Here is a 127558-nt window from a genome sequence, read left to right as displayed (position 1 = left end):
TAAAGAAAGAAATAATAATCAATAAATAAAAAGAAATAAAAAAATTAAGAAATAAGAAATAAAGAAAAAGAAAAAGAATTAGGAAATACCGATGATGAAAGAAGGATGAGGTAGATTAAATGAGCAGGGCAGGGTAAGGTGTCCAGAAGGCCGAAATGCCCAGAAGGCCAAAATACTCATATGGCCCGAAAACCAGGAGGGAAGATTAGGAGTGTCCTAGATATTTTCTTTGCTCCTATGCACAATATTAAATGAATGCGACAGAGGAGAAAAGGTAACTGAACTAAAAATGTTACGTAATAAATGTGCTGAAATGAGGAAACAATTTTTCAAGCAAATAAGATATAGATGTGGCAAAAACTAAATACAAATAAATATGAATCCTTACAGCGTTAAATATTTCGTTCGGTACATTTGGTAGGCGCTGTGCCTAATATTTTTATTCAATAACTTATCCGTTTGCCACATTAAAAGCTTTTCAACCTTCTCTGGAATACTGCTATGACGCCCAAACCGCTTTTTCAGGTAACCAAGCCGGGCACGGCAGTAGCGTAGCCAGAAAAAATATTTCTGGAGGGGTTCAGGAGGAAATTTGCATAGGAGAAAAGGGTTTACTCCTCGTTTCCCTATCCCAAACGAGCTACCAAATGTACGATTTCGGGAGGGGTTTGAACGTAGCACACCATGCCTACGCATGGGACCGTTTTTTCCGCTCTAACCTCTCGGGAACCATTTTTTCCGAGATCGTTTGTTCCGTCACCAAATTTCCCGGGGCCATTTTTTCGGGGCCGTTCGACCAAATGGGTTCCATCAAATGGGCGAACACCTTGGAATTGATTCTGTAACTGAACTCTTTGGAGACTACATTTCACACGGCGGAAGAAGCGCATTGTTTGTGTTCACGTCAGAAAGAGCATATTCCGAGGATTCACCTAGTGCAATTGTCCAAAATGGGCGCAACTTGATTAACATAATAAACCTCAGCCCCGAGCAAAAAACCCAGTATAACACAGTATTTAACAGGGAATGATGTTAGACATTTAGCTGATATTTTTGATTCGTTGCAAGCGTGGGTGTTAATTGCAAAAACGTATTCCCGTCACCGTTACAAACGTTTTCCGCCCCACCACATGTAACGAACGTGCCCCAACAAATTGTATTTCAGTATATGATCCATCCGACACGCCAGTATACTCTACTGTGGGTGCCCGAGGTAGAGCACTGCACGGGCCGACTTTTCCGGGCCCGACCCGGCCCGGGCGCATCGAAAAATGGCCCGGCCCAACCCGGGCCCGGACCTTCATATTTTTATGCGGCCCGGCCCGGCCCGGCCCGGTGACCCAGTGACTAGAGCCCGGCCCGGCCCAGCCCGGCGTCTAAGCAAATAGAGCCCGGCCCGGCCCGGCCCGGTGACCCGGCGAGTAGATCCCGGCCTAGTATTTCCAGCCGCGACGTACGCGTTTCTGGCGATTATCAAACAAATTTATAAGTAAATTTATAAGGAGAGAAGACAAACATACAAGTGATGGCGGTTTAACACCGTAACCGCACGAGACCAAATTAAATCCAGAACGCACGGGGCGTTATCGTTACACTCTCAAGATTTTGCGGAGATAGAGCATGCTGTCGACAAACTGCTTCTCCCAGTCCCTATCCCTCTCACCAAGCTTTGCCAAAGTGATTGTGAAATATGTGAGGAGTGAGGAGCAATGTAAAGTGGCTTGGAGAATGTTCTAGAGGGTCGAATCATATGCATAATGCAGTACCCTTTGCTTGTCTTTGCAAAATATGCACAGGAATGACGCAAGCGCATGATGATATGAACTAATGCATCTCCAATGTGTGGAATTAGCTGCGTGGCCCGGCCGGGCCTGACTCTCGGGAACATATTTGTCGGCCCGGGCCCGGCCCGGCCCGCGGTGCTGGCGTATTTTGTCGGCCCGGGCTCGGCCCGGCCCGGAGCACACAGCCAATAACAAGCCCAGCCCGGCCCGCGGGCCGGGTCGGGCCCGGGCCCGTGCAGTGCTCTAGCCCGAGGTCTCTTCAAGCCTCGGCACCGCGGCACTCACGTTGGTCCCACAGTGTTACCAGGCTAACGAGGCGTGCCTGCGACGCATTACGCTCCGGTTTAGGTTCTGCGATGGAACCACGGTTGGAAGTCTGCGGTGTTCAGGGTGGTGCTCGCCATAGAAGCAAGAACGTCGAACTGTATGTCTCGGCCACGGGATGACGCCGAAATAAATAATGTAAAAATAAAACTTTCAAAAATAAATCTCTTAAAGATCAAACTTGCAAAATAAACTCTTCAATATAAATCATGAGAAAATCCACGCTGTCGAAATAAACTCCGAAAAACAAACTTTGAAAAATAAACGCTTCGAAATAAATCTTTGAAAATCCACTGTCCCTGATTGGTGGACAGCCGTCGGCTCTACGTCCGCCGCGAAAAATTAGTGCACTCCTCGCGCCTGGGGCTAGCCAGGGCTAGAACTGTGAACGAGGATTTCGCTACACCAGGAAGTAGGTTGTCTGTCTGTTTGTGGCCCGTGGCCAGTGTTACTAATTTACTGGGGGGGGGGGGATGTTTGCTGATTTGGCGGCTGAGGATTCTTTTTTTGTCGTGTATCCTGGCCGGCTTTATCTCTGTCTCTCTCTCTTTCTTTTTCGTGTGTGTGCGCACTTTCTGGGCCTTTCTTTTACCAGTGCGAATGACCGTCGCCGCGCAATCCGTCCACAACACTGCCACAGCCTTCTTCTCCCCCCCCCCCCCCTTTTTCGGAAGCCTATTAGACTCGTTCACAGCTCAAGGGTCAAGAGTGCGTCTCCTGTATTCATACGCGCATCGTCCTCATCACTTTATAACTGGATATTCCGAAATCCTAAGTTGTTATTTGAAGAAAAGTAATTGATAACAGTACAAACATGAGTAAGAAACATCATAATAGCATGTTCCGCCGAAGAGAACATCGTGTCGCCCATAAACTTTTATACGGAACATTACGTTCCTAAGCCTAACCATGATTTATTTTAACACCGTTTATTTTGAGGGCGTGTATTTTTAGGCGGCATATTTCAGAAAATGGGTTTTGAAGGGTGGAATTTTAAGCGTGGATTTTTTAATGTTCCATCATAAAAGGTGTTTACAATAGAATACTCTCCTTTTAAGGGTGTTTTTGTTTTTAAACGCCCAATATAACAGTGTTTTATTAGGAATACACTTAAGTAAAGGGTGTATTAGAAAACACCCATCATTTGAGCGTAAAAGCAACACCAAAAAGGTGTGCGCCATGGGACAAGCCAATCATTTACACCAAAAAAGTGTAAAACGTTTACTGTGCACCAATCAGACAGGATTTATTTCGACAGATTTATTTTGAAAGAGTTGATTTCGTGAAGTGTATTTGTACGAGTTGATTTTGCCACCGTGGATACTGACAGAGTTTATTCTTGAAATTTTATTTTGAAAAGCGGATTTTTACATGATTTATTTTTCACTGTTTTAGTCTTCGATGATTTATTTCGGCGTCATCTTGACACGGCTGAACAGCATGTTGGTTAGTTTATTATTAGGTTAGTCCAAGATCGGTGTTTGCATCTGTATGTCCAAGTTCGCCGTTGGCCGTTCCCTGCGCGCGACTGTGCAATTTATCGTTCGATAATATTTATTGACAGTAGTTGATTTATTTATGGGGATTTCGATCACTTTAGTTCAAGGTGTAAATTTGTTGCTTCCCCCCCCCCCCCCTCGAGCTTGCGGTTATAGATAAACTACTGGGTGGGACAATTTCACGGGAACGATGCCAACGGCCTGCTAACACTTCCTTCCATGCTCTTTGAGAATACCGCATCACTCAAAGGCAATCGGACCCGGCGCCGGTTACGATACAGGTATCCGGTGATTTCCAGACACTTCACACGCAGGAACTTCACACGACTCCACCAAGAATGCTCCGCGCGTAAATGTCTGTCGTGGAACTTTGAACAATTAGAAAAGTTGATGCATCCAGGACAAACACAACAATGACATTTAATGATAACACACAATTGGACAATTGCTCACCGGACAAGCTCAAGGCGGATAAATGCTCACCAAGTTTTTTACGTGTCTGTTGCTTTCGCAAGTTATGTGTCGTGTTTGGTGGCACAGTATAATGCAGTATAAAAAAAAGTTTCATTGTCGCAGGAGAACATATTTGTTGTGGCGGCGGGGGGATGACTGCGGGAGCCATCAGTGCATATACGACTTAGTCGGTGTATTGAGACGAGATTCTCCAGTGTGAGCAGGTTTGTGACGACTGTGGGGACGTCTTTCGTTCGTTGAAGACCAGGGATGGCAGAGTAAATACGGGGTCTTTCAAGAGTCCACATCGCCGGTGCATAGGATGGCGTAGACGCGGCTTTCAAACGGGCAATGGCACTGGCACTACCAAAAGCAGACGCCGGGCATAGAGTCCTGCATCAACTGCGGGACCTGCGGGTGACCCGCACGTTGTTGCGGGTGGCGGGTCTAGGTTTTCGGAATCGTGCGGGTAGCGGGTCGGGTGCAGTCGACGCATTTTACCAAAACAGAACTCTGCGTGCGTGCGTCCGTGTTTATGTCGCGTTGCGTGTCATCATGCCTCAAGCCACAAACAACACGCATTTGCACCTTCTTGTCCACCTGCGCTCGTGTCGTACTGGAAACCATACACGCAGACACATCTAATCATCAGGCATAGACCAGGGAGTACTCTAAGTTTACACGTCAACGTTCATCGCGTTGCGGGTATCGGGTCGGGTGCGGGCGAGGTTTTGGAAAAAAATCTGCGGGTTGCGGGCGGATGCGGGTCTCATTTTGTAACGGGACGAGGGATGCGGGTCGGGTGCGGATTTGAACCTGCGGGTACAGGTCGGATGCGGGTCATATAATTCCGACCCACGCAGGACTCTAGCCGGGCAGTACTCATCAATGCCCCGTCCCGCAGAATGTGAATAAGCTGCAGCCTGTTCAGTACGAGAGCTTCTCATGGTGTTTGATAAGGACGATGGATCTGAATAATGAGTGTCTGTTTCGGAATCTCGCATTTCCCAGAAAACAACTAATTAGTAAGTCAATTAGTGCATTTACCTAATTAGTCGTCCAGTAGTTGCATACGCTGTCCTACAGGATGCCCGCCTGGCCGTATAACCCACCTGCAAAAGCGAAATTTATGAAGCTCTAATAGTTGTTTTAAATTTAAAAAATATGTGTCGAATAAATAAAAAAAACCAGGCCATAGTCACGATTTATTTGTTGTTGTTGTTGTTGGAGGCGCCATGAAATTGCCATTTGTCCATGATCTGATGCTATCATTGTAACTAGTCGTTTACTTCGCTATACATTACTGGTGATAGTAATTAGAGTTTCTGCAACATCGCTACGCATGTATGATTTCGTCGAGTGATGACAGCAGGATATATGTAAGCGAAATGAGCAACCGGTTAATTGCAACGTAGAATGAATTGGTGCTCAAAGAGCCTACACACTAAATTTGTTTACACCTATATGTTAGTGTAAGATGGGTGTATTTTGCAATATACACCCAACTCACACTCATATTACACCCCTTCGAGGCTGATCCTCTCATAGATGGGTGTGAATTGGGTACACATCTAGGCACACCAGGCGATAGTGTGCTCTTTCACCCTCTCACATTGGGAGGTGAAGGAAAGACGCGTCTCCGAAGATGTGCAATGAACAAAATAAAGAAAAAATGGTGTTCCTTCACGAATTTTTTGCGGACGATCTATCGAACGGATTTTTGCCTATGAAAACGGCTCCGGTATCAGGTGACCCAAGGTACCAGATGTTCTCATTGGGACAACTTCGTAGCTTTTATAATTAAAAAGTTAATTATTGAAAGTTAATTAAGACATTGCCTTAGGAGTTTGCTAATGCCCTCCTAAGGAGTGCCCTTCAGCATATGCTATATTGCAATTTATTTCATCTCGGAAAAAGTGATATATATAGATTTTTAAAAGATATATGTTCGTATTTAGCTGGAACACGTACCCTGTATATAGTATATGTTTTCTCTTAGAAAGGAAATGCCTTTCTAAGTGAGGTTTTGGTTCGTCATCCCATTTATGTGATGTTTCAAATCGATCTCTAAATTTAAGCGCGTATATCCTTATCTGTATATCAGACCGTATACTGGTCGAATATGGCACCAGTTCGGAATTGCTATATTAGGAGAACACAATGCATTACATGTTCATGTTATGCATTTACTTTGGCTGATATGCATGATAGACACTCACTATGGAAAGAAAGCTGCACATGTTACTCCATTGCTTAAGAGTGTTAATTGACACCAAAAATTGAATCAGTTAGGGTACCGTTCAATTACCAGTGTAGACCAACAAGCCGCACACCCGCTAAGTAGATGTTACACCCTTTCAGAGGTAATGTGGGTGTATCACACCCTTTTAAGTGTAAAAGTTTGAAGGTACTGTGAAATACACCCTGGACAGAGGTAGGTGTATCTCATTACACCTACAAACTTTTACACTCAAAGGGGTGTGAGTTGTGGTACACCCACCTTACACTCAAAAGGGTGTACAAAAGTTTAGTGTGTACTTGGACTAGGGGCTTTAACTTAGATTATGTTCTCCTTTTTGGTGACCTGGGATGTGCCAAAAATGTCTGAGAAAAACCCCATTGGGGAATTTCCTTGACCGCACAAGACACAATTCATAACAGGTGGCTTTAGACAGTGCGTGAATTTTCAACAAGAGTAACGAGTAATGTCATTACCCCTTACCGGGCCAAAAGATATGATGGTGATACATTACTCGTTACTCTTCCACATAATGTAACACAAATTAGCATTACTCCACACTTCTGCTTCTCAACAAAGGAACTCCTATCAACACTCTCATCCGCTTGAATCTTCGAACTCAATTTGCGCTTTCGTACTCGAATCTATTACTGCTCTTTGTGCAACATGTCTCTCGTGTGCGCCTGGATCTCATCCTGAGCCCACATATACGAGGTCTTCGTGGTCCGTTCGATTCAATAGTACGTACGTCAACCTCACCCGCCATGGGATCGACCATAGCGCAAAGCACTGTTCCCCTTCTTTCCTAATTATTAATAGGAAACGGTTACGGTATATTTGCGAAATCGGAGCAGGTAGCGATAAGGAAAGTGGAAGCGCATATGGAAAGTTCCTTCAACACAGTAAACGAAAATGATCGGCCGGTATTGAATTCGGTTAATGGCTGTTACAGGGACGACATGAGTGATTTTATTAATTTTTTTTCTGAGGACTCTATTCCCTGTAAATGCATGTCTCGAATACTATGTGAGGGCATAGGAAAGCGCATCCGTCGCTTCGCTCGTCCCAGTTCCGGATAACTCATGATACAAATACACCCAAAGAGGTATCAACACAAGAAACTTCACGACACAGCACGAGAACACGGGCCTTTTTTTAGTGAACTTTTTAAAACTGACAGATTTTTCCGCACCGAAAAAGTTATTGGGTGCTGGCCTGTGGGTCGCCGAGTGCCGGCCATGCACGCGGTTGTGCAATTTTTGACATCATGTCTCTCGCCACCGTCTGAAGTCTCTGTGGCATGCTACATTTGTGCAGTGTGCATTGAGGTCCATTGCTCTATTTGGTCTACGGACTTCTGAGCTATGGTCTCATTAATCGGACTCATTCATTAGTTGACCCCTGTTTGGACATCTTGGGTTGCATTTATTTTGCTTTTTCCACTTTTTCTTCTATTTACGTGCACTGGATCAGCCTATCCCGACTTTGTCGGAACTCATGTCTCGAGATTTTTTTTTTAATCAATCAATCTTTACAGATAAGAAATTAGTTATGCGACGTGTATGCGTGACTAAAAAGCACCACTAGGGGGTGCTGACAGAGCTTTAGACGGCTGTCTACTCACAGCACCATAACAGCCAACAACAGCCAGCCCTTCCCTGCTAATAAACCCCAGCGGGCTAAATATCCACAAAGCGGTTTTTAGCCGAATGTCTTTACAACTTTGGGTCGTAGTGAATTCAGAGGGAATGCATCTCCTCCGGTTGTAGCAAAAAATGGTCCCGGAACGGACGGTCCCGGAAAAAATGGTCCCATCTTGCATGGTAGGAAAAAATTACTTAGGATTAAATTACTTAGGAAATTAAATTAGGAAAGGTCGCGTGCTGTCCGATGCTGCCTCTATAGACTTCGTATGTTGGAATATATGGGAAATCGGCGCGCTATCGGCGCGCACGGGACCATTTTTTCTTCCCATGCCAGCAGGGACCATTTCTTTCGGGACCCAACTCTTTCTGACACCAACGATGTCAGTGCTTTTGCATCAAGTCCTACACTCGTCAATTTCTCACAGGATTTAACATTGAACTTAACGGTCACACTGTTCACAGAGACCTCGGTCACCTCCGTTAGCACCTGGCACCTGGGTTGGGTTCATGAGCAAAGTTACTCTTGTGGTGAGTTTATTTTCCTTTCTAGCTTCATTTGACTTTGGTGTTTTGTCCCGTGCTGTTCCTTAATTACGTCCTATTTCGCCTCGAAGTTATCGGATTAAAGACGTGGGATGGGCGATTAGCGTTACGCGAAATGGGACTTCACCTTCAGTTCGTGAAAAGCGAGAATTTTACGAGAATCCGTTCGGGGTCGTCTCCGCCAAGGCACGACAGAATTGCCGCTCCTTGCATATATGTACACCTTCTGCTAACTCGAAATTTATGAACAGCTCTAGCCTTTTGAACTATGCGGGCACCAATGGTTCTGACACTGGCATATAGGCACAAGTACTGCTTTTATCATCCCGGATCTCTTCGCTGGCTTCCCCGCGGACCGCGTAGCTGTACAGACATCGTGGAACCGAAGAAAATAGCCCAAAGAGTCCTACCTTACGTAGACGACCTCGCAGTCCCCAATGACTTCCGTGCCCTGAAGTTTCTCGGTTCGTGCCCGTAGCTTAGAGTTTCCTCTCACTGCCGGCTTTCTCGATGTCTTGCCGCTTTCTCTTGCTCGTCGCCCGCCAGTGCGTTTCCTCGCCCACTTCGGCAAACTTGGCAGTGCGATGCTGCTTGCAGACTTCGACGTCTTGACGAAATGAGGCTCCGTGACTCAGGATGACCCTTTGTTCGGTATACTGCACCGCGTTGGTGTTCTGCTAGACGGTGATAGGGATCCTGTCGACTGCGCCAGTGAGTTTTCCCTTGCAAGTGACTCCCTCGAGAGCCCAACCCAGAGTGTTCGTTCACTTCGATTTCCGTTCCGTTACATCTCGGTACATCGCTCCCACGCTCTTCTATCGCGTCAACAAAAGGTAATCTGACCCCGGCTATGATACGGTATCCGGTGATTTGCAGACGTCGGCGACCAGCTCCCGTGGCATAGTGGTTAGGATGATCGCTCGCCGAGACTGGGAAGGTGACGCGGGGTCGAATCCCCGCATCGGCTGTGCTGCCTGGGGTTTTCCCTGGGTTTTCCGGCAGACCTTCCACAAGAATGTCGGCACAGTCCCCCCTGAAGTCGGCCCAGGCCGCATACTAACCCCCTGTCCCCCAATCCTTCCTGCTCTCCTGTCTCTGTCCGCGTCTGTACTACGCGCGCTCAAAGCCACAGTTCCTTCGCGTGCTAACACGGAATTTAAAAAAAAGGACGTCGGCGTGGCAGGACCATTACAGTTCCTGTGTGAGTTTCGTTCTTGAACACTTGCTCTTGGCCAGAAAGTTCTCTACAAGGTCGGGGATTTGACTCAGCATCACCGGCAAGCAATAACAACAAGGTTGACCAGCAACAGGCTAATACACTGTACATTTGAGCGCATAAGACTGACGACACTCGATTGATTGTCGTGTATCGAGCGCTATAGTCGCCGGAAAAGATGAAGTGGCGCTGTGGAGGCTGCGATCGCTTCGTCGCAAATACCTGGGCGCTAATGAGGACGGGTATGCGGGACACAGCCTCAGGCTATCAGTCTTGCAATAACACATCCTGCAACTGGTTGGAGGATTGGATAGTATAAGAATCAAGCGTACACTCTTAAAAATGAACTTCACCGCATAGCACGCTCGTATCCAACCATCATCTCGAATGATATCGTTATCTGCCCTGATTTGTTGAAAACGAGAGGCGTACGCCATTTTTGTGACACTTATGCTGTTCATAATTGTCACAGAAAAGGCGTACGCCTCCCGTTTTCAACAAATCAGGGCAGATAACGATATCATTCGAGATGATGGTTGGCCACGATGGTGCTATGCGGTGAAGTTCATTTTTAAGAGTGTATATGTCAGACATTCTGTCCTAAGACAACAGAGTCATCCTGAAACCAACTCTTTTCTGGTCAATGTCTAAACTTTGCACAATATAGCCAGAAAAAGCATTGGGCGTGGCATTTATGTGCCTGTGTGAACACTTATGTGCACTTCAGCTTTGGTACGCACATATTACTGCATACTCACTTGTGCTGCAAGGAAGAGGGATACGACGAACTGACGCGCTTGAACTCGGGAAGAGAAGAACGCGTCATTTGTTAAAGAATCATAATTGTTGCACGTTCCAACTTGTAAAGCAAATAGTCTTGTTTATGTGTATCGTATTTCGAAAATTAAATTACAGCAGGGCATTATTACAATTTAATAATCGGGATTCAGGATTTCTTATTTGGACTAATTTAGAATACAGATTTTATGGGGGTGTACCTCGAAATAAAGGGGTGGACCTCGATATTCCCGGTTGCGAAATCCCTGATTTGGAAATTCCCGTTCTCGAAACAAGGAAAATCAAAGAGAATTCTCGATTGCTTCGTAACATGGTATGCCGTGTTTAAAAACACGGTATCACTATTTAACCACCCAAATTCGTGGAATTTCGATGTCTGTCCAAGTCGTTTTAGCGAAAAGCCAAATTTTAGCGACCGTTAGGCTTAGCGGGGCAGACACGATGGAACACCACGTTGGTTAGTTTATTATTAGGTTAGTCCAAGTTTGATGTTTGCATTTGTCTGTCCAGGTTAGTCTAAATTCGCTGTTGGAAGTTTCCCGCGCGCAACTTACTTATTTTGCAGCGGAGATCGAGGTCCACCCATTTTAAGGTAGGACTGTGAGGCCTAGCCTGATCGACCTTAACTTCACAATAATAGAAGTGTGGAAGGAGGTCAGCTAGTCCAGTAATGAAGGGAAGGGGAAATCCCACCCTCAATTTTCCCCTGAAGTCAGTAGATTCCGATTCCCATGGCAAAAATGTTCCAAAAGCGGAGATCCGTTATGAACACAAAAAACAATTTATTCAGACGTTTCAATGTCTGTCCTCCTGAGTGTCTGCTAAGGAGGACAGAATGAAGAATGCCCAACAAGTCGTCTCGACTTCGGGAAGTGGGCCGTGCACAGTTGACATGGCGCCTCCAAACCTCCGTTTTGTTCCGATCTCCGAAGCAGGCACAACACGAGCTTTACTAGGCATAAGACGCAAATATATGCGTAATCCCGGCGTCCTATGAGACGTGGAAACACTCCGGATATATGCGCGGTACCTCACACAGCATCCTTACCATCATCTTCGGCTCATTGATATTGACTGTCCGGACTCCAGCATTGGTATTGCTGTTGACCGCCTGAAACTGCACCTCCCCACCACACCATCAGTGCTTTCCTATGCCCCGCCAATGTGGACTCTTCGCAGGCCTCCTGTATGTGACCACATTCCTGGTCTTCTGAAGAAAAACTCTGTACCTCCCGTTGTTGCTCACCAGCTTACACTGGAGCACCTTAACTCAGCGTACTCTAAACGACTCCCTGTGTACACTGATGGATCAGTGTCTCAAGGCGGATCTACTGCAGCCTTTTATATGCCACATGAAAACCTTGAAGTGGCGCACAAGCTCCTCTACGAAACGTCATCTACTGAGTCCGCGATACTGACCGCGTTGAACCACATAGCGGTATCACCGCCTGGCGCTTGGGTTGTGTTCACTGACAGTAAGGTGGCGCTAGAAGTTCTAGCAAATTATTGTTCCAGAACAATCGGCGGCCTAGCACCATGATAGTCGCAATATACAACCGACTTCTATTCTTTGGTCATAGCCTGTGTTTCCAATGGGTACCCAGTCACACCGGCCTGCACGGAAACACCCGCGCAGACGCCTTAGCACGTCGGGCACATGGGGACGGCACCTCCAATAACTGTCTCCTTCCACTTTCAGCCTCATCGTGTCGGTTACAGACACAACGACTCCGTCATAACGGCCCTCGGCAGTTTCAAGAGGACGCTGTCCGGGTCCATCGACCCGTCGATGGATTTCGTTGCCACACACCACTGCTCGCGTCAAGAAACGTCTATTCTACACCGACTACGCCTTAATGCCGCCAGGACACCTCTACTTCTCTGTAAAATGGGTCTTCTCCAGTCGCCCAAATGCCCCACTTGCGCTGTTGAAGCTGATGTTCCACACCTTCTCCTCGACTGTCACAGATTCGACGGTCACAGCCCAATCTGCCGAATCCCAATTTGCCGAATGCAGTTAAGCGGATTATCTGTGAGGGGAAGGTCAGCCCCTTTCGGCTAGCTGGGAAAGGATACATCAGCTTTTCGGCGGGTTGGGTATGGCGGAAAATTGTCTAAATAGGAAAGCGGCGGTAGCAGACATCTTGCACGATGAGGAAATGTCGAATGGCTCCTGCTGAATCATCTCCGTTTTTTTTTTTTTTTTACCAATACATCAATCAATCAACCATCACTGAGTGGACTATAGCCGGAGAACTACACATGGTGTTGAAAAATGACACACGCACATGGCACACTGCAGCTAGCTGGCTATAAAACGATGCAACAGATATTGTCGTTTTATATAGTAAATTACAATAGACTAGAAAACGTAGCGAGAGAGCGCACAAACATGATAAATAATTAGGAGTATATCTGTTGAATAGACAGACGACAAATTTATCCACAGCAAGAGTAAGGGGTTGTCTCCGTATGAAACTTCACAGATGTGTTTCTTGTTTGTGTGTCTTGTTCCTGGACTCAGGTTTTTTCGTATTGTATAGCCTTGCCACCATTTCGCATGTATTCTTATCATTAACAATACGTGCGTTGTTTCGTAATTTTATAATTTAGAGTAAGAAAATAAATCTCTCCACTGTCCATTTTATTGCGATACACTCCAAACCATTAAGTGTTGTTTTTTAAACAAGATATTTGATTACGGCTCCTGTTGGTCTATGCACTTAGAAGCTGTGAGCTCTGCGTCACTATCGTGAGAGATCCTGTCGCAACGTTGTAACTGGATATGAGGATGATTTCAATTCCAATTATTAACCAATGAGAGCATATATTATTGCGTATCAAGGTAATGAAAGCACTCCATGTGAGAGGAACGTAGGTGCTGGTTGCGGCGACGGAACTGCTTGCCGTATATATAGTCGGCCACGCTCAGGCGGGCAACGTCACGTTAACCTCAGGTGGTATTGTGCGTCCTGGGCAGACTTCACAGGGAACTGTGGCAACATTTGTCTTAAAGCGTCTGAGGAAAACTCAGCGAAAACACCCAGACAGTTGAATCGGTGTCGCCTCCCAGTTTCGGCTTGAAACGCCATCATCGTAGGAAGAACACAACGTTCCACGAACAATCGAATAAGCGAACTGCTTGTTTGCTTGGCCAAGCGATCTACTTTCCGGTGTTGCGGAAGGCACGTTGCCCTGGGAGGACTGTTCCTCCTGGGCCAACTTCATAGGAAACTTTACCGACAGCTGAGGAGAATCCAGCGTAAATACCCAAGGCAGCCGGGTCACCTCCCAGTTTCGATTATCTTAGTCACTAAGCCACGGTAGCAAGGTAAATTCGGCGAATTGGGAATGGACATGCCGGTCATTCGGCCGGTTGGTACAGCGCATTTGGAGTCCAGCCTTCAATGCATTCGGCGAGTGGGGATTCGGCATATTGGGAAGACACCGATTCGACACCCCTCGAGCCACGCTGAGACGACGCCAACTCGAGCTGCGGTGCACGGACTTTTCTCTGGCCACTCTGCTCGGCCCAGTACGAGATCACACACAGCGGTCTGTGACAAAAGCAGTTCTGACTTTCTTGAGAGATTCAGGTCTTATGAACAGCCTGTGAACTCAGTCGTGCAATCTCATTCTTTTGTGCCCCACTCTCACCCTCAACGCATTAACCTCATGCTTTCCTTTTAAAGTTATCTTCTGTGATCCATCTCATTCTTTCACCGTTTGTTAGTCATCTTTTTTTTGTCATCTTTGTGTTTAATCTACCTCATCCTTCTTTCATCATTTGTTAGTTTGTCCTTTATTTCCGAATTCTTTTTCTTTTTTATTTATTTATTTATTTCTGGAATAGCAAGCCGACGTCTCGTTTGGCTGACCTCTCCCCCGTTTTTTTTCCTTTTCGTCTAATAAACATATCCCCCCCCCCCGGTGGGAATCTGAGGAGGCAAACGCGAAAACAGGGCAACGCAGCATAAGGGAAGCAGGCTCGCTAATGCACTGCCCAGACGTCTGAGTGGCCAGCGCCATCCTAAAGCAAGGTTTTCTCATCTCTCTCTCTCTCTCCCTCCCTCCCTCCCCCTCTCTCTCTCTCTCTCTCTCTAATTTTCTGTGTTTTTGTTTTTGTTTTGTTTTTTTGTTAACCGTTGTCTATTCATAAGAGATGCTCCTCCCGAAAGGGGTATGTTCCTTACTAAAATGGCTGACCACTCTTACCCCAAGCAAGCAAGCAAAAGGCGCTCTTGTGAACTCATGTTCGCATCTAGGCAGGTAGAAAGACTCACAGACGCAGGTTACTACCGTAATTTAATTGAACGAAAACTTCTCGGCCTGTTTTTCCAGCAGCCAAAAATTGTGTCGCGCGATAACAAATGTGTTGTGGTACCATATTTTCTCTCTTCTATCTCTCCATCTCTTATATCTCCATCTATATCTCCATCTAGCTCTCAAAGTTATGATGTATACTCCTTCTCTTCAGAAATCGTTTGCGTCTTGATCGTTTCACCCCATTTTCAAAGTTCGATTCAGAGTGTGGGGGAGGGGGGGAGGGGGATTTATTGGCAGGGTTAATCACAGGTCATCAATTTTGTTCCTTGTGCTAAGAATGCAGTTTATTGTATTGGCCTGTGGGTTTGTCTGAGTCACTAAATAGGTGACTCTAGGTTTGTGTATGTCGGGCAAACGTCGCAGTGCCTAAATCAGACGTTGGGTCAGCATAGCAAAAAATCCCGATTCTAGCCACTTAGAGTTATGCAATAATTGCCAACCTCTCTGGGCGGAGACCTCAGTCATAGCGTGGGAACCGGATACACTAAGCCGACTTCTGAGATAGGCTTTGGCGATCCGCAATGCGGGAAACTGTGTCAGTGTTGCTTTTGTGGCTATACATCCGGCTTATCGACGCCCTTTGAAACCCTTGCATTCCCTTGACCTTCTACCGAGTATGTGACCTTCTTGTTACCTTCCTTTCCCCCTTTTTCCCACTTTGCTGGTTTGAGTCGTGCGTTCGTGTCTTCCCTCCCAGACGTGTCTAGGACATTTCGGTGCGGAAATTTCGGTGCATGGACGTTTCGGTGCACGGACATTTCGGTGCACGGACGTTTCGGAGCACGGACGTTTCGGTGCGCGGACATTTCGGTGCAAAGCGCTCCAGCGGCGGGGGATCACTGCAACGTGGGTTCCGGGAATGGCTGTCACGATGTCGACATATCGTAATAAAACAAAAGGAACAGGGCGGCTTGGTATCAAAAGTAGTGTGTCAGGAAATTTGGTTTACATAGAGAAGAACGTGCTTTATGTATTTTTTGTGCACTATTATAGATTTAGGACATGATCTGCATGTGTTCGTGGTTTCTCGTGGATTTTAAACTTTTGGGGCATTTTCTTCTTTAATATGTATTTTGCGCCCCACTCTCTAGTCGGTGCTGTTCATTTTTTTATTTCTTTTTTTTTTTCAAGGGTATATGAAGCATTGCTTTGTCATAGTGAGTATTATCTCGAAAAGGGCATCTTCAAGGTACGGATATTATGCAATTTGAATTCCATTTGTTGAGGACGTGCCGGTTACACCTTTGGTGGAAGCATATGATTAGACGTTATTCCCCTTGTATTCCAAAAAGTTACGAAGTTACCATGTCCCGGTGTTCAGAAGGGAATATAGCAGTTCCTGTGTTCCCGTTTGGATAAAAGCTCTGCACCTTCCCATGGCTCTTCAAGTTTCCATAAATGGAACAAAAGTCTTCAAGCATGAAATAAGCAGTTTTATCGCATTATGGCCACCCTGTGATGGGGTCCACGAAGAAATGACCCCAGAAAAAATGTCCCCGGAAGAAATGCCCCCGGAAAAATTGTTCCCGGAAAAAATGTCTCCTGGAAGAAATGTCCCCGGAAGAAATGTCCCCTGAGGAAAATTCACTTTTGGTACGCGTGGACTGGTTGACTTCGGACGTTGACTTTTTACTATATAGGACGGTGTGGATTTTTGAGCACCGAAGCAAGTAATCGTATATCATTTCCGAATCAAATATCGAATTCAATGTTCGAATTCCAAATCGAATTGATGTTTCTTCTAAACCGAATATATTTGAATAGTCCCGAAGTTGCACACGTAAGGCCGGCTCATGGAGGGCATAGAACAGAGTGAGCGCTATACTTACGCATACCGTACATGTTTATATTCCAATATATGCTGTATATGTATCCAATTACGGTTATTCGACGAGTCGCTTAATTTATTCGTATTCAATTCCGTTTTAAAATTACTATTCACACATAGCATTTCTTTGCCTAGGGAGTCGCTGCGGGTGACCAGGGTCAGTTTTGGTGAATTTACTTCGTTGTGTCTTGCCTGTACAGTTATGGGGCTCCCGAGACCCAACGCATGACACCGCTAGGCATATTGAAATACATTTTTGCTAGTAAATTTTGTTGCTTCCCCCCCCCCCCCCCGCATTTTATTTTCCTTTTTACACATCACCCTGCACGTCGATCCGCGCACTTTTAAAAAAAGAACTTGACATGCTCCTAGCCATTCCGAATGACATCTTCTCTCCTGATTTGTTGAAACTGGGCGGCGTACGCCTTTCTGCGACACTTCACATTTGTGCGAATTAGCATAGAAAATGTTTTTCCGTGTTAGCGCCGCGAAGCAACTCTTGCTGTACGCGGTGTACAGGCGTGGACAGCAGGGGGTTAGTATGCGTCCAGGACCGACTTCAGGGCTAGGTTTGCCGACATTCGTCAGGAAAGTCCGATGGAAAACCCAGGAAAAACCTCAGACAGCACAGCCGGCACGGGGATTCGAACCCGCGCCGCGTCCCAGTCTCGGCGTGAAGGCGATCATCCTAACCGCTACTCCACGCGAGCTGGTACAGAAAAATGTACGTCCCGCTTTTAATTCCCTCAAACCTGAAAGGATAGCTGTGTCATCAGGCCTAAAATCTACAGTCGCAAAATCCCGGCGTTCTGATTGCACACGAGTCAGTGTGATGTCATGCAGGATATACTTTTTAGTACAAGAAGAAAGAAACAAAATAAGAATATCCCAGCCAAGTGTGCACGTTGTATCAACAAACGTGACAATTGATTGCAGTGTATTCTCTACGCGAAATCATAAGTGAAAGTGGCCCAAGCTTTCAAAGTAAAAACACTTAATGAGTGGTTAGATATTTTCGTATTTATTTTGAATCCGAGGACTTCAAGGCCGGCAATATCGCAACCGGGGATTGCGCAAAAATTCCACGCGTACCAAAAGTGCATGTTTCTCAGGGGACATTTTTTCCGGGGACATTTTCTCCAGGGGACATTTCTTCCGGGAACATTTTTTCTGGGGACATTTCTTCCGGGGACATTTTTTCCGGGAACATTTTTTCCGGTTCCCCCTGTGATGAACCCCCCCACCCCCCACCCCATCACCATTTGTGATGAACTATGTTAAAAATAAACCAGCAAAAAATTGTTGATTATTAAAATTAAATTTATGACTATCGTATCTTACTTTAGCAATACTTTCCACAACCGTCTCTTCGACATACCTATAAAGCATAAGTGCATTACCTATGAAAGCACTGTTTTTACCGTTCAAAAGACGACCAGTTTATGGCTAGCGAGTCTAACAGCTTTTGGAGGGGCACCACGCTAATATTATATGCTTGTTTAGGCCTTGAAAATACGCAGCCATCACCGAGGAAAAATTACGTAGAAATACAAGGGGAATAACGCTTAATCAAATGCTTCCACCAAAGATGTAACCGGCACGTCCTCAACAAATGAAATTCAAATTGCATAATATCCGTACCTTGAAGATGCCCCCTTCGAGATAATACTCACTACAAAATTAAAAAGCAATTCTTCATCTACTCTTGAAAAAAGAAATAAAAAAATGAATTTCTGTACAGCACCGACCAGAACATGGGGCGCAAAATATTAAAAAAGAAAATGCCCCAAAAGTTTAAAAGCCACGACAGACCACGAACACATACTGCTCAGCTCTTAAATCTATAATAGTGCACAAAAAATACATAACGCACGTTCTTCTCTATGTAAACCAAATTTCTTGACAACACTACCTTCGATGCCAACCGCCCTCTTCCCTTTACGGTATGTCAACATTGTGACAGCCATTCCCGGGACCATTTTTCCGGGACCCCTCAGCAACGTTTTGCACCAAAATGTCCGTTCACCGAAATGTCCGTGCAGCGAAACGTCCGTGCACCGAAACGTCCGTGCACCGAAATGTCCGTGCACCGAAATGTCCGTACCCAAATGTCCTGCACCGAAATGTCCGGATCCCCTCCCAGACTGAGGTTCGGTAGTTTTCTCATGTTGGGGGGACCAAGTGTTTCATTAAAAAAAATAAAAAAATACTACATTAGAATTAAAAGATTATAGAATCATTGGTTCTTCATTGGAATATGCATCGGCAGTCTGGGATAAAGTAAATAGAAAGGTCTACTTGACTACTACACTAGGTTCACTACTACAAAGGTTCATATTGTCCAGGTGCGCAAAAACTCCCTCGGTCACATACGGTAATTATATTTAAATATTAAACATGAATGACTAAGGTGCGAAATCTTTGTTTCATTTGGAGGGTGACAGCACCAAGGATGGCCTCAGAAAATTTTAGGTTCAGTACTATAAAAAAGGAAAGAAAGAAAGCGTCGCAGACCTATCATCGGAGATTACAGCTGATAAAAGTCTTACAGCTGATGAAGTCGCTACCTATTAAAAGTTACCATGCGAGGCGATCCATTCGGCATATGCCTAAATATCGCAGAATTCGATTTTAAAACTTCAACTAGCCGCCCGAACCGCTTTGACGTCACCACGGTATAGCCCACTCGTTGATTAGAGAAACGTCGTCTGCTGAACAGGAAGAAATAGGAAAAGAACGGGGAAAAAAAAAAAAGGCCAGAAACGCCGACCCCGATTGGAGTGCGCTCGCCCTTGGAACCGTAAGGTATCTTCGATTTGGCCTGCACCACCGGCACTAGTTCAGGGGAGTGCCGATGTGGAGCAAAGAGAGTGCACCGCCGACTGAGACAGTGCAAGTGTAGGTTCAACACTAGAGGGTCCCGGAAAGAAGGGTCCCGCTGGCAAAAGATGGTCCCGCAGGCATGCACATCTTTGGTGTGACAGATGATGCTCCTCAGGGAGAGATATGTATTATGTTTTGTGAATACGGTGTTTTCTTTACTTTTTTTTCTTTTCTTGCTTTGAATTGCCTAGTTGTAGGACCTGACTACCACACTTGATTAAAATTCCTACCCCAAAGTTGGCAATAACTCGATCGGTGCGGGACAGATGACATTTCTCGCACACATCTGCTATCTGTTACACGTCTAGCACACGTCGGCACACGTGCTCTGCGGCCCGAGCACTCAACGGTCGACGGGAAGATAGGGCAGTCAAGAGCTGGTGTCCCAGCAACGAAAAGGATAAAAACATCAACACTGCGTCTCCAGGAACGTCGTTATCAAATCTGCGAGGAGTACGTAGGACGGGATGACGCCGAAATAAATCATGTAAAATAAAACGTTCAAAAATAAATCTCTTAAATATCAAATTTGCAAAATAAACTCTTCAATTTAAATCATGAAAAAATCCACACCGTCGAAATAAACTCCGAAAAATACACTTTGAAGAATAAACGCTTCGAAATAAATCTTTTAGCATCCATCGTCCCTGATTGGTGGACAGCCGACGGCTCTACGTCCGCCGCGGAAAATAGTACCCTCTTCGCGCTTGGGGCTAGCCAGGGCTCTAACTGTGAAAGAGGATTTCGGTACACCGGAAGTAGGTTGTCTGTCTGTATGTGATCCGTGACCAGTTTTGCCAACTTAGTAGGGGGAGGGGGGAGCTGATATCATTCGGAATGACGGATGCCCGGGAGCGTATTATTCGGTGAAGTTCTGTTTTAGCAGTGCAAGTAACGCACGACATCGGTGTAATATAGTCTAATATAGAGCCGACTATCAGGAGAGTTTGGCCATTCTTTGGTACGTTTTCTGATTTTGCGTTTCTCTTTTTCGTGTGTGTGTGCGCTTTCTTGGGCTTTCTTTTACCAGTGCGAATGACCGTCGCCGCGCAATCCGTCCAGCTCCAGTATGGTATTTTCTTATTGTAGGTCAGACACAGACCTTGCAGTTGTTCTCTCATACTTTCGATATCTATGAACCGTATCTTCAGCAGAAGGGGAGTTATACGGGCCATGAAAGAGTGAATAAATGAGTGTACAGCTTTCATAGAACATAAACATCGACACAGAAAAGATGCAGGGGACAACTGCAAACCTCGTGTCTGGCCAACTGTAGAAAAACACTAGCATCTAGAGAACGATATCACTAGCGAACTAGTGTAGCGAGTTATATCGACTTTATGTTACCCATACAATGGAATTTCAAATCAGGAGAGCGAATGGTAACACTTGGTCGGCTGTTACGTGCTCCATCGGCTATCTGCAACTACGCCCCTGTATTTCTGGCAGTGCAGGTGCTTGCGGGACCATTTTTTCCGTCCACACAACCAGGGCCCTTTTTTTGTTTGTTTTTGGATCGTGGATTTCGCAACCGGGAATGTCGAGATCCTCCCGAAAACTTCAGAAGTTTGGAACTGACTGAGGCGTGCACTCTTAGCGAAAAGAAAAGGAAATGTCAAATTATTATTATGGGATGCGACGGTAGAATTTCTAGCATTTTTTTCAGCATTACGAACATTACAGCACAGTCCTGTTTAAAGTTACTGTAAAGAATGACTGTAAAGCCCGGCTTGCACTAGCCGGAAATACGAGAGATTCTCGTTAGCGTTATGAGACAGCTCGAAGAGCTCTAAACAGAACTCTGACACGACAATGCTGTCTCAGACGATAATCCCTTTACGAGCAGCTAAGTAAGCTTTTGTTCTGGTCTCCAAGGCCATGCCCTAAGTCAGCGGTCCATGAAAGTAAAGAGGAGAGAGGAACCAGCAGTACGGTGCGCACGCGCAAGCTTAATCGGCGGAAGGATACGGTCCGCGCGGTTTTGCTTTCGCGTCACCAGATGGCAACACAGAATGACGTGTTTCAGACGTGTTTCGCTGGGCTTCGGTCGATGTTTACGCGTACTCACATTTCATGATTTTTTATAAAAAACTAAAAGCTGTAGACATATATATAGATTTGGTGTTTATCGATTCCTGAAATATTTCGAGAGAAAGTAAATGGAAAGTTTTTTTCGAAATGGCTATAGAAGTTTAATAAAAACCTGTTCAAAGAGGGAGGAGAAAAATTGTGTTTTTTTTTTACATTCGTGACGTCGCCGTAAAATACATACGACATGTATGAGAAATCTAATAACATTATTCTCTTCATCTCGTCTTCCTCTTTATGATGAACCACCCGCGTCAAAATCTGCGCAGTGGTTACCGAGAAAAAGCATAAAAACTGTTCCATAGAAAAGTTGTACTTACGCGGCCGCTAAAATCAATGACGTTCTACGCATCTTCCACTGGAGTATTCTGGAGAATGTCGCTTGTGCGACGAATACATGGCCATGGTGCAACTTGCTGTTCTCCCCTTTTATTCATCCGCAGTAACGGTCTGGTCTGGAACAGCTGAGTCTAGTTTTCTCAAAATGGCTGTCTCCATTTTCTCTTTTCACTTTCGAATATACGTATTCGTGAGGATCAAAACAACAAAAAGAGAGATTCTGCCATATTTGTGTAGCCCTGTGGGTTGGAAGATTCCTACTGATTTCATAGGAGTTTTAGTTCTACTTGAGGGCTGTTATTCGCTATGGCTTGCGTGGTTCACATGAGTCAGCAGCTATAACCAGGGAAGGCCCATACCGCCCGAAACCGCCATGTTTTCCCCTCTCTGCTTCACGTTCACATCACCAGGTATAGCTCGCGCTGTCTCGAAATCCCGCATCTGGTCCATCTGGTTGTTAGTTGTCCCCATAGGTTCTGGTTTTGCTTCGTCTCTAGGCAGCGCCACCTATACGTGGTGAAATGAACGTGAAGCAGACAGAGGAAAAAATTGCGGTTTGCGGGCGGTATAGGCCATAGGAAATGCACGGGGTGAGAATTTTCTTTGCTTCTAACTTTTTTTTTTCTACAAAGCGATAACATTTGAAAAAAAATAAAAAATAAGGGTAAAACTTCGGGCGAATAACTATCAGTCTGCAAAGTTTGAAGCGCCACAGACGTTATCTTATATTTTTACGACTCGATCGAAATGTGAAACCTTTGCTAAATTCACCCTGTACATACATGTATGCATACATACATGCATACATGTACACACGTAGCAAATGAGATGTACACATGCGGGGGCGTCGCAACTGTTGGAGTTACTAGCTGAGCTATGCCAGATTGTGTACATTGTATGCAAATTATGTACTTTTTTTTTATCCTGGGAACATTTTTTTGCATTTCTTTTCCCATTTTTTTTACATTTTCCCTCCAGAACATTATGTATATGCTATATGCGTGCACCTGGGACTGTATAACAGGGCTCACCCTAACGGTCCCGCACTGCAGTTAGTTTCTAACCAAACTCTGTATAATATATATCTCTCTCTTCATGAATGATGCGACATGTAATATAGAAAAAGGTATACATAAAATAGTCGCCGGAAAGACTGGTATTTTGTAGAAATTCATAGGGTTTCTACGGCAACTGTTTTTCGAATTCCTCCCCATAAAGGTGAGAACGCACAACACTAACTATGATCAATGAGGCTCGTGCACATGACGTCACGCGCAGCCTTTGAGCCACATGACATGAGAAAACATAGGGGTGCGTAACAGGCGTCATACTGCGGGACGAATGAGGCAGCAGCGTGCATTTTTACAATTTCCTCTCGCAATTGCACGCATACCGCAACAACTCACGGCATGCCCTCCTTCTGTGACTCCGCTGCCGCAATGAGTTTTCCAATGTCACGTGACCAGACATGACGTCACTGCACAAGCCTCGTTATTGCTTCGCAATACGCGGTTAGACCCAAAGCATTTTTGCTCCGAGTTCACATGTACGGGTGTCAACGGAAGCGACGCTTATCAAACTTCACATTGTGTTCTCGACAAGTCATGAGCACTAATCTGATGGGCGCATTGCCGTGTAGGGGCGTTAGTTCTGTTCACGATTACTTGCTAATCGTATAACCGGTAGCAAAATATGCACCAGAATGGTGATTCCTCTGTGCTGTCTGCAGAATTTCCGGAGCAGGAAAAGGAGGTAAGAGATCCGTAAATGCCTTCTGTTATTTCAGTGGTCTATAAAAAAATAACGTGTGCGTTAGAGAGACATACTGAGGCTTGCCCAAAACAACTATGCGCAAAACAAACGCGTGGTGCTGCGTGTAACCCCATTTGTCCCTTAGTGCACCGTGCATACCTTCGCTTAACAAGCTTTACATTTACATTGTGGCGCAGTGGGATTAATTAATCGATACATTAAAATCATCACATAGCGTTGCTTTGACGGTGATCACAGCCAGATGAGCACCTAGAGCTACCATCGTGTAAGTTTCTTGGGTACCCGCGAGCCGACCTCACCATCTCAAAAGTTCCGAAGCACCCAGCATGCATGCTTGATTGAAGCTACACAAATTGCTTTAAACGCTATATCCAAGCAGCTTCCTCTGTTAGATCGTTATGTTGGACATCGTTACGCAATCATAAAAAAGGCGCAACGGCATGTACACAGAAGCAAAATTTGAAATACACACGAAAAAAAGAGATAAAGTATCACAAACGCAGCAATTTTAATGGGAGGTATGCGGAAAAGGTATTGCAAAAGTGACAAAAAAATAAAAATAATAAAAAAGATTTTGTGAAATAATCACATGATAGGCTGCACACATACAGCTCATAGATAAGAGCTCTCTACGAGCTCTAAAAGGTAGACAGAAATGACGAGACGTAAAGGTATACAAAAGGAAGCTCTTCCTTTCGGATAGCTTTACGTCTCGTCATTTTTGGCTGCCTTTTTTTTTTCTTTTGCTTTTACAGGAACGAACGTCGAGATGACAGATTCCTTGTGAGTAACCTTCGTAGACATTTCGCATGCGCTGTTCTCTTAGTTTAGACTTAGACGTATCGTTCTTGACGAATCAGAACAACAACCGATTTTAAACATTAATGCGGTAACACACGTCAGCTTTTTCAAGTTGCCTTTTACGCAAGAGGTACACTCTTAAAAATGAACTTCACCGCATAGCACTCTCTTAGCCAACCGTCATCTCGAATGATATCGTTATCTGCCCTGATTTGTTGAAAACGGGAGGCGTACGCCTTTTTTGTGACACTTATGCTGTTCATAATTGTCACAAAAAGGGCGTACGCCTCTAGTTTTCAACAAATCATGTCAGATAGCGATATCACTCGAGATGATGGTTGGCTAGGAACGTGCTATGAGGTGAAGTTCATTTTTAAGAGTGTATGTTGAAACAAGGTAGATACCTTTTGTAGTCACTACATGCAACAGTGCGGGGCGAATGTTGATTTCTATCTCCTCGGTCCTTTTTTCTCATCTTGGTGGTATAGCGTGTATCGTCAGACGTGCATCACCCTCGCAAATAAGCGGAGTCAATCGCTTCGTGAATCCAACTTCAAACAGGCAATCAACTGACTACCATTCCGAATAATGTGTCTCCATACTTTTTTTTTCTTACCAACCAACCGAATAATGTCACTCCGTCTCCTGATTTGTTGAAAACGGGAATCGTACGCCATCTTGCGACACTCGTGGTAATTATGATAACTGTCACAATTAAAAAGCATACGCCCCGCGCATTCATTCCACATATCAGGAGTGATAACGGTGACATACTGCGCGATGGTTAGCCTTCACCGTATGACACTGTCTTCGCCAACCATTGTGACGAATTATAGTTATTGCTTCTGACTTGGGGAAGAGTGCACTCTTAAAAATGAACTTCACCGCATAGCACACTCCTAGCCAACCATCATCTCGAATGATATCGTTATCTGCCCTGATTTGTTGAAAACGGGAGGCGTACGCCTTTTTGTGACACTTATGCTGTTCATAATTGTCACAGAAAAGGCGTACGCCTCCCGTTTTCAACAAATTAGGGCAGATAACGGTATCACTCGAGATGATGGTTGGCTAGGGGCGTGCTATGAGGTGAAGTTCATTTTTAAGAGTGTGGGGCGTACGCCTGCCTTTTTCAAGAAATCACGGGAAAGAACGGTGTCAAGCAGGAATGGAGGGTGTTATGAGGTTCTGTATTTACATTTTAGAGTGTAACAACAGAGTGTTATGTACCTTGCTACATCTTCTCAACACTAAAGGCTCGGTTGTCAAGTTTCGTGAGGGCGTTCTTCAGTGTTCGCCGACTAGAGTCAAAGCGTCGGCAGGTGACCAGCACGTGCTCCGTGTTCTCCACAGTTCCGCAAGTTGAACAGTTCGACGATCCAACGACACTTATCTTATGAAGGAATGCTGCTGCGAGCGGGACTGCTATTGAATATACTTATATTACTTTGCTTGCTTGCCAGAAAAAAAAAAAAGGGTGGGGTGGGGTGGGGGAGACTGATATTTTCGACATTGTTGACATTTTAAAATTTTCGAATATCTAGACGGAAGGTGTTTGCATTCGTCATCGTTTTTAAGGTACCCTTACAGCAAGTCATCGCGGTGCCCACCATGAACAGACGTCGTGAAATTAGATACAAATTAGCCCCATTGTGGGATTTACATCGCTTCAATATAGCAGCTATAGCAATTTCTCGGAATTTTTAAAGAGGACTCGTACACGTAGCACATGCGTACCCTTACTTTGGACAAACAAAGGAGGTCTATTTCATCTGCGAAATGAACATAATCGGGGTTTTCACATTATGGTTGTTTGTGGGTTAGGAATTTTGTTACAGCACAAACTCGGTGAATTTCCCTCCAAAAGTGCTCGCGTAGTAAGTGAGATACCTATATTTATTTATTTATTTCAGAATACCTCCAAAGGTGCTTTGGGGCCATTACATGGGGGAGTGGGTTACAATATTAAACAGCATCAGAGTATATGTAAATCACATTTAGTACAGAAAAATAGTGAAAATACAACGCCGTGATAATGTGAGATAATAATATAACATACAACGAAGTTTATGCATGAAGAAACAACATCATAAGCTACAATGAAAAATGGATCATGTGATATACGTTAATAGTATGTTAAAAAGTACTGTACGCAAGCAAAACACTTAGAAAGGTAACCGAATAATAACTATGAGAACAGAACAGAGATGGCATTACGAAATTCTTGAGTTTGTGTTATTGTAGCGATGTTGCTCGGAAGGTCATTCCATTCTAGGACGGTGCGACAAAAGAATGATTTTGAAAAAAACATTAGAATGACATAAAAAGCGGTCGACTTTATTTGGGTGATCAAGGCGGGGAAATATGACAATGGATCGGCGAATCGGACACTGTTGTGAGGTAATGTTGTGCAAGAATTTATGAAAGAGAGATAGACGTGAGATAAGACGGCGCTGTTCTAACGACGAAATATATATGTAGGCTACGAATCATTTAGACGTTATAGAAAAGTAAAGTCAGTCAGACACCTCACTGTCATGCTATCTCATACAGTCCCGTGTTTATTGGGGTAGTGGGCCACAACTCTCGTGGCGAATTCGTCATCATCATTATATTTGTTGTTCCCCTAAAGCATATGTTGGAATGAACATACATGACAGCAAGAAGCGCAAATGAGCGGCAGTCCTCAGGTGGTCACCATGACAGCGAGCAGTCATTCAAGGAGCAGCCGCAGAGGAGACCTCACTTCTAGCCAAGAGAGCTCCAACGTTCACGTGCAGGTAAACATATACCGTCTTTCCTTCTCTTAATTTACCACGAGATAACTTTTCGTCCTGATACATTCTCCTGGATGGACCCAACGTATTCGTTGTAATGTAAACTGTCCATTGCTCTGGTGAACACGAAACCATCCTCTACAGCAATGGTCAAACGTGGTTCACAAAAATGGGTGCTTTGAATGGGACAACTTACTTTAGGATGACTGACGGTGTTTGTAATATATGGACAAAATGGGGGGGGGGGGGGGTGCAAAGAGGTAAGAAGACGTGAGCTAGTGAATCCCAAACCGTGCCAGTTGCACTCTTTCAGCGAGGGCGGGCTTATAAGACAGTCAGTGTCTGGGCACCTGATCTGTACTATTCATCTAGTACACTCTAAAAAGAGAACCCAACCGCACGCTCACTTTAAAAACAGAACTTTACTACATAGCACGCTCTTAGTCAATCACCATCTCGAATGACATCATTCTGTTCCCGATTGGTTAAAAACGGGAGGCGTACCCTTTTTTTTTTCGAACACTTATGCAGTTCAAAAAGGCGTGCGCCCCCCGCTTCCCACAAATCGGGAGTAATAAAGGTACCATTCTGTGCAATGGTTGGTCTTCACCGTGCTATGTGGTGAAGTTCCTTTTTTAGAGTGTATAAGAACGGTAACGCATTTGTGACACATAGAACTATCGTGACATTTTTGTCTGCATCAAGCTAAGCATTTGAAAAGTGTCACAGCACAAACTTAGGTTCTGTAACCTTCAGAGGCGTATTTACAGGTGTCGTACTAGACACAGATGTGTCACCGTAAACATAGAGCTTTCTGTTGGCCTGCGCGCACACTCTAAAAACTGAACTTCACCGCATAGCACGCTCTGCGCCAACCATTGCCAAGAATGATAGGGTTATCGCTTCTGATTCGAGGAGAGATGGAGTCGTACGCCTTTTTCTGTCAATTATCATGTGTCCAAATTGACACAAAAAGGCGTACGCCCCCTTCTCTCTTCGAATCAGAAGCGATAACCCTATCATTCGTGGCAATGGTTGGCGCACAGCGTGCTATGCGGTGAAGTTCTGTCTTTAGAGTGTAGAATGCGTCACAAAAGCGTCACCGTTGCATAACAGACTCAAGACCAACCGACACTGAGAAAGATATTGATTTGTCTCCTGACTTGCTGAGGACGACGCGCGTACGTCAATTTTGTGTTTCACAAAAGGCGTACACCTCCCGTTTTCAACAATCAGAATACAGTACACTCTAAAAACATAGCTTCACCGCATAGCACGCTGCGCGCCAACCATTGCCACGAATGATAGGGTTATTGGTTCTGATTCGAGGAGCGAGAGGGTTGTACGCCTTTTTATGGCAATTTGGATATATGGTAATTGCCACAAAAAAGGCGTACGCCTCCTTCTCTCCTCGAATCAAAAGCGATAACCTTATCATTCGCGGCAACGCTTGGCGCACAGCGTGCTATGCGGTGAAATTCTGTGTTTAGAGTGTGTATCATTCTGAGCGTTGGATCTCCACGAATCCTGTTTTTAGTACCACGACAGTCCCAGGCACTGCGCCATGTGCTTCTGTTAAAAAAAAAAAAGAAACAAACAGCGCAAAGCCGGAAAGAACATAGTATACCGGAAAAGAAGCTCAGGTAAGACATACGTTTGGTTTGGTTTGAAGAAAGATTCGCTTAATAAAAAAACGAAACATAAATGTAGGACTACTTTTGTGTTTATCGGATTTCATCGAAACGTCAGACTTGTATGTGTAAGCTGAAATGCCGAAACGGCCTTTTTGTACATACCCCGTGTGCGCAGCGGAAATCTATACTGTAAGGTATTGCCATCTAACTGCATAATATCAAACAGTATCCGTACGCCAACAGGTCTGTTCAAACCAACACAAATACACACTGTTAAAACAGAACTTCACCACATAACACGCTCCTAGCCAACCACGTTCCGAATGATATCATTCTGTCTCCTGATTTGTTTCAAAATGGGAGAAGGCTTGGACACATTATGCATCTCGAAGATAGGCGCCTCCTATTTTCGACAAATGAGGAGACAGAACGATATAATTCGGAATGGTGGCTGGCTAGGACCGTGTTATGTGGTGAAGTTTCTGTTTCAAAAGTATATATGGTGTTGGCACGTGCAGCATATCGTCACGCTAGGCTGACACACCTTACGCACTAAATGCACTCCAATTACCTATGACCTTGTTTTAATAGTATATGTTCCACAAGTATATCTGTTGTTGAGCAAAACAAACATGGCTCTAATATTACAGATATCTGACATTGCTGGCGATGAGGATGTCGTAGCCACGACCTACTTTCTCAAGGTCTGCAAGTCTACCATACTGAAGCCCTACACGATTATCCTGCAGCTGGTAAGTGGCTGTACTTCGTGTTGCTCACGCTCCATTTAGCTTTGAGCATAAAGGACTATGCAAGCGGGCTGATGTAAATAACATGACGATGTAGACAACATGACGTAGGCAGTATATAATTGAGTATGGGGTTAAGACAAGGGGTGAGCAAACAAAAGTGCAACATAGGATAACATTCAAACCAATAATTAAGCTTCCTTGCAGTTTATGTAGGAGGGACGAAAGGGTGAAGGAAAAAAAGGAAGGCCGTAACATCGCCTTATTGGTTAAACATACAACAACTTTCTTACAATTTACTTTCCTCCTCCATACTACCGTTTTTCTCCCGTTCGTCACTCTTAAGTGACCCCAGCTTCCCCAGCTCCTCTGTGACATCATAGTGATATTTACCCTAACCAGCCTTGCAGTCAACAAAGCTCTATTGGAGCTGAACTCTAGCCGTTGAATATTCCTGTTTACTGTATTGCTGCATTTGCGGGCTATGTGGGACGAAAAACGAAATCAGAAAACGAAAGAAAACACACTGTTCTGCATCTTTGTTTATTAACCTCTGTACGTGCCAGATTCTGTGTGCTGAATGCCTTATTGCTCCCACACGCGTAACTCGATCAAGTCTTACGTTGTATTTCGTTGGAGATCCCACACCAGAGAGGGGATTTACAACCCTGGTTGACCGAACTTTCCTAGGGAAGTCAATTTCTGGAAAACTTTGTCTACATGACTACATATGTCTCAAATTTCGAGATTTGTCGGGGCAATGATGTTACAGCCTTCCTTTCATCGCCGTCACCTTTTTGTCCCTCCTACATATACTGGAGAAAGATTTGTTGCTGGCTTAATTTGAATCTTTGTTGCTCGTTTGTTTGTTGGTCCCCTTGCCCCAACCCAAAAGTCAGGGATATCCTGCCTACACTCTAAAAACAGAGCTCCACCCCACAGCACGTGCCTAGCCAACCATAATACCTAGTGAAAACGTTCTCTCCCTTGGTTTGATGAAAACGGGGGGCGTATGGCATTTTGGTGGCAATTATGAACTGCATAGTGCCACAAAAATGGAGTACGCCTCCCGTTTTTGGCAAATCAAGGAAAAGAAGGATGTCACTCGGGATGCTGGTTTGCTGGGAGTGTGCGAAAGTACACTCTTAAAAATGAACTTCACCACATAGCACGCTCCTAGCCAACCACCATCCCGAATGACAACGTTCTATTACACGTGCACATATTAAACTTAAGCTGGCTTTCAAAAACTCTGTGTAAAAAAAAAAACTTTTGAGCGGAGATCGTCCAGTGTGGCAATGGGCCCCAGTAGCGAGGCAGGTTGTCACACGGACTGGGGCAGGTTGCCTCAGCTGCATTTTCTTTTCTCGTAGTCTTTATTGTGTACCGAATGGAATACCCACAGGAAGTGCATATGGTAAACAAACTAAACGAGCAGAAAAGAACCTATTATCTTAAGCCTTACATTTTATATTTCCACGTCTGTCCTAGCTATACAGGATTCATGCAAGCTGGTCACTACTGGCTGTAGACAGCCATTGTAAATGTAAAAAGCGCCACTAAATTATTACGCGATCGCTAAGATGTACTACAAAAGCTACTGAAACAGTTTCTCGCGGATATAGTTTGCGCTGTCCTGTCAGTCGCTCAGTGCAGTTATGATAATTTAACAAAGAGGCAACAACTACACTCTTAAAAATGAACTTCACCTCATAGCACGCTCCTGGCCAACCATTATCTCGAATGATATCGTTATCTGCCCTGATTTGTTGAAAACGGAGGGCGTACGCCATTTCTGTGACACTTATGCTGTTCATAATTGTCACAGAAAAGGCGTACGCCCCGTGTTTTCAACAAATCGGGGCAGATAACGATATCATTCGAGATAATGGTTGGCTAAGAGCGTGCTATGCGGTGAAATTCATTTTTAAGAGTGTAGTTCGGGAGATAATTGGGGCGTTTCATCGCCAGAGGTGATCCTCTATTTCATACGTCTGAAACAGAACTTCACCGCATAGCACGCAGCTAGCCAACCATCATCTCGAGTGACGTCGTTCTCTCTCCTGGGGGCTTAATCACTTGCACGCGTTAGGAGCTAACGAGAGGCGGGACACTCGTCTGAAGGGCACGTGATAAAACACGTGCACGGCGCTCTTCGCGCGATACGTGAAGGGCGTGGGATACGTCACGCGCAATGTGTCACGTGCCCATCTTTTCGAATTTACCGCCCGCCTTTTTGAATTTCCCGCTGCTCGTTAGCTCAGCCTCATAACGACTGTAACGACGATGAAGCGATTAAGCCACCTGATTTGTTGAAAACGGGAAGCGTACGCCATTTTGTGACAGTTATGCGGTAATGATAATTGTCACAAAGAGGCAACAACAACTTCATTTTGGTGGTGATAACTTTGCGTTTCATCGCCAGAGGTGATCCTCTACTCCACACTCTCACTCTTAAAACAGAACTTCACCGCATAGCACACAGCTAGTCAACCATAATCTCTCCTGATTCGTTGAAAACGGGAGGCGTATGTATTTTTGTGATACTTACGCAGTTATGATAATTGTCACAAAGAGGCAACAACAAATTAATTTTGGTGGTGATAACTGGGGCGTTTCATCGCCAGAGGTGATCCTCGACTCCACACTCCACTCCACTCTTAAAACAGAACTTCACCGCATAGCACGCCGCTAACCTACCACCATCTCGAATGACGTCGTTCTCTTCCCTGGTAGTTGAAAACGGGATGCGTACGCCTTTTTGTGACACTTTTGGATTCATGGTAAAAGGCGTTACTCTGTTGATGGTTAGACTTCGCTCGTAAAACAGAACTTCATCCGCATAGCACGTTCCCAGCTAACGCCCGCATGACATCGTTCTCTTCCCTGATTTGTTGAAAACAAGGGGCGTACGCCTTTCTATGACAGTTACCATAACTGCATAAGCGTCACGAAAACACGTACGCCCCGTGCTTTCCACAAATGCGGAGTGATAACGGTATCATTCTGTGCAATGGTGTACGGTTAGTTGGCACGTATAGTAACTGTGTTACAGTTACTTCTTTTGAAGTGTAACTATGTACTAGTTAACTACTAGTAACTACTAGTTACTAGTAACTATGTAGCTACAATTACCACGTTGAAGTAACTTAGTCCTTACATTTTAAGAAAAGAAAGCCAACGAAGTATAGTTATACCGTGATATAAACAGAGAATTTCCCATGGGCCCTAACATAATGGTGGGAGTTAGTCTAAGGCCATACCGGCTGCGTGTGAGACAGAAAAAAAAAAAATCGTGGAATTGCTAGCTGGGAAAGACGTCAGGGTATCTGAAGCCCCGACAATACGATGCTGGGGAACTGACGCGTGCAAAACACTGCACAACGTTGCCCACCTGCGCACTGCTGAAGAGGCCCAAGAAGGCCTAAACAGCTGTCCATTGCTGGTGTGGCGACGTTTGGGACTTGTAAACACATGTTCTACGTGGAGCCAAAGAGCCTCGGTAACTTTTTCCTCTGTATATGTACTTCACTGGCTTTACACTGGGCTTTCAGTGGTGATTCTCGCACCCTGACGGGAGGATATTACGTTCCACATGACCTTCTGACGCCACCCACTCAAACGTTGCCCACCTGCGCACTGCCGAAGAGGCTCAAGAAGGCCGAAACAGCTGTCCAGTGCTGGTGTGGCGACGTTTGGGTCCTGTAAACACTTGCAATACCTGAGTAACTTAGTTGCAGTTGCATTTTATAATTACTTTAAACAAAGGCGATAACTACACTCTTAGAAATGAACTTCACCACATTGCACACTCCTAGCCAACCATCATCTTGAATGATATCGTTATGTGCCTTGATTTGCTGAAAACGGGAGGCGTACGCCATTTTTGTGACAATTATGAACCGCATAAGTGTCACAGAAAAGGCGTACGCCTGCCGTTTTAAACAAATCAGGGCACATAGCGATATCATTCGTGATGACGGTTGGCTAGGAGCGTGCTATGCGGTGAAGTTCATTTTTAAGAAGTGTAGTTACAGTTACAGGATAGCTTTGCAGAAAAGTAACGATGTGACGTATGAAAGAGGAGGTGCAGCGCGCGCAATAAACACACGTTCGTTCTCCGATTCACTGATCGCTCCGTTCCTTCCTCACAACTACATGTAGTTACTACCCAAGACTGGGTCGCGGTAACTTGGCTGATGGGCCTCACAATGATCGAAAAAAGGAGTAGCAGTTCTTTAAGGGGGGGGGGAGCGTTTGTGAGCTGCACTCTTAGAAATGAACTTCACCGCATAGCACGCTCCTAGCCAACCATCATCTTGAATGATTTCGTTATCTGCCCTTATTTGTTGAAAACGAGAAACGCGCAATACGCTGACCTCAGGGACCGCTTCGTTCCGGCCATTCTTAGGCGCACAACACCAGCGGCAGCACAGTGTGACCTGGTCTCGTGGTCACTGCTGTATTAAGCATTACAGTGTTCTTGGCAAAAGCGCTATGAGTAATTCTTAGGTCAACAACATCAGGAGTCATCCCAACCTTGGCGCCCTACTTCAATACGTGTCACCCTCTGCCTGAGGTATGTGTGTATAGCCTCTCCCTGGGGGTTACTCTGCGGGTCATGTGACGTGGTCATAATAAGGAGAAGATAATACCTATGTTTGACCCTACTTGTGACAAAAATCTCAGTCATAGTCGGATAACAGGATTGTCATACTAACGAGATGGATTTATGTGGCGGCGGAACTGTTCCCAAGAAGAACGGTCATAAAGTGAGTATGTCATATTATCAGGGGTCATATTAACGAGGGTTCACTGTATTCAAATTCCCACAAAAAATCGTACGCCTCCCACTATCGGCAAACCAGGAAAGGTGGTTGGTTCTGTTCTGTTTTTAGAGTACAGAACATTACTGGCGGTCTCTTCGCTGTTGCAGATAGGATGGCGAGCCTTCCGCAAAGAACATCCGACCCGGCGCCATCTGAGGTGGCAGCTTCTGAATAAATTGTATCCAGCCACGATCTTCCTGGTTCTAGTCTACTTCGCAGCGCTGCAAGGCATCGCTTGTCCAGGGAGGCTAGACTTCGTCGTGCCTGTGGTGAGGCACACTTTCTTACGGATACGTTCCAAAGAAATGAGCGGTCCACCAAGCTAAATTGACAAAATTAGACCGTGTGCGTCCTCATTTTCATGACATGTATGGACTGACTTCGTTTTGCCCAAGCGTACTGAACTAGTGCAATGACTTTCAGGGCACAACGAAAAATGGAACTCCACCAGCTCCCGTAACAACGACAGTTGGCACAACAACAATTTCCTTCTTCGAAGAACCTGTAAGTGCTGTATTGCCACATACCTTAATGGAGAAACGAGCGCATTAAGAATACTCAGAACCGGAGAAAAAGAAAAAAAAAAAAAGAAAAAAAAAAGCATCCGGAAGAAATGGTCCCTCGCTCTACCGATTTCATAAAAGCACTTTCATGGTCGTCTGCCATTCAGTATACTCCGTGCAGAGCACACGAAGGCTCTTCTGCAGACGGACAGTGCTTAGCTCTGTCCTTTTCCTGAACGGCACACTGCGCTATGACGGTGGCTACAGCTGGTCTGCCTGCAGTGCGTCGATCGCCCGCCATACGGACGGGTGGTTGTTTCCTACGATTGCGCCGAACGCCCTGTGCAAGCCCTCAGCATCAGAGATTTTGCCAGTGCCCCCCGCACCTCCCTAGGCCCAAATCTTGCAACACCCCCTAAAATACCGACCAGAAAGGCCAAAAACGCGACAAAAGCAGCAGATATGGGCGTGAAGATTTGAACACTGAATGGAAGCGACACCGCTTATTTGATTGCCAGTGATGCGCTTTCTTATTGTGAATGCCGCTTTACGTAATATCCACAAGATCCTTAGTGTTCCCTGGGTCACAGTCAGTTGGCTTGTAAGATATCAACCGTGGAGAACGCCATATCGAAAGCCGTTGACATCGCAGTTCGCATCCGCAGGTGTATAGTCTACTGCAACGGCCGCACACTGTTCAATCAGACCTTCACCACATAACACGCTCCCAGTCAACCACGATTTCGAATGATATCCTCTCTCCTGATTTGTTGAGAAGCTAGGCACCTCCTCCTCTTTTCAGCAAATCAGGAGAGAGAATGATTTCATTCGGAATCGTGGTTGACTGGGAGCGCGTTATGTGGTGAAGTATTTTTAACAGTGCAATATCTCAGCTGATCCATGCTAGGCTGTCAACCAAGATGCGTTTCTTAATTGCTCATTCAGTATCTCGGTGTAAAGTGTAGGTTGTGAATTCGTATTCCAGTATTCCATTTTCAACAAAGGGCAATCGAATGGTACACTTTATGAAAGGGGCAGGGGTTACGAGACCGTCCCTTTAACACCACCTAAATGTTTGGCGACACACCCCTAACCCTTTGCCTGTGCACCCTTTACAGGGGGGCCTATGGAGCTGCTACAGCGCAACTGTAATAATGCCCTCTCCTCCCCATTTTTGCAACCTCCCCGTGCTTGCGATTCTGGATAACCCACTGTTCGCATATCGAAAATGTGACGCGGCCTTGTTGACCGACAGTCTCCGACTGAATGCTTGTGATCAGAGGAAACTACGCAGCAGTGCGCCATATAGTGTTGAACTGAGTATGGTGCGGGTGCTACATGAACTAGATGGAGTCATCATACGTTTATCATTTTGTCAGGACTATCCAGCTGTGGACTACCACGAGAATCGAGAGAAAGATGTAGTGGGTACTCACGAGTGCACACACAGGCTGACGATGTACATCTTGCCCAGTGTGGTGCAGCTGGCGGCCTTTGTCTATGGCTTCTACATGTTCCGTATCGTGGAAGTGGACGAGCAACTGTACGCCCTCATGGAACGCGTAAGGGATTTACTGCAAGTCTACGCGTGCTACAGTGTCAACATGCTCATAGCCAACCATTATTCTGAATGACATCGTGACGATTTGTTTCTGAGGATTGTGACAAAAAGGGGTACGCCTGTTGTTTTAAACAAATCGCTGGAGCGAACGATGTAATTCAAGATGACGGTTGGCTAATAGCGTGGCCCAGGTTCCGTTTTAAGATCGTCCGATATAGTTTGTTTTGCGTTCAGAATATATATATAACCGATTCAAAACATTGATATAAAACACTGCCTCTTGCAAACAGAGTAAACAGTCACGGTATCACGTCAGTTTCGTTCTGTTTTCAGGTATTCCTCCAGTCATCAGTATATTTCGCCGAAAGAATTATTATATCCATAACAAGGTACCGAGGACGCACTGTTCCACTGTTCACTGTGCACTGTTCCAGCGCACCGCATTACAAAGGCAATGGTTCGTTCCAGAAAGTTCTTGATGGCAGCTGTTTTGTGGGCTGGACTGCAGGTCATTGTGCAGGTGCTGTACAACCTCGCCTTAGAATCGGAAATTGCGTTGCTTAGAAGAACGTTCGTCAAGGTTGGAACGTAAGTATTATTGTGTCAACATGGTTTGTCTCTATGGTCCCTTAGGTCAGTGAATACTCCCAGGGTGGACACCTACCTCCTGTCTGCTGTTCGTGTGTTTGGCCAGTTGGTCATGACCACGGTCGAGATGGCTGTCATCCTCAACTACTGCACCCAAAGCGAGATGATCATTATTTATATCAAAGGAATCACACTGCGCCTGCGGGAAAAGCGAATCACCATCAGGGAGGTGATGCATGTACGTGCGCCCAGATACGCGTTATCTTCTTGAATCTGCCAGAAGACTTTCGATAATTTCCACCGCTGTTAAAACGGAACTTCGCTACATAACACGCTACTAGCCAACCACCATGATGGTTGGCTAGGAGCGTGTTATGTGGTGAAGTTTTAACAGTGGCGGTGGTGATAGAACTGCTTGCCGTATAGTCGGCCACACGCTCAGGCGGGCAACAGTGCTGTTTCAACAGTGTCTGTGTTCTGTCCGTGTCATTCCAGAAGCGATCCAATCGCGTGGCTTGGCCCACACGGATTTCTTTTTACTGATGATTGTTTGGCAATCAGGCATCAGTTTATTTTCGCCGAATTCATTCTGACGCTCTGGGGCGCTTCCAGGATAGCTTTCACAGTATACGTGCGTTGCCTTCGACGGCTTTTCCACAGAGAAAGGCTAAAGCGTAACTTGAGGTCAGTAATACTCAGGGTAGTCATAAACGGCACATCCTTTACGCTGAATAAACTGTATAAACTGATCTGGGTCTTTTGTACCGTACAAAATGTTACCACCATAAACACAAATAAAAAAAAAACTTAGGAAAATCGCAGACTCTTATGCCATACTCCTTTGGAATGCAGTATCACTCTTAAAAATGAACTTCACCGCATAGCACGCTCCTAGCCAACCATCATCTCGAATGATATCGTTATCTGTCCTGGGGGCTTAATCGCTTCATCGTCGTTACGGTCGTTACAAGCTAACGAGTGGCGGGAAATTCAAAAAGGCGGACGGGAAATTTAAAAAGGTGGGTATGTGATAAAACACGTGCACGGCGCTCTTCGCGCGATACGTGAAGGCCGTGGTATACGTCAAGCCCAATGTGTCACGTGCCCACCTTTTTGAATTTCCCGCCACTCGTTAGCTTGTAACGACCGTAACGACGATGAAGCGATTAAGCCCCCTGATTTGTTGAAAACGGGAGGCGTACGCCTATTTTGTGACAATTATGAACAGAATAAGTGTCACAAAAAAGGCGTACGCCTCCCGTTTTCAACAAATCTGGACAGCTACCGATATCATTCGAGATTATGGTTGGCTAGGAGCGTGCTATGCGGTGAACTTTATTTTTAAGAGTGTAGTGCCTGCCTGTTCCTACAATCCTTACATTAAACATATCCCCCCATGTACGGCGTTCAACCACGTTTTTGCGGTGTTGTTCTCGGGAAGATTTTTTTCCTATAAAACCACGTTTTTCAACGTTCTCTTGATCGAGCTAGTGAACCAGCAGGTGCCGCTGCTATCCCTGCACCATAGTGCTCAATCAGTGCAAGCAATTTCCTTTTATTTCACCGATGAACCCACACTAGAGTTGCAGTCTCGGGTATCGGACACACCGAAAAATAAATGTCAAGATCTTTGAACAGTCGTCTCAAACTGTAGGGACTAGGAACAGAGGTTAAGATCTCTGAGAACCTGCCGAGACGCATGATGATTTTAACGACGCCATTCCACCAATCATTATTCAGTGTTTGTTACCATAGGTACACTCTTAGAAATGAACTTCACCGCATAGCACGCTCGTAGCCAACCATCATCTCGAATGATATCGTTATCTGTCCTGATTTGTTGAAAACGGGAGGCGTACGCCTTTGTGACACTTATGCAGTTCATAATTGTCACAAAAAGGCGTACGCCTCCGGTTTTCAACAAATGAGGGCAGATAACGGTATCATTCGAGATGACGGTTGGCTAGGAGCGTGCTATGCGGTGAAGTTCATTTTTAAGAGTGTACGTTTGAATTTGTTACCTTTTGTTCAGGAAATCCTGGCTTGTCGTGACTTCATCAGTCATCTTAATAAGAACCTTGGGAAGGTAACAGCATGCTTCCTTGTCAACTTTGCTGTTCATACTGTGGCTGGTGAGTTACTTTCAGTGCTCGTAATAGAAATAAGTCTTCCAAAAAGGATGACGCAAATATGTCACGACTGTAGATCTTGCAGCCAGAGACAAGATTGCGTCACAATGACGTCACTGACATAGCAGGCTCGTATATATGTATTTCTTAGGGAACAGCTCGCACAACATGCATAACATGACAGCATAACATGCTCGGAATGGTACCGTTTTCTTTCGTGATTTCTTTATAATCACACGGCTTGTCAAAATGCTGGGACTTTTTGTGACAATTTGTATGTATGTTAATTGTTAATTAATGTTTAAATAAATAAATTTTCACAAAAAGGCGTACGTCCCGCTCTCCTAGAATCTATAGCGAACCGCATCGTTCGGCACAATGGTTGGCGCCGAGAGGTCATGTTTGTAGAGTATAGGGAAACTGAATGAATTTTTCTCTTTTTTTGCAACCATAAGGGAAAAAAGGAAGAATAAAATGACACTATTTCCTTGTAATTGATCTGGCGTGGCGCAACACTTTCCCCACAAGTGTGATCGGTTTCATGCAGGAGTCTTCCTCTTTCTGCTGAATGACGACAGCAACGGGATGGTGATGGCATACCGTGGCCTCTATCCTATCCCTTGGTTTCTGGCCATGTATTGGCCCGTTTATCAGGTACGCTAAGGTCGATGGGTGTTATCCAGAATCGGACTGCAATTGTCGTTCAGGATCGTTCAAGCTTTGATCGCGGCACCTTCAGTGGCGCAAGAAACGGTTGTTTGTGCTGTACACTCCTAACACTGAGCTTCACCACACAACATGGTGGCATTGCAGAGAATCACATGGTTATCACTCCTGTGATTCGTGAAAAGCGAGGGGTGTTAGGGAACGTGAGGCACAGTGAGACGAACAAGTTTGTCGATTTTTGCATTCTTGTACAGGAAAGAAAACTTCGCATTTTTAATTCCACTGGCTAGAAGAAATCTTGTTTTATACTAGTCTTGTAGAAGAGTGGAAGCGCAAAAAACATAATAAAATAAATAAAAACGACACGGACAACTGAGCAGAAGAGACAAGCTAGAGCTTACTTTCAGCAGTTGAATGAAATGACACAGAGGATACACAACCCGAAGCAGGAACACGGCACCAAACCAGTTCAGTTTATCAAACCAAATAAAGCAATGGTTGCGAACCAATTTTTCATGCTTGTACCATTTAAGAAAATCTAGCAATCAACTCAATAGGGAAATAATTGAAGCTAAGGTGAGTGTATGCGTGTATGGGGGGGGGGGGGGGGGGGTTGATAATTCAACTGTTCAACTGGTTTGGTGCCGTTTTCCTGCTTCGGGTTCTGTATACTGGATGTCATTTTCTTCATTTGCTGAAAGTAAGTGCTGGTTTGTCTTCTCTGCTGTGTTGTCCGTGTCGTTTTTTGCGCTTCCACTCTGCTACATGTCGTGCCAGCACGCCCAAACATCAGCGTTAATTGTACGGGTCATACAAAATAAACGTTATTTTTTAACAGGTACCTCGACAAATTGCGAAAGTATACACAGCTAACTCTTGTATCTGTGTGCTCCACGCTCGAGAAGAGTGTTACAACCAGTGGGGTACCGAGAGCACACAACGAATAAAATGATCCAAAATAAACGTGTAGCATGGCTCGAGGCGTATTCTGGCGGGAGCGCACCGTGGAATAGGCAAGACGTCAACAATATCGCTCCCGTTTAGCACTGCCATATCAGGAATGTCGGGATCGACAAACAAATTCGGTCTTTTCCTGCTCTTCCTCAGAAAACTTCGAATTCCCCGGCGACATTCTCCTCTGTCAGACACCCGGCTTTACGTAGAAGCCGTGCTATTCACCACCCTGGAGTACACTGCTTCAGTGTGACCCACGTGCTTTCCATTTACTATACAGTTCATAACGCGGATTCAAGTCAGTATTGCCGTATACCACAAAAAAATGTAATCAAAATATTTTTTCCTCCCCGAAATACGTCCGCCAATACGATTCGCCTACCGATTGCCGATTGCTTGCAGATTTGCGTGAAGTGATGACGATGTCGCACTCGTACCTTGTACTGTTCGATGGACACAGTTACAGTTTCGCTTTTCTAAGGTTCCCGAATGAAGCGGACATCGGCAATGTAACACTCTGCCCCATGCCTCACTATCTCTCACGTTCCCCTACGCCTTTATGACAACTAATGTAACTGCATAAGTGTCATAACGAGGCGTATACGTCTGCCATTTTCAACAATCGCGGGAGCACGATGTCATTCGAGATGATGGTTGGCTAGGAACGTGTTATGCGGTGAGTTCTATTGTATAAGTGTCGGGTGTTGTGGAGTATGCACTGCAAAGGCGGGAGGGGGGGGGGGGGACTGCACGCAATGCTTGCGTGACGTCCAAACGCAACATTCAACGCAGTAGAAACCAGAATAACTTTTCCCGTAACAATGTGGTATTATGTTAAATACATGAGCATAAATGTGGATGTCCTTAATTTTGCGTAACTGTTAAGTGACTGCAGGAGGGTGCGCGAGATGAATCACTTTAGTGCATGCTGTGTTGAGGACTTGAGCAAAGACATAATCAATGTACTATGCAAACGCAGGCATCACGAGTAACGAGTATGGGAGAAAAAATTGAAAAGATCAGCATTGAAACAAGGGTGTTCGGATACCAAGATGCACAAGAGTTCGAGCTAGACTCCTTCCTCCTCTTTATAGGAAACCTCAAAATCAGAGTAAGTTCAGCAATGTTCGGAGTTGATCCAAACAAGTAAAACAAAATTCCTTTCCTAGGCCAGGATGTTTGGAGCCCGCATTCTACCGTCTACTGTGACGCTGGGGTTCGGTTTGGTGTTTCTCATCGTCTACGTGCTCATTATTGCCGGCGCACTGACCAACCCAGTCATGGGACCTTTACTCTAGCGCAAGAGTATACATTCAACTCGATGTTATTGCACAAACGAGGAAATACATCCCGACGTGGTGTAAAATATTATGCCTCTAAGATCTTTCGTTGAGACAACGAATGGTTGTCATTTTACGTACGAAGTCTGTGCCTCATAATAGTCTACGTTGTGCGGATGCATGCATAATTGAAAATACTTCTGTAGACACATAGGCCATGTCTTCACGAGCTTTATTGTCGATGACGGCGGTGCTGTTGTCAGCTACGGGGGTTCTCTAGTGGCATCCTTCAGTTTTTCTCCCTTTCCGAGGCGACGAATAGCTCCCCTGCGTGTCAGAAGTGCGTCGTGGGCGATGGATCGTGTGCATAAGTGCCTCGTGCTTTACCTTAGGTCGACTAACGCTTTTTGTCTCGTGGTGGCTCTCCCGGCGGGTGCTTGTGACAGAAATGAGCGTGAAATCAATCACGGAATCGCGACGTCACCTGGCAAGGGGGAAACGCCATTAATGGCGGATGCCCTTTGCGCCGTCCTTCGGCTGAGTTACCTGTCTAGGCGGGGGAAAGCCCGCACGAAAAACTTCCATCTTCAGACATTACAATCCCAAACGTACTTCAAATGCATACGTTGGTTGGAGCGCGCCATCAAAGTGCGGACTTTATAATTGCGTCTAGGAAGCTTTACTCTCGGAGATTACCTATGTTACGGTAATATCAGGAAACGACATTGATAATTTCGCAATAATTTAAGCAATCTTCACAAGTATGTACAAATAAGCAAACAAGAACGCACGTTGAACGCGCATAACCAGTAATAAAAGACGTCCAACAAAGCCACCATGAACCTGCACGTGAAGGAAAAACATTGTTCATTCCTTGCGAATCACCAGGAGCTACCTAATTTCCGTTCGTGTGGCATGTACGCTTTTCGTGGTGGCTTGGCCTGCGCTTGTCATCGTTCTCGTCTGCGGTATGGACAAGAATGTCTTGAAGCCAGGTGACTCCGTCTACAATCTTACGTACACACATTTCCGTAGAACTTCTGATAGTGAAAACTTTGCAATTTCGTGTACTTCGTGAATGGCAAGAGATGAATACAATTGCCTACATCCTCGAAAATTCAGTAACTATCTCTCAGCGCATGATAAACGTGCGATTCCGCATTGCAACCAAAACACCAAAATCACGAGAGTTATCGGGCAAAATGCCCAGATGGTGATTTAACGCAATTAGGGCGAACGCTCCTGCCAACGTCCCTGAGCAATAAAAGAACGAGAGTTCAAGAAAAGCCACTAGCGAGTGCCGCAGGCAGCACTCTTATCCTCACAACCTTGACGGCTCTTGCTAATAACTGCTATATCATTCAGTCAACTGCCACGCTTTCATCGTCGCTTTGGTGTTAGTAAGGCCCTACAGGTTGTGTGTTTGTCCTAATTTTGTTTAAATCACCTCTGCAATTTACATTACTGTTTCACATTTCGCCTGCCTCGTATTTGGACCTCAATGAACGTGAGTGTGAAAGAAAAAAACAAAGGAATGGAGAAGGGAAGAGGAATATGTGTCTATCTTAACGATTCCCAATATACGTTGACAAGCCCGATGACAGTGACAGGTCATGAGAGCGGGGCTGGGTCGAATGACGCCACTAGTACTCACTGACATTTCCTGACATGCCGTTTTTCATCAGCATTTCGTGATAATTTCGTGTCAACCGAGTTTAATAAATGAAATGACTGTATAGATTAAAAAAGGCTAATATCGGTCTAAGTTGAATCCTACACTCTTAAAAATGACTTCCACCACATAGCACTTTCCTAGCCAACCATCATCCCGAATGACAACGTTGCATATGTATTATGCACGTGCATAATGGGACAAAATAGGCTCCGCCTCCCGTTTCAACAAATCACGGGCAAGAACGTTGTCATTCTGGATGATGCTGGCTAGGAGCGTGCTACGTGGTGAAAGTCATTTTTAGCAGTATATGCTAGCAGGAGTTTTCTTGGCGCTGCAATTACCGCGGCCTTCAGAAACTACGATAAGAAGAAGAAGAGAAAAAGAAAAACACTATGCCCTCCTTGGGACAACGCAATCAATCTCCATATTCACCGCCATAAACTAACGACTGCTGCACAGTCGTGGATGTTCATGCTTTTTCTTTCGTTTGTACCACAAGGCTTCTGAGCAAAGGACTTTGCGTGTCCATATGAGACTATAGTTGTCTCACGACGTAAAGTCGCGAATTATCAACCATATGAGACAGTGGCAGCTATATTAAAGAGACACTAAAGTGCAAAACTTTTTCCTCGCGAAATGAGACGTGTCGTTACCTTGAGAACAACGCAAAAGGAACGCGACGTCGCTCGATAGCTATGCGCGATCGAAACCGTAATTTCCGCCTTTCCTCTTCTTCCCTTCTCAAGAAGCGCGCCAATGCAGAGCAGCCTGTCATTGATTTCCTCAAGCGATCTCTCGCGATGATTGGACAAATCGTTTGAGGAGAGCGTAGATTACGGTTTCGTTCGTGCATGACTATCGAGCGACGCAACAGTTGAAACCTGTTCCTTTTTTGCTGCTGTCAAGGAAGCGGCATCGTTCATTCCGCGAGAAATGTTTGTACTTTAGTGCTCCTTTGGTGTATAATTCATTAAACCGTGCATTGAAATCTGTTTGTTTTTGTGTTGTACATGCATCGAGTTTGAGCAATAAATACTGAGGTTTCTAAGCCATCTAGAAAAAATAAAATAAAATAAGGAACAAGAATCGTCAGATATTTGTGACATTTTCTAAGGTGGCAGTTTTGTAGCGTACCTCATGTTTGGTGCGCTTGGAAGAGAAAAGCCAAATACAGATATCCGACCATATGTATATGCACTGCAAGCAGCCACCAATAATGTCCCAAGTACAGTAATTCCTCGTTTAACAGACACCGGCATGAGAAAACCACCAGCATTCTAAAAACAGCACTTCACCGCACAACACGCTCTGGCATCATAATGGCATCGTTCTTTTTCTTGATTTGTTGAAAATGTGGGCAGCGTACGCTTTTTTTGTGGCAACTCGGGTATATGCTCAATGCCATAAAAAGGCGTACGCCCAACTTTCTTCTCCAATCAGAAGCGATAACTGTATCATTCGGCACAATGGCTGGCCCGCACAAATGAGGCTGGCCCGCACAAATTCCTCTGATTTCCTGAAAACGGGGGGCGTACGCCATTTTTGTGGTATTATGCAGTTTATAATTGCCACAAAAATGACGTACGCCCCAGTTTTCAGGTAGAGAACGTTGTCATTCGGGATGATGGTTGGCTAGGCGCGTGCTATGCGGTGAAGCTCTGTTTTTAAAGTGCAGAGCATGCTATGCGGTTAAGTTCTATTTTGGAGTGAAGGGGTGGAAACAACGTTTACGGTTCTTTCAGCCTAACAGCCAGAGAAAGGACGAAAGTTGCCAGCAGAAATGGTACATAATGATAAAAGGAATAGCAGCCAGGGACAAGGACAAGGAAGCGCACAAACAAACTGCTGCCAGCAGAAAGCAAGGCTGAACAGTCTAGTAATGCCGGTGTCTCACAGGATGATGCAGTTATTATTCCTGATTTGTGGAGAGTGCGGGGCGTACGCCTTTTTGTGACAATTAACGTAACCACATAAGTGTCACAAAAGGACGTACGCCTCTCGTTTCCAACTAATCAGGGAAGAGAACGATGTTACTCGGGATGATGGTTGGTTGGGAGCAACTCCTGTTTTAAGAGTGTACTTTCTGCACGTCATGAATTTCTGCGGAAAGTTCCCCATTTTCCCACCGTGATTTCTTTTTTTTTTTTTTTTTTGCTTAAGCATTCATTCATCGAAACTTTCCCTGACACCCCAAGCTACATAACGGACATTTTGACTTTACTCGCTAAAATCCGAATTAATACGTTAATGTCGGAACTAATATGCTGTTTCCAATAAAGAGATGCATAAAAGTTTGCGTTAGTCAAAATATATATAGGTCACAGATGTTTGTCACTTCCTTACACTTCCAAAATTAGAGTTTTTTTGACACTTCTTAAGCGTGAAATATTAAGTCGCATTTGGAACGTCAATTACGGTACCTGTAGGCATACTGAAATAAAGGGTCTGATTGTTGAAATCATATAATATCGCAGAGATATAACACTAGTTTGAAGCAATTAGGGAAGCATCTCCACTATGTCGGCCTCCTTATACTTAGTATTACAAGCCGGCTGCTCGGCGGAGACCGTGAGTGGAAAAGAATACCGGCTGGGGTTAAGGAATATACAGGGTGTTTTACCTAAAGTGATAAAAAGTTCTAATTGGCGACGTACTCGCCGGAGGGTTGTGGGACTTTCGGCAATTACCTTCTGGAATCTTTTGCCAACATTGAGGAAGGCTTTGGACAATTTTTAATTAAGGGAAATTTATTTTTTCAACTGAACTTTGAAAATTGCCAAGCGAACCTCACTTTTTTTGCAGAAATATTAAATCCTCCACAGATAACCGCAGACGCAACAAAAACTATGCCAGTGTCGCAACAGAAATATTTAAAAAAATTAGTAAAAATTACGCTTTTACTTTTCCCCCCGACTATTTCTGTTGCGATACTGTGCATAGTTTTTGTTGGGTCCGTGGCTATCCGTGGAGGACTTCATATTTCTGTAAAAAAAGTGAGGTTCGCTTCAAAGTTCAAGTTCAAGGTTCAATTAAAAAAAATTCCCTCAAATAAAAATTGTTCAAAGCCTTCCTAAATTGCGGCAGAAGTTTCCAGAAGGTAATTGCCTAAATTCCTACAGTCCTCCGGCGAGTACGTCGCCAGCTAGATTTTTTTATCACTTTAGGTGAAACACCCTGTAGACGATTTAAGCACATGTAGATTCGTCTGAGCGTAGGGTTGCCACCTGCCCAGATTTTACCCGGACAGTTCGGATATTCTAGTTTTGTGGCTGACGCTTACTAAATTCCATGTAACACTTGGCGCTACGGTTTGGTGTATAGGATTAAATGAAATTTTGATTAATGAATTTTTAACTGTTAACGAATTAATCTGCGAATTATTAACTAATCTAATAAATTAAATTAACGAATTGTATCAAATTTTGATAGGAGATTCTCAATTGTGTCGAAAAAATAGACAGCGGGCTCCAACAACTGCATCCTTTTCCACCTTTGCTTGCTGGCATAGCAACTTCCAACCCTAATACTGTCAGATCATGTTCTATTTCCTAGATGCAAATTTGGTTGCCATTCTTTATTGAACTCGACCGGCAGGACACTCTGATATAAGTGTCACTTGTGCGGCTATAGGTATTTCTTGCCTCCTAGTCGAATCACTCTGATAATTCAATGAGCACATAAACCTTGTTGTACAAACAGTCTCCTGCGAGTGAGGCGTTAGTCATCACAAAAGCAGTTAGCTTGGGCGTGAACGTGGCTAGTTGCCCTAGCTAATTGATTGTTGGTAGAATTATTCGGTCACCTTTCATCCACAGGAATGTTCTTAGGATGACTCCCTTCCCGCCATATTTAATTTGAACTGATGAGTAATCAGCGCTTCCATAGCAAGGCATTTACCAAACCACACAACGTGGGATGACTGCACTATAAGAACACCTAAACGGGAGCGCCCACCTACCTACGCAAAATAGCGTCATAGGGAAAACGTAGGAGTCAAGGGGCAAGTGATATAGGAAGGGTGATTAACACCTTCAGAGGAAAAGTGATCCTATAGTCATCCTCCCTATAGTGATCCTCCCAGTCAACTAGTATAGAAAAAGAATAGTGCAACATGCGCTTCTCACTTTTGATATTTTAAGGTATTGATTAAAGACCCGCATAACCTCATGCCCCTTGCTCAGTTCAGGTCGCGACACTGTTGGAGACTGACAGCCGAAATTTAGCAGCCTGCCATTCCTCCATGAACATTACACACCGTTAAAACAAGACTTCACCACATAATACGCTGAGGGGGCAACCATTGCACACAATGATACCGTTACCACTCCTGATTTTTAAATTTATTTATGATTTAGCAATCCTGCAGGCTTATCCCAGACCCAAGCAAGTACATAATTAATATGCTACAAAATAAGAAAGGCAGTCCACTACCACCAACCAGTATACACTGTAATGTTAATTGAATACACGTAGACAAACTTTAATTAATACGAATGCAGCCCACAACCTGTAAGTAGGGATCATTTCGTTTCTAGTTGGTTAACAAAGGCCTCAACGGATCCAAGGGACACAACACTGGGTTGAAGGGGGGGGGGGGGGGTAATGTATTGCATTCATCAATGGTTGGGCAAAAAAAATTGTGCTAGGACGGACTGCTTTTGAGTGATTGAGTCTCATTGACTGGCGCACAGGACGGTGCAGATAAGACGTACTGTAGGAGACACGGTTATCCAAAATCCGCACTCTGTGGTTTATCACATCTCAAATATCCAGGTGTTGCAAGACTATTTATTTCGAGTAATAAACACGTGCTGCACCATGGTCCACCTTCAAATACAATATTGGCACAACACTTTCAAGTGCAACCAAGGTAACATGGGACGGTGAAGTACTGACAGGCGATTTTAGCTAACCGTGTCCCCAACAGCACGTAAGATCAACACCTAGAAAACCATTGTACACTAAGTAGAAAAACTGTACAATTTCCTTCGGACGGTGGTTTCCTTTTCATTTGTGGGAAGCGCGGGGCATGCACCTTTTTGCGACAATTAACATAACTGCATAAGTGGCACAAAAAGGAAAGCGCCTCCCGTTTCCAACAAATAAGGGGAGCGAAGGATGTCATTTGCGATGATGGTTGGCTAGGGGCGTATTATGAGGTGAACTTCTGTTTTAGAGTGTACATAGCCCACACCCTAAAAGCAGAAATTCACCGCGTAACGCCGCCCATGCACTCTTAAAAATGAATTTCACCAACCATCATCCGAGCGACATCGTGCTGAGTTGCTGAAAATAGGGGGGGGGGGGGGCGTACGCCATTTCTTGTGGCACTACCAACCTTACCGAGCCGCACTCTCCGCGTCTCTTAATCAGCTCGACTCTCTCCCCTCCCCCTCTCTCTCAAAATTGCTTGGTCCCTGGCCAAATCCAGTCCACCAGCGCTCGACCCTCAAAGCTCTTTTGACCTTTTTGGATACCATAGGACTTCGATCTTTATTGTGACGGGGCTCATTATTTCATTCCCCACAGCACCACCAGCACTGGGGTAGAGTATCGCCCCTGTGGCATTATGCAGTTCATAATTGCCACAAAAATGACGTACACCCCCGTTTTAATCAAATGAAGGGAGAGAACGTTGTCATTCGGGATGTTGGTTGGAGCGTGCTATGCGGTGAAGTGTAGAGTGTGGCAGGCCAGCACACAGAATTATATCCTTCGTAAGTGCAGCAAACGGGAAGAGTATCTTTTCGGTAAAACTTTGGATATATGCAGAGTGCTGCAAAAATGGCGTACGCCCCTCGTCCTCAGTAAGTCAGGAGACAGAGCGACATTGTTCTGAATGCTGGATGACCTAGAGCGTGTTACGTGGTCAAGTTCTGCTTTTAGGGTGCACGGCAACAGAGCAAAAAAGAGAAGCATTTGTCACCTATGAGAGCCTTCCAGTCGATGCTTCCGTAAAACGGGTTCGCCATGATTTCTTGAAAACCTCCTCCCGACCGACACCCAAGACGCATCGAAGGATCCTGTAGCATAAAGCGTCCGTCGTAGGTAACGTTCTTTGAGGCGGTAACAAGGGTTATGTTAAGGTTAAGGACTGGATTGACTGGTTAAGGAAGGAAGGTTGGGTTGGGTTGGGTTAACGACTAATTAGCAATACGATTTAAACAAATCCCATACCTCACGCAAAATGTCTTGGAGAATGTTGTAAGCTTCGTCAGAAAGGGACCGAGGAAACCGAAGCGGTGCCGCCAGGGCCACTGAGGAAAAGTCACAGTCACTACTACAATTGCGAAACAAGCGTCTGCACATTTTAAATTTAAATTATTACTCATTTTTGCTGTACCACAAGTGCATCAGTCCTTTGCACTTCAGATCGTATGAATAGCTAATTCGACCTTATCCGTATATCAACTTCATTATATTGATATATTATATGTATATGGCGATATTATGAGTCGTTAATCTTAACTGCAGTAGCTGAGAAGAAAAGAGAAAATTGAAAAACGGAAACGTTAAGCATGAGCGAAAAACAAGAGTTCAAATAAGACTGACGTTTTTACATCCTCAGAAGAAGAAAGGAGTGAATTGGAGAGCAACTACAGCTTTCAAGTCCCCTAGACTGCAGTTACCCCCCAGCACTGCAAATAATCCCTATAGGCATAAATTTCCGTTCATTTAGTCCCAAAAGAGCAGTGCAGCTTTTTTTGTGCTGCTAAACTGCGCTAGATGTATCGGAACAATAATAATATAGGCAGAGGTCTTCTGGTCATTTTGGCCAAATCTTCGAATGCAAAATGCATTCTACCGTGCTGCATAAGTCGTTCAGTCGTGCAAGGCAAAGCCAATGTGCATGGAATTATTATTATTATTTTACGCTCGCGGTAACTTTTCGGTTCGGATGGCAAAATCCTCTTGTGCTTGCTAGTAGTTATCTCCTCGCTTTTGCGATGTCGGTGAGTCCGCACTGCTCGGAAGGGCACGCTTGATTCACATCGCACTGCTTTTCAGGAGTGCAGCAGAAGCCTTACATCGTCCACCGCTACATCCGCCGGCGAGGCATCAAGCGAATCGTGCGATTCTCGCTCCATCTCCTCCTAGTACTGGCTGTCAATTTGGAACCAATATCGGCATCCAAAATACCCAATATCGGTCAAATCTGCGACTAATATGAGCCACCGTCTGGGAATGCGCGACCTGAATGGGTATTACAGGGGCCAAGATACCTCAAACATCCCATTTTACCGCAGTCAGATTCCGTGCCATTGGAGTTGGCACACATACTTGTGTCCTATTTCAAAGCAATCACTCTTCATCCATGTACGCCTTTACAGGATAACTCGCTATGAAAAAACTTTGACGTCTTTCTCCTGTACCAACACCAACGAACAATAAAGGTAGCATAATAAAGGTATAGCCATATAACGTTTAAAGCCAAAATTTCGGCACTAAAAACAATCGGAAAATTTTAATTAGGAAACGCAACAGAGCCAAAATGATTAAAAATGCAGCTTCAGCATGACCCTCTACTTGAAGCACCATTTTATTTTGTTAAAAAGATCAGTGTCACTTAAAGGTGGTATCCAGACAAAAAACGCAGTTGAACTGAAGGTGCGATCGGAATAGTGGATGCCTCAAATATGTATATGCAACCGGAATATTTGGTTTTGAAACAGACAGAAACATTAGAAAATTAATATAACCGGATTTTGTAGCCGGCTACGCAGTATTTCGCCGCAGTATTTCTAAGTTTTAAGCAAAATTTACAAAAACTTCATAACTCCTTTAATCAATCATTGTTACAGTTGCTACACGCCACAAACCCCCAACTAACAAAAACGGGGAAATATAAACAACTGTGGCTTTCTACAGCTACGGTAAGTGCCAGATTGATTCATCAGCCATTACCGGATGTGGCACCTAGCGGCAGAATTCTGCATTATTCTGCATTACCCTTCTTAAAAAGAAGTGACATTTCATTTCCGAGATGTATTGGGCGTCTCGTGGCAGCTCAACCACAGATGTGTCTCAGGCGCTAAACATTGCGACGAGCATTGTCTCTATATAGGTTCTGGAGACGTTTCCAAATGGAAGAGGGTGTCTGTCGATCCTTTGGACGTCACGAGTAACCAGGACCAGGGAGGGCAAACTTCTCGGACTAAACGTCAGGAGGAACAGGACGAGCACACTGGGGGCACGTCCAGGAACGTGGCAGTGGTCACGGGGGCACCTGTTTGCTCGAGCATAGGCTGGAGCATACGCTATAACAAGAGCATAGGGGGCGGGCTCGGGCTGGCCTGTACACGCGGTGGCGTATGCAACGCATCCCTTTGATTTGTAGCCCACCAAGGACGACGTTTAGTCCATTGCGTGGAACACGCGGCATGGACAGGGGCGCTATGCAGCGATATAATTCTTGTGTCACGGTACACGCTGGAAAGCGACTCGACGAGTTCACATCTGGAGGAAACCTGACAGGCAGATCCAACGTCCTTGACCGCATACAGGTGGTTGTGCGAAGGGGTACGATAGCACCATGCGCAATTTCTTCACGTCTTCGACTGCGGCCAGCTGTTACATAACAGCATCCATGAACAAGATGTGCGTCTTTTCTGGGGAGCATTCGTTCCTGACATCGTGCATATGGATGACGTCTGTCCGTTCACACAGGGCCTGCTTCGTGGAACAGTACCTTGTGCATGAAGATACCCGTCCTTTGAATTGGTCTGCACGTTCCCGGGACCTCAATCCGATCGAGCATTCGTGTGACGTTCCCGGACGACCTCAGGCACAACGTCAGTAACCTGCAAAGAGTGTTCAGGAGTTGCGCAGAGCGTTGCTGCAGGAGCATGATCTACTACCGCAAGAGTTACTGGACTAACTGGTTTGCAGCATGCCAGCACGTTACGGTTCACATATTGGTCTACCGGGGACCACACGGTTGACCACATTGCAAAGTATCTGCATACCAAGTGTGGGAATGAAACAGGTACGGATGATCGTTGTTGGCTCAACAAGGACACCTGTGACATTTATTCTTGTTGAGCTACGTCTATGTTTTGTCCTGATATTGGCTCAGTGGAAGTGACTAAACATATGTACAAAGTTTGGACGCCAGGACAAAAACGCCTGGAAGGCTGCAAGCCCTCATATTTTCTTTTCGGCACCAGTGCATGTGCAGTATTTGTCCGCATCCCGGCATGCCTTATTATTCCACAGAGTCCAGCTTCCGGGTCTCAGAAAGCAGATGGTGCGCGTATAACCCCGTTCACAACTTCAGAAACGGCTTATATATCCCCCACTTCGAGTACCCCGTCCGCTTCCCCTGCTGGAAGAGCGTGGTCCTTCTCCATTTCAATGCAGAACATATTCTAGGAAATAAGGAATGGACAAAGTGTCTGTCTCTCCGTAGCGATATTGCGAGATGCAGCTCCCTCTCCACTTCACGCTTTAAAATCAAAAATACATACACGTGTCTGTCCCTTCGTGTTCCCTAGTCTCGGGGTTTTACATCATGCACATACACGTGCTCGTACAATACTTATACAACATGCACCAAGCCAACCAGCATTCCGAATGATAACATTCTAAAGCTCTCTAGTGACTTGCCGGCATTCTTAGCGAGTAGCGAGCAGACATAAGGTGGCTGCGCTGCTGAACTGCAGTATGATGCGGGTGAAGTGGGTCCTTCGGGGCGGATTCAGTCGCCGCCAACGCAAAATAGAAAAATTAACACGAGCGCGCAATAATTTAATTCCATGCACATTGACCTAGTCTTTCGCGACCGAGTCGCTTAATTAGTATTTGTTGCAATTGATTGTACTCCCTTATCGTCGTAAGCCACCTAACCACGGTATATTTAAGATTCTTCACCTCAACATCACGTAGAGTAGAATTTATGGCTACATCAGCGAACAAAATATTGCATATTGCCGGTGTGACCAAACCAGTAAGTCTTTGCGCTGTATGGAGAACAATGGTATCCAGGAGCGTAGTTGCTTAGTCGGTGTACATGACGCACCTGATACATAGCACGTCTTACAGAAGTCGTGTCCTGTATCGGTGGCGATTTCAGTTTAACCCCCCCCCCCCCCCTCTCCTCTCAAAGCACAGCCAAAGCATGGCTTTTCTAATATATTTTAAAGTGAAATATCGCTTACTCGAGTATCGTAGTTCTCGTCGTGTCATTTGAATGTTGATATTCTGCTCGGCCGCATATTGGGACAGTGGGGTCCTTCCAATAAGCATCGTATACAACACTATCCCGAAGGACCACCAGTCTGCGCCGATGCCTATCAAGAGAGAGTACACATCGCGTCAGTATGTATCACAGTTCTTTCGAAAAGAACACAAAAAGTCATTTCACAAAACGTGTGTTGTGCACGTGTCCAGGAACATCATTTGTACAGAACCCAAAGCCAAAAATACATTGTAACGTTGATTGCGTTAGGTGAAGTCGGGTCAAGTCGGCATGAAGTCGAGGTTCGAGTTCGGTCGTGTGACTACCCGTCAGTAGTCCAGCGACGAGAAGCGAAAGCTAGACAGAGCCACGAGTTTCAACCTCAGTTTCTTCCTTACAATGTAACTGAATTGCTGTACACAGGGTGCATTGTAGAAAGTGGTTCTTCGGTTGTGCGGAACTTCAATCAATGTATGCCAGGGGTCCCAAACACACGGGCCGCATGTGGCCCGCACTCAGCTATTCTGTGGTTCGAGGGTCCTTGACCACCAAGGAGAAGAAAGTTGCCCTCTCAGAAAATCAGGAATGAAAACAGATTTTCATGCATTGTTTTTACCCTTGCTCGGCGCAGTGCTGTCCCTATTCATGTTAGGCAGCCCATACGCATGTGAGCACCTCTTGCGGCTCGTGAACCTCAAAAGGTCACACGGTCACAGCAATCTGGTCTTCGCGTGAACTTTGGCAAGCTAACACTGTAATTAATGTGACGAAGCTCATCTTAATTCTAGCACTAAGTTTACAAGCTTACCGAAGAAGCAGTTTTTCTGGATATCATCCGGAGGAAATCAAAAAGGAGCAGAGAGGGGCAGAGAAAAAAACAGAAGAGACAGACGGAACATACACGTAGAAGGGCCATTGTATCTCATTTTTTAAAAATGTTTTCCTGTTTGTCCCCGATTTCTCTTTCTTTTCCAAGTTGATGCTGTAAACAATGGCAAGAATCATTGTTTCATAATCGCCATAATCGTTCGAGAAAAACTATGTACGTACTTTTCCTGAATAGTCCTTCGTATTTTCAGTACCCGATTTGGAAAGGCAGTTTATTTATTTATCTTGGTGTGTCATGTGTAGTTATACAGTAATGAATTGTGCACACCGTCCGGCTCCACAATAACAACACTGCTCCTGTTTTTTTTTTGTTTTTTTATGTATTTTCATTTTATGCTCTTTTAGGGTTTCGGGTACGGCCATTTCTTTTCTGTGCGGTCCTCCATGATGCGGTCTAAGGTCAATGCGGCCCGCGACTCGATTAGAGTTTGAGGTCCCTGATGTAGGCGTTGTGTATTAAAGAAAAGTTGCTCACAAATTACGGTTTCGGCTTTCAAGCGCATTGAGCACAATGCCAGCATATAACACAGGATGTCCAGTCATACACCGCTTATCCAGACACCCCTGGGGAGAAGCGAACGAAGTATATGTAGTTTCAGCCAAGCGATAGTTCGGACCCTAAAAGAAAAATAAGGACTGTTCTATGATCTTCTAAGATGCTAAAGTACAACGTACAAAAACATTTAAATAAAAATTGCAGCCAATTGTTTACAATTCAGTTTTGTTAACATCTACCTCTCTCTCGGGACGTCAACGTCCGCAGCTCCAGATCCTTGCATCGACACAACGGAAATACGTTTTTTTACTCATGTTTCAGCAACTTTCAAAACAGTTCATGGTTACCATCACACCGCCGTGACATCCGCAAAGGTTCGTCTGCTAATGCTTGGTCACACCAAGACTGAAACAAGGTGTGAGCACGCGGTTCGTCTTAGTGCAGAATAATGTTTACAGACAGGCATACAAATACGAAACAGAGATACGCTCCACAAATAGGAAGTAAAGTCACACAAAGAATACGTCTGTCCGTCCATTCACGACTGTCCCCTGTAAAGCGTGCTTTCACTGTAACAGCGTAGTGTATGCAGGAGAAGCAATTGAGCAGTATATCTCTTCCCTTCTTTAAAAGCGAGCAGACTGCAGACGTAACGTTGATGCGCTGTTGAAATGGAATGCGATGATTGTGAAGTACTCTTTGGGTTTGCTTAGATCGGCATCTCGGAAACACAGCAATGTATTCGACCACTAAATGAAGAGATCGTGGCCCGAACCTATGTGCACAGTGCATCAGATCACTTTCGAGTATTTCAACCATCACACAGCGCTAAACCAGTGCTAAGACGCTCCAGTGGTGAAGGAAACTTAGGACGACCATGCAAAAATTAGACAAATTAATTATTATTACAAATTAAAATTAATTCCATGCACATTAGTTTCGTCTTTCCCAGTTTTTTTTTTTTTTTCTTCTGGCCTGTCTGTCGACCTGATGGGCCATACAGTACGGTAGAATGCATTCTGCATACGCAGACTTTTTCGTATTTACGAAAGCTAGGTGGCTCGCTAGCATCTGCACATATCTCACGGTTAGACGGTGCTCAAAACTTGAATGCAGTGGAGGGATCACGACAGTCACTGAAATAACCAGCAAAAACGGCATGACTTTTTAGCACATTATCTTAAAAAAGTTGCGGATAGAGGTTTGCTCGAAGTTACCCCGCATTTTTGGTGCTAGCATGAGAAGTATGGAAAACCCTGTCAAACCGGTAGCATCGGCCAAGCATTCCGGATAAGCAGGGTGTGACTGTATCCCATAAAGACCTTGAAGAAATGCTCGGAATATTTTGCACGATGTCTATTGGCACCCTGTGTACGTATCTAGTTAACGATTGAATAACTAGAAAACACTTATAACGTTATCTTTTTTTTCCTCTAAGGAGGACAATCTTGCGTGCGGTTGAACGTCCGTCCCATCGCGGCAGTTACTATACGTATTTGTGGCGCGGAAAAGAAAAAGAAATGTGGTATCAAAACGAGACATTTTCGTACCTCTAGCTCTGGTTTTCTGCTGGACCACCCAGCCAATGTAGCACGCAAGCTAAGTGACATAAAATTTAACTTAGGAAATCAACGTAAATATTTCGAGAAAAACGGCTTCGACGCAGTCAAACAGCCGCATCTCCACCGGAAGCGCTATCGTACCGCGACTCGTGTTACAGCTTGAGCTCTCTATACGAGCTGTGGTCGATTATTCAGAGGATACACTGTACGCAAAGCTGCTTAGATATTCAAGTTGGTGCCTGGTTATAGTAGACGTGCATAACCGGCCATAGAACTCAGGGATCGGAACAGTTTTTTTTTTCGGCAGCGCAAAATATCGGTTCAAATCGGTTGGAACCGATTCTGGAAAGTGAATTTTTAGCAGACTGTCATGGGTTAAAAGAAAGCACATCCTTACGATTCTCAAATAACACACATGTATTTTTGTTTTTGTTGTTGCCGACGCAGCAGTGGTTCACAGCAACACTGCGTGTTACAGATCTGCATTTCAGGTGCAACGTTACGGTAGCATGCTGTGCTCTCTATGTTCACTCACCGTATACATCGATGAGCAAATTAGAATGGTGCAAGCGAGCTGGTCTACTGGAGAAAGAGGTAACATTTCCTTGAGTTTGAGGAACACACAACACTAAGAGGACAACGCAAGACTCAACTAGAGTCTTGTGTTGTCCTCTTGGTCTTGTGTGCTCCTCAAACTCAAGGAAATGTTACCTCTTTCCATCGTATACACCGTGCGTTACATCCTGCTCAGGTACTGGCCGTTATTTTCACAGCCCAAAATAAAAACTTGGGGTTGCTGGACGACAAAAATCGCGCACAAGGAAACCTACAACTTCCAAAAGGACGACCTCAAAACTAACACAATAAACGCACTAGCTGCAAGGAGGAAATACCTCGCGCACCTGGGTTGCAGTTTTGTTTTGTTCAGTTTCGGTTTCGAATTTGTTTAGCAATGCGGCTCAATCTGCTGTGTAAATCGTATTTCCGATCTCTCACAACGTCCATTACGTTTGAACCGTTACGCGAACCGGTAACCGCCTAAATTTATTTCGGTCCAGTTCCGGTGGGGGAGGAGGAGGAGGAGTGTCGTTGGGAGGAACCCGAGAGGTCTGCCTGCCTGATTAGGCGGCATGTTTCTCGGGAAGGGAATGGTGGTGGACAGGAGGAGAGGAAAGGGTGAAGTGGAAGACCGAGCGGAATCCGCTTGGGGGGAGGATAGCTGCGTCCATGGGCCGACTTCAGGGGAACTGTGCCGGCATACGCCTATTACACATCTGAGGGAAACCCAGGAAAAACCCCAGACGGCACAGCCGGCCCGCGGATTCGAACCGCGGACCTCCCAGTCTCCAAGCGCACGCGTTACCGCTGCGCCACCGGAGCTGGTCTCCAGTTCCGGTTCAGCGAAAAATACGGGTTTTTAGCGGTTTTCGGTTCGGGTTCAGTTTCGATTCCGATCCCTGATAGAACTAAGGCTATATCAGTTTTCTCTTAATGCTATACAGCGTGGCAGACAAGGGTGCCAGCGTCTGCTTTGGCTGTTCATTTCCGAAGAGCTTTACTTGACTTTTGGAAATGCTTCTGCAGGGTCAGCACAGTTAATATGCATAATTTAGACCGCGCTTTTCCCGAATATTGCTATACTTATCATTACTCTTACGCTTCACTGCGTCAATACTTGCCATAATGTTCCCTTCGCAGTACCTCTGGGGCCATATAAGCGAGCGATCCACAACGGTTTTTCGCTTCGAGGCCCAACTGAAAAACCCTTGCATAAATAGAGGTGTTATGTAAAATAACCTAAATTACCTGACAAAGGCCGAAATCAATTAGCCGTGCGTTCCCTCGCTCATCCAAGAGGACATTGGAGGAACTGATGTCCCGGTGAAGGTAACCTGAAACAGTTTAAGACCGTGAGTTATTCGAAATTGACCATTCGGTTACAACGACCGCAAACAAACGCTGGTTAAACTAGTGGTAAATCCGTGAAACGGCCACTATGAACTTAGCCTTGCTATAGTTCAGTTGTCATCGCTTAGTCGCTATACGTTGGGTCACGTTCTGCTACAAGCTGCAGTTGGAAGGGGGGCTGTAACCGCGCAGCTCATACGTGCGCTTAACACTCGCGTTGATGCTCAGCAACGTTTTCTTGTCGATGGAACCTGCGAAAAGTGTGCAGTTTTTGTTTCTTCTGTGCGGCCCCTATTTTCTTCGGTTTTTAGCGCTTTTACGTGTGCATCCAGAAAACAGTCTGCTCAACAGCAAGTGTGCACAAGCCCTTGCTCCTAAACTGTTATTCAAACTTTCCATCCTTCCGCCTTTCACAAATCAACCGTTACTTCAATAAAAGCGTGTGCTTCACCTCGTGTGTGAATGAGCCCCGGGTCTCAAGTTCCTCTTATCATAAGTGGTCCTTTAATTCTTTAACATTACTGTCACACTTCGGAGCTTCAGGACGTTGACGTGCGGTAAAGAACCGAATCTTGTCGGGTTGCGTCTCTGAGCTCTGTATGAGTTGCTCAATTTGGGTCATATGAAAGAGCTCAGACTCATGGTCTTTTGGCAAAACAGCTGGAACTTTAGCATTGTACTCGTGTACTGACGTCCTATAGGCTTTTGTCCATGCTGAAAAAAGAGAGCGTAGCCTTGCAGACGCGTTTTCCTACCAGGTATACCCCAGGCAGCGCAACATGATTCGACTAATGTCTGTCCAACAACGGAAGCCAGCGCAAGTAATATTTAATATTGGTCCAATGTTCTCTCTGAACACGGTCGGATGTTGAGTCATGAAACCTACAGTGTTGTTCCAATCAGTGGCATAACTACGTCACCGACCCATTCAAGTTGCATGTGTGTTCCATGTAACCGTAGAATAGAGGTGACGAGTCGAGCGTGGCCGGGCCTAAGAATTCGGTGACTGCGTTCACAGCATGGGCAAGATATGCATACATGCCGTAGTATGTGCTCCACGACAGCGCGCACAATACAACCATGAGGCAACACCTTTCGCAGCCTGCGCAAGAGGCCTGCACTGTATGACGCGTTAAGACGTGACATAGTGAACGCCACTCTGAAGCCCGAGTGAACAAAGCAATCGAATTGCATTGCATCACTCTTCGTGAAATGCGTAGAGAGAGTTTGTGTACGAGGTAAAAGATGATAATTCCGCACTACTGTGTCCACCGCTTCCCTTCCTGGATCCTGGCATATCTACTGGATGTGGTGTCCGAGTCTGAGCGCAGGTGTGACGTGGCAACATCAAATGTGGAGTAATACTCTTTCAAGAGTTCAAGAGCTAGTGCTTGTCAGGTTCTTCAAACATTGACGAAATTCGCTTCTCGCTGGCCGAGAGAGGGGCGGTATGAGGAGAAGTGGGACACACTCTGTGAAGACTCGAGTTGTGCGATGATACCCACAGCGTCGGACGTGTTAATGTTCGCAGCGACGAAGCCAGGTGGGAGAACGACGGTGTGATGAAGCATGTTGATGAAGGGAATGCCAACGTAAAGCAGATGCAACGAGACACAATCAGTCCTTTACAGGCCTATGTGGCCCGTCACAAGAATCGCGCACGAATGCCCGAGCAGCACAGCATCTTGGCCCAATATTGGCTAGACGTCGGCAAACCTGATCCAATATTGCTCCTGTATTCCCAATATTTACCTAATATTGGCTGCTTATTGGGTACAATGACCCACACTCACATAGCACGCTTGCCACGAGGGTGTTATTGCTTCTGATTCGAAGAGAGAGAGGGGGAGGGGGCGTACGCCTTTTTGTAGCAATTTGGATATACGATAATTGACACAGAAGGGTGTACACCCCCCCCCTCTCTCTCTCTTTCTTCGAATCAGGAGCAAGAACCCTATCATTCGGGGCAATGGTTGGCGCACTGCGTGCTATGCGGTGAAGTTATGTTTTTACAGTGCTGTATGCACGACATTTTACCAATATTGGCTAAATCCTGGGCATATTTGCACAATATTCCCAAGACTCTTCCAATATTGGCTATGTAAATATGGCCATTTCTGAATAACTGGAAAAGGCAAAAAATTGAAAGAAAATTTTTCGATGAATCTACCGAATGTCTCAAACCAAAAGCAATACGAAACACGGATTGATGGTGAGTTAATACTACAAGCAATTTTCCTCACTTCAATGTTTTCTGTGTATGTAATAAAATTAAACTGACACCTCACCATTCATGTTGACTCAAAGGCGAGCAGGACTCTTCACTTTGCGGAAGCTCGTACGACAAGCAATGTATCTAATACGTTTTCTCTTAGAAAAGAAATGACACTGCCTTTCTAAGTGAGCTTTTGGTCCATTATCCCATTTATGTGATATTTCGAGCCTAACGTTGAATTTAAGCACGCATATCCGTAGGAGGTCCTTCTGACGTAATTATGTTGTTTGGGAACGTATTGCCAACCCACACATGTAACAGGACATATATTAATAAATTCAGTGACCTATATATGAAGTCTGTCAGAACTGCTCCTAAAGCTGAAAACACTAGGCTGGGAAAATTAGGTTGCCATTATAGGACCAATATAAGATACAGTGGCAGGGCATTGGTAAAACTGGCTGACCAATATCGTTCACAATATTGGTCCAATATGGGGCCAGGTTGCAATTGCCATATTGGACCAATATTGGTTTCCAATATTTGACCAATATTGGTTTGCTGCTTGGGTGGTAGCGCTGCAGTTATGTGTATGGGGACTGTGTCAGACGCAATGGCTTTTTTTTAACTCTTAGTCGTCGAGTAAATTTTCTGCACTATACTGTATAAGACCAGAAAAATTAAGTAAGCCGAAGGACTGGAGGGAAAGAAGGACTACGATGAAGAAAATTTCGCTTGCATGCGGATGCAGCTCCTATACACAAAAACGCGATTCAAGGAATGGGCGCCGCCATTAGTGCTGTCACCCCGTGGTAGTCACAGGAACTGTGCGCGTGTGGACTGCCGGTTGCAGAGTTCCTTCATTTCCCCGTGTGTGTTTTCGTTCATTTTCGTGTCCGTTCGTGTTCCTTTCATGCCGGTTCATTTTCTCCCACTCGGGAACCGGTGTAGAACATATATCGCACCGGCCAGCGCTCTTCACGCGAACAACTGTGCATATCGCACGCGGAGCACGCAATCTTCTTTTTTCTTGATCTTTCGAACGTTGATACGCTACTGAGATGTTTACCGGATGACTAGTTATATGGAATGTTACGTTATCGTCAGTCATACCCATTAAAAACGGCAGCCACCAGTATTCATCCCAATGGGAAGAGCGATTTTGGCAGTCAACCACTGTTGCGTCGTCACTGGGAACGAGGCTAAGGAGCGCACAGAGACTATAGTGGTTTGAGAGTAACGCGACAAGGTCTGTAGGGACCCGTGCAGTAAAGTTTCGGAGCGAAGAAAGAAGGCGCCAAGGGGTCGTGTAGCCCTGCAAACGAACGGTGACGAACGTGCAGCGGTCGTCTTTGTTCGGAATAAACGTCCACATTTCTTTTGCTTCCGTTATCTGCTTTTACCTGAATGGCAGTGACGTCGGTAGTGAGGAAAAGGCAACGCAGAGAGCGACCGCAGAGTTAAAACTAGAGATGGGACGAATCCATAATTTTCCGAATCCGAATCCGAATCTAAGGAAGGTTCTGCGAATCCACGAATCTTACGAATCTCGAATCTTTCGAATCCCTCCTTAAAAAGAGTTTTAATAGCCGGAGAAAAAAAAAAAAAAAAAAACACATACTGAAAAGTGTTTTGAAGCAGAATATGATATATTTGTTTAACGAAAAACAAATTCAATAATAGTTGATTTTGATGAAAAAATATACCATATACTTCTGGTGAACTGTAATTTATTTAACGTGCTGTTCGCCGACTACCGACTTCTCGAGTCTGAATTGTTTTCACATAACAAACCACAAATCGAAAGCAAATCCATGAGCTTTAAAAAAAATTAACGTAAGAGTTCCTGCCTGAACTCTTTCAGTCCAGAACAGCAACAACAGACAAATTAATGATGATGAATGGGGAACTTCGCCACATGAGAACAATGTAAACAATCAAACAAGAAAACACACGCCGACCAATCAGGCTTTCGGCGGACTCCGGAGACGCCAATTTTAAAAAGAAACAAACAAACGTGGCCGGCGAACAAGATTCGATCCGCCATTTTGGACACTGGGATTCGGATTCCAAAATCTCGAATCCCTGCCTAGGATTCGATGATTCGGTTGGCACATCCCTAGTTAAAACTCTCCCACTTGTGGCTCTGTCGCCACAGTGTTCGGCGCGCCGCCTGCGGAAGCGGACGTCCCCAATGCCCGGGGCGAGTATGGTGTATGATAGCAGCGTGTTATCGCAATCCAAACGCCCCCAGCACGTGTCGCTCTTGTTTTGGTTGTTTGATATCTGTTCGCACGTGGTCGTCCTTTTAAGCGGACCCTGTCTGTAGGCAGTGATGTGATTGCTCCGTGAACCTGCCGGTTGCATTCTTCATCGTATGTACGTAGTTCGAGGTTTTTTGGCGCAAGGGCTACTTAGGCCAAAGAGCGCATTCTTCATCGTCTTGTGTTTCCTGCACTGGAATAAAGTCATTCCGTCTCCTCAGCAGTTATAGTTCCTGCATGCAAGCACTACAGCGAGCTTTCGTCCAGACGAACACATCGTACGATCCCTGCTCTATTTCGCTTTGCAGAAGGAATCGTGGAAGGCTCTTGCTGATAAAGGCAGGGATGTGAGGAGTCGCTGTGATGAAGCAACTTTGTGCGAATTTGCGAACAGAACCACATGTTTTGCTGGACTGTTTTAGAATCATTATTTTCGTAGCTGTTTGCGCACGCATATACTCTACCTTTTTTCTAACGCGGGCTTGGTACAATGAACACGTGGCGACATGTGGCACTCATAACGACTGCTCTGTGTAATGGCATATGCATGATTTTTCCCTCACCAGCACTGTGAACGAAATTCAGCGCATGCGCTAGCTGTGCAGAGACCAGTTTCGCTTTGCTCTCTGGCATGGGCCCAGAACGGCGGATAATCTGGCTCAGCGTGCCGCGGGACACATATTCCATCACGAAACACCACCTGAAATACAAAGAACGTGTCGTTAGAAAACGCAAGGCGCTCATTTTAAGACGTATCGTTAGCCTAAAAAGCGGTCCATACGGTGAATCTCTCAAGGGATCAACGAGTCCGTGGAAAAACCATCGAATGTGTGAACAGTACCATAGATACGCAAACGAGCCGAGCATTTCACGAGAAGGCCATGCCAATCTGGCGTAATGGTAACATCCCTGACCGGTAATCAGGAGGGTCCAAGTTCACCCCCTGGCGCTGGCACTCACTGGCTTTTTCGTGAATTACGTGTTGACTTAGTAACATACACTTCAATGGGTACGTACGCTGTACGTTAAAAGAACGGACAGCACAGACCCTATGATGCTGTTCATGTATCCTTTTTCTTTTTTTTTTTCATGGAATGTGTGTGCATACAGAGAAACTGACGGCATGGCCCACGTTTGAGGTAAAGACGGGCAGATGTGCGAGTGTGAACGGGAACGTGCACGGATTCTCGTTCCCACAAACGACAGCGTTTGAGCAATAAACAGTATGTGACTTGCCCTCTTGATGTCTCATAGTAGGCCTTCAGCGTAGCGACGAAAGGATGATGGGAGACAGCCTGCCATGCAACACGCTCAGCTTCGACACGTCGTGCTTCCTATAGTAAAGTGAAGACATTCGAAAATTACATCGAGGAATTGAACTGCCTATGCCACGTAGGTTTGTAAAAGACTAGAAACAAAACAAAACAAACAAAAAGGAACAGCACAAAGCATAGAGAAAGAATCTCCCTTTTCGTCGGTAGACATATTTGCTTATACTTAGGACTCTTTCATACCGAACTGACTTGAAAAATCAAAGGCAGAGACCGTTTTTCATGTTCATAAGCTTCCGCTAGCGCTCCATATGGGACTAAACGAAAGTGACTGATCACACCCGGATCTACGCCTCGACGTTGTCTGGCGGTGAGCGCGAAACTGTTAGAGTTTCTGTCTCACTGTCTGCGGTATTCATGGTTGTCTTCATGTGTGATCATTATCATGACTACGATATCTCTAGACTGATGTACATGCGACTTTTGCACAAGCCCTATTCTGATGAGTCTCTATAGTTTCTGACTCTTGTACTTGAGGCACCATATGGTTCATGATAGCATTTCAGATTGAGAATATGAGGGGTTCCTGGCCCATCACTTGCTTTTTCGTGGACTACTATCCTGTACGCTGTAATGCAAACTGTTTCCCACCTTGGCCTGCTCCCGGTGATGTTTCTCGATGCATTTAAGGGCAGCCAACTCTTTTGTCGCTTTGTGACGTACTAGATAGACGACCCCGAAGCTGCCTTTGCCAAGGATGTGAAGCTGCGTTAAGGAGTTGAGTCGCCAGTCGCACGTTTCCTCTGGGTTCACCCAGCAGGTGAGCTCGTCGATTTCGCCGAGAGAGATCTGCTAATTCTCACAAGAAACACAGGAAGATCTTTCAACACGGCTACTAGTAATAAACTAAAGGATGAAAAGGTAAAAGTATAAAAGATCAAAGCTTGAGAAGCGCGCAAAAAAGGGTACGCAAAACATCGAGCGGGTTACACATGCCTTAGACAGCCTATACGCTCTAAAGGAAGAATGTTAAAACAGGGGAAGAAACAGTCTTTCTCCCCTGTGATTTGCTGAATTTGAAAAGCACGAAGTGGTTGCATGCGTCGGGAGCTGTTGGCCTCGCAGGACGTCCTCGTGCAGCTTAACAGTGCATGCAGTTCAGTACAACAGCACAACTTCAGTGCATCTACTTTAGGTCAAATCTTCTCATTGAAATCTTGATGCCAGGATAGAGTTGTGCCTGGTCCCTTACAATCACAAATACACAGCATGAGATCAATGTGTTTTTAATTGCGGTGTTAGGGGAGGATGACGACATTAGGGAGTTTCAGTACATCGGAAGAACTCTAGGAAAACTATACGATAAAGGAAGTTACCAAATCCGAGCTTTGCAATGTGATGTCACCCACTTCACCCAGGCAGCACAATTTACTGAAAGTGAGTGTAATGGGGATGGACGGGTAGGTGGAAGGCCTTGAGCAGACTCGTGGAACCATGATAAGACACGTTGATATAAGAACGTTGATAAGACACCCCTATTGCACTCGACTTTCAGTACATTGTGCTGCTTGGGCAAAGAAACAAGGTGATTGGCTTAAGTTTCCGCAACTGTTATCGTGAACACTTCCTGATGTAACTAAAACTCGCTATTGTGTTGGGAAACGACGACGACCCAAGCAGCACAATGTACCGAAAGTCGAGTGCAATAGGGTGGAGGGTATGTGTCTTATCAATGGTCTTTAGTTTCACCAGTTCGTTCAAGGTCTTCCACCTACCCGTCCACCCTTATTGCACTCGACTTTCAGTACATTGTGCTGCTTGGGGATCTTGGAATCGTTGAAGCGATTCCTGGGCGGTTTCAGTCGTGAATCATTGAGACACGTCCAGTGCAACTCGCGTAGCTTTCAAGGTAGGCCATCGAGTATCTCCTGAACGTTCCAGAAATGTGTTAGCCCGCACTTGAGCAGTTACTACCATCCCCAGGTACACCGCAGCCTTCTACGTATAGTTCGCTCTCTATATCTCGTCCAAGTCTATAATCGCGGAAATCTGTTCATCGAGATATCGCGGTACTCTAGCGTGATGAGTTAACAGCGCGAGCTTCAGCTCCAGGATCTTGACGGAAGGAATTTCCTGGAGGATTCCTATCTCCGAGGATCTCCGAAGTAAACATAGTGATCTTCTCGCAGACAAGTTCTCGGAGCTGTTTGAGACGATCCATGGAGCATGGATCAGTTGCCAAATCCTTTCCAGAGTTTCCTTCCCGGGTTTCAGCGCCAAAACGTAAGGAATATGACAACTGGTCTCTGTAGATGTACTCGGTTTCAAGGTCATGGATCGAATGACAGCAGAATGAATAATGCGCGTGATCATCGGATGCAAGCGGACGTGAGCGTCGTCGTCGCTTCAAAGCACAGACCTACGAGATGGTATCAAAAAGTTCCGAGACATTTCCGAGATCTTCGGAAGACCATTCAGGACATCGCTTACATCGTCGATGTGTCGTGTGGAACAGTGCAAAAAATCCCCATCTGTTTTGAACATGCACCGCATTGCTGCAAAGTGTGAGTCTAAGATTCTGACCCCCGATCAGAAGGCGCGCCGTGTCGAACTCTGTCAGGATCTCGTCAGCACATCTTAGATGACTTAACATTCATGTCAAGGGTGATCACTGGGGATGAGACTTGGTTCTACGGTTACGACCAGAGACCAAACAACAGGCTTAGCAGTGGAAGAGCCCAGCATCTTCAAGACCGAAGAAGGCGAGGCAGGTCAGGAGTGCGACCAAGACTCATCGTTTTCTTTGACATTCGCTGAGTTGTGCACCGTGAATTCCTCCCCGAGGGCCAGACCGTGAACACCCCGTTTTGCTGCAGTGTTCTAGGGTGTCTGACGGTGGATCATAAGAGTCCGGGATTGCTGGTTGTAATTCATGACAAAAGTAGCTGAGCACAACAGGAAAAACAATGAACAGAGTAGACTTCATGAGCACCTAAAGTCATGTTCAGAATGAGCACCATGGTTTGAAAAAACACTTATCCTGAAATGATGTAGGGGTAAGGGCGCTCTTTTGTTCGAGGAAGCTAGACAGATAAACAACCTCGGAGACAAATATATAAGTCAGGCCTCTGTCTTTTATTCTGATCAGATAGATCAGTTTTTGGAAGGACCTGTTCCAAGAGAGGTAACAGATAAATTCTATAGCACGCGTGGCTCAGTTGAAATAAAAAATGAAAAAAAGAAGAAGAAAAAACGTGCTATAAATAGTTCGTCTTCTTGTCAATAAAATCATTTGTTGAAAGTTCAGTGCTGTGTGTTGTGTTCGTCCATTTTGTCACTTTTAAGGACTGCACTATTAGGTTTTGCTGCTTTTATCATGAGGGTGGACATTCGGCGCAAAAGACCCGAACTGTGGCAAATGGATGTCCATCATGACAATGCCATGCACCCGCTCACAGAACGTTCGCAACATGTCCGTTTTTCGGTCGCAACAACATAACCACCATTCTTCACAAGCCCTACTCGCCGGATTTGGCCCTCTGCAACTTTTCCTCTTTCCGATTATGAAATCCGATGATGAAACCCGATGATGAAACCCGATGATGAAACCCGATGATGAAACCCGATGATGAAGGGCCACCGTTTTGAGACCGCAGACGAGATTCAGCGCGAATCGCAGAAGGTGCTTGACACCACTGAAGAAAGGGGCTTCCAGGGAGTTTTCCCGAAAGTGACGATGATGACGATGAAAATCTGAGTTTTATTGGGGGCAAAAGCTACTCGGACTATAGTGCTTTCACGAAAGTGAAAAAAGCTCTGGGAGCGGTGTGTCGCTCTACAATGGGACTGCTTCGAGGGTTATTGTGACCAAGATATGTGGTTCGTTTTATACAGGCCTAGTCTTTTTGATACCACGTCCTACTATACGACATTTTAACAAACTAGACACTTAAAGGGGCCGTAAACAGGTACACAAGGGGCCCATTTCTTTGTGTTATATTATTGAAACTTAGGCAGTGAAAACTCCTTGCAATTACTATCGCTCAAAAACAAAAGGCGCTTGCATACGAATGAAATATTCACTGACTCTTTCACATTTTAGCTCCGCCCCGCGCTCTAACTTTACGTCATTTTGACGTAGCGCTTTCCTCACCAATTACGAGTGTTCCAGGTATGATTTTATTTCAAATGCTAATTGGACTAGATGAACGTGAATCCTCTTCTGTTCAAAATCTGAACAGTTACAGCCTCTAAGTGAAAGCGAAATGCGTTTAATTTAGGTATCATACGCGCACTACGTTTTCTGGGCAGTAGCACACAGCACACCACGAGCGCGAATGAATATCCGGGACTACAGTTCCGGAATCTTAGGTAGGTGCGCGATGGGACATCTTCGTCATCTTCGAATGGTTCCGACAACTGGCCTGCCGTACTTGCTTGCGGCTTGAGCCACGCGGCATCGCCTCACCAGCTCGCGTGCCCAAGCAGCACAATGTACTGAAAGTCGAGTGCAATAGGGGTGGACAGGTAGGTGGAAGACCTTGAACGAACTGGTGAAACTAAAGAACATTGATAAAACACATACCGTCCACCCCTACTGCACTCGACTTTCGGTACATTGTGCTGCTTGGGTGGAACAGTGGTTAGCGTGCTGGCCATGTCATGTCGTGACTGGGAGGAACCCGGGTTCGAATCGCGTCATGTGATAGCAGCCCAACTGTTGACGTTTGCGACAGCCGGAGATGTTGAATATGCCATGACGTTGAATTTCGGAACCACGGATTGCAAAATGTAGTTTCACACAAACAAACTGAGCGCTCTGACTCACAGCTGATAACGAAGTATGTTTATTGGCTGGTAATTTGAAATGTCATATGCGCAGCTCGGCGGTTTCTTTGTGAGGCTGAAGGAACAGTGAAAGCCACGCGCATCCCCCACCCCCATAAATGTTTCGTTTTCGGCTGCATAAGATTGTACGATAAATATCGCATGCGTTCTCGCACGAGAACAATAGTTGTGGCTGGTCATCTGTAGCGCATGAGACTGGTCTTTTACCTGAGCACGCTCAATGCAACCCCTCAATTCTTTCCGAGATCCCGTAAGAGAATGAGTGAGGTTGAGATCACTCTGTGGGCAGCAGGAAACGATGCATGTGCCAATCAGGTGGCCCGTGGCGCCACGTCCACTAGCTCGGTCGAATCGGTCGAAGCGGTCGGAGGGTATAATATGTGGTCTATATAGTGAATGCGGTGATTTTTCTGGGCTTTTTTTATGTGCTAAGACACCGTTCAGTAAAAATATCCTGTACGGTCGCTCCTGATAGACTGCATAATGAATGATGCAGGGCTCCGAGTATTGCATTGCCATTTCCTTGCTCCTCAAATGAGTATAGAAGGCACCTCGAACATATATTGTTTACCGCGTGATATGAACATGCTACGTTCAGGAACTGTTACGCAAAATATTTCCTTCGAGAAGCGCGCATTTCCTGGGAAAGTTAGTTTACAACAGCGCGCGCTGCGGCGGCGATCTCTCCCGGCTACTTCTGGTGTGTTGTGACGTCAGATCATCCGAGCACTTTATTGGCTATCAAGAATCGTCTGCTACGGCGCGGGGGCAAGGCGACCGGTTGACTGCTCTGTGCCAAACGGCAGACGTGGGACGCGCGGCGCCAAATACAAGCGCAAAAAGAAAGAAATAATGAAAGCGAAGTCTCTAGTTGAGGCTGCAGCAAATACAAATAAAATAAATAAATAAAGAAGGGAGATGGCGTGACGTCACAGACTGGCAGCCGAGGGAAGGAGCTTTTCTGCCCGCAAGATGGAAAGCTCTCTTGCGCACCAGGATTGCGCGCTACACTCGGACGTTTTGTGCGAATGTGTGGCTTGATCCTAATTTATATACCTCCTCACATATCTCTTAAAGGGTGACATTTCTAAGACGAAATGTTCAACCACAGAGAAACTAAATAAATCACATGTGACATCTAATCCATTAGGTCTGTTTGGTGGTAAAGCGGACAATCAGCGATAGACTGCTTCACACCTTTAGGCCGGTGCATTCAACGCTACGTTCTAGTAATGTAGCCACTGTCTCCAGTATTGATGATGACGCGTCAAGTTGGGGAAGACAACGTATACGTGGAAGTGTTGTTGTGATGTGCTCCAGCGAGGCTGTGCTATGCCCGTGGAATACTTGTTAGACATTGCGCTTATAGCGTGACTTGTTGTAAGCTACACAAGTTGGGGTCTATGGGACAGGGTGGCGGACTTATCGAGGAAGGCGTCGTGCTCACTCATCACGTCAGGGAGTGTGGTGCACGGCGTCACTAATCAATCAATTCGGCGGGTCGCGTTGTGCATGTCGCTTAAAGGAGCACCAAAGCGCAAAAAGTTCTCATCGCGAAATGAAAGACACTGTTACCTTGACACAATGCAAAAGGAACGGAATTCATCTGTCGCGTTGTTCGTGATTTATGCGCGAACGAAACTGCAATCTACACCTTCCCTCCTCCTCAAGAAGCACGGCAATGCAAAGCGGCCTGTCATTGGTCTCCTCAATCATCTCCCGCGATGACTGGACGAATCGTTTGAGGAGACCAATTACAGGCAGCTCCGTATTGCCGTGCTTCTTGCGCAAGAGAGGAGAGGGAAAGCTAAATTGCTATTTCGTTCGCACATAAATCACGAAAAATTACGCGACGGATGAATGCCGTTCCTTTTGCGCTGCTGTCAAGGTAAAGATATATTTGATTCCGTGAGGATAAATTATTGCCCTTTAATGCCCCTTTAATAGATATCGTGGTACAGAGTAGAGTGTAAGGATCTCTGTCATACCGGTCTGAGTCTAAACCTTCCTAGGATTCCCGAGAAGATGCCACAGAGGTCAGTGCGAGAGCCGCCGGATGACTTATGCGTAGTGTATTCCTGAGGGTGGCCGCTTTTCGACTTCTTCGGTTTAGAAACGGGACTCTGGGGCGACTGCAGAACCACCTGGGAGGGTCCCGCGGAGGACTCCTCCTCGTCCCGTTTCTTGACCTTCGCGCCGGGCTCTTTGTTGGGCAACATCCATTTCATCGAAGCCTGCGACCAATATAGCTCAGTTCAGTCCCATAACCCAGAGAACAAACCGCTGCGTTCGTGAACTGAATGTCGCCACACAAAATTACAGCAACAACAATGTACCAGGCGCAAAGGGCAAGAAGCCAAAAGCTCCGACGGTCTCCCAGTCCTACCACTTTGTACTCTTTTTCACTACTGAAACTGGAAGAAGCTATATGCACAGGGTATGCATCGTAGCGTGACATTGTCTCACGGGGAAGGGAGGCTCATTCGGCGGCTCCCTACACTAACACACTGTGCAGATTTGGCATTGCAGTCATGAAGAGAAAGTACCGCGGAGACATATCAGCTGCTGAGTTGTAAATTTACAGCAAAGCATCCACAATAACCAGAAAGCTTATTTGCGGTGCCAGAGTGTACAGCCCCCCTGTATCGGGCGCAGGAATGTTATTTATTTCTGCAATATTGACGTGGAAGAAAAAAATGTCAACGTCTTTTGTGTTGCTCTTCACTGAAAAGCGGCCACGCTGCTCGCCTGAGCACATTTAAGAATGTGAGGTTTGCTGCATTGACTGCACAAGAGTTGTTAACGATTGGTTGATCTGATGAAGCATACATACCGCTTCATCGGGATCTGGGACCTTGACAGGCGCGATGGTAGGCACTTCTTCGGTGACTTGAGATCCCTTCTGTTTGGCAGAACCTGCAGCGTCAGCATTGGCACTGGCGTTACCACGAACGTTGGTGCTGGTGTTAGGATTCGTGTTGGCATTAGGGTTGGCGCATGTATTAGCACTGGTGTTGGTAGCTCCCGTGGGTGCGGCGGCCATCGCTTCCACGCCGGCGACAGGAGCAGCCGAGCGCATCGGGGCCCGCGATGTGTCGCCATCGACGTCGTTGTCCCGGCGAGGCGTGTTGCCGCTGTCCTGGCCTGCTTGATGCACCAGCTGCTCCGCGTCGCTGTGGGGCGTCCGGGCCGCCGAGTCCTGGGTTGTCGTCGCTACACTCAGGGCTGATCACACCTGAAACGATGCCACATAGCCACCTTGAAAAATTATACTGCTCTTTGTGACGGGCCGACAGTTTGTATCTTGAGGCTAACGTATGCTACCAGTCGAATGTTCTTTGAAAGCGGTCACCTTGGTCAATCAGAGAAACCATGTGGTGGAGGAGTGGCGGCAGGGCTGGGCCGCTCTTCAGCAGCTCACCGAGCCGGCCTCCATGTAGAAGTCTGCTGCACCCCCTGGTGCGCCCCTGTAAATGTCCAGTGGGGCCTGCTTATAAAGTTGTTATTACATGAGACGTCATCTGTTGCATCGTAGACATTTTTACAATCAAATTTCAAGAACAGAACTGCAAGACATCGATCGAGGGGTGATTACAGAGCGAAAGAAGATCATACTGAAATCAGCTAATTCATAGGCTGTTTCCGTATTTCCGAGTTTATACAGACCCATGACAGACGGGCTCGCAAGGTCATACGTCAACGAATACAGTCAACCGTCAATATGGTTAGGGAGGCTCATAGGCCACAGCTGATTAGTGCTCCTCCGCCACTAGGTCCAAGAACTGGAAATAAGCTAGGTGGTCTTAGAAGACAGGATTTGAATTACCTCCAGTCGCCCAAACGCCCATGAGCTGAGCATTTATTCACAGCAAAGAAAACCTTGCTATCGGCGCCCTTAAAGGGGCCGTAAACAGGTATACAAGGTGCGCGTTTCTTTGCGTTATATTATTGCGACTTAGGCAGTGAAAGCTCCTTGCAATTACTAGCGCTCAAAACCAAAAGGCGCTTGCATGCGGATGAAATATTCACTGCACTCTTTCGCTTTTTAGCTCCGCCCTGCGCTCTAACTTTACGTCATTTTGACGTGGCGCTTTCCTCATCAATTGCGATCAAGGGTTCCACGTATGATTTTATTTCCCTTGCGGAAATGGACTAGATGAATTCAAAACCATTCAAAATCTAAACAGTTACAACCTCAAACTGGAAAAGAAATGCGTTCAATTTAGATACCACACGCGTACTAAGTTTTCCGCGCAGTAGCACGCAGCACACTGCGAGCGCGAATGAATATCCGGCGCTACAGTTTCGGAATCTTAGGTAGGTGCGCGATGGGTCATCTTTGTCATCTTCGCATGGTTCCGACGACTGGGGGTTTGAGCCACGCGGCATCGCGTCACCAGCTCGCGTGGCACAGTGGTTAGCGTGCTGGTCATGTCACGTCGTGACTGGGAGGTACCCGGGTTCGAATCGCGTCATATGATAGCAGCCCAATTGTTGACGTTTGCGCCAGCCGAAGATGTTGGAGATGTCATGAGGCTGAATTTCGGAACCAGGGAGCGGAAAATGTTGTTCCACACGAACAAACGAAGCACTTCGCCTCACAGCTGATAGTGAAGCCTGTTTATTGGCTGGTAATTTGAAACGTCATGTTCGGAGCTCGGTACCCCGATTGGTCGGCAAGGTTACGTAGCCATGTGACTATGCGTGGTGGAGGGAGGCACGCTGGTTACTCATCTTTGAAAGCATTTATATGGGTCACTGAGCTGGCACGAGCAGAACCACATGTATATTTGGGTGTTATGGCCTGCGTTCTTTCATGGGGTACCATTACTTGTGAAATGTTTGGCGGCCCCTTTAAGGCGCTCTGAGTTCCCATGAGCCCTTGCGTGCTACAGGTGGCGCTTGCTTTTCTAAAAAGGTCTATAGCGTTTGCAGGGCATTGAGCACGCGCTCGGCACTCGCGCAGGAAGCGCAGCCAAAGCTATTGAGCTTTTTTATGAACTTTTATACAAACGGGCCCAGGTCACCGAATGTGCGCACTTTTTTTGTCTACTTTCTGATCGCAGTTGCATTTCGCGCCGCCCGTTCCGCGTCTCGGCTGGTTGCTTTCGCTATCAGACGATTCTCTGCAGCCAATAACAGTGCTGACAGACTTAAAGGGACGGTCGCATCCGTTCCAGTAGATTTCGAAACCATGTGATTTATTCATCGTTGACCATTGACCACGGTATCGAAAATCCCACGCGAAATAGTGGCGTAGTTTCACTGTTATTCGACGGAATACATGACAAGAGCAGACGACGGATGTTGAGAGTATTCGGGAATTCCCTCTCTGGAAAAACGAGAGCACGTCACTCCCGAACACGACCCCTTCACATCCTCCTCATCTGTCGTAGTTTGGCGACTTCACGCCAGTCACACTGAGTAGTCGGTGTAACGTGCGTTTTCACGTCACACCAACTACGCAGCGTGACTGGCGTGAAGTCGCCAAATTACGACGGACGAGGAGGATGTGAAGGGGCCTTGTCTTATCTAGGTGGTGTTGGATAAGCCGACGAGGACGAGGGAAGCGAGGCTTGCACGCGCGCTACGAGGCAATAGTTTGTTTTCATGCACCACGGACCTGCGTCTTGTTCTTCGCTTTGATTGGTTGGTCGCTGCCGTGCGCAGTCGTCAGTCGCGCAAGGAGCGACTGTTTGGACGGCGCCAGCGAACGGGCCTCCGGCGTACTCCAAGTGACGTTTCTGCTGTTGCGGGCGCCGTTCCAGGCTCCCGCCCGGCATTGGGGACGTGTCTTTACATGTCTGGGCGGCGCCTTTCCTCCTCTGAGCGCCGCTTTCTCACTTCTTCGCTTGGGGAGTGACGTCACGCCGCCGGAACTTCTGCGGCCGCGGAAGCGGCGCTGATCTTTAAAATTCGTTTATTTGATACCTAAGCACTCTTTGGACGAAAAAATTGGCGGTAGATTGTCGGCCGATGCCGAACATAGTGGTATCGGTTTCATAGATGGGTTTCTGGAAGCGACCGTCCTTTAAATGTACTGTAAAGCAGCAGGCATACAATTTTATATTGTTGGCTCATTTGACAGCCTGGGTGCTCAGTACACAAACGCCACAAATTTCGTTCAAAGCCACCCCATAGTTTTTTAGAAAATTAAGTTTCAATATTACGGGCAACTCTGTGTCTAAGACCCGACACGAACTCCGCAGTTCCCGTCATGTAGGGCGGCTGACATAAACATGCAAATAACAATGGAGCGTACAGCGACATCTGTGGACCGCTACCATCACCACACCGGCTTGCCGGACGTGGTGCATTTTTGCGTAGGTGGCTTTCGTGGTGATTCTACTGGCAGGTTGTTACTCATTTACACGATGTACCAATGTTCTTGCATTTTGAGAGACAGCAACTACCTCTTTTGAACAAACTTTTAAAAGAAAGTTCATGAAGCCGGCTACTTAGCCTATGACTTAGCCGATAGAGGGTTGGGGACATGTAACACTGTTGCTCGACGAATAGGCGATTGTTTCCCACCAGGCGTCGCACCGCGTCCTTTCACCGCCAATTTCGGAAGTGATTAAAAAATATTTAGAATTCTCTGTCGCACATAAAATTTGCACTGTGGGTTTCTTTCGGCATAAGCTTTCAAATGCCGCTGCCAATATTAACAGCTTGCTTGCTGCTTTACAGTACCTTTAATGTCACCACACGATCACCGCCGCTGCGCTCATTTTTATAAACTAATTTTCTCAGGAATTTCGCACTTCCCTATTTTGCGTGACGGCTCCTGAAGGTAGTACATATATGTTCATGTCGCTCGGGAAAAATGTATGTTCCAAGTGCTTTCCATGCTCCTCTAAAGGGAATATGAAATTTCCCCGTAAATGCTTGCTGAAAACTGTTCTTCCTGTCGGGAAACTCGTACACCAGAAATGTTTCCCTAGTAAGTGCGTGGTTTTTTAACCACGCTCGGTTGAAATCGTCCTCCGGACCTCTCCTACACATTCCTCCTCTAGCTTTTTGACTGCTAGACGGGTGTTCACGGTGCCTTCCTACGTTAGGAGTGCACACAGCTTGTACAAAGGAGCGTCGGCCAATCACTGGCCTTCCATTCGGTGCGCATTGACGTAACGGTGCATTCAGCGTCGGCAGTGTCAAGTTTCCCCAAGGACACTCCTGTCCCCGCTAGCCGTGCGCGTCGCCAACGCTACCAGCTTCCTATAACGTCTGTAGGAAACAGTTCGCTTGCCGAACGTACTACATCGGCTGTATGTTCAGGAACATCTCTTCTGGCAAACAAAAACGAGAGAAAAAAAGCGTTCGATGGTCTCTTTAAGCCTACTCGGGTGACAATTACTTGCTTTCCTCCGAAGCGCCAGAGGGTACTGCCGGCACCGGGTGACGGTACACCGTGCTGCCCTGTTCCCTTCCTCTTTTCGCTGCGGCACTGCAGCGCAGACATCGACTCGGCCGCAGCAGCGAAGGAGGAGCACTCTGTATGTTTGTTCCTCCTCGTTTTTACAAGAATACGTTTCAGCAAGCGCGCGGTCTAGCACCGGAGGAGGTTCATCACGTGGAGGATGTCACAATCTATCGGGTGACCCAAACCGCAATGACGTCACCGTTCGCAACGGGTGCTTTCATAGGTGCCGTGTTTGAACGCGATCGTAGATTTTCTTCACGCCTGACTCGACTTTCTCGAATAATTCATTTTTTCTTTCTTTTGCCTTTTTATTTTTTATTTATTTTTTATTTATTTATTTTTTGTGGAAAGCGCTTTGTGCTTTCACCGCTAGAACAAGTTGCCGAAAACGGGTTCAATCGAAACTGCTCAACTTAGGGTGGAAACGCGTATGCGGAAACCGCAAAAGCAATCCAAGAAAGGGTATGGGGCGCAACGCTTCCACAACAAGAGAGCTCTAAAAGAAACATGCTCGTGCAGAATCCAATAGACTACACACATAATTTGCAGTCCCTTACTTCATCCTACTTAAATGCGGCCGTGAAAAAGAGCTGGTAAAAACGCAACAACACAGCAGGCCTTATGTGTTTGAGAAAATTCCCCGCCGTCTGCATAATGAAACCAGGCCAGACATACACCCCTCTTGGCGCCTTCCGTAACTTTTGGTAACCTTCGACGGATCATACTTAGCGGAATTGGAAGCGCTTCTTTGCCATGCATGAGTAAGCACTCTACTGTCAACAGAAGGTGTGTGTGTGTGTGTGTTTTTCTTTCGGTCCTGCCCTCATGAGGCACCAGTGCACCACAAGCAGCAGTACTACGTCTGTATGCAGTAAAGGAAATTCCCCGCCATCTGCATAGTCAAACGAAGTGAAACATGTTCCACCTTGACGCTTCCCATAACTTCAGTAACCTTCAAGCGGCCGTATTTTGCGGGAAGCATGTTGGAAACGCTTCCTAATAATTAATACGTAAGCACTCCGCAGTCAACGGAAGACGCGTCACGTATAGTATAGCACCTGAGGCAGGGAAGCATCAGAAGGAAGAACACACACAATGCCCAGTTGAGTGCTTCGGTTAAAGAGCTGCAGTTGTGTGATGTTGGCGTCTTTTCGCTTTTGCAGTCTTCACCATTGCACCACAGGCCGCCCCACTAGGCCGCGTTCACTATGTGCCATACACACTTCCGACATGAAATGAATGCAAAAAAACATCAGGCTGTCGGTTGCCAAAGAATGCAGTGGCTTTTTGCTCTTTTTCCCCCGAAAAAGAAATAAAAAATTCAATTGAATTCAATGATCGAAAGGAACTTCAACTGTCAAATTTGGAAGCTGAATATCTACAGGCCGTTTTTTTTTGTCCTTTCCATAATTTTTTTATTAAAAAAAGCTATAAGAGCAGCATAGATGCCATTTTTGTAGTTGAATTATACGGCTAGGCGGACATGCGGTAACGACAAGAAGAATAATTACCTGAAATTCATTAACTCTTTAATTGGGGAATATCGGGCAAAAGCGAGATAGCAGAATGGAAGACAATCCTCGTTGAAAGCCATTCTATCTTTCAAAAATCGTAACAAGTGCATGCTGTGAAATCTTAATCGCGCAGAAGCTCATGACCGCCGCCGCCGGCGTATCTGGGCCGGAAATCGGTTGATCTGGCCAGAAGATCAGCACCTACTAATGGCGAATTCTGGTAGTCATTTCGTGGCAACTTTTTTTGCCAGATCCCGAGCAGTCATGTTCGCTTGGTCAAAGCCAAGCAATCTCGCATGTTCGCGTGGCGCTTTCCGAGCGCCCGGAATTTGCCAGCTAGCACTTTTTTCGCCCGGTCTCCAAACGACCGAGCAGAGGGTTGCCCAACTATATCCGGTGTCGTCACATCCGCACTGCAACGGTGACAAGTGCCCACATTGGATCATTGGCCCGCACGTCGAAGTTCACGTGGTTTAGCAGACGACGGAACCCGAAGATGGGCGACCGCGATGCCCCTAGCGTGATTTAAGCGACTAAAACCGCCAGATTCCTGGCACTCATGTTCGGGTGGCAACGGTCACGTGATCCAGCTCGGGCGGTGGCCTAGCAATTTCCGAGCGCTAGGCCGTGTTGCCATGAAATGACCACCCAAATTCGCCATAAATCTCCATCACTCCAAAGCACGTGGCCCTCTGTCGTGGAACGAGCGCTGTGCTCCCTGCGCTCTTGGTCGCCGCGGTTTAGGCTCATTTGCATATCAAAATTCTGCGATGGATATTCACATGTGGTCTCACACAGTGCACTTGCATGTCTCCCACGTAATTGTACGAAGATTGTAAGCGCAAAGTGTGTCCATCAGCGGAAGACTCCTGGCGTGCGATGACCCTGTTAGAAGACTCCCGGCGCCTGTTACATAAGCAGCCAGCCCGTGCGTCAAATTTCATCCGCGTTAAATTCCTAGGTCAATAGAGCTCTACCCGAGAAACGTCATCATGACGTTGGTAGACAGACTGAAACCGAAACAAATCGGAAGGGGACGGCTGGGTTCCACGAATGGGCACATGCTCGCTGCTTCCTATTGAAAGAAAAGTAGGACCGAAGGTCGCGTCCCTTTCAGGGACCATTGTACTCCCCTCAAGACCGTGGCTTTCGGGCGCGACCTTGTTCGCCCCTAGCTTCCAGCGTAGTTCAACTCTACCAAATTGGTGGCGCTGTCGAATATTATGACGTCATCTGTTAACAAACAGGGAGAGGTCTATTATGAGCGAAGCCATTTACAAGTGGACTAACGTAACAGATGGGCAGGGCTAACGTAACAGATGGACTCACGTAATGAATGTACGACTAACGCTGAAATGTATTTGATTTATTTATTTATTTGAAATACTTCTGGCGTTTGACTCGCCGTGGAAGGAGGGACATACATAGTGCGCATATTCCTCTACCAATATCACGGCAACAACAATGATAATCATAATAAAATTAAAAAAAAAAGGAAAACGCTATGCCAACAAACATGAAGCTGTACTCAATTAGCTATACATATGCATATATACACACATACATACACACATACACATATATAAAGGAAACACAGTTATGAGTCACGATAAAGTTCAGTAATACAGGAGACAAAAGAAGGGAGGGTGTCGCAATCAATGGCCGTCTGGTGTAACTTATTCCATTCTTCCATGGTTTTAGGGGAAAAGGAGTACCGTAAGCAGTTTGTTTTGAAGCGATATTGCACTAAATGTTTGGTGTGCTTTCTGCGACGACTACCAGTGTCGGAAAGTTTCAAGTACTTGGCCTTGGGAATGCAAGTTTCGTCGTTAAGTATAGACCAAATAGTTTTTAGGCACATAATTTTGTTTCTGACATGAAGATTCAGAATCCCTGCCCACTTGAGCATTTGAGTTGGTGAGTCAAAACGGGAAAATTTGTTGTACACGAAACGAATGGCTCGTCTTTGAATCATTTCAAGCTCTTTTATTCTCGTTGTAGCTTCCGGAAACCAAACGAGAGACCCATAATCAATTATCGAACGTAGTAAGGTTTCATAAGCAATTAGCTTCACCTGTATATCGGCATCGCAAAGACTTCTCCTCAACATACAAAGCTTTCTACTGGCCCTGCTGATAACATCGTTTATATGTTGATCCCACTTCAAATCCTTGCTAATTTATGTTTACTGATGGTCGCCCATTGACGGAGTACTCAAAAGGAAGAACATTTTTCTTTTTAGTTGTTATTTTCATGTGCACACTTTTTTGCGGACTAATAGATATCTGCCAAGAGTCGCACCAACTTTTGACGGAGTCAAGGCATGTTTGCAAACATTCTTGGTCTTGGCGTGACCCTACTTCCCTGTACAACACGCAGTCATCTGCAGACAATTTGATACTAGAGGTAACTGCATTTGGCACATTATTTATATAAAGTAGGAAGAACAAAGGGCCTAGGACTGATCCTTTTGGAACTCCAGAGCTTACATTCGAAATACGTGAGTTTATTCCATCAAGGTGCACAAACTGTTGCCTTTCAGTAAGGTAGGATTCGAGACAAGATATAAGTTTGTCATTATTAAAAATTGAACGAAGTTTTAAGAGTAGCTTTGAGTGAGACACCCTGTCAAAAGCTTTTTCAAGATCAAGAAAAAATCACGTCCACCTCCTTGCCAGCATTAATGGATATCGCAAGATCATGTACAAACTCAATAAGTTGGTATGTGGTAGAGGAACGCTTTAGAAAGCCATACTGGAGCCCACTTATCACAGAATGTTCTTCAAGGAAACTAGACAGGTGACAGTAAACTATGTGCTCGAAAATCTTAGAACAACTTGACAGCAATGAAATAAGTCGATAATCTTTGACGGATGACGCCTTTTTTTTTTTTCGGAATTGGAATAACTTTCGCAATTTTGCAAGCACGAGGAATCCGCCCTGATTCATATATGTACTTTCTGATATATCAACTGTAAGTAAAGTGAAATCCACCCTGCGTAGCGCCTCAAGAAACCGTTTGGAATGCCATCAGGTCCTCCACTCTTTCTTACGTGTATAGGCTAAGTAAAAGAGATAAAATGCCAGTAGAGCTGAATACCACATCGGGGATTGGAGGAATCACCATGCCAACACTATAGGGTAGGCTAGTATGCTCATCAACAGAGTAAACTGAGACGAAATGATCATTAAACGAATCTGCAGTGTGACTCGCACTCGAGGGCATTAAACCAGTACCTCGCCTAGATTAATATGCCGCCAGAACTTACTACTACTGTGGTGTGGAACTACTACTAGGGTGTTACTATAGAATGTGTGTTTATTATTGCGTATAGTGTCACGAAGCTTTCTCCTCAGTTCTCGTACACCTTCGGTATCAGAGCGACCCCTTTTAGTTAACCTATTTATGCTGCGCTTAATGTGGATAACTTCACGCGTAATCCATGGCCTCCTTCTTCCTGCTCGTTTCTTCCGCAAAGGAACATGGGATCGCAAACAGGACATTACAATGTCAATGAAGATCGACCAAACCCCATCGCTGTCAGCCTCGGGTACCGTTGCGGAAAACCTATCAAATTCTAAGGCGAGGTGATCAATGATCGCAGTGTCATCGGCTCTTTCAAAATCTTAAAAAAGATGCATATTTGTTTGAATCCTTCCTAGATGGTGACAGACAGCAATTAAACAATACAGTTTTGTGGTCAGAAATGCCGTCCACAATATCACAACAAAAATCAGTCAACGGTCGATTGACAAAAACCAGGTCAAGAATGGAAGATGTCATTGATGTAACTCTAGTTGTATGAGACACTACTTGTTGTAAATTGAATTTGTAAGCCAAGTCAATCAACGCATCAGCACTACGTGTATCCTTAAAAGTGCCTTTAGTAAGAAGATTCCAGTCGACACCAGCTACAATGATTTTGTGGTTCTCCTTGAAAATAGTACTCATATAGTTATCTAACGATTCCAGCACGTATACATCAGCATTTGGGGGCCTGTAAACAACTCCAACAATCACTTTTCCAACTACTGTATTTAGTTTACACCAAACACTTTCCAAATTGGGATGAGGAAGGACAGAAAAGTCAAAGTTTTCTTTAACAACAACGCAACACCCCCGCCCCGAGATACTCTATTTTTCCTAACAACTACATATTCATCAGGAAATATCTCATCGGAGCCAATATCATCAGAGAGCCAGGTTTCCGTGATAGCCACAATGTCTGCACCTCGTTCAATAAGCATTGCTTCAATATCTGTTTTTTTATTTAAGAAGAAATCGTCACAACGCTGCCTGGGAAACATCCGGAGTCCACGGAACGTGACAAGAGGATCCTTCGGAATTTTGATTTGATTTGATTTGACTTGACTTTACTGGCGCAAGGATAACAGATCAGGATACTTCGGAAGGTGATGCGTCCCAAACGATGGCTGACGCTGAGAGCTTCAGGACGTCCAGTGGGACGTCAGTGAGCGTTAGCGCAGTGCACAGGATTTGTCGTCATATGTATTTTTATGATCATGTATCTGTTCCCTAACCCCACAACACACCCTGCTATGCCAGATGTCGCGTTGCCTAGTGCAGAACAGCTTTCTTTGTCTCCAGCGCAATTGAGATCTGTCCTTTTGAGTGATGGGACTGTCGATGACAGGGAAGTCCCACCTCTTGGACTGTTTTGCTCCAACAGTGAAGCATAGCGATGTTCTACGTAGAAAACGTCGTTCTTCGCCACAGCACTCCTACATTATGAACAAGCCATTACCGCCTACAGAGGAAGAGCTTTTATAAGCAGGCTGACACACGAAGTACGTCAACTCAGTCGTACCTGCCACTGCATGATGACTGCCTCTCATCCGCAGACGGGGTGTCTCAACAAGACTATCAGTCATAAGACCTTGTACAAGTCCCATCCACAAGACAAGGGATGAAATCCGGTCATTAGTCGCGTTCGCGTACAACATGACAGACCAAGCAACAGCCTTCGTTATTCCGGACTGTCTTGTGCGCCCATCAACGATTCTCGACCAGTGGCGGATACAGGGAGGGGGGGGGGGGCGTTTGGGCGATCGCCCCCCAAACAAACGTCAGTTTATACATGGGATTCAACAAAGAAACCGCCACCCCCCCCAAAAAAAAAAACCCAGGGCCTGGATCCGCCCCTGTTCTGGACGTACCCCACGAGCCCAGCAAAGAGGAAACGCGGTTGACATAACCAATTGCGCCGAAGAATCTCGCCAGCTCGGCAAAATACGTATCGGACAGCAAAGATACATGGATGTCAGAGGGTATACAATGTACACGAACGATACCTGCACCTCAACACAGGAGACCTGATGGTCTGGGTATGAAACCCAAGAGAATTGGTACTTTGGTCCCTATATAAAGTAACAGGGCAGACAGGTGAACTACGCTATGACTTCTAGGTGAACCGAGCTTCCGGAAACTATATACTTATTGACGTTGCATGCCTGAAACCGTACACGCACGATAGCATTGGAAGTTCTCCCGGAAGCGGATGAATGTGTAGCAACTCCCCTGCCAGCAGAACACAGAACGCCGAAGGTGTGGCCAGGATCAAGATGGTGATTCCCTCATAAGGTGATTCCCCCGAACGTTTTTATCCAGAGGAATATCGGGGACTCCCTCGTCTGGGACTAACCCCGACGGCAACGTCAGGGCTCTAGACTATAGCGCGGCCTTTGAAAGTACCGCAGTGTATACGGATGTGATATGATGATGAAATGGCATCCATCGAGACGATCGCAATGCAGTGCACAGCAGTGCAATGCGTGGACACCCATGACGTAATTACCCTTCCTCATTTTCGTACAAAAAGCACTTGCTGCGCTATATACATGCAAAGGTCTAAATGTCCACATTTGCTTACATTAGAATCAACGGAACAACAACTTTCGCAAGCTAAAACAACTGAATGTTCTGCGTGTAAGAACGAATTATGGACATCAATCTCATTCATATAACTTGCCAATTATTTTAAATCGCTTTGCTGACAAGTAACAAGCAGCTTAAAATCCATCCCAAACACGTTTGCAAGCCGCTCTTGGCTTTGAATATTCATTTTATATGTTTACATTACGTGTGTTGCTTGTCAAGTGATAAAAGGGGGCTTAAAGGGAGGCTCCGCACCAAAAACGTGTTGAAGTAACCAGTGCGACATCAATTCATACCATAGGATGTGTCAGCAGACACAACTTCTCATCCCCAGGTGGCACAGATAATTAGAAAACGAATATTTTCCTTTGAGTGATTTGGCGCTCCTGCACGGAATAGCAGTCCAGCAACACTGGGCTTCACCTCACCGGTATTCTTGGCGTGCGCGTTTCTGTAGGTTCTGTCTACCGCTTGGGAGTATTTTAGAACAAAATCGAGGAAGCAGATGACTCCTCGTCATCCATGTCGCACGAAGAAGTTACCAAGCACGTGCCCGAAAAGCAGCCGGCGGCCCGCACGAGACTACCTGAGCAGTTTATTCGAGCGGTCGCCGCTTAGGGGTGGGCGCCTGTAAGGCCGCTTTTCCTGCACAAAACGATGGGGCGCCAAAGAGGCGGCGGAGAGGAAGACCTGAGGAGGAGACTGGAGAGAGAGACAATGCAAGATGGCGGCATGATATGTTACGCGTGTGTGATGTTGTTCGCGGCTTTTCTTTCTTTAAACAGTTTACAGGCGTTTATTCTATATTAATGTAAACCCTGGATTAACATATAGGTATTCCAGATTTCTTAAAAAAAAAAAACATGTTCCGCCAAAATTATTAGTTTTGCCGCCAATTTCCATCATATATAACCGGCTTTCCAGATGTGTATAAAAAGAATAAAACCCGAGAAGTCCATGGGACCTCCTTTCCCGATCACACCTTAAAATTGGCCCTGCACAGGAATTGACGGGTGAGAACTGCTTAATCCTGGTTTAAACTCCTTGGTGTCGGGACTTAGTATATTGAAAAGAGGATTAATATAGTGAAATAAAGATTAAAATTATTGACAGTAGGAATAAGCTCTATGAAACACGGATTAAAGGGTCACTAGTCACGGGAGAGAAGAGTCTTACTGTTATAGGTCTTGGCAAGATTGTAGAGATTGTATAAATTTATAATTATAATAAGGACTCTTCAAACTCACGAGACTCAATTCAAACGCATTTCAATACTGTAGAAAGATGAGGCGAGAACAGATACAAGCGAAGCCGTTTTAATAATTACTACTTATTCAAACAAATCCGTCTGTATTCGTTCTCGTCTCATGTTTCCACAATATTGAAATATATATAATATGTATAGGGCTGTGCGAATATTCGGGTTTTTCGAATACCGAAGCGAATAATTGTATATTTGATTCAAATTCCGAAGGATATGGACTTCTATATTAGAATTTCGAATCGAAGCGAGGTGTCTTCCCAACCGAATATATTCCAACAGTTCCGAAGTTGCACACTGTTAGCCGAAAGGCGCCAGAAGAGAGAGTATACAAGTAAATGGCTCTTTCATTCGGAGCTCCCTACGTACATACAATGCTGCATATCTGTATTAGTATACTATATGCAGTAAGTGTGTTCTGTTGGGCCACATGTAACCATTCATTTTGTATTTTCTTCGTATTCGCTTCGGTTTTAAAACTACTATTTGCGCAGCCCCAATAAATAGCGAGTTGCAAAGGCGACAGCGTACGTTATACGAAAACCCAATACTCCTGCGCGATTTTGTTTATACGTGGTATCCAAAGACGGAGCCCTCGAAACCGGCTCACCCTTGTCTGTCGAAACATTATTTCAGCAGCAGCAGTATTTTTTGGGGAACTCGCACATAAACAGGCATGAGAACACACAGAATGCCTCGGCTCGCTGTCACGGCAAGCATGCTGGAATCTAGTGCTGTATTCAGTCGCTTGCAGGGTATATTCCTGGATGGGTCAGAACCTGGCACATGAACGTCTTTCGCATAACAAGAGAGTTACGCCCATAGAATCGGCTAATTTCGCATCGTGCATAACAAGTGGATGCGCCTGACCGGCTATCGCTTAGACTTGTGGTGTTGCGCCACATCAAAACTTATATTCACTAGATGAATTACCAAAGACGTTATCGGTAGCAGTTCTACCGAACGTCACTTGGTTTTTGTTGAAAACAGTTGCGTGTACAGCGGCAGACTCAGTGCCGAGCTTTTTTTTTATTCTTCTTTGTTGTTGTTGTTGTTGTTGTTGTTGTTGGTGTTGCTGTTGTAGTTGTAGTTTTTGGCAACGAGCAATGTATATGTAGCCTATACGCACGTGGATGTATCACGATGCCGTTTCGATAGCAAGCGGTTGAAGTATCGTTTCTGGTACCCCGGCAACATAAAGAGTTGGCAAACATAAATTCCGAGAGAGATTTCATTGAAGCTGCACTAAGAATTCCATTCCACAGCAAGTGGCCTTGAAAGTCATTTACAGACATGCACTTGACCTAATACGTATTGTTATGCTACACATGCATGGAGCTCCACGGTTTTGCGGCGGGTTTTATTACTTCATGACCTAAAATCTCTATTCTTTACTGCGCGTAACTTTTTAAATTTCTTTGGGGCGACACCTTATAGCTGCACATTACCCTCAGAAGTTGTCTGGACCATGTTGCTAACACGAGCTTGAAACACGGCAAACAAGAACCATTTCTCTGTAAATTGAAGTAAATTAAAGCGGAGTTCTCCCTGCATGTGTTTTTCCGTTCCATTCTAGGATGTTGAGTTGGTAAGCAAAAGGAGCTCACGTACCTGCGTCTTTCTCTTCGGCCGCTGGCCCAGTCAATGTACGTGGTTCCTCTTTCTCTTCCTTCCTTCCTTTCACCTCTTGTGCCAAAAATCTCCTCTAATTTGGCATTACACATTGACTTAGGTTAGGTAGGTGTCGACATAGAGATTTTTATACGAGGCAAACATACCTTTTCGCGTGTATTTCTGCGATTTACTGTTTAGCTTTAGCGAAAAGAAAGCGTCCGAATGTCTCTGAATGCCTCAAAAACCGCAATGCATTCTAATGCAAAATGAAGAAGGCCGAAGCAGAGCGAGCAAGACTGCGTCGATTAAGTCGAAAGCGCGGAGAAAAAAGTTGCCTCAAACGTACCATAAATAAATGACTAACTGAAGCAATAAGCAATCTAATTCCATGCACACTTGCTTTGTCTTTCGCGACAGAATCGCTTGTACAGTACAGTTGAACACTCTGCATACGCAGGTTTGGTCGAGATGACCAAATGTCTGCTCTTGTTTTTTTTTTTTTTTTTTCGCATTTCGCAATTAACAACGAAGACTGAAAAGAAATAGTACTTTGATGAGTTCATCGTGATGTGAAATTATGCTGAATACTAAAGTCGCTGAATACCAAGACCGTGTCACTTCCCTACGCCAGGCTGACGAGTCCCAAGTAGGACGAAACAGCTGTACTTGGCTGGGAGTGCACGATCAAATTGTAAACATATGCTCAACGTGCAGCTACAGAGCTTCGGCTATTTTCACTTTGTATATATATATATACACAAACGGAAAATAGCCGAAGCTCTGTAGCTGCACGTTGAGCATATGTTTGTAATTTGATCGTCCTGGGAGTACACGATCAAATTACAAATATATATATATATATATATATATAGCACACCATAGCCTAAGAGACAAGTTACTGTGCTTGACTTTCAACCTGAAAACGTTACAATACATATGCTCCAGAAGGGACGTTTAAGTAGATTTCAAGAAATTCCAACAATGCTGCTTGCGCACGCGTTGCACATATTGACATGGGAAAGACAGGAACGCTCACTGACGTCCCACTGGACGTCCTGAAGCTCTCAGCGTCAGCCATCGTTTGGGACGCATCACCTTCCGAAGGATCCTGATCAGTTATCCCTGCACCAGTAAAGTCAAGTCAAATCAAATCAAAATTCCGAAGGATCCTGTTGTCACGTTCCGTGGACTCCGCGTTGTATAGTGCCGAATATGGCAACACGAACATGGTATTTAGCAGCAGATAAGACAGCGATCCTGCTCGAGCTCATAAGAAGCTACAAGGGCATATTAGAGAACAAGAAGACATATAGTGGGTCGACAAAAGGCGAAAGTTGCAGCGAAAGGTAGCCCCCTGGCAACCTATTTAAAGGCACCCTTTGAAACCATCACTCCAACGATATAGCGAATGCAAGCGAGGGATTTGTGCGGAAGCTTCATTGTACGACAACAGCCGGGGCAGCTCACTGCTCTTTGAGACACGTAGTGGAGTGCTCCGGACGAGGTGCTTCGTTGAGCTGGATGCTATGTGCACCTACGGCGCTCTACACGTCCCGGAATCCATAGAAGACGTTGTTTTTCAGTGCCCTGCAGTCGGAGAAACCCTAGACGTCAGTCTGACGGTAGCGCTTTGGTTTGAGCATCCGCTAAATGGGAGGCACGCTCTCGAAAATACAAAGAGGAGGCTGTTGGAGTGGGGGCGCCGTGGTCGGCAGCAGGCAACATAGCACTCAACAACGAAGTAGCGAAAAGGACATCTCTCATAAGGCCTGCTCCACGAACAGTAACGAATGAGAAAAAGCGATAAAAACCGGGCTGTTTGGTGGTACATCTAAAAGCGATAAAACCCCGGTGCAGGGGACACAAAGAGACAACACAGACGAAGCACTGCGTCTGTGTTTCGTCTGTGCTGCGTCTGTGTTTCGTCTGTGTTTCGTCTGTGTTGTCTCTTTGTGTCCCCTGCACCGGGGTTTTATCGCTTTTAAACGAATGAGAAACGTCACAATGAACAGATTCACTATTTCTTAGTTTACCGTAGCCCGTCCACCGCCTGGAATTGTTCCTGTGCTGGACCCTCAATGCCAACAGGGACCAGGGGGGTAGTGCCATCCATCCATTCGTGCCTGATTTGATTTGATTTCGTGTTAGCGCCGGCAAAAAAACTGTGGCTATGAGTAGCGTACAGACGTGGACTAGATGGAGAGAGGACAGCAGGAATGAGTGGGAGACAGGTGGTTAGTGTGCGTCCTGGGCAGACTTCTGGGGCAACTGTGCCAACCTTCGTCTGGGACGTCTGCCGGAAAACCGCATACAGCACAAGCGGTGGTCAGGAACAGGGACAAGAACACAACACACAGGGCACGACACAGGGACAGGAACACAAGACACAGGGACAGGAACACAGGAGACAGGACTAGTCCTGTCTACTTGTGTTTTGTGCTCCTGTCCCTACCACCGCATCAAGCTCTACGAAATGATACCATCAACATCGTCACATTAGTTATTTATGATAACTCTGAAGTACAGCAGCATTCTTATCGTGGTTGCGGAAGAACGCAAAACAATGTGAGTGGGATGCATGCATGCCAGTGCTCCGAATGCAACTAAAAAAAAAAAAAATACGCTCATTAAGGTGACATTACCGCTACTTATGTATCTCATCTTTCAAGTAATTGCTGTTGTATATGCCGTTCTCTGTCTTGGCTGCCGTTGATACGAAGCAGACCTACTTGCAAAGCGGAAGGGTATCCGGACTTAAACTTATCGTGTATTACTCAGACTTCCTCGACCTAATTTCGAATGGTAAGGTTCCTCGAACTCATCATAGACCTCGTGACAGCCGCCGCTCGGCAACATGGTATGTGGTACGGAAGAGAAACAGAGAGAGAGAAAAAAAGGGGGATTCCCATGCGCTTCGCAATGAAGGTGTATTACGGACCCTTTGCATGCCGTACATCCGAGGAACGTTGCAGGGGAACATGAACATCAATATTGCAACACTGAAAGAAAGACAGGATTGTCTTTTCATAGCCAACAGATTAGTTTTGTATCTGACGGTGTTGTATCTGAATGAGCTTCCGCATCACATCCAGATGTCGACTACAAGGTGTTGGAAAAACTGAACACGCCGTACAAAACATATTGCTCGGTTGATTCCTGAGCTGCACAACTTTACACGGGCTGGTTTGCAGCCGCACACCTTGCCTCCTTTCGCGGAGCTTGAACAATACCTGTCTACCAAAATAATCGAGTAATATGTAATATTCCATTTGAGTAAACTTTCTTCCCCAAATGAAGAGCTGTATGTACAATTATATTTCATGTCTTCCAGTTGAATGCACCCGTGTGCAGTCAATCACTCTTCAGTTCAGTAATTGTGGTCGGTGGATGTTCGTAATTCTCGCAGTCGCAACCAACCCGATAACAACGAAACAGAGACGGAGTGTGTAATAGGAGGTTACACTATGCACGCACACACATTCTCCGTAAAACGGACAACCCTTATTAAAGCAGCAGAGGGGAAAGCGGGTTTCCTCCCTCGCCATCGGAGGGAAGAGAAAAGACACCTCGTAGCAACGTCCTGGCGCAGATCACAATTTGTCTGCAACGGCAGGAGGAAGGATCCCTCTCCGGAAGACGTTACAAAGTGAGTACGGTCTCACTCAGCTCGTATGCCTCAACTTCCGTAGGCATCGCGGTTCGCTGGTCATAGAAATATACTAACTAATCAGTTCCTCGCAACGGTCATATTTTCCAAGCTTACTTGAAGATGCGATTTGTGGGACGTTAACTCCGCGCATGAAGCTTGACGCTCTCACTGCAACACGGAGGTGCCTACGATTGGCTAGTTTAAAGCGCATCGTATATTGGCAACTGCGCCCGATTATTTAAATTTCGTTTTACCGATTAGCGGGGACTCCTTATATTATGCGCGGAGGCAGCAGCTGTTCAGAATATTTTATTAACATAATTATCTGATTACACAATTAACTGCCCAAATTACACTACAATCTACGACCGAACACGCTCGACAGCGGATTGTAACAACTTTCCCTTTATATTTTCTAGTCATCAAGGAGAGTCGGTTTACCCTTAGCCTTCCTTTCTTTAATAATGCGTTTTTCTACGTCAATCATGATGCTCTACAACGTGTTTTGTTATCTTGGAATGACTTCGGTGCAGTTTCCTTGCATATACAAAGTATATTCGCATGTATGTGAAATTACTGTCATAAAATTCCGCGCAAAATTCACGGTTCTGCCTTTTCCTTCTTTACTGCCCCGTATGATAGCAAATAGAAGATATTAGAAGATGATTCATAAAAGCTTCCACCAGATCTTTTTACTCTACGCGAGAAAACTGTTCGAGGTTTGCTTCAGCTGACGTTTTGTTCCAATTTTTACGACATATGTTTTCGTTTTTGTGCGTGTTTTTTTTTTTTTTTCTATTACGCTGTACTATATGGTGCAACAAGAATAACGCCGTAACCATGTCGTGACACGTGATATGCAGGGGCCAAAATAAAGATGAGCAGAAATTGTACTTTCCGACAGCACAGTGGCAGCACGCTTCCTAGAATTAGCAACGTTTGAGTAGTCTGAACATGAAAGAACTGATGTTCTGAGGCTGGAACAACATAGATGGGACAAATAGTAGACAAATAGAGTAGTCCCCTTTGCTTGCCTCGTGAAAACTGGAGAGGTTCTTATCTAATACTTGCGTTTCATACACAGTGAGTACGCTTTGGCTACGGAAAAGAAACCATGAGGAGAGCGATAGAGATAGGATATCCTGATAAGAAGAACGTGAAAGCGGATCACCGTCTCTCTATGGTTCGCATTTCAGGCTGTGAAGCTATGGGATTCCGAAGGAAAGTAGGGAGGAGAACAGACAAAATGGCATAAATGCAGGCAAGCTGATGAACCATATCCATGATTACGGAAGCCTGAGCTAGGGCAAATAATGGAGTAGTCTGCCTTTTATGTGCCCAAGCCCAGGCTTCCCCCAATCATGAATTGCGAGGATAAATTTTCGAAATGATAATCACCGTAATCAATTCCAGTTTTCGAATATTTTCCAAGAATGTGATTTGTGCGCATGACACTGCGCTCTGACAGCGCCGTGGATGTTTTCAGCAGTCCTATAAGCCACGTAAACCTTAGAGTCATCAAAACAGCGGCTGCTTGTCGAAAATATTTCAATATTTCGAAAGACTTGATGCACTTAGGAAGGACACGGACCCATCTCGGCTCGGCCTCATGCCGAGATCAAGTTTTTCTAAATATGGCTTTCACCCATCGGAGTCTCCTTCGTGTGCCGAAGTGTAATTTTAGCTCCTTGTCGGATATCTAGAGTCTCCGATTTTCTGACAGGGCTCACAAAGCTACCTGGAAGAGGGGATTCGTCACTACCTCTCGTGGACAGATTGTCGTTAAATATAGTAGCTTTGTCATACAAATCATCCTATGTCTTGGAATGTGGTCTAAAACGTGCGTAATTGCCGGATCAACCGGGACCATCTTTTTCGTTTGATCGCCAAAGGTTTCCTGCCTATATCTGGAAGGAAATCCCTCAACTCAAAACAGATTAAATGCGCTCGATAATCGTTAAAATCCAAGAATTTGTCACCTAAAAGACACAGAAAGTAGCCCAACGTGCAGTCCAACGCCAGACCAGAGGTCAGTATTAATAAATTGCAGTTTACGCCGTGTGGACTCACAAAGCGCGCGGTATGATACACGTCACGACCCATCTTTATTGAAAGTGTTCCGTGCACATTTGAGCAGGCCTTGCATTCTTGCCGTTCTTTTTCGAAGTGGGTAACATAACCTCGAGCAGATGGACAGAGGAGTGCAAACCAGGGAGTGCACACAAAGCTCCACGTGATTAGAAGTTCTAGTTTTTGTTCATTCATCCCTTGGTTGCTCCGACGCACTCGGTGCAGAAGGCGAAAAGTGCTAAAATACCCATTGTGCAGCAAAAAGTCCGCAATTCGGGAATGTGTTATTAAAATCAAAATTTGAGTCATCCGCATTTCACTCAAAGCGATTTGAGAGCATGCGGCAAAGCACGCTTTACAGGACCGAATTCTAGGAAGCAGTTCTGGAAGCCCGGGACATATACAGGGTGTCCCAGAAAACGTGTCATTGAATTATAATAAAAAAACTACGCCACCTAGAATCATGCGGTCAACAGCATTTGTTCTTATTAGGTTTTTGCCACCTCCTAATGTGAATGTCGTGTACTCCAAGCTTAATTATGTAAATATTTGCGAACTGAACTCGGAAATTTGCCAAGTTAAGGTCACTTTTTTACCCCACCAATATGAAGAACGTGCCGAATTCACTCAAATTCATGATAATTCACAGTGATATTCACGAGCTATCCCATCGGAAAAAATAGCCGAATATCATGCTTTTCGGAGCACCGGACCATAGCGCGCGATGACTTTTTGAGCGCAATTGCTCGCAGTGCGACGAAAGGAGGTCCCGAAGCCAGCTCACAGAGTGATAGTAGAAAAAGTAACAGTTCCTAAAATTGGGAGAGGGAAAGCATTATCCCAGCGAAGGTCGGACGTGATAAGCCGTGCCTGTTTTATCTCTTTCTGCGATGTCGGGGAGGGCTGGGTTTCCAACCTCTTTTCGTCGGACTGACAAAGATTGCGCTGAAAAATTCATCGTGCGCTATTCTGTGCGACCTCCGTAGAGCATGATGTTCGGCTATTTTTGCCGATGGGATAGCTCCTGAATATCCCCGTCAATTATCATTAATTTCACTAAATTAGACACGCTCTTCACATTGGTGGGGTAAAAAAGTCACCTTTACTAGGCAAATTTCCGACTTAAGCTCGCAAAAATTTACATAATTAAACTTACGTTACACGACATTCACATGAGGAGGTGGCAAAAACCCAGTAAGAACAAATGCCATTGACCGCATGACTCTAGGTGGTGTAGTTTTTTTTATTATAATTCAATGACACGTTTTCTGGGACATCCTGTATATTATTCCTTTAATTGGGAATTTAAACAACCGTTCACTTGGTTTGATTCTAGTTTACAATTATGGAGAACTAGCTGTACGTTGGCCCGGCTGCTTCGGACATTTATGGTGAATCAGAGCGGGGTAAGAGTTTTGCCCTTCGGGAAAGTGCAATAAATTTTTCTTTTGGCAGAACCAGGTCAGGGGCGGATTGTTCCAATTGGGGGAACCGAGGCAAAACCTTTTTGACCCGCCAATTCACATGGGGCAAAACGAGCGAAACGGGGCGGGAGAGAACAGGCGTGGGCTCGACAAATGAGGGCGCTAATGTCGGATACTTTTTCAACCTTTCCTATTGTCGGTAGATCCAGAATTATTGCCGCACTAATAAACGAGTGTTATAGTGTATAGTAGGTCGTGATTCGGAGGAATACTGGGGTGACTACGTGGCAATGTACATAGCGTGGCCAGTCCAATAAAAAGAGACTCGGATTGAGGAGGCAAATCCGTTTGACACCGCCGGGAGTAGGCAATTGTCCCGCACCCGCGGTGGGGCACACACATACACATAAATGGGATGATTGCCGTGGGGCAATATTTGCTCTCTCAATGGAATTCGCCATTAGAGTGACGAGATACCGATACTATATTCTATAAAGATGACTCGTCTACGATAGTCTTGAGGGAAAAAAATCAGAGAGTGAAGCACAGCTTGCCGATGGCCGGCTAGCCAGTCTTGGAGTATTTTCTTAGCCCTTGTGGAATCTGTCACGGGTACTCCGGCGCACTTTACGATTTGCTATGAAGTGTTCGCTGCTCAGTAGTACTGTATGCTCCGTGTGCTCTGGAGCTCTGCATATACGTAGAGAACAATGCCAGCCGAAGGGACTGCCTTTACTTTGTTTTCCCTTGCTTTGACTGATGATTTTTGTCTCCAGTTGGTACCGCAAGGGTTGCTTCCTTTCGCGGGTTGCCTTCCAAACTGTTAAAGAGCCTGAGCTTCCCACGTTTTTATAGAACCCACGTTCCTGTCTTCCAAAATACTTAAGCCGGATGTTCGATACTGTCCTTTTCTTGGGGAATAGACGAGAGCACGTGACTTGACACACGTAAATAAATAGGCCCAGTAAAACTTAGGACCTGCATTAAATAAACACGGGCGATCTTGACAACCCTAAAGCACTCATGATTTCGTCGCCATGTGGGATGTGGTCTTGCGATTAAAGCCTCGGAGAACTACCTGCAGCCCCGTTCGTAGAACTCCGTGTCGCTACAGGAAGAGTTGTAGTACAAGGCCGTCATATTCCGTCAGATTTCACCTGTGAGGCAACTCCCTGATATGTATTTCCTCAATCCTTGAATGTATTCAAACAGGAACTATGTAAGCTTTTGAAGTGCACAGATGTTTCGTGTCACTTTCAAGCAACTCTTTGTTAGCTCTTGAAGTATTTATTTCGTCAGTAACCAAGCTAAACAAAGAAGTGATTGTAATTATAGGGCTATGCTAGACATGTACTGTGAAGAAAATATGTACTTATCCAGGAAAAAAAATGGGCAGAGATAAACGGAAAAGGTCATGATGCAGTACAAATGCCCAAGTTTTTTTTTTTTTTCAAACTTCGCAAATACATTATTCGCGAGTATCAGGACAACAACAACAACAACAATTATATTTTGACTATGAAGTTGGGAGGTTTTCCACTCTAGGAGTGGAACGCTACCCCGAGTATCAGGAGAAGGACACACTGGTAGGCAATACTGAACAAGTTGCGAGAAAATGCCAAAAAGTACGAGATGGTCCAGTGCACGCACCCAGTAGACATGGCAAAGTACTCACTAAATTACCACGATATCAATAAGAGTAGGATAGAGTACATTAAGTTCCGTACTCAAGACACTTCTGGTCTGAACGTATGTTTACCATTGTATAATTAATTTTCCGTGAATACTGTCACGATACAAAGGTTTCGAATAACATGTTGACAGCCGCATGGGTTAGTAACGAGAGAGACCTCTCATCACGAGGGCTTTTTCCTTGACCCCACCACCAAGTATGAAAATAACAGGTCAGCCCATTATCGGAATGTCGAAATCACCCGTTAGACGTATAATTAACGCAGTTTCCTTGGCAGCTATGTAAACGTGTAAGTGTACTACAATTAACGAACACACACACACACACACACAAAAAAAAAGACGCACCGACCACAAGACGCAATCGTACTGCATACCAATCAGCTTAATTTCATCACATCTAGGCTAACTCTCGACAGACGTTCCCACATGTGCTGATATTCAAGACAGAACACCGTTGCAGTTCCCCAGTATTTGAACTCCAGAGTTCAAACATACGGATAAACTCAAACTCAACATCTGTGTTGTCGTTTTTTGTTCCCTAGTCTCGGGTTTTTAAGTTATGGATCAATACCACCAGCTCGCTTGCTACCTCTCTATCCTCTCGTTATGGAAGCGTGTTCATTTCTGAATTTCTATTGCGACTGTTCAGTGATAATTCGTGGCTTTTGGTCGCGAGACAACTATACAGGTTCCTGTGGCGTTTAATCCTTCTTCAGTAACATCTAATCCTTATAGCGTGGGATTTAATCCTCATGCCGCCACTTTTAATCCTTATACCGTCGGATTTAATCCTTGTTCTGTAACTTTGAATCCTTATACCGTGAAATTTAATCCTCATTCCGTCACTTAATCCTTATACCGTGGGATTTAATCCTTGTTCTGTAACATTTAATCTTCGCGCTTCCACTTTTAACCCTTATGCCGTGGAATTTAATCTGAAGTCCTCGGGTTCCCTTGTCATTTCCTCTTTCCACTACGATGTGATAGTATATGACTACCTACATAATTTATTACCTTTTATGACTATTTCCTTGTTTGCAGCTACAAATGGACTTTTTATGACTACGACTACTCTATGCACTACAATCGGATAGATAGGATACCTGCATGATTTATGACTATTTCATTGTTTACAGCTACAAATGAGATGCTACAGCATTAAGAGCATAAAAAAGAACTGACGAACGGGATGCGATACTGTGATCACGTGCCGGTGAATACTGACCAACCGCTAAGGGGATAAACTTACATTTGGAAAGGGCTTCAGGCGTGATATCCCTACTAATGTATAATGGTTTCATTAACACGATATGTCGCGGTGAATGAGGGTTATGGGTTGAAACCCTTAGGGAAACACATGGCAACCAATGAACAGGCCGAGACGACTGATAATGGCTGGCTGACTACAGTCGCCCTACTGTGATCATAGATATGTGGTTGCAACACTGGACACATACCTCGAAATGATAAGGAGGTCAGGACAGCCCCTTTGATTGACTGATAGCGTTATTAGCTGACAAGAAAACTAGGATTAAGCTACAATGTTGTGATTACAAGAATATCTCTTGCGTGAAATAATGAGCGCCAAACGAGCATAAAAGTGGGGCAATTGATAAGTGCTTGTCGACCTGCTAGATGATATGCGTGACATGTGACGGCCGTGATATGTGAGACGCCGGAACGGTCTACTTATGCTAAAAGTAACTACACCGTCTTTCTGATTACAGTATCGTCCCTTGTTATTGAATGCCTTACCATGTAGCAATGTATTATCCACGTTGGATCATAACACTACATATAGACGGAGAATATAATTTATCATTGTTGTAAGAACCACGGAGGCACGCGCTATATCAAGAAACTCAACTCATAAAAACTTGGATTCATAGCTGCATACACCGTATATCGTATGAGTAAGGCGACAGGCGTTGTCCATAGCTTGCGACAAGCGACTCATACGCAAATGCGAATGGTAGTCAACTGACATAATTTATAAAGGTAGTCATACACCACCGTATTGTAATGCACAAAGTAGACGTAGACTTATTTACTGCAAAAAATGATTCCCAAAGTGCGGACAGCACCGAGAGACGATGTTTCCGACAGGCAATCATTTTTTTACCCCATCTTAAGCTAACAATAACCGAATGCATACGCAGTCAACTTTTACCAGTTAGCATCGAAGTAGTCAAAAAAGGTCATTTTATACAGGGAGTCGTATAGCATAGCGTCGTTATGCAAGGAGTAGCCGTAATCATAAAAAGTAAATTTCTAGCTGTGAACAAGGAAATAGCCATTACAGGTCACAAATCATGCAAGTAGTCTTATACTATCACATTGTAGTGGAAAGAGGAAATGAAAAGGGCACCTGAGAATTTCAGATTCAATTCCACAGCATAAAGTCTGATTCCCATTACTGCGTTTACGGCTGCGTGCAGCGTATTACGTGTACCTTCGTTCCATCCGGAAGGATGTTCCGTATGATTCGCTGTCAGCGGACGTAACACGCAAGCCCAAACGTGAACCCAGGAGTGTTTACACAAGGATTAAATTTCACAGAACAAGGATTAATATCCCACGGTATAAGGATTACATTCTACGGTATCAAGATCAAATGTTACGGAAGAAGGCTTAAATACCACGAGAAAATCTGTATAATCATCAGCGACGCCATCTGTGGGTTAATTTGGCCCATCTGAGGGTCTTTTAACGTGCACTGAAATCTCAGCACACGCTGAAGACGGCGTATCTGAACAACTTGCACCCTGACACCAAGTTGCTGGCGTCCTCAGCCGGGATCGAGCCCGCTACCTTGCGATCAGTAGGCGGACAGGTTACTGTGCTGTCTTTGGGCGTTTGTTCCGTGATATTGTTGATGATGTACATGCACCGTATATGACCCCCAGTTCCATGATGCACGCCTCGGTAACCTGCAACAAGAGGCACTCTTGTAATGGAGAAGCAATGTATCCTTACAAACGTGTAGGCTTCATTGAAGTTGGTACCAATTTTTAAAGCGAATGATCAGTGCGATCGAGCAGCCAAAATTATTTTATACGCGAAGGGCCAATAGTATTTTCTTAACCCACAGCGGTCTCGTGATAGGATTAATTCCTAAAGCGCATAATAATGATAATCCTGCAATGAGGCAGGAAAGAAACGCTTCAGAAATAGTGCTGTCTTATGGAATGCATAAAGGTGTCGTTGAGACGTTATTGCCCAGAAATACGTACAGTTTTCGGCAATACAATTTTCGGCATTGTAAGCGTAAATCGTCGGCGGTATAAACGAATGTTGACTCGGAGTTCCCACTGATGATTATAAACGCACGTCGTGACTGTTAGTCTTACACATTGATGCTGTCATGATGCTGTGATGATGTTATACATGTGTTGCTGGTCATTGATGCTGCTATATCAATAAAACAGCGGTCACTTCATTTTGGCAGCTGTCAAAACGCAGCTGTTACAAGTGTCCCAAATAGAAAGTTCTTTCCAAATACGACATGCGCTAACCCACGCCCGCCAGTAGGCAGAAGAAATGACCCTGAGACGTTGGAACTGGAGGCCGACAATTATTCGTCCCTGCGCAATGAGAGAATTGCTGCAGGAGTCGTTCAGGGAGCACGTGCACAACCACTTAAAGGAATAATGTACAAGGTGAGATTATACAGAAACCGAAATCTTTGCGCGTAACGCAGCTTTCGTTTCACTGCCACTACACATCCACTAAACTGTGAGTGACACATTCGTGGCTTAGTGGAGAGCGACAAAAAGGTACTTTAGCATATCCTGAACACATGCAAATATTGCATTTGCAATTAGAGCAGATAGTGATGTACAGTCCTGGGTTGGATCGGAAGGGAAAGGATTCCGTGAACGATGACGATAGACAATGCGTGAGCAAGCAAATACCAGAAACAGGGACAGGTCCGGATAACCCGAAGAGTATGACGTTGATGATTTGTGCAAAATTATTCACTATTTTTCGTCCGGATACTGATAGTGAATTCCGAATAACGTGCTCGCTTCCCCGTAATTCAAAGTCAAAACCGAGATTTCCGGTTAAGTGTGTATAAGTAACTATAGGGTTCGGAATCACGAGCTGTTTTTACAATCCCAGGATTTCAGGATGTCTAAATGTGAATCCCGGGATCCCGGGACAGTATCGGGATTTTTTCGCAACTATCCCCAAGATGCCGTATAGGACTGTATCCACCTGCACATCCACCCTATCACAAATTGCAATACAGCGCGCGTTTCCTGTCATCCCCACGGAACATTCTAGTGGAAGAAAAAAAAAAGAGAATATGTTAATAATAATAATAATAATAATAATAATAATAATAATAGTAATAATAATAATAGTAATAATAATAGTAATAATAATAATAATAATAATTGGGTGTAGATTTACAAGAAAAAAGTTGTCACCGGGCAAACGTTTCGCGTATTATATTGAGCACTCGCACCGTGCCGGAATATCGACTTTGCGTTGGAATGCGTCTCTTCTTGTCGTCTGCTACGGAATATCTTGTGGCTGCGCCCAGGATACTTCTCACCGTTAGCAATGCACGGGAAGACATGACGTTCAGCACTTGTACCTACACTGCAGCCAGGGGCGGATCCAGACCCTCGGTTGGGGGGAGGGGGCGGTTTCTTTCTCGGAGCGAGGAGGGGAGGAGGGGAGAGATGGAAATCCCATGTATAAACTGACGTTTTGTGGGGGGCGATCGCCCCCCCCTGAATCCGCCCCTGGCTGCAGCTAAAATCAATGAAGTGTTTCGTGTCTTCCGCTGGAGTATTCTGAGGAATGTCGCTTGTGAGAATACATGGAATGGTGAGTTTTGCATTTCTCCCCTTTTATTCCTCCACAGTAACTGTCGTGTTCTCGTCTGGAGCAGCCGGGTCTACTTTTTGAAAAGGCTGTCTCCATTTTCTCTTTTCACTTTAAAACATATTCGTGAGGATCAAAAGAAAAAGAAAAGGAGATTCTGCAAAGAGAGAATCTGGCAGTATTTTAGCATTATATAGACCGGAAAACTCCTTCTGATTTCGTATAGGAGTTCTAATGCTACTTGAGGGCTGTTCTCGGCCACGGCTTGCGCGGTTCACATGAGTCGGCAGCTAAAATCTTTGCCACGTGGTTCGGTTTCGGATTGCAAATGATATTTTTCGGTGAAGGGATACTTGAAACCAAAAGTCACTCCATGCCGCCTAGTATTCATGTCAAGAAAGCCAAAATTTATTATGCCGAAATCCCGGGATCCGAACCCTACAGTGACCGAGGTATGTCAAAAAGTCAAAAAGAGGTGGGAAAACCGATCATTTGGAGAAAGGCTAATAAGACGGAAGTGGGCGCAGCTTCCCGTTAGCTTCCTTTGTGACATGAATGTTCCCAGGACGTTACACAGCAGTTCACAGAATTCCTCGTGTAAATGTCACTTGATACAGTGCACCTACAGCCAGGTTCTGCTTCAGAAGGGTGGGGTTCCTGGGGGGGGGCCCTCTACTACGAAAACACAACAGCCCGTATCCCGGGCTTCGCTTTCTTTTAGACTTGGGTCTCCCCAGCTGATCCACACACGTGCACGAGCGGGGTGTGGGGGGAATATATTTATTAGACGAAAGGGGAAAAAAACGGGGGAAAGGTCAGCCAAGCGAGGGTTGACTGCTTAACAATGAGGCTGTTGCGTTGATTCTTTCCTTTGCCTCTGCTATTAGGCTACTGATCACCATTAGGAGCCATTAGGAGCTCACCATTATCTCACCATTAGGAGCAAATCCAGACCGCTACGCATAGAGACGCTGTTGTGAGAAGCAAAGTTAATAGTGACGTGCGATAGGACCTTCTTGGAAAGTGAACGAGAATAGGTATACAGAGAAGGGAACAGGCGTACTGCTTTATGTGCTTCTTTCTTCGCCGCTTTTGATACACACACAAACCTAAAAATACACGTAGCGTCAGGGTTGGCCGTATGCCTCAATATATACACAAAAAGAAATGGAACTTTAGGATGGCGCCACCAGAATGAATGCCCCAGAAAGAATATTTTAAGCTCGCAGCCATTTGTGTAACATTTTCTGTTTATGATACGGATCAGCTGCACGGGCTTCCAAAAAAGTTCAAACCCTTTTCTCAGAAATGCGTAGCCGAAATACTTTACAGTTCATCGACAGCTTGAGGCTAACAGTGCTTCGATGGAATGCATTTGAATTATCATTTAAAGACACTTTTCGAAGCACTGTTAGGCTCAAGCTGTAGATGAACTATAAAGTATTTCGGCCACGCATTTGAAAAAAAAAAAAAAGAGAGAGAGAGAGAGAGAGAGAGAGATGTATCCCAAACAGAAAAGTTTTTCGTAATCACAAAATAAAGTTGTTGTTGTTAGTTTTTCGCATGCCCTCATGAAACAGTTCGTTGTTGATGATGCAGCAATGGCATTTCAAATGCAACATAATGAAATGACAACGGGCTCGATGCCATAAGAATTTCCTGTGGACAAGTCAGCTACGTTGGACTAAGCAATCACGTGGGTGAAACACATTTGTCACTTGTCATTTCGCCACTAGTAAGCATTCTCCAAACCAAACGCCTCGTAATATTTGTGCAATATATGGCTATTTCGTAAGCGGGGTACCAGTATGAGGAGGGTAGGGTCACATCTCCCTCATTCAGAAATCGTAAAAATAAAAGGAATTGTTGCAAATACATAAATGGAAGAACAGACCGTGCATATGCCAAGGACAAATGGCGGCATGCTGAAAATCTTCCGTAGGGGACGTTTCTTAACTAGCCCCCGAAAAAAGTATGCTCATGTAGGCAAAATTAATTCATAGTCCCATCACTGGGGTGTCACCCATGATTTGTGTCGTGGCAGATGACCCTGATTTTTTTTTTCATTCCGTGTTAGCGCCGCGAAGCAACTGTGGCCATGTGCGGCGTACAGACGTGGAAAGATGGAGGGAGGACAGCAGGAAGGAGTGGGGGACAGGGTGATTAGTATGCGTCCTGGGCCGACTTCAGAGGGAACTGTGCCGACATTCGTCTGAAAAGTCTCCGGAAAACCCAGGGAAAACCTCAGACAGCACAGCCGGACACAGGATTCGAACCCATGTCACCTCCCAGTCTCGGCGTGGAAAGCGATCATCCTAACCACTATGCCACACGGGAGCTGGTGACCCTGAATTATGCGAGTCAATTGCAGTATTGCGTAAACTGTAACTGGAGTTCCGGGTTTTCGGATTTGGCCGATAAAATCCGAAAAACATACATCGGCAGAATTTAACGCAACTCAGATTTCAGGGTTTCCAGTAACAGCGACCTCAGCAAGAAAAGCCATGACTGGTTGACTGGGTTCGCTTCCTTTTGTGTCGATATTGCCTCGCATGACGGTTTCCCTGCCCGACAAGGAAGGGGGGATCACTTGACTCAAATCCACTGTGCAGCAGTGTTTTACTTATCCCGAACCATCAGTGTAATGCAAGCTAACTCCATCCTTTCCTAGAAGCGGCACCTCGACATTGAAGTCACTGAATATGGTAGCTATTTAGTGACACTATACTGGACAAGAGGGCATTGAGGTCGTTTCGGCCCAGGTCTACTGTAAAACCTCTAGCGCCTATAGGATCTTCCTTTCACTTTTTCAGTGAATCATACTTTCCCTGCTCCTCAAAGCAGACAAGAGGGCATGGGTGACATCTAAATTGTCTTCTGAAGAGCAGCTAGTTGTTGCAATGCAGACAGTAAAATGGGATGCATGCAAAACGAAGGCTGCCTTGCGACTATGTCACGAATATCCGGACATCGAGACGTTCACGTCGCCCGATGATGGTAACACAGATATCGTTGTCTGCGAGTTCTTCCTGACAACAGTAAGCGTCTTTGCAATGCAATTTCTCAGAGTCATTTCACAACAGTAGCTTCTTATTGGAAAGGTGGAAAGTAACTGTTCTGAGGCTGGAACACACAAACAGACAAACATAACACAAGCCTCAATGTCCTAGAACAGTGTTTCTCAAACGGGGTTCTGCGGAACCCAGGCGTTCCGTGAAACCTTGTCGTGAGGTTTCGCGATCAGGATATACTGTTCAGCGCCCGCGAGTGAAACTTGACTGCCCCCAAGGGCTTGCTCTCCGACAGCCTTGGTATCGGACCGTGTTCGCAGGACCCGGTCAATTGCCGCGGCTGACGCTCATTGTAAATAGTAGAGCCAGCAGCTGTCGTCTTCATCGATTGGCTCAACCCGCAACTCATCTCGACAATTTCTCCGCACCACGCTCTTGCTTTTCACTTGTATTTAAAACGCGTTGCAAGCACTTCTAGAAAGTCTGAGCTACTTCAGAGAAACTTCGGAGCTACTCTCCTGCATACATGGCCGTGGGACTTTCAAGCATCAGTGGCAATGTGTTATCTGCGAGGAAGTAATGTGAAAGAGTCCAATGGGGGGGATCTATAGGAAAGCTCAAGCGACATCTTGCGACGAAACAATAAGCAATTAATTAAATTATTGGTTAAACAAACAGCTCGCGTGGCGTACTAGTTAGGATGATCACCTTCCGCACGCTGAGTTGGGAGGTGACGCGGGTTCGAATCCCGGCACCGGCTGTGCTGTTTCAGGTTTTCCCTGGGTTTTCAGGCAGACCTTCCAGACGAATGTCGGCACAGTTCCCCTTGAAGTCTGCACAGAACGCATACTAACCCCCTGTCCCCCACTCCTTCCTGCTGTCCTCTCTCCATCTGTCCACGTCTGTACAGTATACACTGCTCATAGCCACAGTTGCTCCGTGGCGCTAACACGGAAGTATAGAAATAAAATTAGGTAAACAGAATTTAAAAATTCGATCATTTACAACTCGTACAAAATCAAGTTCGCCTTACCCACTTGTACACAGTTGCCCCAGTGTATAGTAGGTTCCTTGAGGTCGTGCTGGCACGTTCACGGTTGATGATGATGATTATGATCATTGGAGTTTTTATGGCGCACGAGAAACTTGGGCTATAGTGCGCCAAAACTGTAGTGGTAAGTGTAACTAGGTAAAACGTAGAACGGGTTCCCTCGAATAACGTAAGTTGAGAATCACTGCCTTAGAACATGAACAGTAGAGGCGCGGGGTTCAAATCCCGCCGCTGTCTGGCTTTTTCGACGACTGCCATATTTCTACCGTCGCTTCTTGTCCGGATTTCGGATATTAACTCAATTTTACAACAAAAAAAAAAAACGCAGAAAACTTCGAATTCGCGGAACATAACTATACGAAAAACGCCCTCCCAATATGCCAGAAAATGAACTCCGAACCCTAACTGATCCCCTATACATGCTATGTGTTGAAGAAGCATACTCTTCTCTCTCTATTGTCAAGGTACACTGACCGGACACGCATGCAAAGGTCTATACAGTCGGTAGGTATCGGAACACGCGTACGACTCACAGCAATCCTAAAAATGAAGCAATTATAGTGTTGCACTGGACAATATGACCACGTTCTTGTAAGGAACCTGCCATCTGCCATCTCAGAATGTCTATAGCGGAGAAATGTAAACAGTGAACCCATGTTGACGACTCCGATATTCGTACATGTTCTAGTTAGTATCATGCATGCAAACGGCTGTTTATCTGTGCCTTTGTTCGTTCCAGTAACAAAGTTCTCGCATTAGAAAGATGCCTGGACATGGACGCCGTCACGTCAATCAACCCCATTCGGATGAACATAGGGCCCACATGGCTGCAAACCTGGCACGCATGAGGAGGGAATATGAGCGGCGTAGAAATGAAGAAGCAAGAGCACGAGGTATGCTGCAATATTTTTGAAAGAGAAAGACATCTCGCGTCTCTTGTATTTTCAAGGCCTATTTTGCATAAAAGTTGAGTACGAGTCTCAGACCACGGCCCTTTGCTTGCCCCTCGGGAGAAGCAAAGGGCCGTGCTCATCACTCTTAAAAATGAACTTCACCACATAGCACGCTCCTAGCCAACCATCACCCCGAATGACAACGTTCTCGCCCTAGATTTGTTGAAAACGGGAGGAGGAGCCTATTTTGTTTCCATTATGCACGGCACAAAATAAGCTCCTCCTCCCGTTTTCAATAAATCAGGGGCGAGAACGTTGTCATTCGGGGTGATGGTTGGCTAGGAGCGTGCTATGTGGTGAAGTTCATTTTTAAGAGTGCAGACTCATTCTCAAAGGGGGGGGGGGGATATATGTTTATGAAGATAAAAAAAGAAAAAAAAAGGGGGTAATGGCAGGATCGGCTCGCCGTTGTTGGCCACACAGAAGTGGGCGACGTCACGACTATAGCAAAAAAAAAGACGGATGGAGGATAGAGGGTGGAGTTGTGTAGAGGGCGGATGAGTTCGTCGGGGAGAGCAAAGTGTTAGAGGAGTCGTTGAGCAAGACCCGCCTTTTGCTACAAGAGTTCAAGGTTTCAAGGAAAAAAGAAAGGAACAAAGGCTTTAGCAGCGCTTCCCCCACTAGCAGTGAGCACGCGCTCAATGCACTGCCAAAGCTATTGAGTATGACGATGATGATGATGATGATGATGGTCGGTGAAAAAATATGGAGATGTAAGCCCGCTAGACGAGAACTCGTTTGACTATGAGTCCGAACGGGCCCAAGTATCATCACAACAATGACAGAACTGATAAGAAATATCAGCTCGCCGATCTCCAGGTTGGTGAGCTGACAGTCGAGTAAAAATCACGAAATAAAATAAATACCTGCCCAGCTTTATATATATACTATATACGTATATGTATATATTGTCTCTCTCGCTGTGGAAGGTTACCGACACCCATTCTGCTGTCAAGATTTTTGCTTTGAAACTGGATATGATGCCCCACATTTGTTGTTTCTCAAAAAATATATTTCATTGTTTAGCACCAGTATCTGCGATAGAAGTGGACAGGCTGGAGTTTTACGCGAGAGACAATGGGCGACATCATCACACGGACATGTATGACTTGGTCGAAGGCCAAGACCCAAGCCCAGTGCTACGCAGGGGACAACCCTTCTTCATCGCCATCCGCTTCAAAACGCCTTATGACCCTGCAAAAGACACCGTACAACTGGATTTCAGCATCGGTATGCTCATTGTTGAACACTCAGATGAAGTGATCTTATAGAAACGGATCGGACTCCCCGTATCCAGATGGGACCGACGCCAAAAACGGAGGATGATGAGCGTATATATTGCTTTCAGGGGATGCACTCTTCGTGTTTCCATATTGTTATCATTTCTTCTTCATTTTTATATATTTGCCTTCCTATACCACACTGGATCGTGTTTTTGATGTTTGATGTTTTTGGCGCAATAACATCAGAGGTCATAATGCGCCAGTGTACAATGATAAAATCTGATCAAGTGTTGTGTGTGGTCACATATTTAAATGATAGGATCATGTTTTTGAGGTTAGTCTTCATGTCGTCCCAATCTGAAGAATCCCAAGCGCCGAATGCATCGAAGGCCAGGAGACCTTCAAAACTGCTGTCCCAACCGCTCGAATGAGCCATATGTTAATCATCAGTTCTCCGAACGAGTTGTTCGTGGGACGTCGTGCTCTTTCTTCGTTCATCTCTCATTGAGTCCTTTCGTTACTTTTGTAATGAGTATGCTCTGGCTGTAATTTATTAATAAGTTATGATAGAGGCATTGAGGAATCCCGATGGCCAGCTACAACGTTGGGATAGGCCGGCCGCCTCTCACGATAGTGGCTTCTGTGTGTGCGTGTGTGTAGTCGTAATAAAATATCTGGCATCCGAAACAACAAACAACTCCCTGCACTCCCTCATCTTGTAGAACATTGTCCTTCGACCCCTTTGTTCATTTCCTATTTCGGTCTGTTTCCTCCATACCCATCTCGCCGGAAAGGTATTGTACCGTTTCCTTGCTTGCCGAAAGAGGTTGACCTTCCGCTTGGCGGATAATCCGCGTAGTAGCATTCGGCGAACTGGGATTTGGCGGACTGGGCTGTGTCGCATTATAGACCATCGTCTGCCGCGACGTAACAGCATTGTTCTAAAACAAAAGATCGATACAAATTGGACACCTTTTGAATGAAACGTATTGGTTTTCCAGGATCCTCACCAGAGCTGAGTAAAGGCACCTTTGTCAGCCTCGCTGTCCCTGACAATAAGGGAGAGTTTAGTCGAGCTCCAACCCACTGGGACGTGCGCATCTCCCAGCACGACAGAAGCGTCGTCACACTTCAGGTCCACATACCGCCCAGTGTCAGCATAGGTTCTTGGAACCTCGCGGTTCTGGGGCGTTCAAGAAACGACCCCAAGGCCAAATCCAAGTACAGATACGACAAAAGCATTTACGTCATATTCAATCCCTGGTGCAAAGGTGCGTACCGGTTTAAGTCAAATGGCAATACTTTCATTTCGTACATTGTCTTCCGGACACCCAAGAGGATGCAGTTTACATGGAAAGCGAGGAAGATCGCCGAGAATATGTGCTGAATGATATAGGAAAAATCTACATGGGATCATGGAAGCAACCTCATGGACGACAGTGGATATTTGGTCAGGTACGTATAGCAAATGTTAAAAGAGACGGTATGGTAACATTTAGGGAAGTCTCGCACGTAACAACGGTTATGACAGCCACCGCCACAGCACTCAAAGCAAAAGAGTTTACGCGACGGATCACAGTGGTGAAAATTGACCCTAATAGAGTGACTAGCAAATAAGTGATTATCAATACGCGTAGCGATGAAAGCCCACTTGTGCTGAGTGGCATCCCAGGCGGGCATCTAACACGAAGATGAACAACTTGCCCTCGTGTGTCTTCCATCGGTACAATATTTTGATAAAAACGCCTATATGCCAAATCACTAACAAAGCCGCTAAACACGTCTTCGTATAGTTCCGGCGCTGATGAAGCCATACCAGACAAAACAGGTCAAAACATCTTTCTCGTCACACTGAAACTGATTTTCAAACATCTAGTCGGCTAGCTATTGTTCGTTCACGTCGAAGGAATTTTTAGCGAGGTAGTTGAAAGTAGGGCACTACACAGGCCACATTCTTGTGCCCAGGCACGGCCCGGACTACCTTTGGTTTACCCGCACGGGCCCACCCCGACGGCTCCATACCTGGCCCGGGCCCAACCCCGAAGAATTTCTAGATTTCGCGGCCTGGGCCCGACCCGGCCGAGTGTAGCAGGCTGTAAAAGTTTACCGTGGGTAACTAAAAGCAGGGTGTCGAACCGAACCCGAACCCGAACCGAAAACCATACTCGAACCGTTATTTTTGCCGGAACCGAACCCGAACCGAAATTTTCATGACACTGTTGAACCCGAACCGGAGCAGAACCGTAAAAAATAATAGCGGTAACCGGTTCGCAACAAAACGGTTCGGACATAAAAGAAGTCAGCATAAGAGTTCCTCTCTATCCCCGAACGAAGACACATTGGTATCATCATCACGCGCCTATATCATGGATTTCAGAAATTTTCACCTAACAGTGAGACGACGACGTATAGTAAGTATACTTTCAGCGTCTTTTTAACATGTTGAAGCGCAGTTGTCCTTGTGAGCGCCGCCGCTAGCGCCCCACGCACGCGGTGCGGCATCTACTCTTCAGAGACGAGGTGCCACGCGGACGAACGAAACAGGAATGGAGTAGGCCAGTTATGTAGCTCTACAAGCCGAATATGCGATCAAATAAGCGCCCAAGATTTCCCGTTACACGTGAGCAGTACAAATTAAACAAGTCAGAAACATGAGAAGTGGAGAAGGAGCGTACGCAGAACGGTGCCTGTTTGATTGGTCGTGGCTTGAAAAGTAAATGTGGTTCTGCTTATTGGTAGTGCAGTTGTGTCGTGACATATTGCCTTTGTGTTGTGGATTAACTAGTACACTGCTGTGAGCTCGGACAGAGTGATGCTGGCAGGCTTATTTTCGACATGCTTCAGTACGGTTTCAGATCGATTCACGTTGCGAAGGCAGTGTGCCGGCTAGTACTGTCGTCTATGTTACGCTGTCCATCTTATTAGGCTTCCTTTAAGTGTATCTTGCTGGCACTGTGCGTGTGAAAAAAGATATTTTGGGAACAGAAAGTAGCAGGACTACACCGCTTCAACAGCGTGGACTCTATTTGCAATAAGTGTTCATCCATTCCTCATTTCTCTCGCTAAAGGGCTACCTCACCGCTAGAGACGTCAATGCAGACAACAGCAGTAAGCTATTAGCCACGCATTTCCTGATAAAAGCTGTTTTATGGAACATATAAAACGGAAGCGTTGAACCGGTTCGCGAACCGGTTCGATTCTTGGCATGGCCGAACCGGAACCGAACCGGAACGAAGTCAAAACAACGTGAACCCGAACCCGAACCGAACCCGTATTTTTTGCGGTTCGACACCCTGACTAAAAGTGAGGTAAACACGGTCTCGAGCCCGATCTAGGAAAGGCAATGCACGGGCCATAAAGCCAAACTCGAGCCCGGCCCAGGCCCACAAAAAGAAGGCTTTACTCAGGCTTTCGGGTAGGTCGGTCCCGTGCAGTGATCTACTTGAAAGCCCGATGCTGTCCACTTCCCAGTCATAGCTAAAGTCACGCAATGTTTTCACCGCTTTGTAAACCATGCGATGTATTTAGAGTTGAATGGTCTGCGGATTAGAAGACTCAGCATGAGAATCAGAAGTAACTGGGCATGTTGCAACAGCTCCCCGAGATATGCTTCGAGAGAGTGTAGGACAGAAGTTTCAAGTACATTTTGCGTACCAATGGCTCATAGAATGGGAATCTAGACTTGCAAGTGGCTGCTGTGCCAACCACATCATCATCCCATTTATGTGTGTGTGTGTGTGTGTGTGTGTGTGTGTGTGTGTGGCTGCTGTGCTCCTTCAACGCGGTATTTAGATTAACTACTGAACCAACACTACCTGGTGGCACTGACTGCGTTTTTATAAGCAAATTCTCCAATACCCTCTCCCTGGTCATCCCCCACTTTTCTGAATCATCCTTAGATTTTATCCTTTTCTACATCACTCAGAGTACCTACTCTCAGTTGAATTAATCCTGTACCTGCTACCGCTGAATACTTAAGCATATTGTACTGTCGATTATGCATTTCAGTTCGCTGATATGGTTCTACCTGCCTGCATGTTCATATTGGACAAGTCAAACCTGACCTACGCCGCGAGGTCAAACCCAGTTAAGGTTGTTCGAGCCATCTCTGCTATGGTAAGGATCTGCCGCGAAAGCTATACCGTAGCAACGGTTCTGTAGTGCTGCGCTGTACTACAATGCAGATTAATAGCGCGGATGACAGCGGCGTATTGACGGGCAACTGGACGGGCAACTACGAGGACGGCACAGCACCTTGGATGTGGACTGGAAGCAGCGCTATTCTGGAACAGTATCTGAAGTCGTCCGGAGAGCCCGTCAATTACGGTCAATGCTGGGTGTTTGCAGGAGTCTATAATACAGGTGTGCTATGTACTGCTCCTAAATACTATACTCATCATGCCAGTAGGTAACCGATATCAATATGATATCGGACAGAACGATTACACTCACGCGAAAACGGCAATGTTAGCCTCCTCACTATTCCAGACTTATTTTCTCTCTTTCGTGTGCTACTCCCATCGCCAAACACTAATGGTATCTTCGACTGATCGCTCCAATACTCCGAGCCGGAGGAATCGTGCACGAGATGGTGTTGGCCATGGTGTTGGCCATAGTGTTGGCCATAGTGTTGGCCATAGTGTTGGCCATAGTGTTGGCCATAGTGTTGGCCGAACGCGGCAGGTTCGAGCAGAGGAGAGGAAAGGGAATGTTAACTCACGTGACTTCTGGTGTTTCCCTCGAAGTCAAAATAACGACGACGCAAAACGCAGAACTAGAACTGCGCGCCACGCAGTTTTCGCCTGTAGCGCAACCCTCTTCTGCGGCTCCGCCGCCACTGCAACCTGGCGAAACTCAGTTTTTTGTTTTTAGTTTGTTTTTTACTTTCGTGTTAGCGCCGCGAAGCAACTGTGGCTATGAGCGGCGTACAGATGAGGACGGATGGAGAGAGGACAGCAGGAAGGAGTGGGGGACAGGGGGGTTAGTATGCGTCCTGGGCCGACGCGAAACTCAGTGAAATCTATGAATTTCCTGCAAAAATGAGAGAAAACTCATTTTTCATCTTTTCCTCTACGAAGTCTGACCTACTTCACAGTGTGAAGCGTAAGGTGGTGAAACTCCACACTCGACTCCTCACTGTAGCTCGTCTGGCGCCTGCGAAGGAGTCTCCGGGGACTCTACGCTGTAAGGTGCACAACGAATAGTAGTATGTCGTGGTAAGGTGATATGACATAGCGACCAGGGTCTCTAAATGCTCTAAGGGGTAAGGGAGGGTGATCTCTCACAGTGTTGCCGTACATTCTGGTCATCTGGATGCTCCCCGAATGGGATACGAAGCGTATATTGCTCATCTCGCGCACGCATCCAGGCGCCGCCAAACGCCGCCACGCCACGTGGCGGTGGTCGCCGCCGCCGCCGCAAAAACCTGAGTGGCCCCTAGCTCTACCAGAACATGGCATGCATGGCGGAACAGAAACACTGCTCAGCGGAAGCTGGCACAGTCACGTGACAGGAACCCAACCTGATTTCGCAACCGCTCCGACGGCGTTGGTGAGAGCACTCTAGAGCGAGCGCTCCGAGTTGGACGACAGAGCTCCGAATGAACCAGTCGAATGCAGTGAGAGCACTTTGTTCCGACCAGTCGAAGATGAAACGTCGCTCCAGAGCGATCGGAAGCGACCAATCGAAGACACCATAAATAAGATTGGATTCGAAATCTTGTCCCCAAGATGCGCAGAGAAGTAATGATACCGCCAGACTCGGTGGTTCAGTTGGTAACGTGTCTGCCGCCCGAAGGTTGCTGGTTTGAACCCGACCGAAAATGCCAGCAACTTGGTGGAGGGCATGGGCGCCGCCATGATTTTTTCCAGTTGGGGGGGGGGGGGACAGTGCAGAATGTTTGGCATTCTGGCAGAATTTTTGCGCCCGCAACTACATTATCTTGGCTCAGAAACCCTGCAAATCTGGAAGCCGGGGGGGGAGGCAAAGCCCCCCCCCCCCCGTGACGGCGCCCATGGTGGAGGGTATACAAGTCGCTTAGACATGCAGTCTTCTACGAAAGACGTTAAACACGGTGTGCCGTGTACTGAGGTTTCGGCGCATGCTAACAGATCGACCACTGGCGTCGCTCATGATCACAGTTGTCTCACGACGTAAAGCTACGAGTTATCAGCAATGACGCCATTTTGCTTTCGCGATTTTCTAGCTCCACCTGATGCCAATGCGGTCAAAGGCGCCTGTTTTTTTCCCGACCTTCCTGCGATGAGTCAGTGCAGTCCCGTTTGATAATTGTTTTTTTTCTTATTTTTTTCGCTCACAATAAAGTTGTTGTCTGCTAGTAAGTCGGTTATTCTGTTAGGCCACAACTCCGCGTAAACTCAATACTATAAAACTAATACTGAAGCCAAAGGTTCCACACTCTCAAAAGGAATTCCTTTGAAGACCGTTTCCAGCTTGGGGAGCGGGGAAAAGTCAGCCAAATTCCGCGAGTGCAGAGTGGCACTGTTATTTACAGCGATATTTGATGTGAAAGTCTAGTCAGGAATCGACGAGGAATACGCCCGAGCATTATCATGCATCATGAATCACTTACCGATCGGTACAAATATGATCTGACTCGCCGGATTCGCTTCAACAGCGGTCAGTTACGTCGAAGTAGAACTGTCACGGCAAATTGTTTACACCGCCACCACCACCAGTAGAACTGTTCATGGTCTTGCGAGCGAAACACACGCACACGCTCGGTATTGTCGCCCGTGCTCGTGGAAGGGCATCCTTGCCTGGGATCACCGCCCAGCGACTGGTGGCCACTTTTGAAACGTGATTGCCCAGGAATCCATTGCTCCGAGCTAGACAGTCACTTGACTTGTGCTTTGCGTTATTTCGTACGTTTCTGTAGCTGCCTTCCGACATTTAAAACAAAACGTAATCGCAAAGTTCTGAAAATTGTGACAGAACAAACTATCTGCCAAACTTTAAACGCCCACTGGTGATGCAAAACATATGGCGGACTTGTCACTTCATGCTGTTCTATCCATCGAATAAAGCACAGAGCGCACAAGTTAGCCGTCGGAGCGCCATTACGCTGGGTACGCGAACAGGGGCCGATGCATTTCCTCCAGTTTACATATATCTTTGGTGCGGATCACGCAGACGTTAACGCTCTTCTCGCCTCTCCTATGCAGTTTAGGTTTAGCCTCGTGATTTCACACCCGCGGTATACGCACACTTTCACGAACCGAAATACGCCCAGTGCTGATTGAGCTTTAGGCAACTTTTCGGAAAGGATTCGTATTCCAGCTGCCCATGATTTCAACAGGCTTACAGCTTATCGGTCAAAACCCGTCTTAGATAGCGTAACATTCTTGTTCTCTTCCTCCTTTCACTCCCCATCGTAGTTCGGCTCAGTTCGATATCAGTCAATAAAGCCTTATCAATTGTTAGTGATGCCTTGTCCCTGTTCGTAGCGCTTATTCGTCATGATATCATACCTAGCCAAACTTTAGGCCTACCAGAATGACCATTACCCCAAGCAGCACAATGTACTGAAATTCGAGTGCAATGGGGCTGAACGAGTAGGTGGAAGGGCTTGAATAGACCCATGAAACTAAAGAACATTGATAAGACACATACTGTCCACCCCCATTGCACTCTACTTTCAGTACATTGTGCTGCTTGGGACCTCTGTTTTGTCTGCATCTGACGCCATGAGTTATTATGAGCAAAACCAACTTGCTCGCATCAACGCACTCACGGACCATTACCGGCGTCCGCCGTGTACCTAAATATGCCAAAATGAAGACGGCCTCCTCAGTCACTGTTTATTCTCTTACAACATGAAAGGTCCGCTATCATATCCCATGTCCTATTGCTAAGAAAAGCCAACTGTAAAAAAAAAAAAACCATGGTAGTTCACTGCAAATTTAAAACCTCCCTGCTGCGAAAAAGCTCGGCGTTTCTTCAGTATGGAAAAATAACTTGGCCGGAATCCATTGCTAGGAGTTCCACAAATCCTAAACTCGCAGAATACACCATGGCCACCATGCCAACTAAGTCCCTCGTCGCGTTCTTGATACCTGTATCCCCGGAGTAATTTGTGCCTAATCGCTTATTCGGATTATGTGATATATCCCATAGTGTGCAGGGCCCTTGGTATCCCCTCGCGTCCTGTAACCTGCTATGCATCTGCTCACGATACGGACGAGAGCATCACCATCGACCGTTACTTCGACAAAGATGGCGAAGAACTGAAGAAATATGCGAAAGATTCCGTGTGGTTAGTTCGAAAGGCGTTCCTTCATTCGGAATGCATTTCACACCGCTTCACTAAACGCAGGAACTTCCACGTGTGGAACGAAACGTGGATGGCACGTTTAGATCTCCCACCAGGTTACGGGGGATGGCAAGCAGTGGACGCCACTCCACAGGAGACGAGCGATGGTGAGTTTAGCCACAAAGGCACTTTTAGAGATGAAATTATTCTTCCACTTTTAAAGGATTTATCTCCTAGTATGTCAAAGTCTTCTGCCGATGCCTGTAACGACAGTTTGTCCTTTCGCATGAGAGAGGCTAAAATTTGGAGAAACCACGTGCCAAAGTGTCTCGCCATTCAGGAGGCAGAAATAAGGGGATATTCGAAGACCGGCATGGTTCTCCGCATGGGGCCACAGGAGAAACCACGTGCGCTTTAGGCAGACATGCACAAGATACTCAAAAATGTATTTAAGATAAGATAATAAATACTAACGTTAGAATGTAATTAAGATAGAGTATAAATACATGAAAATTAATGTAATTAAGATAGAGTACAAAATATTTCAAAGAGTATTTGAAATACAATTAAGGTACTATTTACCTTGAACGCAAAAAGTCACCGGTCACTGGTCAATGCGGCAAGTCGCCGCTATGTCACATGAATCACCTAAACCCCGCGCACTACGCTAGCCGCCGCTGTGTGATAGGAGTCATCTAAACACAAGCCCCGAAAATATGACAAAGAGACACCATAACTCCACTAAGTATATATGTGACGACCCGAACAAAGCAAACTTGTAGCAGGTCCCTGCTCGGCGAGGTCAGAATTCGGCGTCACCGCGTCAGGGCACACATAATAGAACCCTCACTGGCCAAGGATTAGTACACACGGGGGTACACACATCTCTACATGGAGACTTCTAAGAAGGGCCAATGTCCGGGTCTAGAGTCACTATCCGGGTCAAGCCCGAGGGACTCAGGAAATTTCCACTGAACAAGCAAGATAATGGAAAGACGAGACACAAAGCTTGAGAGGGAGATCCAAAACATGTAATTAGAGTATAGAGTAGAAAATACCATAAAATGTATTTTAAATAGAGTACAAATACACAAAACAAAAAGTATTGAGTAGAGTACCAAAACACCGCAAATTGTATTTAAAATACAGTATTGTAAATACAATACTCCAAATACGTACAAGTCTGGCTTTAGGTTGAGTTGTTGCCCGCTTATTCGGGAGAGGGACCAATGATCTCGCTCCATGGGCAATAAGGGAGAGAGGGAGCTAGGGAGCTGCGCAGACAGCTGGCCTCTTGCATAGCGTAATTCTGGCACTGCGAGAGAGACGCCTTCGCTCACTCCCTCAGTGCCAAGCAGGAAGGGGCGAAGCGTACCTAATCCCATGGTAACTGCCTACTCCTCCGCAGGAAAATTACCTGCTTGGCGTCTCCCTCTGTCTATACTGAGCTGACCGAGCTTTGGAAAGCACATTTTCTGTAAACTTTATTACAAAACTAGCTTTCACCGGAGTCAAGTATGGCCTTGTGCATTGAATATGTGGACTACAATATTGCAAACAGTGCATTAAACAGATGCGGTTAGAGATGGTTTCTCAAACCCTTTAATAATTCCGTGTTAATTATTTGGTATCAAGGTTTCTACCAAGTGGGACCGTGTTCTGTGGCGGCCGTTAGGAAAGGAGAAATCGGATACATGTACGACTCCCCGTTCGTGTTTGCTGAAGTGAATGCTGATGTGGTGCACTGGAAAGAAGACCCCGACAGCTCATTCGGGTGGACACGTCAAAAGACTCTCACTTATCAGTAAGACGCTGCTGTTGATATGCAATGTGAAAGCTCTGCAACTTATTTTGCATTTGTTCAGCATTGGTCTAGGAGTCTTAACCAAGAAGCCCAATGTGGACCTGAAAGATGGCATCGAGGACGCAGAAGACATCACTTGCTCCTACAAGATCAAAGAAGGTTATACGAAGATTATCAACTTTTATTAGAAAAATTGTCTCGTAACACAGAAGAGAAAGATTCAAAATCTATGGTCCTGTAATGTTCCGGTTAGGACCCCCGCTGTCAGAACAAGAGCATGGTCCGAATAATGACTTAGGACGGCAGTTTCGTAATCTGCATAGTACTCTTAACAAAGCCGACCTTTAACCGATGAATTTCCAGGACCACCGTAGTACCCGTGTCTTAGATACGTTCGTACAGCACCAATCATGCTTGTGTGCAACGCGCAAGCTGTAGCCCCGTGACCCGATTCGGGCACCTGGTAACGATATACCTATGAAGCCAGTCGATCGGACCACCATGTGTTTGTAGGGTAGGTGTAATCACTAGGGCCTGGAAATTTAGGCACTAAAAACGACGGAAATAGGCTGGCATTTAGGCCCCCAAAAATACCAAAATAGGCAATAAAAAGCAACAAAATAGGCACGGTAATCTGGTACGCTCTTTGGCTTTCTTGGTCTTTCAGAATGCGCCATCAAGGAAAACTTGCTCGTGTAAAGGCTACAGTACCATACAAGCCTTGGCGTCTGGTACATGTACGCTGAGGCAGCCGTGAAACACGCTATATTGAATAATATTTTTAGTTTTCCGCCCTCGAAGATCTTGAAAGGCCCAGAGAGGCCAAATCTTTGGATCAAATGTACGCAAAAAAGGAACAAAAGGCGCAAACACGCAGTAACGAAAAGCAAAATGCAGCACTCAGCACGAGCCTGAAAGCCGCACTCGAACTTATACCTCTAATAAAAAGGCTCTTATGCCGTCTAAAAATGTTAAAAAGGGCTACAATTTAATAGAGTCAATAAAAAGGCAGGCAACCCCGAAAATGTCGTATTTAGGCATTTCTAGGCATTTATATAGACAAATGCCTAAAAATCCGGGCCCTAGTAATCACATGCCCAGGAACCGTGACAGAAGGTCATTGCAAGACACAGTGTGATAAGAAAATGGTGTTGCTGCGGCCTGCGGTACCGAAACTACCACCGCTCCAGAGCCATGTGTCACAGCTTACATCATGGAAATGCGCGCACTCCTGTCCGCGAGCGACCAGATCAGGGAGCGCGGACCGTTCGCCTCCGCCACACAAACGGTCCGCGTGGCGTCACTCGCGTCACGAGGATTTCTCTCTGCTCCGGTCTCTCGTGTGAACACACCCTATGGTTTGTCCGACCGGTTTTCATGTCTGGTTACCAGGTGTCCTTATCGCGTCAGAGGCCACAGCCTTGGACACAAGTATGGCTGAGGCTCTGTACAAGTGAAGTATGCACTGATAGGACACAAAAAGCACGTATTCCGCCTTTTCGCTTTGGCTAAGTTAGTGTTTTCACCTACCAGAAACAAGAACCCATGCGACGCACGATGATATCGCCCTCGTCCTAAGTTAGAAGTGCGAGGCCCACAGTCCTGCAAAGGACGGGCGTAAATACCTCCTGCATGACTGCACGTATATATACACGTTCTACGTCGACCGATAACGTGCAATGAGTCAATGTAGTCCTACAAGTGTCGTTATTCGAGTACACTACCAATTTGCTGTGCAATACGTAAGAATATAGGCATTTGTGCAAAGGCCGTCTAGTGATTCAAAATGTGCAACTTGGTATTGGTAACTTGGTGCATTTTAACTCGGTACTTTTGAGGCGTGGTAACTTTCAGAGGAACTCGTTTCTTTTTCAGGTAACTTTGCCAAAGTAACTTAAGCTAAGATCCAAGTTACTTTTAATTCGCTTTTCACTCACGTCCACTTATTTTCTTGCTTTCTCTCCGGTTCTTTCATGGCATTTTATGCCACAGAACGTGATATTCAATCAATGACAGTATGCTATGCAGGAAGTAAGAAGCGCTGCCATTGAAATGAAGGTGAACCATTGTGCGCCCACAGGGAGTAAGATGCAAAGCGTTCGAATTGTTGGACATAAACGAAAACGATCTAAGCATGTTGCACTCCTCCGCAAGGAACTCAAGGTCTAACTCAACTGCTCACGTGCGCTGCACCTGTGTAGTGCTATTTTGTGTCCGAAGTAACTTGAAAGTAACTCGTTCTTTCTTTTAAGTAACTCCGTAACTGCGAGTTACATTTCAGGCTGAAGAACTTCATTATTAACTTAGTTACATTTTTTCACACGATAACTTAACTCGTAACGAGTTCCTTTTGACGGGTAACTTGTAACGGGTCTTCCTTGTGACGGGTAACGGGTAACAATCTATGCTAAATGGTGTCCCTAGGGCGAAAGATGTTGTCTTGCATGAGGTTTAACTGAAGTAGGGCGATGGTTATTTTTCTAGGTACTGACGAAGAGCGGATGGTAGTATTGAATGCAGCTCGAAGCGGAGGACTCGCCTTCCTGTTCGATTTGCCAGAGAAAAAAAATGAGGACGTGATTCTGAAGCTGCACGATATCGAAAGTATCGAGATTGGGAAGCCTTTCGATATAGTCCTCAGCATGCAAAACCAGAGCAACGAGCAGCGGACAGTGAACGCAGTCCTGTCTGCTTCATCGGTCTACTATACTGGCATATCCGCCAGAAAAATAAAGAGGGAGAGAGCAACGTTTGTGCTACAACCCAGAGATGGTAAGTTCGCTTCCCGCTAGTTCTTGAGGACCTTGAAAGGGGAGTCGGAGGAGGAGTGTCGTTGGGAGGAACCGAGAGGTCTGCCTGCCTGATTAGGCGGCATGTTTCTCGGGAAGGGAAAGGTGGTGGAGAGGAGGAGAGGAAAGGGTGAAGTGGAAGACCGAGCGGAATCCGCTCGGGGGGAGGATAGCTGCGTCCATGGGCCGACTTCAGGGGAACTGTGCCGGCATACGCCTATTACACATCTGAGGGAAACCCAGGAAAAACCCCAGACGGCACAGCCGGCCCGCGGATTTGAACCGCGGACCTCCCAGTCTCCAAGCGCACGCGTTACCGCTGCGCCACCGGAGCTGGTGAAAGGGGAGTCCATGCGAGTACCTCGAGCATTTCCGAGGTCAACCGAGTTCGAACTTCTTGAAAAGTTTTGACCATTATTTTTTCCCACAAACCCTACTTTGTCTCAGTAACTTGCATGCGTGCCATTTCTATGCGACCTGCTCAGAAGATATGCTACGGACAAACGTGACCATAGATAACGCTCCATAGTCTATTATCAACTGCCGTTGGCAAAAGCAGGTGAACGTGGGGCATTTTCAATTGAACCACGTATGTAAGACCTTATGCAAGGATGAGATGTGCCCATTGTTTAATTAATCAGGTTGATTAACAGTGGACCTGTTACGGCGGTTGTCTGGATAATACTAGAGAGAAGCGACCCCTTCGGATACGCTAAAAATAATGGCTTACTCATTTCGCAGAGGAAGTCCTGCTGATGAAGGTGGAACCCCACGAATATTTGGACAAATTGGTCGATTATGCCATGGTGAAAATCTACGTAATCGCCAATATTCAAGAAACACGTCAGACGTGGTCCGAGGAAGACGACTTTACCATTGAAAAACCACGCCTCAATGTACAGGTGGGTGCTAATGATAGGCCTGTGCTCGAGTACAGATAGCAAAACTGGAACACGCACTCACGTTCCACTTTTTCGGTTTTCACAACAATGTTTTTAAGGAAAAGCTTATGGCCTTACCGCGTTAACATATCGCACACTATAAAAATGTATCTTTCCTAGCTGGTCACATATCCGAACTAGAATCCGACGAGAAACCGGTTTAAAGGCACAACAATCATATCAGGTTCTAGAGATACGGCACATGTATTTTCGGTAGCTGAGCTATGTGAAGGAGTCCATCATTAAACCGCCATGATATAGGGCGTGCTGAAAAGTTCTCGGCCCTACCGACTTCCAGCTACACGAACGCGATCTCGTCATCGTATAGACCACGGGTATAGACACAAAGAACGAGACGAAGAAGAAGAAGACCTGTTGGCTTGCTATTCGGCAAAGAAAAAAGAAAAATAAATAAAAGAAGAATAAAAGAAGAAAATAATTAGGAAATAAAGGATAAACTAACAAACGGCGAAACAAGGATGAGATAGATTAAAGACAAAGATGACTTCAAAAAAAAAGATTACTAACAAACGGTGAAAGAAGGATGAGATAGATCAAAGAAAAAAGATTACCTAAAAAGAAGAAGATGAGGTTAATGCGTTGAGGGCGAGGGGTGAGGATGGGGCACTGAAGAATGAGATGGCACGACTTGAGTTCACAGGCTGTTCTTGAAACCTCAGGAATGTGAAAACTGCTTTGGTCACAGACCGCTGTGTGGGATGTTGTACTGCGCCGAGCAAAGTGGCCAGAGAAAAGTCGGTGCACCGCAGCTCGAGTAGGCGTCGTCTGAGAGTGGCTCGGGGGGTGTCGAATCTGTGGCATCGAGAAGAAAATGTGGAATATCAGCTTCAACAGCGCAATTGGGGCAAGTGGAGAATACTCATTTTATAGAGAAGCAGAGGTGTCCTGGCGACATTAAGTCGTAGTCGGTATAGAATGGACGCTTCTCGACGCGAGCAGTGGTGTGTGGCAACGAGATCCATCGACGGGTCGATGGACCGGAGATGATCGTTCAATCGGACAGCGTCCTCTTGAAACTGCCGAGTACCGCTGTGGAGGATTCGGCATATCTATAATCGACATGCTGAGGCTGAAAGTGGTAGTGAACAGTTATTGAAGGTGACGTCCCCATGATCCTGACGTGCTAAGGCGTCTGCGCGGGTGTTTCCGTGCAGGCCGATGTGACTGGGTACCCATTGGAAACACAGGCTTATGACTCGAGGATAGAAGTTTGTTGTATGTTGCGACTATCATGGCCGCCGATTGTTCTGGTACAATAATTTGCCAGAACTTCTAGCGGAAAAGAGTTCTCGTAGGACTCGGAGGTGATAGGAGCAACCGAAGCAGATTTCGGAGAGCAGACGTCAGATTTCTCTTTTCAATGGTTAAAGAAGCTTTAGGAACGATGTGCCAAGTGCGTTGAACGTTGAGGTGAATACGTCCAATTGTTATAAAGGTCCATGACTCTAGGTCGCGTTCTTCCTTGTCGGGCTGATAACTTTTCAGCACTCCCTCGTAAAAACACATGGAGATTATCAGTATAATATATGGTGAGGCACGCTAATACAATCGTCTTTCTACTTGGCATAGCTTCCTCCAGCAGTCAGGCGCATCGCCCCTTGCAGTTTGAAAATTTCGATTTCGTGAAATATGACTTATTGTGTATTTCCCGATGTTCTTCTTTTGTTTGTATGTAAACCAGCGAAGAACCTAATCGTGTATTTTGTATGCTACACCTATCCTATATCCTGTAGGTTTATATGTATCCTTGACGTAACACTTTACTGGTTTATTACACCTTATTATATCTATATTGCTCGCAGATCGAAGGTGATGTCAGAGTGGGGAGGCAGCTCAATGCCATCCTTAGTTTCCAAAACCCATTGGATCAAGATTTGCAGGAATGCATGTGCACCATTGAGGGTCCAGGAATCGCAAATGCTTTCGTCCTTCAACTACCGTAAGTGCAAGTATGAGACGAGTGTCTCGTTGTAACCGCGTACGCACGTGATATGTCCATGATGTCGGAATGGTGGTAGGTGGTGTACGTTCAAGATGCCTCTCGTTCTTTGGGAGTAGAGAGTTTTAGCAGACCGCTGGTAAACGTCAACGTGATTCATACCTACCAGTCGCACCATCGGTAACTCAGAATCTTATGTAATTATATTATGTAATTATCTTCAGAGTTCGAGGTAACTCGTTACTGTAACTAAGTTCTTTTTTTTTTTTTTGTAACTTGTAACCTAACTCGTTACTCTTGCCCCGTGGTAACTTTCAGAGGAACTCGTTACTTTTTCAGGTAACTTTGCCAAAGTAACTTAAGTTAAGTTCCAAGTTACTTCTAATTCGCTTTTCACTCACGTCCACATATTTTTTTGCTTTCTCTCCGGTCCCTTCATGGCATTTTTTTTTTTTTTTTGCCATAAAGCGTGATGTTCAGTCAATGACAGTATTTTATTCAGGAAGTAAGAACCGCTGCCATTGAAATGGAGCCGAACCATTGTGCGCCCACAGGGAGTAAGATGCAAAGCGTTCGAATAGACTTCTACCAGAGAAACGTCATCATGGCGTTGGTAGACAGACTGAAACCGAAACAAATCGGAAGGAGACGGCTGGGTTCCACGAACGGGCACTTGTTCGGTGCCTCTCATTGAAAGAAAAGTATAGGACCGAATGTCGCGTCCCTTTCAGGGACCATCGTAGTCCCCTCAAGACCGTGGCTTTCGGGCGCGACCTTGTTCATCTCTAGCTTAGAACGTAGTTCAACTCTACCAAATTTGTGGCGCTGTCGCACACTATGACGTCATTTGTTTCCAAACAGGGAGAGGTCTATCGTTGGACATAAACGAAAACGCTTTAAGCGTGTTGCACTCCTTCGCAGGCAACTCAAGGTCTAACTCAACTGCTCACGCGCGCTGCACCTGCGTAATGCTATTTTGTGTCCGAAGCAACTTGGAAGTAACTCGTTCTTTTTGTTTAAAGTAACTCAGTCACTGTGTCACTGTCAGTTACATTTCAGGCTGAAGAACTTCGTTATTAACTTAGTTACATTTTCGACACGGTAACTTGACTCGTAAACGTCACACCCATAATGTCTTGTGATATGCTGAGAGAGACAAAATAGTTTCTTCGAACTTCTCACACGGCAAATATATCGAAACTTCTTTTTATGTTTTAGGAATGTGAGAGCGCGAAGTTCGTGGGTGTACCGACAAACTCTCGTACCTCGGCGTCCTGGACCACGCAAGATCGTCGCAGTCTTCAATTGCCGCGAGCTCTTCAACGTTGAAGGCTCCGCAGATGTCGTTGTGCAAGAATAAAGGCAGCTGAAGCTAATGCTGTAATTTGCGGCATAACGAAAATGTCGAGATTTTTTCAGTGTCGTAATGCTTTGAGATTTTTGCAATTGGCCTTACCACTTAGCCCACAACTTAATGGACCGCGGGCGTGTCGCCACACTGTTAATGAAAGAATAAATGTTGTACACCCAATGTTTCCTCTCTTGTGCTTCCACGAAATGTAGTCGGTCAGTAGTAAACATTTGGAAGTAGTAGTAAGACGTAGGGTGATTGTCCGTCAGTCGGACAGTAAGAACTTGCAAAGCGTACCCATTTTAGAATATTTATATGCAATTCACTCATTACATGGCGTTGAAAAGTATATACATTACAAAAATGTTTGCGCTATTTGTCAGACGAATGCGCCGTGCGAGGAAAATACGGTCTCTTTTTTTCTTCTTCTGACCTTTACGTGGAACCCAGCACTTTGCTGCACAGATACATCGGCTACCACATGGAATAGAAATATTGTTTTTGCAAAGGAGTCGTCCTGCTCTCGCCTACATATTAAAACGTCGTTATGCATGAAATGTGGCTTGCGTCCTGCGCATTCTCCGTGTAACCATGAGAGTAGTATGTAGGCAGCTAACACTCAATACATGTCTATGACGTTGTCATCACATATTTGTTGCTGTTATTGTTGTTCTATCACCATTTCACCTTCATGCCATTAATCTGCGAAGTCCCTCGTAAAGCTTCCCAATGAACTCCAGTCATCATTTCTCAATGATGAGGAACCGTAGGTACCTTGATCGAAGTGTACTTGATGCTCGTTTGATGTATCATAATATTCATCTTGGTGTCCTGCGGCACTCTGTAACTTCTTCAAGAGGCTGCAACCCTTTAACAGCTTGATTTTTCTAAACTTGCTCAGCTTGGTCGGCTTCTTCTGGATAATGTACGTCGGCCGTATCACTTCTCGTATGACGTGCACCTGCTTGACACCGGAAGGAACGGGCGAGGTGGGCGCAGGTTTAGCAGGTGACGGTGCAACTGGTGGAATGGGAGCAGTAGGAGCTGGGACCACTGGAGCTGGGAGCACAGGTACTACCTGCGGTACCAGCACAGCCTTCGGACCAGATGGAACCTGAACCAGCTTTGTCTGATGGTGGACCACCACACTGAACCTGGAGCCCGGCAGTGGGATGACATTTCCGGTGACGGGTTTCACTATTGGTTCAAAGACTGGCTGCAGCGTAACATTTGGCAATACAGGGAACACTTGGATGGGCTTTGGGTACGGAGGGGGGTATTGAGGTATGATGCCGGGTCTTGGAAGAAGGACCACAGGATGAGCTATGGGATACCCAGTGGGTTGAAATGGGAAACTTGGAAGGAGGACTGTCCTTTGTGGGACATGTGGATGCTTCGGCTGGACCTGTATTGGGGCCGGCAGAAGAACCTGGGTGAATGGATGTAGAAACTTTGTCCCACTTTGTACCACTACGCCAGGATTTCCAAGAGGTGCTTGAGCGATGACAGGAAGGCCAATTGGTTGCAGGTTTGGAGGAGCCACCACGGGAGGAGGAAACAAAAAGTTTTTCTGCGCTGCGACGGGCGCATGAACTGGAGCCACTGGAATCTGTTGTAGGTATTGAACTGTATGACTGTAGCTTCTAGCCCAGGTCAACGCAAACAGAAGCAGCACAGCTTGAAGTGTCTGTAAGTGAAGATGTGCATCGAGTTTAGTGTACGGGGATTTGATATTCATTTATCGTACTTAGGGATCTACGAGACACCTGGGAATATTACTTCCAATTAGCGATGTGTATACCACATCCTTTTACTTCAAACACTGCATGAACAGTGGGGAATGCAGAGCCCTTGGTTTATCCTGAAAGACACTACATTGCTTGCAGGATGCACTCATCCACGACCTCAATCCTCTGGATCATTTTGATCGTGATTAATTACCCCTGTGTCACTTCTATTCCTATACACGATCAGGAAGGACAAAAAGGACATGGCTTTTCTTTCATTTTTAAACCGTAAGTAACGTCATCAGAAAAATGAAAAACCATTGTCATCACAAACCTTAGTGTCTGCTATACTTCAAGTGCAACATAAATGACAGGACAGGTAGTACAGGAAGAAGTCCGTAAAGAAGCATCACCATTATAATGAACCAGCGTTCTCTGCGAGGCTTCTCGTTGCACCATCTGTTCACAGCGCAGACCTCTATCCTCTCATGACAACACACGCGCTAAGCGTAACCGCGAGCGCTCAGTTAAGCCGCAGATATATTGACATTGTCGGACTTCCAAATAGACCACGGTAACGCTACATTGCAACGATATTTCCTTGCCGTTTTATTAGAAAAAGCAGAAAAACATATCTATCCCAGGCAACGGAAGGACAATATCCGCAAGAAATGGTTTACTGGTTACAAAGGAACGTGTCCGTAAAAGCACCCCTGCTGAGCTGAACCGGAACTGAGCCCCCCCCCCCCCTTACACACACACGGGGTAATTGACATTCAGCAAGGAGTAGAGAACTCGACAAGAAGAACAGTTCCTGTTAGGAGCAGCGATGACACACAACTCATATAGTCTAATAAAGACACATTGAAGCAGACACCTTATCCCGAGAGCCGCCGCTGATGCGAACAGAGATTGTTCCTCTACTGGACACCGTCCTCAATATTGGCATTGTATTTAAAGTTGGTCGGGGAATTGTGACTCACAATGTCCTGCACGTTTTCTAACTCGTAATCCCCCGATACTTTAAATACGATGCCAATCTTGAGGACGGTGTCTAGACGAAGAACAGTCTCTGTTAGAAATATGAGCGGCTCCCGACCTGAGGCTTATCTGCTTCAATCTACCGGATCGTGGATTTTCCGCTTTTCGACTAATAAAGACGAGTGTGCTTGCAATATTTTCGCACCTTACGAACCAGTTTGATGTAGTTAACCAACATCACGTTCCCCTTGACGACAGAAAATAAATTTCGCGTCATCTAACAACCCCAAAGTCACATTTTTTGTCAACCAGTGCCAATCAACTCAATATTGAGCTTCGCCTAACCTGTTCAAATAAGCCTAAATTTTTGCTACCGAGAAGCTGAACTCAGACCGGGGCCGATATGCATGATCTCGCACCGAGAAACAAAAGATATTAATAATGTTTCTGACGTCTGGTCTATTCGGCACTTGCAATTCACTTCATCATTTCATGGCATAGCGCTAAGACGAATGAATGAAGTTTGAAGAAGCTACTATCACAATTAAATCGAAAATCGAATGCCATCAGGAGATCGCCATGAATGAATTCATGCTGCA

At 45.6% G+C, this 127558-nt stretch overlaps 3 protein-coding genes across 14 annotated transcripts; 2 read left to right on the top strand and 1 right to left on the bottom strand.

Annotated features, from left to right (window-relative positions):
- Window positions 1–23564: 23564 nt before the first annotated feature.
- On the top strand, window positions 23565–42298 carry LOC135377910 (uncharacterized). 4 transcript variants are annotated; one of them, XM_064610656.1, is made up of 14 exons: window positions 23565–23718; window positions 24495–24522; window positions 27201–27320; window positions 29602–29703; window positions 34637–34798; window positions 34953–35033; window positions 36412–36594; window positions 36927–36982; window positions 37062–37181; window positions 37227–37419; window positions 39214–39313; window positions 39858–39964; window positions 41910–42041; window positions 42100–42298. In XM_064610656.1, the coding sequence occupies exons 1-14, from the start codon at window positions 23669–23671 to the stop codon at window positions 42226–42228; spliced, it is 1563 nt and encodes a 520-aa protein (XP_064466726.1). In that variant the 5' UTR covers window positions 23565–23668; the 3' UTR covers window positions 42229–42298. The 4 variants fall into 4 exon arrangements, with proteins under 4 accessions (XP_064466726.1, XP_064466729.1, XP_064466727.1 ...); XM_064610659.1 differs by having other exon boundaries at window positions 23567–23718; window positions 37245–37419; XM_064610657.1 differs by lacking the exon at window positions 24495–24522 and having other exon boundaries at window positions 23569–23718.
- A 125-nt stretch (window positions 42299–42423) lies between these two features.
- On the bottom strand, window positions 42424–87261 carry LOC135377911 (protein kinase C iota type-like). Of its 9 annotated transcripts, none has more exons than XR_010418216.1 (14): window positions 87220–87244; window positions 72867–73001; window positions 72348–72749; window positions 71503–71748; window positions 65318–65518; window positions 64632–64729; window positions 63959–64095; window positions 58815–58900; window positions 58688–58763; window positions 54043–54174; window positions 50063–50142; window positions 49812–49908; window positions 42598–42694; window positions 42424–42537 (listed from the first exon to the last, which is right to left on the bottom strand). XR_010418216.1 is itself a non-coding variant. In XM_064610662.1 (14 exons), the coding sequence occupies exons 3-14, from the start codon at window positions 72591–72593 to the stop codon at window positions 42474–42476; spliced, it is 1512 nt and encodes a 503-aa protein (XP_064466732.1). In that variant the 5' UTR covers window positions 72594–72749; window positions 72867–72981; window positions 87220–87261; the 3' UTR covers window positions 42424–42473. The 9 variants fall into 9 exon arrangements, 7 of the variants coding, with proteins under 7 accessions (XP_064466732.1, XP_064466731.1, XP_064466734.1 ...); XM_064610662.1 differs by having other exon boundaries at window positions 42598–42646; window positions 72867–72981; window positions 87220–87261; XM_064610661.1 differs by having other exon boundaries at window positions 42598–42646; window positions 87220–87246.
- A 3503-nt stretch (window positions 87262–90764) lies between these two features.
- Window positions 90765–124431, top strand: LOC135377909 (hemocyte protein-glutamine gamma-glutamyltransferase-like). Its single transcript, XM_064610655.1, has 15 exons — window positions 90765–90868; window positions 105698–105851; window positions 106938–107141; window positions 108136–108405; window positions 108471–108589; window positions 111143–111250; window positions 111319–111496; window positions 115271–115409; window positions 115470–115573; window positions 117042–117210; window positions 117272–117369; window positions 119695–119982; window positions 120741–120901; window positions 122764–122900; window positions 124119–124431. The coding sequence occupies exons 2-15, from the start codon at window positions 105722–105724 to the stop codon at window positions 124258–124260; spliced, it is 2247 nt and encodes a 748-aa protein (XP_064466725.1). The 5' UTR covers window positions 90765–90868; window positions 105698–105721; the 3' UTR covers window positions 124261–124431.
- The last annotated feature ends 3127 nt before the right edge of the window (window positions 124432–127558 follow it).

This window comes from Ornithodoros turicata, chromosome 1 (assembly GCF_037126465.1).
Source record: "Ornithodoros turicata isolate Travis chromosome 1, ASM3712646v1, whole genome shotgun sequence".
NCBI lineage: Eukaryota > Metazoa > Arthropoda > Arachnida > Ixodida > Argasidae > Ornithodoros > Ornithodoros turicata.
This window is presented reverse-complemented; position numbering and strand designations above follow the sequence as displayed.

What these genes read in the sequence shown, in the direction of transcription:
- LOC135377910 (XM_064610656.1), top strand. Translation starts at nt 23,669, where the DNA reads ATGGTGATTCCTCTGTGCTGTCTGCAGAATTTCCGGAGCAGGAAAAGG. An exon ending in TGCTGTTCATACTGTGGCTG is followed by an intron (nt 39,314 to 39,857) that starts GTGAGTTACTTT and finishes GGTTTCATGCAG; the next exon opens with GAGTCTTCCTCTTTCTGCTG. An exon ending in TGTATTGGCCCGTTTATCAG is followed by an intron (nt 39,965 to 41,909) that starts GTACGCTAAGGT and finishes ATGCAAACGCAG; the next exon opens with GCATCACGAGTAACGAGTAT.
- LOC135377911 (XM_064610662.1), bottom strand. Translation starts at nt 72,593, where the DNA reads ATGCGCTCGGCTGCTCCTGTCGCCGGCGTGGAAGCGATGGCCGCCGCA. An exon ending in TACTATGAGACATCAAGAGG is followed by an intron (nt 64,096 to 64,631) that starts GCAAGTCACATA and finishes TTTGTATTTCAG; the next exon opens with GTGGTGTTTCGTGATGGAAT. An exon ending in ACGAGAACTACGATACTCGA is followed by an intron (nt 50,143 to 54,042) that starts GTAAGCGATATT and finishes ACTTTTCCTCAG; the next exon opens with TGGCCCTGGCGGCACCGCTT.
- LOC135377909 (XM_064610655.1), top strand. Translation starts at nt 105,722, where the DNA reads ATGCCTGGACATGGACGCCGTCACGTCAATCAACCCCATTCGGATGAA. An exon ending in ATTCAATCCCTGGTGCAAAG is followed by an intron (nt 108,406 to 108,470) that starts GTGCGTACCGGT and finishes CGGACACCCAAG; the next exon opens with AGGATGCAGTTTACATGGAA. An exon ending in GACAGTGGATATTTGGTCAG is followed by an intron (nt 108,590 to 111,142) that starts GTACGTATAGCA and finishes TATGCATTTCAG; the next exon opens with TTCGCTGATATGGTTCTACC.